General features: G+C 42.9%; 2 protein-coding genes across 4 annotated transcripts in view; one reads left to right on the forward strand and one right to left on the reverse strand.

Annotated features, from left to right (window-relative positions):
- Positions 1 to 818: 818 nt before the first annotated feature.
- grin3bb (glutamate receptor, ionotropic, N-methyl-D-aspartate 3Bb) lies at positions 819 to 73367 on the forward strand. Of its 2 annotated transcripts, none has more exons than XM_068015844.1 (9): positions 819 to 1250; positions 28090 to 28688; positions 44415 to 45462; positions 62941 to 63086; positions 65848 to 65963; positions 67464 to 67615; positions 68277 to 68441; positions 69658 to 69725; positions 72470 to 73367. In XM_068015844.1, exons 1-9 carry the CDS (start codon positions 822 to 824, stop codon positions 72864 to 72866), a joined length of 3120 nt encoding a protein of 1039 aa, XP_067871945.1. In that variant the 5' UTR covers positions 819 to 821; the 3' UTR covers positions 72867 to 73367. The 2 variants fall into 2 exon arrangements, with proteins under 2 accessions (XP_067871945.1, XP_067871946.1); XM_068015845.1 differs by lacking the exon at positions 819 to 1250 and adding an exon at positions 13946 to 14034.
- A 16248-nt stretch (positions 73368 to 89615) lies between these two features.
- The window catches only part of tmem259 (transmembrane protein 259), a 78591-nt gene continuing 24027 nt past the window's right edge, over positions 89616 to 144179 (reverse strand). Inside the window, exons 2-11 of one of the 2 annotated variants that reach the window (XM_068016470.1) lie at positions 140423 to 140671; positions 137665 to 137788; positions 131323 to 131433; positions 126410 to 126532; positions 119084 to 119184; positions 113467 to 113524; positions 107690 to 107773; positions 102740 to 102872; positions 101335 to 101434; positions 89616 to 91130 (exon numbers count right to left, since the gene is read on the reverse strand). In XM_068016470.1, the coding sequence (XP_067872571.1) occupies positions 90354 to 91130; positions 101335 to 101434; positions 102740 to 102872; positions 107690 to 107773; positions 113467 to 113524; positions 119084 to 119184; positions 126410 to 126532; positions 131323 to 131433; positions 137665 to 137788; positions 140423 to 140671 (1860 nt within the window). In that variant the 3' untranslated portion in view covers positions 89616 to 90353. Of the gene's footprint in view, positions 91131 to 101334; positions 101435 to 102739; positions 102873 to 107689; positions 107774 to 113466; positions 113525 to 119083; positions 119185 to 126409; positions 126533 to 131322; positions 131434 to 137610; positions 137789 to 140422; positions 140672 to 144179 lie in introns of both variants that reach the window. The other variant, XM_068016469.1, reaches the window with a different exon arrangement.

Genomic DNA, 144179 nt, shown 5'->3' on the forward strand with positions numbered 1-144179 from the left:
CAAGCTCAGGATTTGAAAACTTGGACAATGAAAGGCCAGAAATTGGAAGCCAAAGTGAAGCCTGGAGACAGGGAACTTTCAGCTTTTCAATCCCTAACATATTCCTCAGCAGTGAGGAAGAGGAGCTGGAGCCCAAATTTCCCTGAACAATGTTTCACTCTCAGGTATAAGGATACTGAACAGGTGAGAAGCCAGTGACTCACAGTTAAAATAGTAGAAAACCCCCTCCTGATGAATAACATCAATCACCCAGAACAGCAGAGTCTAACTGCAATCATTAACTCCTCATCCTGCTATCCTCTTCCACAGGCACCCTCAGTGCAGGACAATATTAAATATTCCTTCATCCAAATTTAATACCGCAAAACTGCTCCCTCCTCATGGATATCTCTCTCTTTCTCACATTCCCTTTCTGCGTTTTAACCTTCCTTTCTCGGCTCCTCCTCCGTTCTATTTGATCGAATTATTTCCACGGTTCGATTTTTTATCTTAGTTGATTTTTCCTGATTTCCAATTATTTTTCCTCTATCTGCTTCCCCTTTATTTTCCCTCTCTCACTTTCCCTTGTTCTTCCATACCCCCTCTATCTCTGTCTATCTACTTTCTCTCTCTTTAATCCCTGTCCTTCCGAACTGGAAAGCTGCTGAACACCAAGGTTGCAGCTTTTGAGCTCAGTGTTCTTCAGCCCATTGATCAGTCTCCCCTCCACAACCAATGACAGCCTCAAGCTGCAGCAATGAGCTGGCTCTGAGCCGGAGCTTCCCCTCTCCGTCCGCCTCCTGCTCTCGGATCCTCTCCACCGCCTCGCCCGGAGACTGGCTATGGAGATCAGGGACAGAGTGTGGGCTCTCCTCGGGCTCCTGCACGCCTTCCTCAGCCTCTGCCATCCTCACCCTCAGCCCTGCCACATCCTCAACAGGATCGGACACACCGTGAGCCTGGGGACCGTCCTACCCAGCCCACAGAAAGCTCTCCTCCAACAGGCGTTGGTGGAAGCTGTGGATTCGGCCCTCAGAGGGAACCTGTTACCCTACAACCTGAGCCTGGAGATGGTCAGCAGCCAGGGCTGGCAGCCTGACCCCCATTCACTTTTACAAACCATCTGCCAGTCTATCGTGGTCCGGGGAGTGGCGGCTATCCTCGCGTTCCCACAAACTGCAGATCAACTTGTCCAGATGGATTTTTTATCATCATTCCTCGAAATCCCTTTCATTAGTATCATGGAGAAAGGAGAGGGACTGAGGACCCAGGTAGGTGCTGAAAAGTTACCCAACTTCAGACTGCGCTCACTCTAATTCTAAATTCAAGATTTTCATCTTTCCCTTTCAATTTGGTTTGAAATTGTCAATCTCACAATGAATTAGTTTTTTAAAAAGGTGCAAGTGTGAATGTCCATGGGTTGAAAGTCTCTTCCAGGAGAATGAGAGCCCACTCCGGGAATGAACAGGCTTCACCCGGGTTACTCTCTGCCTTGGAATTCTGTGTTTTCCCCTGAACTCGGGAGAATTTCAATTGACAAACTGAGTGATTCTCACCTGCAAATATTCAATTCCGGACAACTTCTCTCTTTGAAAGCGAGTAACTTAAAACAAAAGGAACGAACTCTGGTGGCTCGTTTACTGTGAATCAGTTTGAGCTCTGATTAAAGTTGGTCAATTCTGAAATTAACTTCGAATCGACAACATTTGGGGGGAAAGCGAGAAATCAGCGTTAACTTTAACATAAATAAAACACTGACAATTTTCTATTGGACAACATCAGTATATATTGTACCTGCCGCCACAGTATAGCGTCATGGAAACATTTAATAAACTGTTCCTGTGTGGTGCGATTCGGGAGCATTGTAGTTATGATTTCAAAATATTCTTATTATGGCATAAAATGACCATCACTTAATTGGGTTACCTGGTGTTAACTATTATTAACCAGAGTAATCCGGCGAGACTGTTCAGACAACAGCTGGCTGGGAGGTGTTTATTTCTGGGGTGATTTTTTACAATTTTGGTCCAGGATCTTTAATGTTCCCCAATCCACAAATTGAAACTCAGATTAATGTCTAACAGTGGGAGAGGAATGCAGTATATTCCCTAAACTCCTACCCCACAAGAGAGAGACAGTAATTTGGAGTCCCGAACCGAAGGCGAATATTTTCTATTTTAAAACGGATGTTCTGTTGTGATTAACCGAAACCCCAGATGTAAAATGGGATTTATCTTAACACCGCAGCTGTAATTGTTACAGTATAAACCCCTGGCAATTTTAAAATGAGGTTTCAGCTCGCTCCTACTGGCTCAATGGGTAAATGCACTGCCTGGCGGGGTATTGAGTCAAGAAGCTGCTCAATTTAATCCAGAGCCCGTGCTGTCGCTTTGATCTCAGACAGGATGATTATATATTTGGTGTAACTATTCCTTCCTGAGCCCATGGCAATCTGACAGGGTTACTGCTCCTGATCACTATGCTACTGAAAGATGCATATATATAGGTTGGCTTTTGAGTGAGGACAGTATTGGGCTTGGCTGTGATGCTCTCTTAGTCGAATAGCTTCCTCGCAATCCTGGACTCATAACTGAAGAATAGCCATGGGAGCAAGTACTGGATGACAGCCAGGTCTGCTCTCCAAGAGAGAATCTCACCACTTTCCCTTGACATTCAAATGCGTTACCATCACTGAGTCCAATGCCCCTCTCACTTCTTTTTGTCCATGCCCTGTGTATTTGTGCAGCAACTTTAATGTTTATGTTCTTAAAGGGCACTATTTGTGAGCAACGTGCTCAGTACCTTCTGGGTTGCTGTACAGCTGCGTCCACGTGGCTGACAGGGAATATTGGCCAAGTCCCCACCTTCAACATCCTCGGGCACACCATTGACCAGAAACTCAACTGGACCATCCATATAAATGCTGTGGCTACAAGAGCGGGTCAGAGACTGGGTATTCTGTGGAAAATGACTCCCCAAAGCCTTTGCACCAAATACGAAGCACAAGTTAGGAGTGTGATAGAATAGTCTCCAATTGCCTGGATGGGTGAAGCTCCAACAACACTCAAGAAGCTCGACACCATCCAGGACAAAGCAATCCATTGCATTGCTACCCCATCCACTGGCTTAAGCATCCATTTCCTCTGCCATCGGCATGCTGCGGCTACATTGTGTACCATCTGCAGGAGATATTGCAGCAACTCACCAAGGCTTCTTTGGCAGAACCTCCCAAACCCGCAAAATCCACTCTCTAGGACAAGGGCAACAGATGCATGGGAACGCCAGCACCTCCAGGTTCCCCTCCAAGTCTCACGTCATCCTGACTTGCACATATGTGACAGATCCTTCATGTCGCTGGGTAAAAATCCTGGAGCTCCCTATATAACAGTACTGTGGGAGCACTTTCACTGTGCAAACAGCAGCAGTTGAAGAAGGCAGCTCACTACCACCTCGGGGTAACTAGGATTGGAGAATAAATGCAGGGCTTGCCAATGACGTCTCATTCTGAGAATGGAAAAAAAAGGTGGCCATACCTGAGTGAGAGTCAGCACTTTCAGGAAAGAAATATAGAAAATACTTGGTTTGGAGAGGCAATGTTTGTCCCCAATTGCCTCTGTTCCTTTTCTGGAATGATTGTCAGCAGCCTACTTGACTGCTGGGGGATTACTGCTGAAACTGATCCTCTCCTCAGCTGAAATGCCTATTTTCCAGCAGGGGCCATTGTGAGTAGGAATCCCAAATGATTTCACCTCCCAGCCCAGTGAGATTAGCTAACAGCATTGAGCAAATAGTCATTTTCATTATGCTGCTGTTTATCAATAGGTGTCACTAGTGTGCTATAACTAGGTAGCAATTTGTACAAAGTGGAACTAACTGAATTATTTTTGGTGATAAAATATTGCAGCAATAATATGGCTTTAGGTGAATGATAAATGACTGGTGTGTTTAGTTTAAATGCCGTATGCTTCAGCATTTCACTTGCTAATTAGTAAGATGCCCTTTGGCATGGTTCCTGGTGCAGTCCTGGGGCAATGCCAAATGGTGTCATCATTGCAGTTGTACAGAATGGAGCAGGACTATATCAGTTAGTACTGTAATCACTCTGTGCAGTGGTCATATTTTATTTTTGACCAACTGCAGTCCAGTGAGATATAATGTGGCTTTTCCATCCTCTGCTCATGAACAATGAACACACTAACCTGCGCTCTAACACTTTAGAGTCCTGTACACTGGGCTCTCACAGAATGTGCCTTAAATAAATACAATAGCTTTTTTTTCTTTTCTCTTCAATGTTTTATCCTGTACTCACTCTCTCAGGGGTACAGCCACCAACAGCTTCAATATGTCACCCGAATAACCATTATTCTTGTGTGAACCTGGGTATTCCATCTGTGCAGGACACCACAATTGAGCTTGATCCTGCTCTCACCCTATACACCTTCCAGCAGGAGTTACTGAATAACAATTAGACACAGGAATCTAGAGTATTGAGGCTAACTGTAGTGTCCATGCTGCTACCCTTACTGGGGTCAGCACGGACCATGAACAAACCTGTTTGACATGATTCTGATCAACACTCTGTAACTCCAGATCTGAATGACTCTGTATGACTGTGTGGCAAAGATTAAAATCACTATCAAAGAATGTCCATAGCTGATCAAAATCATTATTAATTTTTCTGGTTTCAGTTCTGCTCAGTTTAATTTAAGCACACTCTTGTCAGGTTTTCAGTTATTATGCTATCTCTTACGAAGCTTCATGACTGAGGCTAATAACAGCTGGCTGTCCTTTGTTGTACTGTGTAAAGATTCACTGTGGCACACACTTTACCGCCTCGAAGCAGCTGGTAAATGAACCATGCAAGTTGGTCCCAGGTTCCACCCTCGGTCTTTGTTGAGTGTAGCTTATCTGAGCTGAGCTGGTGCTAATGCAATAAAATTGGCCTCACCATTGCTAAACTATGGAGAGAAAATCAGCCAAGGTTCCCACTCTTAATCATAATTTAATGATTCCTGCTGAATGTGTGTGTGTGTGTCTCATTGGATGAGAGCAAGATTAAACTGCTGTGATTCCACCACACTGTCTGAACTCGAACCTGAAGAATGGGCAAATCATATTCAGGTGTCTGTTGGTGTTACCCTCACAGAGTCAGAGGCTCCGATATTTACAGGAAGTGGCGAGTTCAGGATGGGGAAACCCTGAAGTAAGGGTTTCATGGACATCCTGTTGAAATGAACGGCAAAATGCCTTTTTAGTTTTTATGGCTAGGTTTCCCTCCCAGTAGCCAGCCTTACTGACAAGCTAACGGCCTGTTGGGTGAGAAAATCCATGGCACAACGTCGCAGCCAAGAAGCAAAGAGGAGGGAGAGATCGCGGCCAGGGGTGGGGTGGGGTGGGGTGGGGTGGAGGAAGGACAGATCACAGCCGGGGAGGTGAAAAGGAGAGATCAGTCAGGTGATCACAGGAAAAGAGATCAGGGTTGACACCCCCTGGTCCACAGGCAGTGTTGTAAATGCATTTAGCTGATGGATCTGGCATTTCTCACATACATCTGAACATCCGAATTAGGAGCAGGAGTAGGCCACTCGGCCCCTTGACTCTGCTCCGCCATTCAACAAGATCATGGCTGATGTGATTGAAACCTCAACTCCACATTCCCACCTACTCCCAATAACCTTTCACCTCTTTGCTGATCAAGAATCCAGCTACCTCTGCCTTAAAAATATTCAAAGACTCTGCTTCCACCGCCTTTTGAAGAAGAGAATTCCAAAGACTCACCATCCTCTAAAAGAAAAAAAATACTCCTTATCTCTGTCTTAAATGACCAACCCCTTACTTTTAAACAGTGACCCCTAGTTCTAGATTCTCCCACAAGAGGAAACATCCCTTCAGCTGCTGGGTTTCGCCGAGGCCCAGGAAACCTGGCCAAAACACCTCAAACATCTACACATCTAATACCCTACAAGTCAGTTCAGAAATTAAATCCCCAAATTATTTTAGTTTTAATCTTTAGATTGTGGGCAGCTCTCCAGGACTAACAAGATTTTAAGTTTGCACTGCAATCACTAATATTACAGTCGTAAAAATCTAGTCAAACATGAGGATTAAATTTGTTTTATAATATTAATCCTACAAAAGACTTTAAAAATCAAATTTAACCAAATATTTTTTTAAAAATCAAAATATCTGCTCACTTAATCTTCCTGATTTTCTTTCTGCTTCTCTTTACTATGATTTTTTTCTCTTTTATAGAAGCTAATGTATCTTTTTAAAATATTTTTAAACTTACCACTTTCCTACTTGCTGCTGATCAGCATGTCTTAACAAAATACCGTTGTTTAGAAAAACACAACTCCTGGTTACTGTCCTGCTAGAAAGTGTGCCTGCATATCAAGTGAGACCAGGATGGGGTCTATTGTGATGCTCTTTGTGGTTGAATAGCCCACTGATACATGAATAATAGCTATTTGGGTGGGGTACTAGAGGGTGCCTAGTGCCCTTGAAAACTGTACCTGAGCAACGATCAGTGTCTTTAGGAGAGGAAGGGAAAATAAGCTTTGCCACTTCTCTTAATTCATCAAAAGAACAATTGAGTTCCAACTGTGGAATATTTATCTGTGAAGATAGGTCTGTGGGAATTACTGTCCTTGTCACCTACCTCTAACTCTGAGAACAGATGTTGTGTTCCATAATGTAAGTGCACACTTGCAGTAAAGATTTGACCGTAATGACAGAACATCTCAGGGTTTTCAAACAATGTGTAAGACTACACATTTCTCTCTTTCACTCAGCCCCCCACCCCCACCCCCACATCTGTTTTGAATGCACTAATGTTGCTGGGCCATGAGGGCCTGAGACACCAAAAGCTCTCTGCTACCTCATCCAGGTGGACCTACACAGTGTACGCAGGCCGGCCAGTTAATTATGAGGGCATAACAGCTGATATCCACCAAGGCCTCACCCAGTGGGAGTTACTGCATGGTGATAGGGAGTGGGATCTGTGGCTGACTTTTCCCCTCCTTAGTCCATGCAGGCTGAGGCCCATTGTAAAAAGCTTTCAGCTAAGATCAGTGATATCAACACTGATAAGACATCACAAATGTGTGGGACAGGCTGAATGGTCCAGTAGGTCTTTTCCTGTCCAACATTTTTGGATATATTACAAAAGTTGAGTTTCCTGGATTTTTTGTATTCATTCATGGGATGTGGGCATCGCTGGCTAGGCCAGCATTTATTGCCCATCCCTAATTGCCCTTGAGAAAGTGGTGTTGAGCTGCCTTCTTTAACCACTGCAGTCCATGAGCAGTAGGTACACCCACAGTGCTGTTAGGAAGGGAGTTTCAGGATTTTGACCCAGCGACAGTGAAGGAACGGCGATATAGTTCCAAGTCAGGATGGTCTGTGACTTGGACGGGAACTTGCAGGTGGTGGTGTTCCCATGCATTTGCTGCCCTTGTCCTTCGAGGTGGTAGAGGTTGCAGGTTTGGAAGGTGCTGTTTAAGGAGCCTTGGTGCATTGCTGCAGTGCATCTTGTAGATGGTACACACTGCTGCCACTGTGTGTCGGTGGTGGAGGGAGTGAATGTTTGTAGATGAGGTGCCAATCAAGCGGGCTGCTTTGTCCTGGATGGTGTTGAGCTTCTTGAGTGTTGTTGGAGCTGCACCCATCCAGGCAAGTGGAGAGTATTCCATCACACTCCTGACTTGTGCCTTGTAGATGGTAGACAAGCTTTGGGAAGTCAGGAGTTGAGTTACTCGCCACAGGATTCCTAGCCTCTGACCTGCTCTTGTAGCCACGGTATTTATATGGCTACTCCATTTCAGTTTCTGGTCGATGGTAACCCCTAGGATGTTGATAGTGTGGGATTCAGTGATTGTAATGCCGTTGAATGTCAAGGGGAGATGGTTAGATTCTCACGTTGAAGATGGTGATTGCCGGACACTTGTGTGGCGCGAATCTTACTTGCCACTTATCAGCCCAAGCCTGGATATGATCCAGGTCTTGCTGCATTTCTACATGGACCGCTTCAGTATCTGAGGAGTCGCGAATGGTGCCGAACATTATGCGAACATCCCCACTTCTGACCTTATGATTGAAGGAAGGTCATTGATGAAGCAGCTGAAGATGGTTGGGCCTAGGCCACTACCCTGAGGAACTCCTGCAGTGACGTCCTGGAGCTCAGATAATTGACCTCCAACAACCACAATCATCTTCCTTTGTGCTAGGTATGACTCCAACCAGCAGAGAGTTTTCCCCCTGATTCCTATTGACTTCAGTTTTGCCAGGGCTCCTTGATGCCATACTCCGTCAAATGCTGCCTTGATGTCAAGGGCAGTCACTCTCACCACACCTCTTGAGCTCAGCTCTTTTGTCCATGTTTGAACCAAGGCTGTAATGAGATCAGAAGTTGAGTGGCACTGGCAGGACCCAAACTGAGCGTCACTGAACAGGTTATTGCTAAGCAAGTGCCGCTTGATAGCACTGTCGATGACACCTTCCATCAATTTACTGATGAATGAGAGTAGGCTGATGGGGTGGCAATTGGCCAGGTTGGACTTGTCCTACTTTTTGTGTACAGGACATACCTGAGCAATTTTCCACATTGCCGGGTAGATGCCAGTGTTGTGGCTGTACTGGAACAGCTTGGCTAGGAGCACGGCAAGTTCTGGAGCACAGATGATCAGTACTATTGCCGGAATATTGTCAGGGCCCATAGCCTTTGCAGTATCCAGTGCCTTCAGTCATTTCTTGATATCACACGGAGTGAATCGAATTGGCTGAAGTCTGGCATCTGTGATGCTGTTGACTTCAGGAGGAGGCCGAGATGGATCATCAACTTGGCACTTCTGGCTGAAGATTGTTGCAAATTCTTCAGCCTTATCTTTCGCACTGATGTGCTGGGCTCCCCTATCATTGAGGATGGGGATATTTGTGGAGCCACCTCCTCCAGTTAGTTGTTTAATTGTCCACCACCATTCACGGCTGGATGTGGCAAGACTGCAGAGCTTAGATCTGGTCCATTAGTTATGGGATCGCTTAGCTCTGTCTATCGCAGCTGCTTATGCAGTTTGGCACACAAGTAGTCCTGTGTTGTAGCTTCATCAGGTTACACCTCATTTTGAGGTATGCCTGGTGCTGCTCCTGGCAGTTGCTTTTGAGTAAACTGACTGGTCTGTATGATATAACGGGTGAGAAAGTTTAAGCTATGAGTCAAGATTAGTTTCACTCACTTTTCTGAAGGAGGTTTTCAGTAAGTCAGTTTCTTAAGGTATGTTTAGCTCAAATTAAGCCACCCATATATCTTTTCATTTATCAAATTCTGACTGTCTATAAAGGTTCCAGTTTCCAATTAGTTGTTAGATCTCCAAAAGTGACACTATTAGAAATCATTTTCTATGAGTTTCCCATTTCATTGACCAATGTTCCTTTTCAATTATAATATCAAAGCAGCATATTGCACCAGACGTGTAGTACTTCAGCTACAGGAACAAACTGAGGGGGCTTGATGGGTAGGGGGAGGAATGGGAGAAATGGTGATTTGATCTTTCTTGTCAGCTGGATGTTTGCCTTGTGAGTATCCATTGTCAGGCTTAAGAATTTCCAAACCAAGACACTGAGAAATGCCCACAGGTACTGTTTCTATTTGTGTAATGGAGTATACATTCTCTCCCACAGGGATACACTCACTAAGCCAATTCACGAGTTCTCAGACCTCGGAACCCCTCAATGTGCACATTGGTATGCTTGGAGCTAAAACCAACTAACGCCATCTACCCTACCGGTAGTTGAGTAGCCAGGGCCATATGCCACCACCCACCCCCCACCCCCCATATCAATTAATACATTGGCTGGTAGGGTTATCCAGAGTTATTTAAAGAATCCTTGCCCCCAGCAACAGGTCAACTACTCATGGTTCCTTTAATGGGCCAGGCTGGCTGGTCAGTCACCAACAATACTCTGGTTACTGTTTCATCTGCCTGGCTCAGATGTTGGATAACTGAGCTGGTCATGGAGAGAAACTTCGTTCTGATTTCCATCTCAATCCCAGAGAGCTTCGAGGATAATCACGGACAACAGGCAAGTGTGGGTTTGAGCCCATTTTACAGGGACAGCAGGCACCAGGAGCTCCTCACATAGATTGTGAGATTAAATTGTTTAGTGGTTATAGCTCTTCTAAGTATTACAAATGGTAAATAGCAAGGCCAATTTTAAAAAGTTAACTTCTGGAGAACAGACAGGCCACCTGACAGGGTGGATTGACGAAGGATTGGGGAGATGGTCATATCTGTCCTATAATTGAGCCATCATAGGACTATATCATTGAACTTGAGAGGGTACAGAGACAGCAAAGAAAATGGTTCTGGGTATTCAGACTTTAAGCTATGAAACAAGTGTAAGGAAGGCAGACTGGAGGCATGGGTGGAGCAGACGACAGGCAGTTTAAAGATCACAACTTTGGATTTGAGATCACATTCAATGAAAAAGTAATTAATTTTGTTAATTCCAAATTGCTTAATCTTTTAAAAAGCAATCAATTAGGGGAACAATATTTGCCCGGATTGTTCTGAGATTGTTTTGCACATCGGAGAATGGAGCAGTGAGATATTACCAGTGTAAAAGCAAAATGCAGAATAGATTGCTAAAACAATTATTGAAAAGTATAGTATAAATGGGTGCAAGAGACAATTAAATGTGTGTGTGAGAGAGAGAGGGGGAGAGAGGGTGGTTGATGGATATGATGGGTGGCTGGGTTGGAAAGATGGATTAGCGGGAAGGTAGGTGCCCTGGTGATTGGTGGTTTCATGGGTGGGTGATAGTTAAGTGTGTAGGACATTGGGTAAGTAATGTTAGTGTCCTCATTACATATATAGAATGTACAGCACAGAAACAGGCCATTCGGCCCAACTGGTCTATGTTGGTATTTATGCTCCAACAAGTCTCCTCCCACCCCTCTCCATCTAACCCTATCAGTATATCCTATTCCTTTCTCCTTCATGTGATTATCTAGTTACCCCTTAAATGCATCTATGCTATTCTCAACTACTATACAAAATACAAAGTATACAAAATTATGAGGGGCATTGATAGGTTAGATAGGAAGAAACTTTTTCCCTTAGCGGAGGGGTCAATAACCAGGGGGCATAGATTTAAGGTAAGGGGCAGGAGCTTTAGAGGGGATTTGAGGAAAACATTTTTCACCCAAAGGGTGGTTGGAATCTGGAACGCACTGCCTGAAGAGGTGGTAGAGGCAGGAACCCTCACGACATTTAAGAAGTATTTAGATGAGCACTTGAAACGCCATAGCATACAAGGCTACGGGCCAAGTGCTGGAAAATGGGAGTAGAATATATAGGTGCTTGATGGCCGGCACAGACACAATGGGCCGAAGGGCCTGTTTCTGTGCTGAATAACTCTATGACTCTACTCCATGTGGTAGCAAGTTCCACATTCTAACCACTGTCTGGGTAAAGAAATTTCTTCAGAATTACTTATTACATTTATTGGTGACTAGTTTATATTTATAACCCCTAGTTTTGGATTACCCCACAAGCTGAAACATTTTGACTACTCTATCAAACCCCTTCATAATTTTAAAGACCTCTATTCGGTCACCCTTCAGCTTCTCTTTTCTAGGGAAAACAGCGCCAACCAGTTGAGTCTTTCCTGATACAATCTCTCAGCTCTGGTAACACCCTTGTAAATCTGTTTTTGCATCTTCTCCAGTGCCTATAATGGTAGGTGGAATTGGTACTTGGATTTATAGGTTGCTGGGTAGGGGGTGGATTGGGTGGTAATTTGGGGATAGGTAGGTAGACTAGTTTGCAGGTAATCCCTGGGCTGTTTTGAAGTGGCTGATCAGTGTAATATTATTTGTTCCTTTGATATGTGAACTATTGTAAGATTCACAGGACCCCAAGCAATATCCAAAGAAAATGTGGGTTTTTATTATAGCAACGAGAACATATATATACATACAGCTACTGCAGGAGCCACACCAACACACACAACTCCCTGGTCATGTATGATTTAACATCACTTCTTCTGGTGATCTTCACTCACAGCTTCTTAAGGTGGTGCTCTTAAGGTCATCCCACAACAATCAGAACTGGAGGAAACTCTACTAGGGCTCCCACCGCTGATCATTAGCAATGCTTCCTGCTGCTAATGAGTGTGTGGATGTCAACTGAAGATGAGATTGAGCTTGAGTGTGATGCCCTCCATGGTAAAATATCTAACCAACAGGCAAAGATTCAGATGAGATTAAATATAGCTGCTTTGGAACCTGTAGCCCAACACATATCAGCACCTTATGATAGGCCGGGGAGAAAACTGAAGTTAAAAATTAGTTTGAGAATTGATGGTGTTAATCAAGTAATGATTCATTTTACACTGTGTTACAGACAGGTGGTAAGGGGTGTGGGTGGTTCCCACTGTTCACCTCCTGATTGACCACAATTGTGTTTAGTTTAAAATGATGAATTAGTCCCTGAGTGTGTTTTTAGGGTCAAATAAATGGACAAATGACAGGTTTTCTTGTAGGTTTAAAACAGATTAACTATTTATTGAACAATATTCATTCCCTGAAATGTTCACTACACTGCTCAAGCACACATTCACTTTCACATACACTCTCAACAGAAGATCAATAAGAGTTCAAGGTGTGGTAGGTGTTCGTGGTTTACGGTAAACCTGTAAAATCTTCTGAGGAGGGCAATCTCTTTTAAAGAGGCAGGCTTGGGTGTTTGTAGTCTTAAATTTGTTGAGGTGTTGTAGATTTCTTATGGTTAAGATTTCAGACGGGAGGTGGTGATCATTTTCAGTTCACTGCTGCACCCAGTTGAAGTGTAGAATTAGTAGCAGGGCTTCTTTTTAGTTTAGTTTAGAGATACAGCACAGAAACAGGCCCTTCGGCCCACCGAGTCTGTGCCGACCATCAACCACCCATTTATACTAATCCTACACTAATCCCATATTCCTACCACATCCCCATCTGTCCCTATATTTCCCTACCACGTACCTATACTAGGGGCAATTGCTAATGGCCAATTTACCTATCAACCTGCAAGTCTTTGGCATGTGGGAGGAAACCGGAGCACCCGGAGGAATCCCACGCAAACACAAGGAGAACTTGCAAACTCCACACAGGCAGTACCCAGAATTGAACCGGGGTCGCTGGAGCTGTGAGGCTGCGGTGCTAACCACTGCACCACTGTGCCGCCACAGCCCCTGGCTCGACTGCTCTCTGTGATGCTGTTGTGATCTCTCCCTCTCTCTCCAGAGGGTTACCTTTTAAGGTCAAAAATCCATCAAATTAGAGTCTCTGTTAGTTGACACATTACCTTCTCCCGTGGTGTGATCACACAACGGACCAGGATGTGGAATCTATGGCTATCTATTGATGTTTGGATGAGTATAATTCTTCATGATGTGTCTACTTCACATCTTCTTTGTCTGAGAAGAAATCCATTAAATTCAGGAATGTCTCTTGATGGTTTCAGAATAGGTGTAGTCGACACCTCTTAGTCTGGAATGTATCTTTTTGTCATTTCGAGATGGTGAGGGTAATTTTTGGATATGCAGGCCAGGTCATCCGACCTTCAGCCATTTTGCAGCACATCGTCCACTTTTTTAAAGGAAAAGTCAAAGTCAGAATATGATATGTCTTCACTGGGCATGACAACTCGCACATTGGTTTTGCTTTTCTTGTTTCCTATTTGCTTTCTGATGTCTGTGAGTACACTATGTGCAACACAAGTACATATCTAAATCCTTTTTTTAAAACAGATTTGCCTTAACCAAAGTTGGCTTGTTTTCTTTATTTTCCTTTCATGCCTGTTGACATAGTAAATCATTGTTTAAAAAAAACCAGAGAGAGATCCCCTGGAATAGCAGTGAACATTCCATTACATACCTGCCACTAGCAGACTGCATGTAATGATTTACATCCACTTGGGAACTGGTGCAATGACAGCCCAGTGCTGAGAACGGAATCATACAATCTGTGTAAGACGAGGTGAATGGTGTCTCCTCATCTCATCTCGCTTTGCTTTTGAAGTGAGTTTTCTTTGCTCCAGGTCAACTGTTTACTAATGTGCTCATTGGTCATTTAAAATCCAATCTTTTCTGACATTGGAATCTGACTGCCTTTTACTTTATAATACAGGAGCCAGTGAAATAGATTCAGAGTTTGATCTGATTTTGTAATGATGTTTTCATCATTCTTTGCCTCGGGCTTGTCCATTTTTATTATTTCCATTGTGTCTTTTGTGACCTTGTGTATCATAATTGAGGCTGCTGTTTTCCAATTTTAACTGTAAATACATAGTGTGGGGCAGGGTGAATAAATGACAGCACTGAGCTGGATTTTTAAGACTTCCTATTCTCCTGCCCTGAAGGTGTAGATTCGTCCTGGGTTAGGGAGGGGATACATCAGACAGGACTTCTGATTTACAATTTAGTGACCTTGCTGCAAAGTACAGATGTTGGGTAAGGACAGGCTCAGGCTCAGCTAAGATGCTTTCTACAGTTGCTAGGCTTACTAATGAAGCATGGGCATTTGGAAGAGGTACTGAAGGGCACCTGTGGAAACTATACCACAGCATTTGCCTTCAGGAGTGGAGGGAAAATCAAATGAAGATGATGTAATTCAAGCATTTTTATAAAAGTATCTTTTTAAAAAATCTGAGGCATTTTCAATTCAGTTAAAAATTTGTTGTGTTTAAATGGATATTATTAATTGTATTAATTTTACATGTGTTGATGCAGCGGTTATTTTAGAAGTGGGGTGTCAGCTAGAATATTTTGTTGGCCATAATGATGGAAGTAACTGTGGCCGGCTATAGGCTTATCATATAACTAGGCCAAAGCTTTGCTTGGTTTTATAATGAGTTTACTTATTAGAAAAACTTTACTTCTGTAACACAGTCCAGAATTGCCTAACAACTACTAAGCAACCAATAAATGTTTCAATCTTAGTCACCTCTTTAATTTTCCTCATTTTTCTTTTCATCACATCTCCCTTCCTTTCAGTCAGTCTGCTGGAACATACTCTCCTCCCTTCTACATTGTGTGGATCACAAATTGCCCCTTGCTCCTGGACTGTGTAAGATAACCTTCCACAACTCCAACTGGGGGTATGTGCTGCATGTGCTGTGGTATAACAGCAGTATCCACACTGTGATAAACCTTAGAATTTCTGCCACAATATGCCAGGTTACATGTAGAATGTACAGCACAGAAACAGGAAACTCGGCCCAACCAATGCATGATGATGTTTATGCTCCACTCGAGCCTCCTCACTCCTCCCATCTTACTCTATCAGCAAAATCCTCTATTCCCTTCTCACTCATATGCTTATCCAGCTTCCCCTGAAATGGATCGTTACCACTTGCCTCAGCCTCTCCCTGGGGTAGAAAGTTCCACTTTTTCACCACTCTCCAGGTAAAGAAGTTTCTTCCAAATTCCCTACTTGATTTCTTGGTGCCTATCTTCTATTAACGGCCTCCAGTTTTGCTCTTCCCCACAATTGGAAACACTCTCTTGGTGTCTACTCTACCAAAACCTTTCATAATTTTTAAAACGAACCCAAGGAAATTTGATCCAATCACATGATTTATTGCCAATGGTCACAGTGCTACAAATTATTTCAAAATAGGTCATCAGAATATATTTTTTGCAAATCTAATTAGGCAATGGATGGTTATCTTTCTCACTGTAGCTGTGATTAGACCATGTACCAAAGCACAAGTGACCTGAAAGGAGTGTTTGGGACCCTGGACAGTGAGAAGGGAGGAGGTGTAAGGGCAAGTGTTGCATCTCCTGTACTTGCATGGGAAGGTGCCATTGGAAGGGGAGCGGGAGTTAGGGGTGATGGAATAGTGTGTGAGGGTGTTGCAAAGGGAATGGTTGGTGGTGCCATCACGCTGGAGGTGGTAGAAATGGCACGGATGATTTGTGGCAGGTGGAGGCTGGTGGGTGGGAAGCAAGGACCAAGGGAAACATATCATGATTGTGGCGGGAGAGGACAGGACCAGGGCAGAATTGTGCATTATTGGATGAACACTATCGAGTGGCCCTGCCAATCACAGCGGAGGTGTTAAAAACACACAATAAGTTATGGCAATTAGTATATACCAATGCAGTGATCTATGAAACATATGTTAATGCAGGTCCTGTATAGAAATGTTTAGTTTCAGTTATCACAGGTAGATTAAGCAAGGAAAAACTGGCTTGCAATTGTTAATGATTATTTATCCACTTACCATTGATAAGGGATTTGCAGCTTCTTATTTCAGTATAATTTCTGAGGGGTTTGGATCATATTCCTATTTGTAAGCATGTCTGCAGAGCTGGTCCCAAGTCAGTCAGGTGCAGATCTAAAATCTGGCACAGCCTGGGTAGTGGGTTTGATTGACAGCTATGCCTGAGATCGTTGAGAAGGGAACAGGGTTATTGATTGCCTGTACTATATTTTGACATACGGTAGTGACCAGGAATCTCCAATTACAGGATGAAATTGAACTTTGTAGGTTTGTCAAGAATTAGTTACAGTTCTGCAGCCTCCAAGTGAGAACTTTGCATTTACGTGATGTGTCAGCCAGCCAAACAGCTGAGCAAGATTTCAAATAGAGCCTGTTCCACAGGGTAGGAAGTGATTTTATGTCTTAGAGTGCATATTTAATGTTGTGTTTTCATTCATTTATGTATAGAGAGTAGAGAAATTCAGTGTGTTATAATGGCCCAGAACTTGTGTTTTTAAAAAAAAGTGTCAGGTGAATGAATACACACAGCTATTAATGTGAAAATCGGTCAGCAAGATACTCTGTGAATTGCAAATTACCACATGTTGCTGGTCGATTTGCCTCACTTCACTGTTAGCTTCACAAAAACATCTCTTCCTTAAACTCCCCTTGCTTTTCGTGTACTGAATTTGCACATTAATTGCCCATTAAATTCATTTCAGAAAATTAAGTCTGGTAATTAACAGCATAAGTATCCTTTAACAACATGATAATTGATAATGATTGCCAATCAACCTCTCTGGCCCAGAAAGTGAACAATTAAGTGCTGATCTCATTTCTTCAGGTTGTGAATTATTGTTGGGAGATTTTCAAAATAGCATTTTACATTTCTTCCTTACTTTTCTTTTCTGTCTCTCTCTCGCTCTTAATCCAATCTTTCTTTCCCTGTATTTATCTTTCTACAACTGATTTGGGATTGAATTCACCCTCCTTATCAGTCTTTCCTCTGTTTTTCTTTCAATCCTTTAATCCCATTGTTCAACAAGGTCCCAGACACCCTGTTTCCTTTGCTGCACCATTATCAGTGCACACTTCCAGAAACTTTGTGAGCAAAAATTTTTAAAACCTAAACATGGAGGATATTGACAGGGGTAGAAGAAGTGAGACCTTAGAATGCATGTGCACAGGTCCGTGAAGGCGGCAGGACAGGTCGATAAAGTGGTGAAGAAGGCATATAGAATGCTTTCCTTTATTGGCTGAGGTATAGCATACCAAAGAAGGGATGTAATGCTGGAACTGTATAAAATGCTGGTTAGGCCACAGCTGGAGTATTGCTTACAGTTCTGGTCACCACATTACAGGAAGGACATAATTGATCTGGAGAGAGTACAAAGGAGATTTACAAGAATGTTGCCAGGACTTGAAAGTTGCAGCAATGAGGAAAGATTGGATCGGCTAGGGTTGTTTTCCATATAACAGAGGAGGCTGAGGGGTGACTTAATTGAGGGGCCTAGAAAGAGTAGACAGGAAGGACCTGTTTCCCCTAGCAGAGAGGTCAATTACCAGGGGGCACAGATTTAAGGTGATTGTTAGAAGGATTAGAGGGGACATAAGGAAAAGCATTTTTACCCAGAGGGTGGTGGGTGTCTGGAATTCACTGCCCGGAATGGTGGTGGAGGCAGAAACCCTCAACTCTTTTAAAAGGTATCTGGACATGCACCTGAAGTGCTGTAATCTGCAAGGCTACGGACCAGGTGCTGGAAGGTGGGATTAGATTGGGCAGCTAGTTTTTCAGCTGGTGCAGACATGATGGGCTGAATGGCCTCCTTCTGTGCTGTAACTTTTCTATGGTTCAATGCACAATCAAGTTTAACAAGGCATGCCTTGAGATTCCCCACTCCAGCAAAATCTGGGCCAATGTTTCCTATTAGGAATGTAGGAACAGGAGTAGGCCATTCAGCCATTCAAGCCTGCTCTGTCATTCAGTTAGGTCATGGCTGATCTATATTTCAACTCCATTTACCTGTCTTTGCTCAATATCCCTTGATACCCTTACCTATTAAAAATTTATTGATCTCAGTCTTAAAAGCTTAACTTGATCCAGCACCCACTATCGTTTTGGGGGAGAGTGTTCCAGATTTCCAATACCCTTTGTAGGGAGATGTCCTTCCTGATTTAATTCCTAAATGGTCTGGTTCCAATTTTAAGAATATAGCCCCTTCTTCTGAATTCCTCCACCAGAAGAAATAGTTTTCCTTTATCTACCCTATCACTTCCTTTATCATTTTAAACACCTTGATTAGATTGCCCCTCAATACTTAAAGGTGTACAAACCAAGCTTGTGCAACGTGTCCTCATAATTTAATCTCTAGTATAATTCTGGTGAATCTGCTGTGCACTACATCCAGACCAATATATCCTCCTGAGGCGAGATGTCCAGACTGAATTCAGTATTCCAATTGGGGATAATATTTGATTCAGAGCCTGGATTTTGATCTTGTAAGGGTTTATATTAAGTTTCTTGTCAAGGAGAGGAGAATCACATGATAGTAACTGGAGTAAGAGGTTTCTGTTACAATCCTTGAGTCTCATTACTGTTTACCTGGATGTGGGACAGAAACAGGTGCACTTCAGATCACTGGGGATGTTAAATCCACTTACGAAAGTGGCTGACCTCTGAAAATATCTAGCATATAATTCCAAAAGACATAGCAACCATGTACAGGGAACAGATATTTTGGGACTTTCTCCTTAGGAATATTATTCCATTTCCCTCCTGCCCCACACCTAAATTGTGATTTTTGTGCAGCTATGACAGACTCCTCAGTCTGCCTCTAACTAGTTACCAGGCATTTAATCAGCTCTGAGTGATGTCCCATGATGGTGTCTATGGCAAGTGTCAGCCCTGAGATTGTTTATAGCCTTTGCCACAGATTTTTGACAGAAATACCAAACCCAGTTCTGTCCTGAAAGTGCTCATTTTTTTGCTTCAGCCAAATTCAAGTTTTCAGCCAAGATCATGGAGATTTTGGATTCACTCACCTTCCCTGCACTCTGAATGTGTTGGTAGAAGAGATACCCTTTCAGAAGTTAATAGATGGTTTCCTCTCTGCTATTGCATCTTTAATGGGGTGGGGAAGCCCTGTTAGCACTGCCAAGAAAATTTCTCCCACCACCCTGGCAGGGTGCTCGGCCCAACTATCTTCATCTGCTTCATCAATGGCCATCATAAGGTCAGACGTGGGGATGCTCGCTGATGATTGCAAAGTGTTCTATTCTATTTGCAATTCCTCAGTTTGTGCCTGTGTGCAGCAACAGCTGGCAATCATTCAGGCTTGGGCTGATAAGTGGCAAGTAATATTTGCCCCACACAAGTGCCAGATAATGACTATCTCCAACAAGAGAGAACCTAACCCACTCTTGATATTCACAGCACAAGAACACAAGAATTAGGAGCAGGAGTAGGCCATTCAGCCCCTTCAGCCTGCTCCGCCATTCGATAAGACCATGGCTGATCTGACTGTGGCCTTAACTTCACTTTCTTGTCTGCCCTCCATAACCCTTCATTCCCTTGTTGTTCAAAAATCTATCAAATTCAGCCTTGAATATATTCAATGACCGAGCTGCCACTGCTCTCTGGGGAAGAGATGCCACAGACTAATGAACATCTGAGAGAAAGAAAATTCTCCTCATCTCAGTCTTAAATGGGAGACTCTTATTTTTTAAACTGTGTCCCCTAGTTTTAGTCTCCCCCACAAGAGGAAACATCCTCTTCAAGTCCACTCAGGATCTTCTATGTTTCAATAGGAACACCTCTCATTCTTCCAAACTCCAATGGGTATAGTTTATTGGTTTTTATTCAATGGCATTGCCATCTCTGAATACTCCATTATCAATATCCTGGGGGTTACCATTGGTCCAATTAAGTTTCTGGTCAGCCACATAAATATTGTGGTTACAAGAGTAGGTCAGAGGTTGGGCAGTCTGTGGGAAGTGACTCACCCCCTTACTTCCCAAAGCTTGTCCACCATCTACAAGTCACAAGTCAGGAGCGTGATGGAATACTCTCCACTTGCCTGGATGGGTGCAGCTCCAACAACACACAAGAAGCTCGACAGCATCCAGGACAAAGCAGCCCATTTAATTGGCACCCCTTTCATCACCTTTAAACATTCACTCCCTTCACCACTGGTACACAGTAGGAGCAGTGTGTACCATCTACTAGATGCACTGCAGCAACTTGCCATGCCTCTTTCAACAGCACCTTCCAAACTGTGACTTCTTCCACTTAGAAGGATAAGGGCAGAAGATGCATGGGAACATCACCACCTGCAAGTTCTTCTCCAGGTCACATACCATTCTGACTTGGAAATGTATTGCTGTTCCTTCTCTGTCACTGGGTCAAAATCCTGGAACGCCCTCCCTAACAGCACTGTTGGATGTACCTATACCATAGGATTGCAGTTGTTCAAGAACATGGGAACATAGGAAATATGGCAAGTTTATCCTTCCTTAGGTAAGGAGATCAAAATTGTACACAATACTCCAGGTGCAGTCTCACCAAGGCTCTATACAATTGCAGCAAGACTTCTTTACTCTTGTACTCACATTCCCACCTAGTTTTGTCTCAGCAGCAAACTTGGAAATATTACATTTGGTCCCCACATCCAAATCATTGATATAGATTGTGACTAGCTGGGACCCAAGCACTGATCCTTGCGATACCCCACTAGTCACAGCCTGCCAACCTGAAAATGACCCGTTTATTCCTATTCTCTGTTTTCTGTCCATTAACCAATTCTCAATCCATGCCAGTATATTACCCCCAATTCCATGTGTTCTAATTTTGCTTACGAACTTCCTGTGGGGACCTTATCAAAAACCTTCTGAAAATCCAAATACACCACATCCACTGGTTCCCTCTTATCTGCCAGTTACATCCACAAAAAACTCCAACAGGTTTGTCAAACATGATTTCCTTTTCATAAATTCACGTTGATTCTGCCCAATCCTACCATTATTTTCTAAGTGTCCACTTATCATATCCTTTATAATAGATTCGAGCATTTTCCCTGCTACTGATGTCATGCCTAACAGGTCTATTGTTCCCCGTTTTCTCTCTCCCTCCTTTCTTAAATAGTGGGGTGACAATTGCTACCTTCCAATCTGCAGGAACCATTCCAGAATCGATAGAATTTTGGAAGATGATCACCAACACATCCACTATCACTACAGTCACCTCTTTCAACACTCTGGGATGTAGGTCATCAGGTCCAGGGGATTTATCAACTTTCAGTCCCATTAATTTCTCCAGTACTATTTTTTTACTAACACTAATTTCTTTCAGTTCCTCATTCTTGCTAGTTCTTTGGTTCTTTTCTATTTCTGAGAGGTTTTTTGTATCTTTCTCTGTGATGACAGACACAAAATATTTGTTTAGTTTTTCTGCCATTTCCTTATTTCCCCATTATAATTTCTCCTGTCTCTGCCTGTACTGAGTCCACATTTGTCTTTGCTAATCATTTCCTTTTTAGATTTAGATTTAGATATACAGCACTGAAACAGGCCCTTCGGCCCACCAAGTCTGTGCCGACCATTAACCACCCATTTATACTAATCCTACACTAATCCCATATTCCTACCACCTCCTCACCTGTCCCTATATTCCCCTACCACCTACCTATACTAGGGGCAATTTATAATGGCCAATTTACCTATCAACCTGCAAGTCATTTGGCTGTGGGAGGAAACCGGAGCACCCGGAGGAAACCCACGCATACACAGGGAGAACTTGCAAACTCCACACAGGCAGTACCCAGAATTGAACCCGGGTCGCTGGAGCTGTGAGGCTGCGGTGCTAACCACTGCGCCACTGTGCCGCCCATACCTGAAGAAGGCAGCTCACCACCAGCTTCTCAAGGGCAATTGGGGATGGTCAATAAATGCTGGCCTTGCCAGTGAAAACTGTGCTCCAGGAACAAATTTAAAAAATGTCAGTCAAACAGGTTGGCCACCTACCCAATGCATAAATAAGATCAGAAATGGGGCCCATGAACTTGCTCAATTTCCCCACCTTTAATACCACCAACCCCAGGGACTGCCCACCCACCGAGAAGGCGGCTATAAATCCGAGTGTTCTGGGAGGGGGGGGGGGTGAAACCGATTCATGCAACTGTTGGAGGGAGAGGCCTGAGTGGGAGTGGGGTCCTCTGTTCAGGTCCTTACAGGTTCCCTCAGGACCTGCCATCACTCAAGGTATCTCCAGAAAGACTGCCGCCCCTCTTCTCACCACCCTCCACTCCCCACCCCCGCTTAACTAATGAGCACAGCTCCAGGAAAAAGGTTAGGGCTGAGGTCAGGTTCCGTCCTGACCTGACCACACCCCTCACCACCTCCAATGGCAAATCTGCCCCAAGATTAAAATTCAGCTCTGAATTACATTTTGGAAATAAAGTTAATTCATCAAACCTTTGCAGTGTTGTTTCCTGATCTTCCGTTTCAAAATGTGCTCCACTTCCTGCCTCATAGTATAAATGAGAGCATTACTCTGTACCTCCCCATCCTCTCTGTGGAGCTTTGTCACAGGGCAGGATCATCAGAGCCTTTCTTCCCACATTGAACATAATGCTGACTGGCTGGAGTTAAAACCCGAGACATGCTGAGCAAGTAAGGTGGGAGGAGGCTCATGTGGAGTATAGAGACCAGCATAGACCTGTTGGGCTGAATGGCCTGTGCTCTGCCCATCGCCTTCCCTGCCCCCGCTGTTTTTACCAGCGGCAGGGGAGGTGGCAGATGTCCCGCCCTGCCTTAGGCTACTTGAGGTCCTTAAGTGGCCAATTAGTTGTCACTTAAGGGCTTCTTTCCACCGCTGCTGGTATTTTAGTAGCAATGGACAGGCACTTCAGCACCTGAGGAGGCCTCCTAGTAATACCTGGTGGTCTGGAGGGGTGCCCTCCTGATCGGGCACACTGCGCGCCATGGAGGGCACCCCCAGCAGCATGGGCCGCCCTTGCTAAAACAGTCTCCCCTGCCCTACACTACAAATCCCCCCTCCCCTCGCCGGGGCCTAGCTGATTGTCCCTGGTGAGGTCCAACTCCTATTTACCTTTTTGGAGGCCCACATCCATGGTTCTCCTCTTCCTAGCTGCAGTCCCAGCAGTGACCACCACTCCCAGTGGCACTGCTGGGTCTGAAGGGCTGAAGGCCATCTGATTGGTTCAGAGGGGTAGAAGCCCCGACTGCCGCCAATTAAGTGCCTGAGTCATGCAAAATAGCAGCGTGGCTTGCAGGCCCGATGAAGGCGGGCTCACCACTGGCTTTTCAGGCCTGGCCAACGCCTCATCATTAAATTCCGGCCAGAGTATTTGCTGCATCTCCTGGAACTTTAGAAGGAACAATTTGGGGAACAACTGGCAGTTGTATGCCATTTTGTCTGCCTTCTACTCCTTGTTTCTTCTTCTTTGTCTTCTTTGGCCTCCTTGTCTTGGGAGACAATGGGTAAGTGCGTGGAGGTGGTCAGTGGTTTGTGGAGCAGCGCCTGGAGTGGCTATAAAGGCCAATATTAGAGTGACAGACTCTTCCACAGGTGCTGCAGATAAAATTGGTTGTCGGGGTTGTTACACAGTTGGCTCTCTCCTTGCACTTCTGTCTTTTTTCCTGTCAACTGCTAAATCTCTTCGACTCGCCACACTTTAGCCCCGCCTTTATGGCTGCCCGCCAGCTCTGGCGATCGCTGGCAACTGACTCCCATGACTTATGATCAATGTCACAGGACTTCATGTCGCGTTTGCAGACATCTTTAAAGCGGAGACATGGACGGCCGGTGAGTCTGATACCAGTGGCGAGCTCGCTGTACAATGTGTCCTTGGGGATCCTGCCATCTTCCATGCGGCTCACATGGCCAAGCCATCTCAAGAGCTGCTGACTCAGTAGGATGAATAAGCTGGGGATGTTGGCCGCCTCGAGGACTTCTGTGTTGGAGATACGGTCCTGCCACCTGATGCCAAGGATTCTCCGGAGGCAGCGAAGGTGGAATGAATTGAGACGTCGCTCTTGGCTGACATACGTTGTCCAGGCCTCGCTGCCGTAGAGCAAGGTACTGAGGACACAGGCTTGTTACACGCGGACATTTGTGTTCCGTGTCAGTGCGCCATTTTCCCACACTCTCTTGGCCAGTCTGGACATAGCAGTGGAAGCCTTTCCCATGCGCTTGTTGATTTCTGCATCGAGAGACAGGTTACTGGTGATAGTTGAGCCTTGGTAGGTGAACTCTTGAACCACTTCCAGAGCGTGGTCGCCAATATTGATGGATGGAGCATTACTGACGTCCTGTCCCATGATGTTCATTTTCTTGAGGCTGATGCTTAGGCCAAATTTGTTGCAGGCAGCCGCAAACCTGTTGATGAGTCTCTGCAGACACTCTTCAGTGTGAGATGTTAATGCAGCATCGTCAGCAAAGAGAAGTTCTCTGATGAGGACTTTCTGTACTTTGGTCTTCGCTCTTAGACGGGCAAGGTTGAACAACCTGCCACCTGATCTTGCGTGGAAGAAAATTCCTTCTTCTGAAGACTTGAACGCATGTGAGAGCAGCAGGGAGAAGAAAATCCCAAACAGTGTAGGTGCGAGAACACAGCCCTGTTTCACGCCACTCAGGATAGGAAAGGGGTCTGATGAGGCGCCGCTATGCTGAATTGTGCCTTTCAAATTGTCATGGAATGAGGTGATGATACTTAGTAGCTTTGGTGGACATCCAATCTTTTCTAGTAGTCTGAAGAGACCACGTCTGCTGACGAGGTCAAAGGCTTTGGTGAGATCAATGAAAGCAACGTAGAGGGGCATCTATTGTTCGCGGCATTTCTCCTGTAGCTGACGAAGGGAGAACAGCATGTCAATGGTGGATCTCTCTGCTTGAAAGCACACTCCTTGTGCAACACCATCTTAAACCAAGAACCCTTGTTCCATGCTTTAGGTGGGTCCTAAAGATCCCATGGCACTATTTGAAGAAGAGCAGGTGGCCTAGACAACAATCCTCCCTCAACCAACATCACCAAAAACTCATTCATTGTCCATTTATCTTATTTGCTGGTTTTCCTGATTTGTACATTACTGTGTTCAGCAGCTGCCCCCTGCTGGTGATCTAGTGGTTAAACAACATCTCTGTGTGTTTAAACCCTTCCAGGTTTTCTCAGTTCACCCGGGAACTTTGTCTTTCTCCTTCCTCTCTCCCCCATGGATTCAGCATCTTCAGGAGAGGAAGGGAGAAAATTGGTCATCAGTCCATTGTCTCTAGGGTGCTATACCATGACCCCCTTTAATTCCAATGCAAAATGACAAGGTAGCAAAGACTTCTATCAGTCAGATTTACTACTCTGCTCTGTCTGCAATGTTTCATGTGCTGACATGAAGCTTCAAAACAATCCATAAACCATGTCCCTTAGCATCGACCAGAATTAATGCTTCAATAAGATTCTTGTTCAAGCTCCTTCAAAGCAGGCACTATTTCTTATTGTAAAAGACTGTACAACAGGCAAGGAATAAATCTGTGTGGAGTACAGTGAGTCTGGATCAATAGTTGTCTCATAATCAAACCCCAGTTTCTACAAACATAGTTAATTAGGCTGTAAGCATTGGGAGGAGGGGAAAATGGAATCAGAAATCATTAATTACTCGCCTGAAGAATTTTAAATGCATTGATACAGAGGCAAAACCAAGATTTCACTTCTCTGAATGCTGGTGAAGATATTTTCATTCCTCCCCAACTTCTCCCCTCCTCCCAAAGGCACAGATTCTTGTTGGTCACAGTTGCAAGGAAGCCACCGTTGGGACCTCAAATGGCTCTTAAGTTAGTCATCCATGGAGGGAGTTAATGTGGAGTTGCTACCAGCCTTGTCAGCAGCCTGTGGGATTGGTGCCATTTGTTTCTTGATTTAGGCAACTTGCAGTCGAACCTCCAGCACTAAATCTGATGTCCAGAGTGTTGAGATGTGACTAAATTACTTCAAAATCAGTCAGAGCAGAAGAACCAGAAATGAGTGAAAAGTAAATTTAAAATATTGCTTAGAAAAAAAAATGTTACTCAAAGTGTAGTGAACATTTGGAATGTTTTTTTGTGTGCCTAACACATGGAGCTCCTAACCAAACTACCGATAACCTCCATTTTTGGAATTGATAGAGCGCACTCACTCCTCACAGGAACACACCCCAGTTACCTCGGTGTGTCGATCTCAGATGCAGGTTATCAAAAGCCGAGGTTTAGAAAAATGTAGGTATGGAATTGCGTAACTTAGTGGAACCAGAGGGTGAGAAGAATTCAATTCGGGCACTGGGTAAGTTGGACAGTAGTCCCAGTGAGTTGCTGGGTGAGTTGGACAGTGTTCCCAGTGAGTTGCTGGGTGAGTTGGACAGGGGTTTGGGTGAATTGGACAGTGTTCCCAGGGAGTTGCTGGGTGAGTTGGACAGTGTTCCCAGTGAGTTGCTGGGTGAGTTGGACAGGGGTTTGGGTAAGTTGGACAGTGGTCCCAGTGAGTTGCTGGTTGAGTTGGACAGGGGTTTGGCTGAATTGGACAGTGTTCCCAGTGAGTTGCTGGGTGAGTTGGACAGGGGTTTGGGTAAGTTGGACAGTGGTCCCAGTGAGTTGCTGGGTGAGTTGGACAGGGGTTTGGGTGAATTGGACAGTGTTCCCAGGGAGTTGCTGGGTGAGTTGGACAGTGTTCCCAGTGAGTTGCTGGGTGAGTTGGACAGGGGTTTGGGTAAGTTGGACAGTGGTCCCAGTGAGTTGCTGGTTGAGTTGGACAGGGGTTTGGGTAAGTTGGACAGTGGTCCCAGTGAGTTGCTGGGTGAGTTGGACAGGGGTTTGGCTGAATTGGACAGTGTTCCCAGGGAGTTGCTGGGTGAGTTGGACAGTGTTCCCAGTGAGTTGCTGGGTGAGTTGGACAGGGGTTTGGGTGAGTTGGACAGTGGTCCCAGTGAGTTGCTGGTTGAGTTTCACAGGGGTTTGGGTGAATTGGACAGTGTTCCCAGGGAGTTGCTGGGTGAGTTGGACAGGGGTTTGGGTGAGTTGGACAGTGGTCCCAGTGAGTTGCTGGTTGAGTTTCACAGGGGTTTGGGTGAGTTGGACAGTGGTCCCAGTGAGTTGCTGGGTGAGTTGGACAGGGGTTTGGGTGAGTTGGACAGTGGTCCCAGGGAGTTGCTGGTTGAGTTGGACATGGGTTTGGCTGAATTGGACAGTGGTCCCAGTGAGTTGCTGGGTGAGTTGGACAGGGGTTTGGGTGAGTTGGACAGTGGTCCCAGTGAGTTGCTGGGTGAGTTGGACAGGGGTTTGGCTGAATTGGACAGTGGTCCCAGTGAGTTGCTGGGTGAGTTGGACAGGGGTTTGGGTGAGTTGGACAGTGGTCCCAGTGAGTTGCTGGTTGAGTTGGACAGGGGTTTGGGTGAGTTGGACAGTGGTCCCAGTGAGTTGCTGGGTGAGTTGGACAGGGGTTTGGGTGAATTGGACAGTGGTCCCAGTGAGTTGCTGGTTGAGTTGGACAGGGGTTTGGGTGAGTTGGACAGTGGTCCCAGTGAGTTGCTGGGTGAGTTGGACAGGGGTTTGGGTGAGTTGGACAGTGGTCCCAGTGAGTTGCTGGTTGAGTTGGACATGGGTTTGGGTGAGTTGGACAGTGGTCCCAGGGAGTTGCTGGGTGAGTTGGACAATGGTCCCAGGGAGTTGCTGGGTGAGTTGGACAGGGGTTTGGGTGAGTTGACCTTGTTGGGCGCCATGCTGGTTTTAGTCCAAGAGAGATAAGCTCAAATGCCTTTTTTATCCTTGATGTTTTAAATAATCGTGTTTTCAAACTCAAGCTCCTAATTCTGAAACTAATTTACTTTTCAGAATCCATTGCATCTCCAGATGAGCATGGAAAGCTCGGTGACCTCCATGATGGACTTACTCATCAGTGTCCTTAAAACAAACTCCTGGTATGATGTCAGTGTGATTGTGTGCCACAGCTGGGATATCTCCAAGTTCCTCAGCTACCTCAGCAACAACTCTGACTTTGAACTACGAGCTTTACTCAACTTAACAGACATGGATGATGCAGGCATCATTCGTTTTTTACATGAGAAATTGAATGATTTAAAGGAGTCATCCACTTCTGTTTTGATGTTTAGCAGTAATGCCAAATGCTCTGGCTTCGTCTTTGAAACGGCAGCTGGGTTGGGGTTGACTTCCCCTGAATTTCACTGGGTTATTGGTCATCCGCTCAACGTCGAGGAGCTACAAACCACAGGCCTACCTCTAGGTCTACTTGCCTATGGCGAAGTGAACAAACCAGTTCTGGGAAATTACGTGAGGGATGCGGTGGAGCTGATAGCTAGAGCCATATCAACAGCAGTGTTTATTCGGCCAGATACAACGCTTATCCAAAGCATGGTGAACTGTAATGACAAACAGAAAGAAGGGGCGTTATCTTCAGGTCAATATCTTTCGAGGTAAAACTCTTTTAATGAAAAGATTTCAATGAATTCACTTTTCTCTTTCCCCTGTTTTCTCCAACCCTCTCCTGTGGATGGAGTTTTGTGTTCCACAGCAACTGACCACCTTCCAGTAACACACGCAAGTGGCCATTGATATGTTAGCTTAAGCAGTGTCAGCAGGTTGTCAGAGCACGGTGGGGTGTGGGGAGGAGGGGCCAAGAGATTAACAGCCCATAGGTTGAACCCAGGATCTCTGGTCAATTAGTTTTATAATTATCAAATGGTTATGCCCCAAACTCTCATTATATTTAAGTGTCTTTGGTATATGCAGCCTTCTGTTGGTCTAAGAGATTTGTTTTTCTTTAAGCCGTCAATGCTAATTGTGAGAAGCTACTTGGCTGTGATGCAGAAACTGACATTTACTATAATAAATTAAAGGTCAGTCAAGTTGCACCTACTTCGGCTGTCTCTGTTAGTTGAGTGTCCACAGACTGTTCATCTCAGTACCACCTAACAGCCAGCTTTACTCAATCTTCCTTTGAACTGGGTTATTTAAACGGGGGAAGGGAGTGAGCCAGAAGTTGTGGTACACGTCGGTACCAACGATGTAGAGAGAGCAGGTATTGAAGTCCTACAGCCAGACTTTCAGGAGCTAGGGAGAAAGTTAAAAAAGTAGACCTCAAAAGTAGTAATCTCTGGATTACTCCCAAGTGCCACGAGCTCGCAAAAGTAGAAATAAGAAGATAGGAAGGATCAGTGCGTGGCTTGAGGCATGGTGCACAAGGGAGGGTTTCAGACTCCTGGAACATTGGGACCAGTTCTGGGGCAGGAGGCATCTACTCAAAAAGGATGGGTTGCACCTCAACAGGACTGGGACCAATATCCTCGCAGGGAGGTTCAGTAGTGTGGTTGGAGAGGGTTTAAACTAAATTGGCAGGGGGATCGGCACCAGTATATGGAAGTAGAAAAGAGGAATAAAGTACATAAAGGAGAGAGAGTGTTGAATAGTAATGGAGAAGGGAGTAGTACCATATTAGATAGGAACAGACTAAGAAGGACCACAAGGAAACAAAGACAGTTTTGCAATGCATATATGTAAACGCACAAAGTGTGGTTGGTGAGCTACAAGCATAAATAGTCATGTGGGAATATTATGCCGTGGCTTAAAAATAGTGAGGACTGGATGCTTAATATTCTAGGATACAAAGTGTTCAGGAAAGCTAGGGAAGGAAAAAAGGGAGATGGGATGGCAGTACTGATTAGGGAAGGCATTGTAGTGTTGGAAAGGAAGAAGGTCCTTGAGGCGGCAAAGACAGAATCCATTTGATTATATTTGAGAAGCAGAAAGGGGATGATCACACTACTGGGGGTATTCTATAGGCTTCCAAGTAGTGAGAGAGATAGAGGAGCAAATCTGCAGGGAAATCACAGAGATGTACAAGAGTAGTGATATTGGGGGACTTTAATTACCCAAGTATCTATTGGGATAATGTCAGAGTGAATGGTAAAGAAGGGGAGGAATTTCTGAAATGTATTCAGGAGAACTTCCTTGACCAATATGTTCTCGGTCCAACTAGGAAGGAGGCATTGCTGGATCTGGTGCTGGGGAATGTGGTGGGCCAAGTGGACCAAATGTCTCTGGGGAGAACACTTGGGTAAGAATGATCAATGTATCATAAGGTTTAGATTAGTAATGGAGAAGAGCAAGGAACAATCCAAAGTAGAACTTCTAAATTGGAAGAGGGCTAACTTCAATGGGATGAGAGGGGATCTAGCCAGGGTAAAATGGAACCAAAGAATTTGGTAAGTGTAGGAATTCAGTGCGGTGAGGGAGGGGATGCTGTTCTGGTCTTTTACAGAACAAGCAGTGATCTAAGAGAGGGAGCGGGAGACAGGAGAGCTGAAGTGCAGAGGCATTAATTAGGTGAGCAGGTAGGTGATTGGTTGGTGAGTTTCAAGTTTTTTTTTCTTTCTAAACTGGGGCAGTAGTTTAAACTGGTACTGGGGTGATATAAGTATTGTATTAAATTTGTAGGTTAGCTAGTTAAATTACTTAATATAACTGCAAATTGTCAGTGATATTTCGAAACTTGAAACCTAATTAGTTAAATAAAACACAATAGAGATGGCAGGACAAGTGATGTGTTGCAGCTGTAGCACATGGGAGCAGGTGGACACCAGTGTGAATCTATTATTAAGAAAGTCTTAATAATGCACTTAGAAAAGCACAGTATGATTAGAACAAGTCAACATGGTTTTACGAAAGGGAAATCCTGTTTGACAAATTTATTGGAGTTTTTTGAGGATACAACTATTAGGGTAGATAAAGGGGAACCAGTAGATGTAGTATACTTGGATTTCCAAAAAGCATTCGATAAGGTGCCACACAAAAGGTTAATAGACAAGATAAAGGCTCATGGAGTTGGGGGTAATATATTAGATTGGGTAGAGGATTGGTTAATGGACAGGAAGCAGAGTGGGAAAAAATGGGCATTTTCAAGTTGGTAGGCTGTGACTAGTGGAGTGCCACAAGGATCAGTGCTGTGGCCTCAGCTATTTAAAATCTACATCAATGATGTAGATGAAGAGACAGAGATTAATGTATGAAAGCTTGCTGATGATACAAAGCTAGGTGGAAAGCAAAGCTGTGGAGAGGACACGGAGAGGCTGCAAAGAGATACAACAGGTTAAGTAAATGGGCAACAAGATGGCAGAGTATATGTGGGGAAGTGTGAAATTATTCACTTTGACTGCAAGAATAGAAAAGTAGAATATTTTTGAAGGTGTGAAACTGGTAAATGTTGATGTTCAGAGAGACTTAGGTGTGCTCGTACAAGGAATGCAGAAAGTTAGCATGCAGGTACAACAAGCAATTAGGAAGGCAAATGGCATGTTGGCCTTTATTGCAAGGGGGTTGGAGTACAGGAATAAAGAAGTCTTGCTACAATTGTACAGGGCTTTGGTGAGACCACATCTGGAGTACTATGTACACTTTAGGTCTCCATATTTAAGGAAGGATATACTTGCATTGGAGGCGGTACAGTGAAGGTTCACTAGATTAGTCCCTGGGATGAGAAGGTTGTCCTATGATGAGAGGCTGAGTAAATTGAGCCTATATTCTCTGGAGTTTAGAAGGATGCGAGGCGATCTCATTGAAACATACAAGATTCTGAAGGGGTTTGATAAGGTAGAGACAGAGACAGTTTCTGCTGGTCGGGGAATCTAAAACATTGGGACACAGTCTCAGGATAAGGGGTTGATCATTTAGGACTGAGATGAGGAGAAATTACATCACTTAAAGGAATGGGAATCTTTGGCATTCTCTACCCCAGAGTGTTGTGGATGCTCCATTGTTGAATACGTTTAAGGCTGGGATAGATAGATTTTTTGTCTCTCAGGGAATCAAGAGGTATGGGGATCAGGTGGGAAAGTGGAGTTGAAGTCCAGCCATAACTATATTGAACGGCAGAGCAGTCTTGATGGGCCATATGGTCTACTCCCACTCCTATTTCTTGTGTTCCTGTGCAGCCATGGCCAGAATTTTATGTTGCAGCAATGTCCCTGCCCACTGGCTAAAAGGTTGGGGGAGAGCCCGCCTCTACCAGGCCTGGATCCACACTGAAATTCTCTGTGGCTCAGGCCCTTAAATGGCCTCAGTTGGAACTTCTGGCCTTCTGAGACAGGAGGGCCAACCTCCAAGAGCTGCCAGCGAATCAGATGACTGGAAACTCTTCAGTCCCAGCAGTGCCACTGGACTGCACCCAGCTACGACCAGCAACAACGGAGGAGGCCCCGGAAAAGGTAAGTGGGGATTGGGCCTCGCCAGGGATAATTGGCTGGGCCCTAGCAAGGGGAGGGGGTTCAATCAAGAGGGCAGAGGGAGATGTTCCAGTGAGGGTGACCTGTGCTGCTTGGGGGGCCCTCTGTGGGTCACAGGAGGGCCCCCCCCCCCACCCCAGCCTGCAAGGAGGCCGCCAGGTATTACTGGGCAGCCTTCTCAGGTGCTGAAGACCAGCAGTGGTGAGAGGAGGCCCTTAAGTGGCAATTAATTGGCCATTTAAGGGCCTCAATTGGTTTGGGGCGGGCAGGCCGTTTGCCACCTTTCCCCAAGCTGGTAAAATAGCAGTGGGGTTGGGTAGGCAACAGGAACAGCAACCCCCGCCTCCCACTCGATTTTACACCCATCCCCTTGCCTCCCAGCCCACTCTGAGAGGGGTGGGGGTAGGGTGAAAAACGCCAGCCCACATCTGCAGTAAATGTCTGCAGCTTGGGCAATATTGGCTCTGAGATGATGAGATGGAGCCAGAGATTCAGAAACTGTGACGCATCAGGGAGGGGGAAAGTTACCTGAACACTGTTCCAGGAGGCAGTCACACTCTTAGGCTAGGTACTACAGATTTGGTCTGTAGCCAGGGGCAGGAGGGAGTGACTATGAGTAAGGCAGATATCGGATTCAGAAGGTAGCACTGGAGAAGCCTCAGCCCTTGCACTTGTCCAGCAGATGCGAGGATCTTGCAGCCTGTGTGGATGACAGCAGGGACTGCAGGGATGATGAGCAAACTGACCACAGCACTGTGGTGCAGGGGGCCATTTAAGTAAAAAGAAATGTAGTAGTAGTAGGGGGCAGTATAATTAGGGGGATAGACACTGTTCTCTGCAGCCGAGACCGTAAGTCCTGAAGGCTGCGTGGCCTGCCCAGTATCAGGCTTAAGGACATCTGGAGAGAAACTTGGAGTGGGAGTGTAAGACTCTTAAATGGGGTGTGGGGCGGTTCTCACTTCCCTCTAAGGTCCTAACCCTGTACTGAGTATCAATCAGAGAAAACAAACTTTGGATACAATTTCCATTTTACGTGGAAAACCTTTACTAATTCATTAAGCAATAGTATATAGTTACAACTCCAGTTGCTTAGTTAGACCTGTGTTTAGAAGCTCGTTCCTGGATGGTCAGATCTGCTGAACGAATTCTTCTGCATGACTTCCTGTGACTGACCAAGTCACACTTCCTAGTTGCAGCAACAATATCCTTGTGAGCTGTGGCTTTATACCCCTTTCTGACCCTAGTTCCTCAACATATAAGGTAATGTCTTGAATTGGGTCATCCGATTGGGTCTCATGCCTTATCAATCCCACCATGGCTATGCAGGACCACCTGAATACGGTGATATCCTGCTCTCAGCGGGGGTGGGGGGAGGGGGTCTTAGTTGCATAGCCCCCATGGATGCGATATCTGCATCTTGATAAGGCAAGAAGGAAACCATTCACACGTAGTTCAAGAGGTCATTGTCCATGAGAGTGGTTGTAGACAGAAAGTCTGATGTCTGAGGCTACCACATTAGAGGCATGTCCTGACATGTGTGTGTGTGTGTGTGTGTGTGTGTGTGCGTGTGTGTGTGTGTGTGCGTGTGTGTGTGTCTGTCTGTGTATGTGAGGGTCCTTGTTCAGTTTAGTTTAGTTTAGAGATACAGCACTGAAACAGGCCCTTCGGCCCACCAAGTCTGTGCCGACCATCAACCACCCATTTATACTAATCCTACACTAATCCCATATTCCTACCACATCCCCACCTGTCCCTATATATTTCCCTACCACCTACCTATACTAGGGGCAATTTATAATGGCCAATTTACCTATCAACCTGCAAGTCTTTGGCATCTGGGACAAAACCGGAGCACCCGGAGGAAACCCACGCTGACACAGGGAGAACTTGCAAACGCCGCACAGGCAGTACCCAGAATCGAACCCAGGTCCCTGGAGCTGTGAGGCTGCGGTGCTAACCACTGCGCCACTGTATTTAATTATAAAAAGTCCAATATGAACCCCAGTGATGATGTCTTCAGTCAGAATTCTTCTCCCTTTGTCCCGATGTCCTCCGCTTCCATGTTCTTACCACCCAGTGAGCTCCACACGCTGGTCCACACCACAACTGGTTACATTTTACTTATGAACAGAAATGCAAGAGATATTAAAAATGCCTTACAGGAGGGGCAGGATCCAATTATTGTGGTTTATGTGGGTACCAATGATATAGATAGGACTAAGAAAGAGGTTCTGATGAGGGAGTATGAGCAGCTAAGGGCTAAATTAAAAAGCATAACTGCAAAGGTAATAATCTCTGGATTGCTACCTGAGCCACAAACAAATTGGCATCGGGTAAATAAGATCAGAGAGTTAAATGCATGGTTAAAGATTGGTATGGGTGAAATGGGTTTCGATTCATGGGGCACTGGCACCAGTACTGGAGAAAGAGGCAGCTGTACTGTTGGGATAGACTTCACTTGAACCGCGCTGCGACCAGTGTCCTGGCGAGTCATATAACCAGGACTTTAAACTAAATAGTGGGGGGTGTGGGGAGAGGGTTCAAGTGAGGGGAAATTTAGAAGATTAATGAAAACGGTCAAGGAAATAGTGCAGGATAGCAGTACGAGTAATGATAACCAGAGTGTGACAGGAAGTGACAGAGCATGCAAACATAAGAGTGCACCAGAAAATAAGGTCAGATTAGGGAAAAATGGTAAAAAGATAGAATTAAAGGCTCTTTATCTGAATGCAAGCAGCATTCATAACAAGATGGATGAATTGATAGTACAAATAGAAATAAATGGGTACGATATGATGGCCATTAGGGAGACCAAGGCTGGGAACTAAATATTCAAGTGTATTTCACATTTCAGAAGGATAGGAAGAAAGGAAATGAAGGTGGGGTAGCTCAACTAATAAAGGATGAGATCAGTACAATAGTGAGAAATGAACTTGACTGAGAAGATCAAGATGTAGAATGAGTTTGGGTGGAGAAAAGAAATAGCAAAAGAAAGAAGTCACTGGTGGGAGAATTTGATAGGCCCCCAGACAGTAGCTACACTGTAGGACAGGATATAAATCAAGAAATAATGGGGGCTTGTAGGAAAAGTACTGCAATAATCGTGGGCAATTTTAATCTTCATATAGATTGGATGAATCAAATTGGCAAAGGTAGCCTGGAGGATGAGTTCATAGAGTGTCTTTGGGGCAGTTACTTAAAACAATATGTTCTGGAACCAACCCGGGAGCAGGCTATTCTAGACCTAGTAAGTTCAATGAGACGTGATAAATGACCTCATAGTAAAGGATCCTCTAGGCTAGCATGATCATAACATGATAGAATCTCACATTCAGTTTGAGGGTGAGAAGCTTGGGTCTGAAACTAATGCCTTAAACTTAAATAAAGACAATTACAAGGGCATGAAATCAGAGTTGGCTAAAGTGGACTTGGAAAATAAGTTAAATGTAGAGAAGCAGTGGAAGACATTTAAGGAGATATTTCATAACTCTCAACATCGATATATTCCATTGAGAAAGAAAGTCTCTCGGAGAAGGATGCACCATCCACGGCTAACTAAGGAAGTTAAGGATTGTATCAAATTGAAAGAAAAGGTGTACCATGCTGTGAAGTTAAGTGGAAGGACAGAAGATTGGGAAAATTTTAGAAACCAGCAGAGGATGACTTAAAAAAAGAGGAAGAAATTTGAGTATGAGAGAAACTAGCAAGAAATATAAGAACAGACAGTAAAAGCTTCTACAAATATATAAAAAGGAAGAGAGTAGCTAAAGTAAGTGTTGGACCCCTTAGAGGATGAGACTGGGGAATTAATAATGGGAAACAAGGAAATGGCAGAGACTTTGAACAAGTATTTTGTATCTGTCTTCACGGTACAAGACACAAAAAGCATCCCAAGAATAACAGAAAATCAAGAGGGAAAAGGGAGGGAGGAACTTGAAACAATCACTGTCACTAGAGAAAAAGTACTAGGAAAACTAATGGGACTAAAGGTTGACAAGTCTGGACCTGATGACCTACATCCTAGAGTCTTAAAAGAAGCAGCTGCAGAGATAATGGATGCATTGGTTGTAATCTTCCAAAATTCCCTAGATTCTGGAAAGGTCCCAGTGGATGGGCAAATGTAACACCTCTATTCAAGAAAGGAGGGAGACAGAAAGCAGGCAACTATAGGCCAGTTACCCTAACATCTGTCATTGGGGAAATGCTAGAATCCATTATTAAGGAAGTAGTAGCAGGACATTTAGAAAATCATAATACAATCAAGCAGAGACAACGTAATTTTATGAAGGGGCAATTGTGTTTGACAAATTTATTAGAGTTCTTTGAGGATGTATCAAGCAGGGTGGATAAAGGGGAACCAGTAGATGTGGTGTATTCGGATTTCCAAAAGCTATTCGATAAGGTGCCACATAAAAGGTTACTACACAAGATAAGAGCTCATGCCTTTGGGGGTAATATATTAACATAGATAGAGGATTGGCTAACTAACAGGAAACAGAGTCGGGATAAATGGGGCATTTTCAGGTTGGCAAACTGTAACTAGTGGAGTGCCACAGGGATCAGTGCTGGCCCTCAACTATTTACATTCTATATTAATGATTTGAATGAAGGCACTGAGTGTATTGTCGCCAAATTTGTGAACAATACAAAGATAGGTGCGAAAGCAAGTTTTCAGGAGGACATAAAAGAGTCTGCAAAGAGATATAGAAAAGTTAAGTGAGTGATCAAAAGTTTGGCAGATCGAGAATAATGTGGGAAATGTGAGGTTGTCCACTTTGGCAGGAAGAATGGAAAAGCAGAATATTATTTACATGAAGAGAGACTGCAGAATACTGCAGTACAGAGAGATCTGGGTGTCCTTGTACATGAATTATGTCACGCTCTTGAGAAGTGCAGCAATGGGAATGCAGAAACAAACTGAAGAGTTATAAAAAATTGGAACAATTTTAAAGAGACTGGTACATGTGCTGTTAACGAAATGGAAGACAAGACACATGACCCTCAGCATCTCTTGCCCTCAAATCCACATCTGTGTCTGCTGGGACTGAAGACCAATTAAGCCACGTCTGCATGGAAATGTGACAGATAATCACACCTGGATGTAAGATATATGCAAACACAATGAGACAAGACCTTTCGACGACTTCTCGTCTCCAAATAACCTTCATTACAATGAAGTGTGAACCATCCTCATCTCCTCAGAATGGGGACATCATCAAGGCTGTTATACAGCCCAACTAGGAGTGAAACCTGAAGTCACATGGGCGAAGCCAACCCTTGTAAAAATTTACCTTAAAAGGTAATTGTTTTGAGAAAGCAAGGGGGAGTATTTTCAGGACAGGACTAGAGACAACATCATCAGTCTGGTCTGTCCTCTGCTCTCACAGTACAAAAACAAAAAAAACATTTTGAATTCCAGCAAGGCTAAGAGAGAGAGATCGATTCCAGCCAATACAGTTGAACCCTGCTGAGACAAGTTGAAAACTAGCAACAGCAGAAAGAAAACAGTGCCTATGCAAAAATGAATTTTCTACCCGTGAGAACTGACCGAAGACATCAGCGCCGTCTTCAACCCAAAGTGGACCGCCAGGGGACTGCAAAGCCCAATGATTACCAGACAACCAGCAAACAGGCCTGCAACTTTAAAATTCACCTTCTGAGGAGGATCCCACAGGTTATCCCTGAAACAACAGACTTTTGCAACCTGAACTCTGAACACCTCTTACCCTGTACTTTTCTATCCAACTTCACTTCAGAGTGTGTGTGAGAATGAATGCGTGCGTGAGTGGTGTTGCGATCATTTCGGGATTTGTTTAAAATAAATAGTTTTTTTTACCTACAAGAAAGCCTGTCACTGTCTGTTTATTTGGCAAATAAAACACAAGAGGTTAGTACACTAGTGGCAAAAACCTTTGCTGTGATCAGTTGGAGGGTGAACAGTGGGAACAAGTCACGCCATCACCCACCTGGCCGTAACAATTACAAAATGTTAGCATGCAGGTATAGCAAGTAATTAGGAAGGCAAATGGAATGTTAACCTTCATTGCAAGGGTGATGGAGTATAAAAGTAGGGAAGTCTTGCTACAGCTGTACAGGGCATTGGTAAGACAGCACCTGGAGTACTTACTTAAGGAGGGATATACTTGCATTTGAAGCAGTGTAGAGAAGGTTCATGAAGTTGATTCCAAGGATGAAGGGGTTGTCTTATGAGGAGGTCGTTGAGCAGATTGGGCCTATACTCATTGGAGTTTGGAAGAATGAGTGGTGATCTTATTGAAACATATAAGATTCTGAGGTGGTTTGACAGGGTAGCTGCTGAGAAGATGTGAGGGAATGTATAATTAGGGGGTCCACTTTCAAAATAAGGAGTCTCCCTTTTAAGATGAGGAGGGATTTCTTCTCTCAGAGGCTCGTTAATCTTTGGAATTCTCTTCCCCAAAGAGCAGTAGAGGCTGGGTCATTGAATATATTCAAGGCTGAGTTAGACAGATTTTACAAGAGAGTCAAAGGTACTGGGGAACAGGCAGGAAAATGGAGTTTAGGCCACAATTAGATCAGCCATGATTTTATTAAATGGTGAAGCAGGCTGGAGGGGCCAAATGGCCTATTCCTGCTGCTGTTTCTTGTGTTCTAATGGCAGAAAAACTGTAATGGAACAAAGGATGATCTTTAAGGAGGAGATATTTCAGGCTAGGCACATTCCAACAAGGGCAAAAGGTAAGGGAACCTTACCTCATCATCCTTGGATGATGAGGGAGATGGAGAATATGACGAAACAAAAAAGAGGGTGTATGATCCATGTCAGGTGAATTTTTCAAATGAGAACCAGGCCAAATGCAATAAAGTTGAGAGGGGAAGTGAAGAGGAAAATAAGACTGGCAAAGAGAAAATATGAGAATAGAATGGCAGTTAACATAAAAGGGAACCCAAAAATCTTCTACCCGCATGTAAATAGTAAGCAGGTAATAAGAGGCAGGGGTGGGGCCTTTTAGGGACAAAGGATGAGATTTGCTTATAGGCATGGGGCAAGGGTAGAATACTCAATGAGTACTTTGTATCAGTGTTTACTAAGGAAGAGGATGCTGACAAAATATTGGTAGAAACGGAGGTGATAGAGGTAATGGATGGGGTGAACATTGATAGGACAGATGTACTGGAAAGGCTGGTTGTGCTTAGAGTGGATAAATTGTCTGTTCGGGATGACTTGCATCCCAGGTTGCTAAGTGAAATGGGGTGGAGATAGCAGAAGGGCTTGCCATAACCTCCCAATCATCCCTAGACAAGGGAGAGGTGCCATAGGAGTGGAGAGTGGCAAATGTGACACTGCTATTCAGGAAAGGGTGTAAAGACATTCTGAGTAACTATAGGCCAGTCAGTTTAACATCAGTGGTGGGTAAGGTTTTAGAAACAATAATTGGAGAAAAAAGTCAACAGGCACTTGAAAAGGTTTGAGTTAATTAAGGAGAGCCAGCATGGATTTGTAAAAGGCAGATCATGCTTGATTAATCTAATTGAATTTTTTGATGAAGTAACAAAGAAGGTTGTTGAGGGAATGCAATGGATGCTGTCTATATGGACTTTAAAAAATTGTTTGATAAAGTGTCACATAAAAGGCTGGTTAGCAAAATTGAGGGTCCTGGAATAGGAGGGTCAGTGTCAGCTTGGATAAAAGATTGGCCTAAGGACAGAAAACAGCAAATCGTGGTAAATGGCTGTTTTTCAGACTGGAAGATTTCCCCAAAGTTCAGTGCTAATACCACTGCAATTTTTGATTTATATAAATGGCTTGGATTTTGGAATATAGAGTAAAATTTCAAAATTAGCCGATGATACCAAACTTGAAGTTGTGGCAGACAGTGAGGATGATACAAGTTGACTGCAATAGGACATAGATAGGCTAGCAGACAAGTAGCAGATGGAATTTAATACAGAAAAATATGAGATGATGCATTTTGGCAGAAGGGATAGGGAGGGGCAATATAGACTAAATGGCACAGTTCTAAGGAGTGGGCATGGACAGAGGGACCTGGGGTTCATATGGATAGATCTTTGAAGGTGGCAGGACATATTGAAAGTAGTTAGCAAAGCGTATGGGATCTTAGGCTTCATAAATACAGGTATTGAGTACAAAAACAGGGAAGCTATGCTGAACCTTTATAAAGCTCTGGTTAGGCCACAATTAGAGTATTGCGTGCAGATCTGGTCACCACACTTTAGGAAGGATGTGAGGGTCCATGAGAGGGTGCAAAGGGGATTTACCAGAATGGTTCCAGGGATGAGGGATTCGAGCTACAAGGTTAGGTTACGGAAGCTGGGGGTGTTCTCCCTGGAGCAAAGGAGTTTAGAGGAGATTTGATAGAGGTGTACAAGATTATGATAAGTTTTGATAAAGTAGAAAAAGAAAAGCTATTATCATTAGTTGATAGTACAAGAACTAGGGGAAACAGATTAAAGGTTTTGGATGAGAGGTGCAGGGGGGATATGAGGAAGAACATTTTTACGCGGTGAGTAGTAATGACTTGGAACTCATTGTCCCCAAGGATGTTGGAAGCAGGGATGATGAATGATTTCAAAAGGAAATTTGGATGGGCACTTGAGAGAAATAAATTTGCAGGGGTGCAGGGATGAAGAGGGGGAATGGGACTGATTGGATTACTCTACAGAGAGCTGGCATTAACTCGATGAGCCAAAATGACTCTATGACTAGGGATAGTGTTACGAAATTGCTTCCATTTTAAAAAATATTTTATTTTTTGAGGACTTGTGTTAAAACTGAAAAGATTCCATGGATGCGTTTTTTTTTTACCAAGTTCACTGAAAGGACACGTGAGATGTTGTTTTGAAAACAACCTGTGCTGGAAATCATGTGCTTTAAGCTCAATAAACAACAGAAACCTTGGTAACCTGAGGAAGATGTTTACAGAGAAGCCACATGTCAAGGTTTATGGAGGTCAGGAGGTTGACTTTCTGTTTGGGGGTTTGAATCTTGTTTTCAAGTCAGCTGGGATGTGAACTGTTTTGAAGACAGTTAGTGTTTTGCCTGCCAAGACAAAGGAAACCACCCAGCTCACCTCTTTCTCTGCCTCTTTGAAGAAACCCTACAAAGATCCAGTGTGGGAGAGCTAAAATCCCTGGTGCTGCATCTCTTCTGAGAAGCTGGCAAAACCTGACAGATTAATTCTCAATTCTGCCTGAAAAGAACTGTTTTATAAAAGATCCCAGTGACCCGTCTCCGTATACCCAGATGCCAGACCAAAAGGGACAACTGACTTCCTTCCATATCTTCTCTTTTTTCTTTAAGAATTAGCAAGTATTTGGCCAAAGTATTCTTTTTTTTTAACTTTTTTTTTTGTAACAGACCTCTGCAGAGAGAGTTTCTGTATTTTTTCCAGTGTGTGCGTTAGTGAGATGTGGGGAATTTAAAAAGAGAAATTTCATATTTCAATCTGTGTGTTAATGCTTTGTTTCATTACTAGATAAGTCTTGTTAATAAACTGATAATTTTGTTGGTTATTAAAGAAACTTGGTTGGTGTATTTTATTCTGGAATAAAAAGTAGAGTCTATGATTGAAGAATCGGTAACTAGGTAAATTATTTAAAAATATATATGTTATGACGTGCGGAGAAGTGGGACAAGAAAAGACAGTGCACTCTTCCCACCTCGGACGTAACAATGGTGAAAAGCAAAGAAACTCAAGTTGCCTGAAGGCAGTCCATTCTCCCCCCCCTCTCGCCAAGCAAAGCAAGGCATGGAACAGCACGATCTAGTACATCCTTCTTCCCAATTGATAGTGGTCGTCAAGGTCCCACACACAAATTTTCTCACCCTGTGACTGACAGCAGCTGTGGAGACTTCAGCAGTTGGGGCACATGATGGAGTAGCACCTCCCAAACCCATGAGTTGTACCACCTAGAAGGACAAGGGCAGTATATGGATTGGAACAGCATCACCTACAATTCCCATCGGTCATCCCAATTTGGACATGTATCACTGCTTGTTCATTGTCGCTGGATCACAATCCTGGAACTCCCCACCTAACAGCAATGTGGGAGCATCTTCAGCAAACAGACTGCAGCAGTTCAAGAAGAAGGCTCACCACCACCTTCTGTAGCAACTAGAGATGGGGAATTAATGCCGATCTTCCCAGCAATGCCCACGTCCCGAGAATGAATTTTAAAAATGACACCAATCCAAACTGCTCCAAATTGGTTGGTTGTGGGAGATCCAGCTACTAGCAGTGAAGAACTGTCAATTACACAGTGAGAAGAGGAAGATTTTAACCTTTTGTTGTTCATAGCAAGATTGCTCTTTATACGATCATTTACAATTCACCATTTCACTGCAAATAAACAGAGGACGTTGTCCCTATTGTGAAGGTTACACAATAAAATCATAAGAAATAGGCGCAGGAGATGGCCTTACATCTCTTCAAGCCTGCTCCGCCATTTAAGAAGATTTTGGCTGAACTTCTACACCATTCCAGTTCTCTTTTCTATCCTGAAGGCACTAATTCTTAGAGGGGTTTGGGATCCACAGGCATGGCCTAGCCTCCAGTAGCTCACCCAAGTGACCATTCTTTCTATGTGTATCTTAGACGGCAAGTGCCAGTGTGATAATTCTACCACATGAGGCATCAAAGCTGAGAATTTTGCATTTGTAAAGTTATAAGTGATCTTCCATACTCAGAGTACTGAATTTATTGTGAGATGTGATCGTGTTGATTAGGCAGCCCAGGGAGACAGTGGAAGTGGAGGTATTGGAAATTTTAAGAGGGTGAGGGATAGATTTTTGACTGATAGTTGCTAATGAAAGTTATCAGAGGTAAATTAAGATCAGAAATTTGTGTCTTTTGGGGCTGGTCAAGTCGATGGAAAGGCTAGTTACCTGGTTCTGTATTGTCCTGTGTTCCTAAGATTGAGACAAGTTTCTGGATGGGGAAAGATAAATTAGTTTAAGGATGTCTAGTAATGTGGCATGAGCTTGATTGACTTAGGGAGTCTGGGTGAAATTTTCCAGAATTTTCCCTAAAATTGACCACAGTTTCTTTTTCCACCACTCTTCACCCTCGGCATCTTCACCACCCTCCTTCCCCTGCCTCCCAGGAATTAGCTTCCACCTGTTATTGGGGAGGGCAGTATATAAAGTTATTTGTCTAAACGATAGAATCTGATGGTCTTTTCTCACCCTTCATTTTGTGTGTTCACATGTGTTATGTTTAGATTACTTAAAATTTGTAACAATTACAATGTAAAGTGTTGTCCATCTCCACTCCTACCTTCGCCCATCTACTGCTAAAATTCCCATCCATGCTTTTGTTACCTCCAGTCTCAAATATTCCAATGATCTCCTGGTGTGACTTCCATCTGCCGCCCTCCATAAACTTTAGCTCATCCAAAAAATCTGTTGCCTGTATCCTATCTCTCAGTAAGTCCCATTCATTCATCACGCCTGTGCTCGCAGATCTAGATTGACTCCCAGTCCAGAAATGTCACAAATTTAAAATTCTTACCCTTGTGTTCAAATCCATCATGGCCTCATCCCTCCTTAGCTCTGTAACCTCCTCCAGCTCTACAACCCTCCAAAAACTCTGTATTCCTTCAATTCTCGCCTTTTGTGCATCCATAATTTCCTTTGCCCCACCAATGGCAGCCATTTCTTCAGCTGTCTAGACCCTAAGCTCTGGAATTCCCTCCCTAAACCTCTCCGCCTCTCGATCTCTCTCTCCTCCTTTTAAGATGCTCTTTAAAGCCTATTTCTTTGACCAAACGTTTGTTCACCTGTCCTTTTATCTCCTTATGTGGTTTGGTATTTTGTATGATGACGCAGCCTTGGGATGTTTTAATATTTTAGAGGTGCTATATAAATGCAAGTTGTTGTTGTTGCCATTGAGCAAGATTTTTGTCCACTTTTTTTCTCTCCAGGTTTTTGGCAAACACATCATTTGATGGCGTGACAGGATACATCCATGTACAGGAGACATCACACATTCGCAGTGATCACCATTACCATATCTGGAACCTGCGTCAGGACCCATTGGGAAAACCCACCTGGGTGAGAGTCGGCAAATGGAACCGACAGAAAATTGAGATTGAACAAGGCATATGGCCCAACAGAATTCAAAATGAAATAAATGAGGAGATCAACTCAGCTCACCCCAAGCTTCGGGTCGTCACATTGGTAGAACTGCCCTTTGTTTTCACTCGGGAGGTTGACCATGACGGCAGTTGTCCGGCAGGCCGCCTGTGCTTGGACCCTCATACCAAAGATCCCGCTGTGTTGGCACGGCTGTTTGAGGAGCTGAGTGATGAAAATGGATCAGTGCCAACCGAATACAAGAAATGTTGCTACGGTTACTGCATGGACCTCCTGGAGCAGCTGTCAGATGACCTCGGTTTTGACTTTGACCTGTACATTGTTGGAGATGGGAAGTACGGTGCCAGGAAAAATGGTGAATGGACAGGATTGGTGGGTGATCTCCTCAGTGGGGCTGCCCACATGGCCGTCACGTCCTTTAGCATCAATTCAGCACGCAGCAAGGTGATAGATTTCACCAGCCCATTCTACTCCACCAGTTTAGCAATTCTTGTGAGTTCAAAGGACACAGCAGCACCCATTGGTGCTTTTATGTGGCCATTACATTGGTCAATGTGGGTTGGGATTTTCGTAGCTCTCCATATCACAGCCTTGTTTCTCACACTGTACGAGTGGAAAAGTCCTTTTGGAATGACCCCCAATGGAAGAAACAGAATAAAAGTGTTCTCGTATTCCTCAGCTCTTAACTTGTGTTACGCAATCCTCTTTGGTCGGACTGTTTCTAGTAAGACACCTAAATGTTGGACTGGGCGTTTCTTAATGAACCTCTGGGCAATCTTTTGCCTCCTTGTCCTATCCAGTTATACAGCTAACCTGGCGGCTGTTATGGTCGGAGAGAAAACCTTTGAGGAACTTTCTGGGATTCACGATGGGAAGGTAAAAAGGTTACGAACATTTTGTTTGAGAGGAAAATGGAAACACATTTAACAATGAAACTCCAAAGACTTTTAAAGGGGATATCAAATATAATTTCATAAAATTAAAATGATCATGTAAGTAGTCCAAGTTCCTGTTTCCCACATCCCAGGCCAGACATCAGGGGGGAGATATAATTGTTTAAATTTTTATTTGAAGTCAACTTTGGAAGCTTTGAAAAACATTTCTTGCTCAATGCTGAGTTAGTTAGCTGAAATTGGTCTATGTGGAATTGGGAACAGTGCCTCAGTGCTTGGGACTAAGGAGGAGAAAAATAGATATATTTGTGCTCCTACTCCAGATCACTATCCAGTGACCTCTGATGGAAAATGTACACAGAACCATTGGGTGAAATAGGATCTAGGTCGGCTGTACCGACACCTTTGGTTAAACAACCAGGTTGAGTTACTGGATAGCCGACAGAAGCTGAAACCCTGGATGGTTTCCCTTCCTTACCCAGGGGCACTGAAGCCACTTGTGGAACTCTCCACTCCACTAGCTCAGCTCAGTACAGACCAGGGACCATCCTGCTCAGTACAACACCCATCTGGTCATTTATCAACTGAGCTGTCATGGGAACTCACTATTTGCAATTTCCCTGGACTCATAAGTCACTTCTCACTAATTTTAGAAAGTTGTTCACTGAAATATCTGATTCTAAGCCTGTCAGAAGTAACACAATCTTTTAGTGGTTACAAATAGTTCTTGGAGTCTGAGTTGAGCCTTGATTTGCATCATGAATATGAATTTTAGAGCAAATCTATTTATCATCCCAGAGAGAGCACTGAGACAGTTACTTCAAATTGCAGATGTACCACAACTGCTTTTTCTTTCAATTTTTGACAAAAGCACTGACTCATATTGCTGGCGGCAACGGAAGCCAAATTTAAATATGTAAAATAATTTAAATTAATGAATTAATTACCATCACACTCCCACCGTCTGTCCCGGAGCGATATTGGTGCTGGTGGCTGGCACCCCTGCGCCTTCAGATCCCCATCCAGGGATCCGAGGCAGAACACTGGTGGGGAGGGAAGAGCAGGTAAGTTTTTGAGTGCAGTGGCGGGGGAGCAGGGGCAAACTCATCTCATTGGTGTACAGGGTGGTGGGAAGGGTTACAATGCACAGTTTATGAACTTAATTTGAGGGGGGAAGGTCAGGTGCACAAGGTAAGTATTTTGTGGGAGGAGAGGGCAAGGAATTAATTCGATGGTTATTGGGGGGGGGGGGTGGTGGGAGAGGGGCAAGATCAATTTGTTGAATTTTTAAAAATCAATCCAGCTTTAAATATTTAAATTGAAAGTTAGGGACAATTTATTAGCTTGCATAGAGGATTGGCTAACCAATAGAAAACAGAGAGTCTGGATAAATGGGTCCTTTTCTGGTTGGCAAGATGTAACTAGTGGGGTGCCACAGGGTTCGGTCCTTGGGCCCCAGCTATTTACAATCTATATAAATGACTTGGATGCAGGGATAGAAGGTACTATAGCCAAATTTTCAAATGACACTAAAATAGGTGGGATAGTAAGTTGCAATAAAGAAATATGAAATTTACAAATGGATATGGATAGGTTAGGTGAATGGGCCAAAATTTGGCAGATGGAGTTTAACGTGGATAAGTGTGAGGTTATCCATTTTGGTCAGAAGAATAGAAAGGCAAATTATTATCTAAATGGAGAGAAACTTCAGAGTGCTTCGGTACAGAGGGATCTGGGTATCCTCGTGCATGAATCGCAGAAAACTAGTATGCAGGTGCAGCAGGTAATAAGGAAGGCAAATGGAATTTTGGCATTTATTGCTAAAGGAATAGAGTATAAAAGTAGGGAAGTGTTGCTGCAACTGTACAAGGCATTAGTGAGACCACACCTGGAGTATTGCATACAGTTTTGGTCCACTTACTTGAGGAGGGATGTAGTTACATTGGAGGCAGTTCAGAGGAGGTTCACTAGATTGATTCCAGAGATGAGGGGTTTGTCTTATGAAGAGAGATTGAGCAGTTTAGGGCTTTACTCTCTAGAGTTTAGAAGAATGAGAGGAGATCTAATTGAGGTATATAAGATGATTAAGGGGTTTGACAAAGTAGACGTAGAGAAGATGTTTCCTCTTGTGGGGAAATCTAGAACGAGAGGTCATAGTTTTAGGATAAGGGGTAGCAGATTTAAAACAGAGATGAGGAGAAATTACTTCTCTCAAACGGTCGTGTGTCTGTGGAATTCATTATCACAGAGTGCGGTGGATGCCGGGACATTGAGTAAATTTTAGGAGGAGATAGACAGATTTTTAATTAGTAAGTGGAGTTCAGGCTGAGGTGAGATCAGCCATGATCATATTGAATGGCGGAGCAGGCTCGAGGGGCTGAATTGCCTACTCCTGCTCCTAATTCTTATATTCTTTCTCTCACTACAACTGAATCTTTTTTTATTATCCACTCTCCTTTCTTTCCAATTCCTCCTGAAAGTTTCTAAATTGGGACCTATATCTACTGATTTTGTGGATCAGTTTGTAACCATCCACCATTTCTGCAGCATTTCTTATTTTACCAATTTTATGTTCTTCTGGGTGGGACCTTATTCCTGAAGGGATACTATTTTTAAATTTCTCCATTAGGATTATTTTCCTAAGGCTTTCAAGGTCTTGTATGATTTTCATGGACGGATACCCAACGATCAAATATCATTTCCTTCTCTCTAACAAATTTCATAAATATCTAGCCCTGTTTCGTTCTTAAATTCCTGAATTTTTGCCTGTAAGCCTCTGGTACCAACTCATAAGCATTGAAAACTGCAGTTCCTCTGAAAATATTGAATACACCTCTATTGCTTTTTCCCCAACACACTGCACAATAAAATTGTCCAACTTTCTCCCTGCCATTGCAAGTTCATAGCAATTTATTCAAAGGACACAAAGTACATTTCAACTCCATCCTCACTGAATTTAGGTACTAAGTGAATAATCCTTGCCAAATCAAATCCAGGAGCTAAATCTGATTCATCCTCAAACCTTCCTGTCACTCCCTGTTCACAAAGGAGGACACAAATTACCACCCAGAAAAGTTGGAGAATATAGCGTCTAGTGAGAAGGAGGAACTGTATGAAATCAGTATTAGTAGGGAAATGGTGTTAGGGAAATTGATGGGATTGAAGGCTGATAAATCCCTGGGCCTGATAATCTACATCCCAGAGTACTTAAGGAAGTGGCCCTTGAAATAGTAGATGCATTGCTGGTCATTTTTCAAAATTCTATAAATTCTGGAACAGTTCCAACGGATTAGAGGGTAGCTAATGTATCCCCACTATTTAAAAAAGGAGGCAGAGTGAAAACAGGGAATTATAGACCGGTTAGCGTGACTCAGTAGTGGGGAAAATGCTAGAGTCCATTATAAAAGATGTAATAGCAGAGCACTTAGAAAACAATGACAGGATCGGACAAAGTCAATATGGATTTACGAAAGGGAAATCATGCTTGAAAAATCTACTGGAATTTTTTGAGGATGTAACTAGTATAATAGATAAGGGAGAACCAGTGTATTTGGTGTATTTGGACTTTCAGAAGGCTTTCGATAAGGTCCCATATAAGAGATTAGCATGCAAAATTAAAGCACATGGGATTGGGGGTAAGGTACTGACATGGTTAGACAACTGGTTGGCAGACAGGAAACAAAGAGTAGGAATAAACGGGTCTTTTTCCGCAGCGACTAGTGGGGTACTGCAGGGACCCCAGCTATTCACAATATATATTAATGATATAGATAAGGGAATTAAATGTAATATATCCACGTTTGCAGATGACACAAAGCTGGGTGGGAGTGTGAGCTGTGAGGAGGATGCAGAGAAGCTCCAGTGTGATTTGGACAGGTTGAGTGAGTGGCAGATGCAGTATAATGTGGATAAATCTGAGGTTATCCACTTTGGTGGCAAAAACAGAAAGGCAGATTATTATCTGAATGGCGATAGGTTGGGAAAGGGGGAGGTGCAGCGAGACCTGGGTGTCCTTGTGTACCAGTCGCTGAAAGTAAGCATGCAGGTGCAGCAGGCAGTTAAGAAGGCAAATGATATGTTGGCCTTCATAACGAGAAGATTCAAGTACAGGAACAAGGATGTCTTGCTGCAATTATGCAAGGCCTTGGTGAGACCACATCTGGAATATTGTGTGCAGTTTTGGTCTCCTTATCTGAGGAAGGATGTTCATACAATGGAGGAAGTGCTGCAAAGGTTCACCAGACTGATTCCTGGGATGGCAGGACTGACGTATGAAGAGAGATTGGGTCGATTAGGCTTGTATTTGCTGGAGTTTAGAAGAAGAGAGGAGATCTCATAGAAACCTACAAAATTCTAACAGGACTGGACAGACTAGATGCAGGAAGGATGTTCCTGATGGTGGGGGAGTCCAGAACCAGGGGTCACAATCTAAGGATAAGGGGTAACCATTTAGGACTCAGATGAGGAGGGATTTCTTCACCCAGAGAGTGGTGAAACTGTGGAATTCTCTACCACAGAAAGCAGTTGAGGCCAAATCATTAAATATATTCAAGAAAAAGTTAGATATAATTCTTAGGGCTAAAGGAATTAAGGGATACAGGGAGAAAGCGGGAACAAGGTTCTGAGTTTGGACGATCAGCCATGATCTCATTGAATGGCGGTGCAGGCTCGAAGGGCCGAATGGCCTGCTCCTGCTCCTATTTTCTATGTTTCTATAATCTAAGCTTTTCATTGTCCTTTCAAATTTCTTGACTTCTCTTTATTTTTGGAACTTTCTCCTCGAATTCAAACTTTCTCAATGCAAGTTGAAATTGTCTTTTTCCCTTTCTTCTTTTTCCAGTTGCCTCACTTGTAACTGAATTCTAACTAACTCAATCTAAGAGTTACCAGGAACACCCTTTTCTTCCTCAAGATTAAAATGCCGAGCCAACACTTCAACAATTTCTGCCTTTTTAGCTTTTGATTTTAAACGAATTCTCACTTGCTCTGCTACAGCCATTAATGCATCTATTGTTAACTGTGTTAAATCATTGAGAGTCAAAGCTACTCTCTCCACAATAGCTTGAACATTAAAAGTAGACATGCTGACTTTTCCTTATGAGTATAGCAAATGGAAGTGTGAAATTTGTTCATTTAAGTTCTAGCAAATTCCAATGTACCTGTTTTACAGTCTCTAAATTTGTGTCCTGGACCCAATCTCTGTGAAATCATTAACGTGAAAAATACAAGATATGAACCCCCAGGCCAATTTAAAGAATTACACAAGATTTTGCATTTTAGGACTGTTATTACAACAACTAAACTAAAAGAAATCCCTATTAACTAAATAGTACTTTGTTGATACCTCAAATTACAAAGAAAGGTGGTTTCTTTACTTATTAAAATACTTGAAAACCTCATACCTTACTTATACTTTTTGATTGTGAATTATTTGCAGTTGAAAATCCCAAACTCCTCCCTGTAGCAATGGGTTGCATCTCCCAAACCTTTTCAAAAGTCAATGTCCTCTTCGCTCATTTTCCCGAGCACTTCTGACCTGGACATCCATGAATAAGGTGATTCCTGGAGAACCTGCTGGTTTTCTACTTCTCCACAAACTTCAACTTTCAAAACAGGTTCAAGTCTTCACAGTCTTTCGCAGTCACAGGCATCCGAGAGCAGGAGTCCCCTATCTCTCTCTCTCGAGGCTGCAACCGCTAAGTTCCCTTCTTACCGCCTGCCTTGAGGCTGCAACTGCTGGTTTCTTCTCTTACAGCCTGGCTGCCCTCAGAAAATCTTTTAAATTTATCTGGACTCAGAAGTCAATACTTTATTGTCCTGTTCCAATATGCAAAGTCAAGAAGTCTGGTTTCACAGAGCCACCTGGGCCTTCCATCATTCTCAAATGTTAACAGCTGCTCGGTACATTTGCATCTTTAGAATCACTGACTCCCTTGTTTACAACCCAGATGTCAGGGAGGGCGAACCCACTGTTCTTCAGGTGTTACCCCTGCAGTCTCCTTTTTTCAAAAAAGTCTTTGATCTGTCTTGTCCTTTAGCAGAGTGGATGTGAGGTCACCTGATCTTCTGGACTCCATCTTAAACTTTTAAAAATCACAATTTATAAAACATAATCTTGTTACAAAGTCCAGCATTCATAACAATTAGATGCAGAAGAGATTGAGAGATATTATGGAGAAGGGGGATAGGTGGGGTTGAGATCAAGCAAAAAAGGTTGGGTTTGTTGTGTTGAACAAGCTTCTTGTATTCTAGGTTTCCCTCACCTTCTCTGCTTTTTTCTACCTTTTCCCTATACTACAGCCATTGGCCTTGCACTCTTATTCCTGCATCTACCCTGTCAAGCCCTGTATGAATTTTGTATGTTTGAATGAGATCACCTCGCATTCTTCTAAACTCCAGAGAATAAAGGCCCTGTCTATTTAATCTTTCCTCATAGGACAATTCTTCCATCCCAGGAATTAGTTTGGTGAACCTTCGTTGCACTCCCTCTATGGCAAGTCTATCTTTCCCTAGGTAAAGAGACCAAAACTGTACACAATAGTCCAGGTGTGGTCTCAACAAGGCTCTATATAATTGCAGTAAGACATCTTTACTCCTATACTGAAATCCTCTTGTAATGAAGGCCAACATACCGTTTGCCTTCTTAATTGCTTGCTGTACCTGCATGTAGAAGGATGTTTCCCCTGGCTGGGGAGTCTAGATCCAGGGGACACAGTTTCAGAATAAGGGACAGGGCATTTAAGACTGAGATGAGGAGGAATTTCTTAACTCAGAGAATGGTGAATCTCTGGAATTCTCTGCCCCAGAGCTCTGTAGAGGCTCAGTCATTGAGTATGTTCAAGACTGAGATTGATAGATTTCTACATATTAAAAACATCAAGGGATTCAGGAATAGTGCAGGAAAATGGTGTTGAAGTAGAAGATCAGCCATGATCTCATTGAATGGCAGAGTGAGCTCAAAAGGCTGAATGGCCTACTCCTGCTCCTATTTCTTATGTTCTTATGTTATATTCTTTTACTGAGAATCCCAGCTGAGGGGCCAAGGTTCAAAGTGCAGGACACCATGGTTAAAGTGAGTAGGCGAGAGGACAAGCTACACAGAGAGTAGTGTTTAAGTAACATTAAACTTGGGTTTTAAAAACCTGTAGATGGTAGGAAAAAGGGAAGACGGAGGATTCCAGACTATTGAGCTCATGGGAAAGAATGAGTTAGAGCAGGAAATGATGTTATTTCCTTGATTTCAACACAGTGAGAATATAAGGAGGAGAAAGTGTGTGTAGGATGGGCTTTTTGGCACTTAGCATGAACAAGAGAGAAAGAAAGAAAAGAAAGACAGACTTGCATTTATATAGTGCCTTTCACAACCACTGGATGTCTCAAAGCACTTTACAGCCAATAAAATAGTTTTTGAAGTGTAGTCACTGTTGTAATGCAGGAAATGTGGCAGCCAGTATGCGCACAGCAAGCTCCCACAAACAGCAATGTGATAATGACCAGATAATCTGTTTCTTGTGATGTTGATTGAGGAATAAATTTTGGCCAGGACACAACTCCCCTGCTGTTCTTTGAAATAGTACCATCGGATGTTTTACATACACCCAAGCAAGCAGATCGGGCCTCAGTTTAACATCTCATCCGACAGTGCAGCACTCTCTCAGTACTACACTGGAGTGTCAGCCTTGATTTTTGTGCACAAGCCCTGGAGTGGGACTTGAACCCAGAACCTTGTAACTCAGAGGTGAGAGAGCCACCAACTGAGCCACAGCTGACAGGCTGGAGAAAGTTCAGAGTAATATCAATATAATAGGCAGGGTAAGAAGAGGTAAAAATTGGCCTTGTAGTTGATAGTGAAGAGGATAGACTTAGACTCCAGAATTGATATCAATGGTTTGGTTGAATGGGCAGAAAAGTGGCAAATGGAATTCAATCTAGAGAAATGTGAGGTAATGCATTTGGGGAGGGCAAACAAAGCAAGGGAATACACAATTAACAGGAGGATATTGAGAGGAGTAGAAGAAGTGAGAGACCTTGGTGTGCATGTCCACAGGTCCCTGAAGGTGGCAGGACAGGTAGATAGACTGGTGGAGAAGGTATATGGAATGCTTTCCTTTATTGGCCAAGGTATAGAATACAAAAGCAAGGATGTAATGCTGGAACTGTATAAAATGCTGGTTAGGCCACAGTTGGAGTATTGCGTAAAGTTCTGGTCACTACATTACAGAAAGGACACAATTGCTCCGGAGAGAGTACAGAGGAGACTTACAAGAATGTTGCCAGGGCTTGAAAGTTGCAGCTCTGAGGAAAGATTGGATAGGCTAGGGTTGTTTTCTTTCTAACAGGAGGTTGAGGGGTGACTTAATTGATGTGTACAATATTATGAAAGGCCTAGATAGAGCAGACAGGAAGGACCTATTTCCCCCTGCGGATAGGTCAATTACAAGGGGGCACAGATTTAAGGTGATTGGTAGAAGGATTAGAGGGGGCATGAGGAAAAACTCTTTCACCCAGAGGGTGGTGAGTGTCTGGAATTCACTGCCAGGAAGGGTGGTGTAGGCAGAAACCCTCAATTCTTTTAAAAGGTACCTGGACATGCACCTGAAGTGCTGTAGCCTGCAAGGCTATGGACCAGATGCTGGAAGGTGGGATTAGATTGGGCGGCTAGTTTTTTCGGCCGGCACTGACGTGACAGGCTGAATGGCCTCCTTCTGTGCTGTAATTTTTCCATGGTTCTAATTGGAGTTGGAGGAGTGTATACATTGGCATAGACTAGTTGAGCTGAATGGTCTGTGTCTGTGCTGTGGATTCTATGTATGTAAAGGTGATTGTGGCAGGGGGAATTGTAGATGAGAGAATAATCACTTATCAAATGACTAGCTTTTTCTTATATCCTTTCCAGGAGTGTGAGAGATGGGTTAGAAGAGTCTTCCCAGATGCAGGTATCGTAAGTAGATTTAAGCATTATGGAGAGTTGAGTTATTGGTGGGGGGGTGGGGGGGGGGGTGAAAGTTTGGCATAACAGAGGAAACTAAACTGCTTGAAGGCTGCTCCTCAATACAAAATATATCTAAAACCCTTAACTAGAAATAGTCTGTGCTGTGCTTCTGAGCTATCCCAACCAATCTATAGTCAAGAAAGATAATGGACAATCACTGAGAGTAGAATTGCTCAACTGTAATTGGAGAATGTCTCACTGTGTTGAGCAGGCTGTTAGCTTCTAGGTCCTGCAATGATGATCAATGCTAGTTAAAGTTATCTCCATGTATCTATCTGTCTTTAGTCTGTGGATGAATGTGAACACCTGGAGCTGAAGGTTTCACTGCACCAGTACTCGATAAGATTAATGATATCTGTGCAGAGTGCCAACATCCAGTCGCGCGGTCCTGGTAGAATTATTTGCTGAGTGTCTGCTCCTATTTCTAGAGTGCCTCCCTTCCTCGACATGAATACATTTATCTATGCCAAAAAGATTTTACCTCCATTTTATAAGGCAGCCAATTTCCACGGTAAGGCATCCCTATGTGCTTATCAATCCTTTCCCATTCCGTTGAAACTCAAAATTCAGACACAATTATAGATTTAGATGTTTATTAATTGCAACCTATAAAGTTTTTTTTAGTGTTTAATTTTTTCAAAAAATAAATTGATTTCCAGTGAAGTTGCTGATGGATTGTACCCAGATAACAATGTGATCAATATGTGGTATGGATTTCCATGTAGAATAGCAGGGATGAGAATCTTGGAATCATTTAAGAAACAATTGGATTCCATAATGGAGAAACTTTAGGGACTTTCTCGATCAATGAACTCAACTAGGCCAAATGGCCCTAGTAAATCCCTTGCAAATACTACAGCATGTAACTTATAATGTATTATTCTGCTGGCAGGGTTGAGTTCTGTGCAAGCTGACCTGTCTTTTTAACACCACAAGAATAAATTACTCTTGTCACATCCTGAGATTCATTAGACACCGATGGTATTCATTTCTGTGTGAGTTCTTCCCGATTTTCCGCTGTAACTTTGGAGAAGATCTGTGGAAAGGATCAGGAGAAGCTTGCGGAAGTTCTACCCCAGTTGTTCATCAGCTGATTCCTCATAAATTCCCATCTGCTCAAGATCAGAAAAATATTACCATCTATTCCTCTTTCATACACATTTGAGTCTTTAAAGTATGACTAATGCCTTCTAACTAAATGCAAAAGTTATATAACGTGATAAAAACAGAATATTGGGCACATAGTTCCTGTGTCCTACTTTATGATCATGCGTAATTATAAATTTGTTCTACCCAAATGTCTTGCAGTTGATTGGCTCATATGAAAATTGATTCCAGAATCCTTTTATTTAAAAGAAAGACAAAAAGAAAGCCAGCCATTTTAAAGATACCGAGAAACACTCCCCATAACAGAAAATACCTAATTAACAAAGGAGCCAGGATACTTGCAGCCTCCAACTTTAAACAAACTTGAAAATAATTGAGGAAGAAAGCCAGTCATTTCATCCTGGGTCCTGACTTGACTCTGATTGACCTCACCAAAGAATTTAATTCTTATCAACCTGAGCCTATTGTTTACTTAAATAAGTGATCTCAAAAGTGACACACCTTAGCACCAGAAGAATATATTTTGCAGTACACATTATAATATTTTTGTCCTTAGGGGACAGATCATCATCCAAATAACCTTCAGCAATGCTATCTGCTATAAATGGTCATAGAGTCATAGAGTTATACAGCACAGAAACAGGCCCTTCAGCCCACCGTGTCCCCGTCAGCCATCAAGCCTATCTATTCTAATCCCATTTTCCAGCACTTGGCCCGTAGCCTTGTATGCTATGGCGTTTCAAGTGCTCATCTAAATATTTCTTAAATGTTGTGAGGGTTCCTGCCTCTACCATCCCTTCAGGCAGTGTGTTCCTCAAATCCCCTCTAAACCTCCTGCCCCTTACCTTAAATTTATGCCCCCTGGTCATTGACACCTCCGCTAAGGGAAAAAGTTTCTTCCTATCTACCCTATCTATGCCCCTCATAATTTTGTATACCTCAATCAGGTCCCCACTCAGCCTTCTCTTCTCTAAGGAAAACAACCCTAGCTATCCAGTATCTCTTCATAGCTGAAATGCTCCAGCCCAGGCAACATCCTGGTGAATCTCCTCTGTACCCTCTCCGATACAATCACATCCTTCCAATAGTGTGGTGACCAGAACTGTGCACAGTACTTCAGCTGTGGCCTAACTAGCATTTTATACAGCTCCATCATAACCTCCCTGCTCTTATATTCTATGGTTCGGTTAATAAAGGCAAGTAGCCCGTATGCCTTCCTAACCAACTGTGCTGCTGCCTTCACTGATCTATGGACAAGTACACCAAGGTCCCTCTGACCTTCTGTACTTCCTAGGGTCCTACCATCCATTGTATATTCCCTTGCCTTGTTAGTCCTCCCAAAATGCAAAATGTACATCTAATGTGTGGTTTGTGTACCTCTCATATCCTGCATCACACTTTGGGCATCACACCTACTATATTGCTGATTCTCTGACCTGCACATTCTTTGTCCGTGGCCTACTGGGAGAGTGGAATTGATCAATTTTCCTACTATCCACTCATTTTCCGGGAATCAATTAAAAACATCTGTTTCACTGTCTTTGGACAAATATTTCTTCCAAGTGTCTTTCCAAATTCTTTTACTGCTCAGGCACTTCTTGTCCCCACTTCTACACCACAGCATTCCCACCTCACAGGAACAGCATAACCTCTGACTACTGTGAGAAGTATCACAGAACAATAATTTCAACAATGTAAACTCCCTCCACCTTTCCAGTTATTGAAATCCTCAACCGTTTCGGAGGTTTTGAACATTGATAAGGCTATCTCGAGCACTACCTCAACTCCTCCAACATTCACATCTTTCTGCTCACCTACCCCCATTGCAACACCCCTGGAAAAAAATGTAATCTCCACCCTGTCAAGTCCAAAGGTCGTAGACTGCCGTGCACCTGGTGCATGACTGGTCAGATCTGACTTGACCATCTCAAGGAGTCTCAATCTTCCCCTCCAACTATTCCAGGTTATGGACAATTTGAGAATGGTCTGTGTCCCGCTGACTCTTTGATGTCTATACCTGCCGCATTCTCACCTACAATGCAAAACGTGAGAGACTTATCGACTTTTTCCAACTCAAAGAGTGAGACTATCTGCACAACCACCTCAATGGCCATCTCCTCTTTGTCCTCCTCATTTTCCTCATTCCTCCAGGTGCTTGAAAAGAGTAACATAAAACTTGTAGGGAGTGAGCAAAAGAGTGGCATTCGACCAGGTGGGTCATGAGGAGAAAAACTCCACTGTAGCCTTAATAAGCCAAAAGATCTATTTCTGGGCTGTAACACTCTGCAATTCTATGATACAAACAACATTCCTAGTATTGGCTAGGTTTGAATCCTGGTCCCAGAGGTGACTGCATGAAATAACACTGCAGGATTAATGAAAAATGACAGGAATACCAGTATAATAGATATAGGATGATAAACACCTCAGTTGTGATGCATGCTAGCAGCAGATTACATAAAGCATGACAAAGGTTGACTGCTGCCTCGACACGCAACTCGATTCTTAAATTGATTTGCAAATATTTGACAGAAGAGATTGGTAATATGAGAGGTAATAAGACTGAATAGAACTGCACAGAATGTTACCGTGATGGCTCAGTGATCAAATGCACTTTCTGGTGTGGAACTGACCCTTGCAGACCAGGAAGGTCCCAGGTTTGATCCCTGGGTCATGCTGAATTAGTTGATTGGAGTTGGAGAGCAGTTATGGTGCTTACATTGGCCTCAGTGCCTTGGGCTGGGGAAGGACGCGAGGAAAAGCAGCCAATGTTCCTCCTTGTCTGGTGGCCTCCGCTAGAAAGTGTATGTGTGGAGCTTGGGTGAGGTCACGATCGGGACAGCTGTGATGCCCACCAGAGTCAAATGACCGTTTGGCCTTGGTGGAGTGACACAGTACCCAGCATGCACCTCTGTGAACCTGCAAACATAAAAATCAGAGACAAATAGCCTCATCCAGAATACTGTTTTATTCTGCATGGTATCCTGAACATTACAAAAAAATTAATATTCTGATTAATTTTGTTCCATCTTTTCAGTTTGGTTAAAAAGAATTAAAGACTGTCCAGCTGCATCTATTGGGAATCAGTTTTGTTTCCCTAAATTTTAGTTTGTTTCTTATTTATAAAACATAATTTACCAATGGTACTGCAATGCTCAACACTATTATTAAAATTCACAGGTATTTCCCAGGTCAGAGAGACATTCCAGTTATGATTAATGCTCCCTCACTATCTGAGAGGTGCTACTGACTGTCAATAAGAGGCCAACTTCTGCTATGTTTAGAATAACTTATGTCATGGACTGCTTCAAAGCATTTCCCCTCTGCAATTCTTAACTGCATGACTGAACTCACAGTTCTTACACGATCATAAGCCATTCAGCCCCTCAAGCCTCCTCCATCATTCGATAAGAGCCTGGCTGATCTGATTGTGGCCTCAACTCCCCTTTCCTGCTTGCCCCGCCCTCATAACGCTTGACTCCCATGTAAATCAAAAATTTGTCGAATTCAGCCTTTATATTCAATGACCAAGCCTCCACTGCACTCTGGGGAAGAGAATTCCAAAGATTAATAATCTTCTCTCAGAGAAGAATTTCCTCCTCATCACTGTTTTAAATGGGAGACCCCTTCGTTTTAAACTGTGCCCCCTAGTTCTAGATTCATCCACGAGGGGAAACATATCTCCGCTCATATAATAATGTGCAACTTGAATACCAGTTATCCAGCAACAACTTGCCTTTATATAGCACCTTTAACAAAATAAAATATCCTAAAGTGCTTCACAGGAGCATTATCAAACAAGATTTGACACTGAGCCACATTTTTTTTAAAATTTGTTCATGCAATGTGGATATCACTGGCTAGGTCAGCATTTATTGCCCATCCCAATCGCCCTTGAGAAGGTGGTGGTGAGCTGCCTTCTTGAACTGCTGCAGTCCTTGGGGTGTAGGTACACCAACAGCACTGTTAGGAAGGGAGTTCCAGGATTTTGATCCAGCGACAGTAAAGGAATGGCGATATAGTTCCAAGTCAGGATGGTGTGTGGCTTGGAGGGGAACTTGCAGGTGGTGGTGTTCCCATGCATCTGCTGCCCCTGTCCTTGCAGGTGGTAGAGCTTGTGGGTTTGGAAGGTGCTGTCAAAGGAGCCTTGGTGAGTTGCTGTAGTGCATGATAAAGATGGTACACAGTGCTGCCACTGTATGTCAGTGGTGGAGGGAGTAAATGCTGGAGATGGTGGATGGGATGCCAATCAAGCGGGCTGCTTTGTCCTGGATGATGTCGAGCTTGGGTGTTGTTGGAGCTGCACCCATCTAGGCAAGTGGAGAGTAATCCAGCACACTCCTGACTTGTGCCTTGTAGATGGTGATAAGGAGATAAGGTGACTAAAAGCTCAGTCAAAGAGGTAGTTTTAAGGAGTCTCTTGAGGGTGGAGTGAGAGATAGAGAGGCGGAGAGGTTTGGGGGGGAATTCTAGAGCTTAGGGCCTAGGTAACTGAAGAAATGTTTGCTGATAGTGGAGCAATGAAAATCGGGTTGCACAGGAGGCCAGAATTGGAGGCGTGCAGAGATCACAGGGTTGTCAGGCTGGAGGAGAAACAGACACTGAACAGTAGTGGGAGAAATGACTAAAGGCAAAAGTATGTGAATTTGGCAACAGTGCCACAACCTCCAAGCACGTCCATTAGTGGTATTGCAATAAGTCTCCACAGCATGAGACTGTGCCACAAACTCCAAGCCAGTTCACCAGTGGAATTGCAACTACTTTTTTATTGCAGAAGACAGCACCACACCATCCAAGTCTGTTCAGAAGTGGTACTGCAAGTCTTTTTATTATTTGCCTGCATAGCTTACCTTTTCTTCTGTCGGTGCAAAAACATAGATTTATTCCAATTATGGCAACACCTTTTCCTACTATTAATTGGAAAGCATCTGACCTGCTTTCAGAATTTCTTCTTTTCAGGGAGTTGAGCTTTGTTTCAATGACCTAGCCATTGATGATCCACAGAAGAAAACAATAAAGATACGCATAGCCATGGCAATGAAGGACTACATTGTCTTAACAGATCTGGTCACAATGACGTAAAACAAAAGGACCCTGCAAAGATTTGGTCCACTCTAGAAGACCAATTACATCTCAAGCTCAATTTTAAAGTATACCAACTCAAATTCACGTCTTTCGGACAACAGCCTAGCAAATCCATAAACCAGTTTGTAAGTCATTGTCATGCCAAAGATTGAGAATCTGATTTTACTGACTCTAAACTGGCAGATTGCATCATTGAACTTGTGATTGTATTCACACCGATGGAACTCTACCAAAAGGATCTTTTGGACAAACCCAAAGTAATATCACTGGACTAGTAATTCAGAACCCATGCTACTGCTCTGGGGACATGGGTTTGAATCTCACCATGGCAGATGGTGAAATTTGAATTCAATGAATTAATTTGGAATTAAAAGCTAGCTAGGTGACCCTGAAACCATTGTCGATTGTTGTAAAAACCCATCTGGTTCACTAATGTCCTTTAGGGAAGGAAATCTGCCATCCTTACCTGGTCTGTGACTCCAGATTACATGTGACTCCAGACCCACAGCAATGTGGTTGACTCTTAAATTCACCTTGAAATGGCTTAGCAAGCCACTCAATTCAAGGACAATTAGAGGTAGGCAATAAATGCTGGCCTAGCCAGCAACACCCACATCCCACAAACAAATTTTAAAAAATGTACTTATAAAATAACTGCACCTACTGGTGCTACATTGCATCATAATAGAGGTCAAATCAGAGCTGTTCATAATCCAAAATTCATGGAAGACTCCACTGCAACTCATACAAGATTGAAGACTACATCTCAGACAGAGACTACACAATCTTCTTCCATGACATCCAAGTCACAAACATCTATTCCAGTATCCAAGAACTGCTACCCTGTTTCAAAATCTGGCAAAGTTACCAAATGACTTTTATCCTTTTGCAATTGATGTTCTTGCATATTCTTATTGTTTCTTTTGTATTATCTTATTTTCTGTACATGCATTAGTTAATTTCTACTTACCTAAAAGAGGTGTTCAAATTGGTAAACATGTTTCTCTTTTCCTTTTGGGAAAAGGGGGTTGTTTGTGTGTGTGTGTGTACGTACACCTTTAAGAGGTGATTCTGAATGTTTTGCAGTCTTGAAGATACACCTTTACAGTTAACATCTCAATGTTCTAGCTGCTCTCTCAGTATTCAACAAAGAACCCACAATATTGTGTTACTGATCCCATCTGGAGTGATCAGTTTTAGTGTACAGCACATAGTAGCACAGAGGTCCAAGGAACACGCAACACCACTCTGATGCTGTAAACAGGGAATTCAGCTGCAGTACGGCGGAGAAGTGGGAGAGGAGATTCCAACCCCATCCCAGTTACATTACCGTCTCTCACAAACACAAACGTGATTGTATAACCTGCCTTGATGCATTGCAATAGCTGCTTTGTTAGAAGAACCTGAAATTTAATGAACAAAATGAGAAAATAAAAACAACGGGGTAATTTTACAAATTCGCAATCTGTGTCAGCGGGACAAATTTATAAATTTAACTTTCCGATTTCTGTCCCCTTGTGCTGGACTTTTCCAGCTGTGAACAATATCGGTATGCGGTGCGGGACATTACTACTTTAAATGCCAATACATTCCATCAGTGTCTGTTCACTGGATGACAAGTCACTCATACAGTTTGACTAATTAACCTCCTAATTCTCCTTTTCTTGACTCAGTATCCGCTTTCCTTACTCCTATCTACGAAGGTGCTACATAAATCCAAGTTGTTGCTGAACAGCAGGGGAGTTCTCACTGGTGTCTTGCCCAATGTTTATGCCTCAACCAACACCTCTACATCAGATGATCTGGTCATTATCGTATTACTTTTTTATGGGAGCTTGCTGTGCACAAATTGGTTGCTGTTTTTCCCTACATTGCTAAGGTGACAACATTTCAAAATTAAAGCAGTTTGGGATGTCCGGAGGTTGTGAAAAGCCCTGCTTAAGTTCTTTGTTTCATAAACCCATGGAAACCCCACGGCTTTATAGCCTGAAATGTGAGTTAGAATACACAACCTGGAAGGGACAGAGATACAGCCACCTAGAAGTTAGGAATTCTGAGAGATTTCTTCCCCAGAAACATGTATAAATAAAATCAGGAATTCCACCATCAGGACTCCACCCTCCCCCTCCCAACCAAGTCAAGCAACAGAATGCCCTCCAAACAAAGCTAATAAAATCTGATAAGTCAGCAGGGATCAGTAGTTTCAGGAGAAATGAGGAGAAAATAGGTAAAGTACATTTCAAAGTTTAAGTCAGTTTTGTTATATTTGTTGTTCAGCTTCACCATCCATCTCAGGGTTTCCACTTTGGAACAGTGCGAGAGAGCAGTGCTGAGGACTACATGAAGAAGAGTTTTCCTGAGATGCATGAATACACAAGAAGGTTCAATGTTCCAACCACTCTGGATGGGGTGGCACATCTGAAGTAAGCAGCATGACAATACAATTATGACATAATATTGTATCAATATCGGTATAGCATTTGGATCCATAGGCAAGTACAGGTAGTTCCCTGACTGTTCTAGTTAGTGACTGAACTCAATAACAAATGTGACAAATTGTGGATTTACAATACTTTGATAGGAGATAATCCCCGGAGAGGTGGTTTGGCTGAGCAAATACACTGTTTTCACACAGCTACGGTTAGAGACATTGCATGACAGGTGTTAACAGAATGGAATAACTTCTATAATATATTAAAATTTCTAACGTAGGTTAAGGTTTGCATTCCATTGAAAATTGCTATGTAAACATTCCCTAAGGGAATTCCAATATAAAGTGCCCATATTTACATGTTACATTTACTTATTACATTTCCCTATAACAGGGCTCGCTTATAGGATTGCCAATGTTGCACCATCATTTGGTGCTTCATTGGTCCAGATTTTGCATTGAGAATAACTTAACAGGGCTCACCATTATTATGGAGTAAATCATATAGCAACTTCTGGAGTATGCACATGTGCAGTTAAACATGGAAATCTGGTAGTTGCGGTATGAGTTACCCTACTCCTCCACAGTGTAAGACTCTGAAAAAGGGGGTCCCACTTCTCTGCAAGGTACAGACCCTGTACTGAGTATTAATCAGATGAAACAAACTTTGGATACAATTTCCACTTTATGTGGAAACACCTTTATTAACTCACCAAGCAATAGTACAACACCAGTTGCTTAGTTGACCTGTGCAGAGAAGCTCGTTCCTGGGTGGTCAGATCCGCTGAACAAATTCTTTTGCATGACTTCCTGTGACTGACCAAATCACACTTCCCGGCTGCAGCAACAATGTCCTTTGTGAGCTGTGGCTTTATACCCCTTTCTGACCCTAGTTCCTCAACATATAAGGTAATGTCTCAAATTAGATCAACTGATTGGGTTTCAGTGCCTTATCAATCCCACCCTGGCTATGCAAGACCGCCTGCATGTGGTCATATCCAGCTCTCAGCAGGGGGAGGGGGGGGGGGCAGTGGAAGGGGGTCTGAGGTGTATACCAGCAAGGGATGTGATATCTGCATCTTGATAAGGCAAGAAGGAAACCATTCACACATATTTTAAGAGGCCATTGTTCATGAGAGTGGTTGCTAGACAGACTGTCTGATGTTATAACAGCCCGGGCTGCCACAACAGTGGCATGTCCTGACTTGTCTGACTGCGTGTGTGTATGTGGGGGTCCTTGTTCAGTTACACTGTCTTTTATTTTTAAAAAAGTCCAAAATGAACCCAACAATGATGTCTGCGGTCAGAATTCTTCTCCCTTCATCCCGATGTCCTTTGCCTCCACATCCTTATCACCTGGTGAGCCCCACACACTGATCCACACTACAATTGGTCACATTTTACCTCTGAACAAAAATACAAGAGCTATCCAAATGCGCTATAATAGTACCTTGCCAATAAACCCAGCACAAAATCAACATGAGGGTGTGAAGTTGCTGTACTTACCCACTAGTTAACCATGAAACACAGCAGAAAAAGTTAGGGCTCGTGCATTCTGGTGCCAGTGAATTTTTAATGGTGTGATATGTCATAATTATTGCAAGCAACCTCTCTGGACCTGAAATTTTAATTTTACTAGTGTGGTGTTTTACTCCTTCAGATTTTTAATTAGTGTTTAGAGATTTAAAAGATTTAAAAAAAAATTCTGTCTGTTTTATTGTTCTCTCTTAATCCCGTCTTTCTTTCCCAATCTTTATTTAGCTTCCTGTGCATTATTTAATTCTAATTTATACTTCTGGTTTAGCCTCAGTGTGTCTCAGTGAGGATTCTTCAATTTGATTGGTTGAAGAGCCACGCTATTGTTTGCCTGCTTACAGACGCTGCAGATCCCCTGTACAGGGTGTTGCACTGGATCAAGTGCCCAATGATAGAAACTCTCAAAGCTGTGGGAAGCTGTCAGTGAAATGAACAGCGAATGCTGTTCCTTTGCTGCTCACTGCAAAATCAGAGCCACCATCTTTTCCCTAAAAATCAGTCAGAAAATTGTCTGCCATTATTTTCACCATGGTAAATGAAATTTCGATTATCCAAAGTTTTAAACAAAATGTTAAAATCCCAAAAAAGTACGCATTTCACAACATAATTACATTTATTCATTGAAATAAAGTCTTTATTTGAAGGCCACAGACCTGAGGTTTCCACAAATGCCAGCCTTGGACCTCTTACTTTGGTCCAGAGCTGTGATTCTGTTCACTGAATCCTGATTGTGGACTCTGAGCATGTGCAGTTTCCTGGGATGCTTCAGTACAATTAAGTCTACTGAATGGTTAAAGATTTCTCTGTCACTTCTAGTCCGTATTGCTGCATCGTTTTTCAAAATTATTCAAAGAAAAACTAGAAAACTAATTTATTTACAGTTTACATTGTGTTTTTTTTCTAAATATATCTAAGAGAGGACCTTGGTTTAATGATTTATCTAAAGGATGGCTTCTATAACAATGCAGCACTCCCTCAGTACTACACTGAAATCCTACTCTAGATTATGTGTTCAAATCTATATTGAGTTTAACCCAGAGATGAAAGGGCTACCAACTGAGTCAAGCTGATAATTGTAGAGACTTAACTGCGACATCAGCTAAGGTTAGATAACTCGGTGGACATCAGGAATAGAACCTGGGATCCTCCTGTTCTCTAAAGCTCTATTGAAACAAGACAGAGATCTCACTTTTAATAACAATTGTTTTGAATTGCAGGAGTGATCCCTCAAAACTGGATGCATTTATCATGGACAAGGCTCTGCTGGACTACGAAGTGTCCATTGATGCTGAGTGCAAGCTGATAACAGTGGGGAAGCCATTTGCAATTGAAGGTAAGACGCCACTGCACTGGGATGTTCAGGGCAGCCAATATCTCAATAACTCAGAGAAATTGAGTGGTGCACTTTGTCACATTCTGCATTTTTATGGAATTAGAGTCAAATGCAGGAGTCTTTCTAACAGGTTTTATTTACTTTCTTTCTATGAGTCTGCATAGCTTTCAGCTAGGCTCTAAAGTGTACAAATCACTCCAAATCGGATTAGACGTTCTCCCTCTGTCTTTACAGAGACTCAGTATTCCCTCTGCTTTATTTATAATATCAAGGGTAGGAGCAAGAGTAGGCCACTCGGCCCCTCGAGCCTGCTCCGCCATTCAACAAAATTATGGCTGATCTGATTGTAACCTTAACTCCACATTCCTGCCCTGATAACCTTTCACCCTCTTGCTTATCAAGAATCTATCTACCACTGCCTTCAAATATTCAAAGACTCTACTTCCATTGCCTTTTGAGGAAGAGAGTTCCAAAGACTCACGACCCTCTTGAGAGAAAAAAATTCTCCTCATCTGTGTCTTAAATGGGCAATCCCATATTTTTAAACAGTAACGGCTAGTTCTAGATTCTCCCACAAGAGGAAACATCCTTTCCACATCCACCCTGTCAAGACCCCTCAGGATCTTATATATTGCAATCAAGTCGCCTCTTACTCTTCTAAACTCCAGCGGATACAAGCCTAGCCTGTCCAACCTTTCCTCATAAGACAGCCTGCCCATTCCAGGTATTGGTCTAGTCAACCTTCTCTGATCTGCTTCCAATGCATTTACATCCTTCCTTAAATAAGGAGACCAATACTGTACACAGTACTCGAGATGTGGTCTCACCAATGCCCTGTATAACTGTAGTATAACCTCCCTACTTTTGTATTCAATTCCCCTCACAATAAAGATCACCTAATCTTAAATATTAAACAACTATAGAGTCAATCACATAAGCAGTAAATCTCTTTCACCTAGCCATTGCCAGCTTCACTCCATTGGTAGCATTCGCTCTTCTGAGTCAGAAGTTTGTGCGTTCAAGCCCCTTTCCAGAATTTCAGCACATAATCTGTACTAACACTTCAAATTAGTATTGAAGAAATGCAGCATTGTCAGAGATCAATCCTTTGGATGAGACTTATTCTAAGGTTGTGTCTGCCTGCTCAGAAGAGAGCTAGGGAGGGGTCTGGTTAAGAACCCCATGACATTATTTGAAGAACAGCAGTGAATTCTCCAGGTGTCCTGGCCAATATTCTTCCTTCAACCATCAGTGTTGTTGGCTAATTAAACAGTTAAAACAGATTTACTGATTCTTTATTACACTGTTGTCTAAAATGCCTGACAACCTGACTTGTGAGTGCCCTCCATCATTGTGCCAGTTACTGAATTCATAAATTGGTATATTTTGAAATCTGGACTAGGGATTCCGGTTCCTGAGAAGCCTCTGTTTGTTCTAATAGCTTCTTCAAGACTCACTGCTGTTAGTGGAGATTTAGACTAAATGTTTTTGTCTCTGCAGGGTATGGAATCGGTTTGCCCCAGAACTTGGGGCTAAATTCTAACATTTCCGAATTGATCAGTCGCTATAGATCTGATGGATTCATGGACATGCTGCATGACAAGTGGTACAAGGTAGTCCCATGTGGAAAACGGACCTTTGAAGTGACAGAGGTGAGAAATCCAAGGCCAATTTGTTTCCAGTCTTCTCCCATATCATTTGCCTCAAAATTATTCACAAGATTGGATCCTTTTGTCAATGTATTTAGAGAAAACTGTGCATCAATAAATCCCATCAGAGTCAAAATTTGCCTGATTGCAGCATCCAATTTGTTTCCTAAACGATTCCACCTTCACGACCCTATCCGAAGGCTATTCCATGTGTTGTTTACTCTGGTGGGAAAGAACTTCCTGACATCAGTCCTACATTTCACTGTGACTAATTTGAATTTATGGTCTCTTGTCCGACTGTCATTTTTCAGTTTGAAGTAATTTTCGGTATCTACCTTTCTCATTACTTTTTGTGTCTCGTATGTCTCAGTAAGATCACCTCTCAGTCACCTCTGGGATGAACATTTAGATGAAATGTGTCAGCTGCTAGTTTGCAGTTAAATCAGTGGATTCATGTTCCCTGTGTGCTGGGGGCTGGTCCCATCAGCTCCTGAGCCTCCCAGAGTACAGGATTTGTGAATCTGCCGATAAATGTCCTCTTGCTGCACTTGTATAATGCACCTCAGACCAGAGCACATTGGTGTCTGCTCCAGTGTTCAACTCACAGCCTCACCCAGACCCTAGTTCTCTTCTGAGACCAAAATTTAAAATATGTTTTTTGCAGACGTTACAAATGGGCATCAAACATTTCTCGGGGCTGTTTGTTTTACTGTGCCTGGGCTTTGCTGGATCTTTACTGACGACTGTTGGGGAGCAGATCGTCTACAGGCTGGTCCTGCCAAGGATTAGGAAACGGAAAAGATTTAAGTACTGGCTCCACACAAGCCAGGTAAGACTTTCAGACAAGCACCTCCAACCTGTTACAACTTGGATAGCCAGATGGTGAATGATGAAACACTGAAGCCTAGTCTTTATTCACTTACAAGCTTTTATTTACTGAGACACACATCGCATATCATGTACCTCCCAAACTAAACCCCTCTTTCAGCCTTCTCCTATATATATATGTGAGAACAAATTAGTTCCCAATTAATACCCGATTACAATTCAACACCCAATTGATATACAATTTACACAGCTCAATGTGAAGCAAGTAATGAACAAATAAGAAGAGTAAATGCAGTAAGGAAAATGTTGAAGCACTAGCTGATGTTGTGCTGATCCTCATGTCATTGAATTGTGATTATAACCAGAAGTTTAGTTTAGAGATACAGCACTGAAACAGGCCCTTCGGCCCACCGAGTCTGTGCCGACCATCAACCACCCATTTATACTAATCCTACACTAATTCCATATTCCTACCACATCCCCACCTGTCCCTATATTTCCCTACCACCTACCTATACTAGGGGCAATTTATAATGGCCAATTAACCTATCAACCTGCAAGTCTTTGGCATGTGGGAGGAAACCGGAGCACCTGGAGGAAACCCACACAGACACAGGGAGAACTTACAAACTCCACACAAGCAGTACCCAGAATTGAACCCGGGTCGCTGGAGCTGTGAGGCTGCGGTGCTAACCACTGCGCCACTGTGCCGCCCTATCAAAGGTCATCCTAGGTTGTTCCTTGCAAGCTGGAATGAGGCAGAATAAGTGGAAGCTTGGGAGCAGTTTGCTCACCTACCCATGTCTCATTATATGACTGAGACTTATAGACCATGAATGGCCCAGGCCCTTGAGGATCTATAGCCTATGCTGAGCTAACCGATCCCAGCTAGGGTAGCAGTATCCATGGGTTGAGGGAGGAGAAGAGAAGGCCAGCCAGAGGTCCTCCTCCCAATTACTGTCTTCCAAAAAGTGCATATGTGTGGTCATTGAGTGGAGCCTGGATCAGCTCCCCACCGCCCGCTCCCCCCTTCCGACCCCCTCTCAGACAGGGGCACCTTGACCAGAGGAGGGAACAAAATTTGAAAAGACAGTAAAGGATTTTTCAGGTTGCTGCTAACTTTTCTTACCTAGTTTGTGATCTGTTTGTTGATCTCTGTGAGGGAAAATAACTCTACAGTAAATGCTTATGTGATAGGAGATCATTTCTTTTTGTAGAAAATCCATCGTGTTTTAAATATGAACTTTGAAGAGCAGAAACTTCAAAAAGTGAAGACCGATAACAGGTAGGGTTCCGTATTGGTATATAAATGATTAGATACAGTTCTGTCCTAAAGCCAGAATTGTAGCTGCTCAGTGGTGACTTAGTGGTAATGTCACTAGAAATCCAGAGACCCAGGCTAATGCCTTGGGGACCTGGGTTCAAATCCCACCATGGCAGCTGGTGGAATTTAAATTTGATTAATTCATAAAAATCTGGGATTGAAAGCTAGTTTCAGTAATGTTGCCATGAAACTATCATCAATTATTGTAAAAACCCATCTAGTTCATGAACGTCCTTTAGGGATGTAAGATTTGATAAGATAGGGGTATTTTATACCACCTTCTAAAGTGGGAACAGACTTGGCAGCACAAAGCTTGTTATGAATCGACTTTATTGAGATAAAGGTAAGGACAAGTTTGTTAAGTTTTCAGATAAACCATAGTCACACACTCAGACAGTAATTAACAGTTTAACACAGATACTGCCTGTATTAGAGACTGGACAGCAGAGCGCACGACTCTTTCTTTTGCAACTTTTGGTCTTCAAGTTTCCCTTGTTGGTCTCTCTCTTGTCTCTTGTTGTTGTTCTCTACTGCACAGTGCCAAAGACAAGACTTCTTTTATCCTGACAGTTTTCCAGTAAACCCTCCCCTCTCCCAATCAGTGATTAGTCTTGTATTAAAGGATGCCTTTCTTAACCAACCAAGGATCATTTTGTGATGATTGCTAATCTTTCAGATTTACTCAAGTAGCACCCCTTTATGTTGACTACTTTATCTCAATGCTTTTACATTTCGAGGTTCCTTATCTCAATACGAAGCAAATTCATGCAGAAGCTGTTTTCACTGTCTGCTCTCAAGGTCTCACATTTTTGCTGCAAGTAAGCATTTTAAAACTTGACATAATCTCCCAGAATCCCTCTGCCTTGACATCTTGTCTATATTGTGTCCTATTTCCTAAGTTTTTCCACTTTACCATACTACAAAGGAGGGTTCTAATAAAGCTAAATATTAGTTTATGATAAAATAGTTGTTAGTTTATAATAGCTGGATTTCAACAATTAGTACTCTGGTTAGTAACTTTTAGTAATCTAATAATCTTACAGGAACCTTACCTGGTCTGGCCTACATATGACTCCAGACCCACAGCAATGTGGTTGACCCTTAACTACCCTCTGAAATGGCCTAGCAAGCCACTCAGTTCAGGGGAAAATTAGGGCTGGGCAACAAATGCTGGCCTTGCCAGAAAAGCCCACATCCCATGAAAGAATAAAAACAAGAAAAACAAAGCTAATATAGATAATAAATTGAAATCAAATGTCCTCATCACCTGGGCAACCCATTTGACATTTTTTACAGACTGGGTTTAAACATGAAAGCTCCCAGATTCACAACTATCAGTTATGCGGAGATAGTCAGAGAACTGGAATTTATTTTTTATTGGCGAAAAGACTAAAGAGGAACATAATCCCAGTTTTGGAGAGTTAGAGGTGATGTCAATGTCAGCAGCTGTTTGATTTGCACAGTGAACACAGAACTAGGATCATAGGAACAGGCATAGGCCATTTAGCCCTTTGAGCCTCTGTGCCAGTCTGTGAGATCTTGGTTGATTTGTATCTTAACTCCAACCACCTGCTTCAACTCAATATCTCTTAATACTCTTGGCAAACAAAAATCTACTGGTCTCTGGTTTAAATTATTAATTGAGATAGCAGCTGCTGTTTTTGTGTGATAAAACATTTCCTAACTTCTCTCCCGAATGGTCTGGCTCTGATTTTAAGGACCTCCTTGTCCTTGATTTCTCCACCAGTGGAAAAAGTTTCTATCTATTCTATGAATTCCTTTCAAAATCCTAAAACTTCAATCAAATCACCCCTTAACCTTCTATATTCCAGGGAATGCAAGGCTAATTTATGTAATCTCTCCACATAACTTCACAGAGTCCTGTTGACATTCTGGTGAATCGGTGCATCCAAGGCTAATGTATCCTTTCTAAGGTGTGGTGCCCAGTATTTTACACAGTACTCCAGATGTGGCTCAACCGGGGCTTTGTACTAGAGAGGGGTTAAAATTAACAAGGACCAAACGACTTCAGGAGTTAGAAGAAACTTTATTTCCAGAGTAATAAAAGCAAAATACTGCGGATGCTGGAAATCTGAAACAAAAACAAGAAATGCTGGAATCACTCAGCAGGTCTGGCAGCATCTGTGGAAAGAGGAGCAGAGTTAACGTTTCGGGTCAGTGACCCTTCTTCGGAACTGACAAATATTAGAAAAGTCACAGATTATAAGCAAGTGAGGTGGGGGTGGGTCTGATTCACACACATTTCCAGAGTAATGTGTGTGAATCAGACTGCAACCATATGCAACAGAAACGATGGCAGTTCACACCTCCAAAAAGGAATTTGCGTTAACATCTGATGAGCAATAAGAGACTGGGAATATAGGGATAGGTCAAATACTCCATGGGATATCATTGGTGATGGGGTAGAATGCAGTGCTGTCTCTGGAGGGCAGATTCCAGGGTTGAATGTGATAATACGATGATGGAATTTTGCTTGACAGCCTTTGGATATCAGGAAGTATTTCTGTTAACTTTTTTTTCTCAAGAGATTAAATGAGTGGGAGAGAGACCAGAATACCTGAAAGAGAAAATCTATAGTGATCTCTGGTGTTCTGTATAATTTAAGTAAACCACAGCAATGAGTTCTCCTTGCATAAAGGATGAGATATATGGAAGAGGTATATTAATAGCTTTGCATTTCACAGATGCAACCTGCAAAAGATTCAGAAGGTGCCGCGCAGCACAGTTCGAGAGACTTCCCAAACCAGGTGGAATAATGCGAGACGGACACTGGTCAAAGGCAACAAAAAAACCCAGGCTGAGCTACAAAGCGGTGCACAGAATCGTTACGTGGTCAAATCGGAAAGGGAATCGCCCGGTCTGATCTGTGAGAACGGAGGGATCGGGCACCTTCAGCAGGGTGAGAGGAATGTACACAAGAACGAAATAAAAGAACTGGAACAAAGGATACAGACAATCAAAGAGCAGCTGCGAGTTGCCATGAACAAAAGGGATGAATTGGCTGCTTGCATCGAGCTGTCGAAAGATAGTCACCAAACTCCTACAAACACTGGAGATAAAGAAAATCATGACAAGAGGTGATGGTGGCCATGAGTTTAACACAAAGTGGACCTTTTGACTGGGGGAAAAAAAGGACAAACTGGCTGCAACGTTTAAGAGATCTTCACCTGACCATTTGAAATCCCATAAAAGCACATTTCAAAGCACTTCTGCCGCATGAGCATCACTTGCAAGCCGATTTAAATAGACGTCAACGCTAACAGATGCAGATTGTTTTCTACTATTACAGGAAATTCAGGTGCTTTCACTAAACCTGAGAAAGACAGTTCCAGGAAAATTTAATAATAATAAAAAAAAACTTTAAGTCTGTGTATTTAAAATCTGCTTAATATTGTAGCTGAATCGGAGGAAATCTACTTCACCAGCATCAGAATAGAAGTGAGGGGGGTAGGGGGCACGGATAGAAAGATTATTTTGGAACTGCGATGTATAAAAAGTATTGATTTGCTGCTAGTCTCAGACAATCGCCATTGCTAATTATAACGTTTCAGGTAATCAATACATTTTTCTTTGCTGTCAAAAAATTGATGTGTTTGGTTGCGATGAACATTAAAAGGCATCACCTTGGTCATGAAGTGCTGCAATATTAGCAGGACTATTGTGTGGAAATCAATCCACAGCGTACTGTTAGTGCTCTAACTGATTCTTCCACAGGCTGTTGAAACTGGAATTCTTCCTTTCTTTTGGCATTGCCTTCCTTACATGATTACAGCATTTGCAAACTTGGTATCATCAATCATTAATTGCTGATATCCCTCGTCATCTTTCCTTAAAACAAAAAAAAAACGAGTCACGTGTGTAATGCTATCCCCACTTGGATATCTGCTGGCAATGTCCTTCAGCATTCAGCAGCTACTCCATAGATCCAAGAGAAACACTTGTATTTATCCAGTGTCATTCAAACCCTCAGGGCATTCCCAAACTGCTACATAACGAATTACTTTTTGCAGTGTAGTCACAGTTGTTTTGTAAGGCAAATGAGACAGACACTTTCTGCACTAACAGCCATGCAAATGAGTGATTGGTTAATTTGAAATAAAAACAAGAAGTGCTGGAATTACTCAGCAGGTCTGGCAGCATCTGTGGAGAGAGAAGCAAAGTTAACGTTTCAGGTCTGTGACCTTTCATCAGAACTGGCAAAGGTAAGAAAAGAATTCGGTTTTAAGCAGGTGAAGGGGAAGGGGGTGGGGAGAGAACAGAGGGGAGAAAGCAATGAAGGTGAACAAAGTAAAAGAGACAAACGGAAATCCTGTCAGAGAGAAGAGCAGAACTTCTACAAGGTAGGCATTCCTGGAAGAGAAGTGGCAGTGAATTGGTTAATCTTTTTTGTTTGTTTTTTATTCGTTCATGGGATGCAGGCTAGGCCAGCATTTGTTGCCCATCCCTAATTACCCTTGAGAAGATGGTGGTGAGCTGCCTCTTGAACCACTGCAGTCCATGTGAGGTAGGTATACCCCCAGTGCTGTTAGGTAGGGAGTTCCAGGTTTTTGACCCAGCGATAGTGAAGGAACGGCGATATAGTTCTATGTCAGGATGGTGTGTGGCTTGGAGGGGAACTTGCAGGTGGTGGTGTTCCCATGCATGTGCTGCCCTTGTCCTTCTAGGTGGTAGAGGTCACAGGTTTGGTAGGTGTGTCGAAGGAGCCTTGGTGCATTGCTGCAGTGCATCTTGTATATAGTACACACTGCTGCCATGTTGCGGCAGCAATGGAGGGAGTGAATGTTTAAGGTGGTGGAAAGGTGCCGATTAAATGAGCTGCTTTGTGCTGGATGGTGTCGACCTTCTTGAGTGTTGCAGTTTCATTCATCCAGGTAAGTTGCTGGTGTTGATTGAAGGATGAATGTTGGCCAAGACACTGGGAGAAATCGTTGCTCCTTGTAAAGGAAAAGTGCCTGGGGATCCTTCATGTCCTTTGAAGGACAGCACCTCTAACAATGCAGCATGTTAGTATCAGCCCAGATTAGGTGCTCCAGTCCTGTTGTGAAACTTGAACCCTTGACCTTCTGATTCAGAGGTAAGAGTGCTACCAACTGAGCCAAGCTGACCTTGATGGATAAATTTAATGTCCTATTCTCCCAGCAGATGAGCTGTGCTCAAAGTTGGCACTAGTCAGAGAATTAGCTGCTGCCTTGTCCCCGACCCATTGTGGGAGCATCCCTACATGTGCGGATTGGTGACTTGTCACCAAAGGCCAGTTCTAGTTAGTCTGTGCCTGTACAGCATGTACTCACTTTGCTGCACAAGTCATATTCTGAATAGATTTTGCTCAGGTTTCACTGTTAAAACTGATATCACTTTACTTTGTATGTAGCAATTCCTGTGCATTGTCCACCTTGAAAACATCTAAGTATTTTACTCCTATTTGTGACTTCTCTTCACCAGAAGCAATCGCCCATTACTGATAAATTGCAATTACACAAGGAGCACCATTATATCATACAAATCATTGTTTAATTATAGTCAGAAACCAACAACAATTCAGAGGAATCTGTAATTTGCTCAACAATAGGATCAATATAAAGTAGCACTATAATTTATGTCCTTTAGCACCTTTATTAATGTTGCATGTAAATTTAATCTTTGAAGTGCAATGTTTTGCATTACATGTCAAACTTTAAAGCTGACATTATGGACCCAGCGTGCACTGAATTACTTTTGAATAATGTCTTACTGAGCGAGACATGCCCATATGTGAAGAATATAAACTGTGCCATTTTAGCAGTTATTCTTGATTAACCAGCACTGTATGAAAGCATATTCATACTATAAGAGCTACTGAAATGCAGGCTTATCACACTGACTTCTAATATGCAATGGTAGCACACTCACTGACACATTTCCCTCTCTTTTTTGCAAGACAGGTGGCCCATAATATACAGCAACAGCCACAAACTGGCAGGGGATTGACAGGGCTGCATATGCCGACTCCCATGGAGGAGACAGTGCTGGGACTAATTGGAGCAGCCATCACTGTGGACATGGCCAGTGACATCGCTGAAGCCATCGAGGATGACTGTATGTTCCTACCTAATGGACCTTCTCAAATCCCAGTTAGCTCTCATCCTGAAATCTGTTATGATGCACAAGCTGCAGATTGTGTTGTTGTTGTTCCAAAATCCCAAAGGCATCTCTCCCTGTTAGAAAGAGAGAGTTGGTAATATATAGCTTGAGAATCACCACTCCAGAAGCAAGGGGCAAGCTGAGGAAGCATGCCTCCATGAACTACCACAGTCAGTATGGGGATTGAACTCATGCTGTTGGCTTCTTTCTGTATCACATTCTAGCCATCTACAGATGGTGTAACCTCAGGCTTTCTCCCCCTACTTCCCTCACCTCCAACCCTGCTCTTGTGCATTTATGCATTCAGATACCTAAGAACTGCGACCTGGAGTGGAGACTGAGGCTGAAGGTTTAGAGGGAGAACTGAGGAGGAAGAAACACTGTCACTCAACCTGACACTCGCAGCCACCAACTCAGATACTGGCACTGCGTGAACCTTAGAGGGTAGCATAGAGGTGGGATCTGCATACGAGTGGGCTAAAACCAGGGTGGGGAAAGGATCGCATGAGTGCCAGCTCCCTGGAAGGTGAGGTCACACATGAGCTCTGCTGCACAGAACTCAGATCAGCACTACAGTGGGACGATGTATGGAAAAAGGCTGATGGGGCATGCACACGGAAATGCTTGGGGCATTGGCAAGCCTGCCAGAAAGTCTGCTTTGCTGTTAAGGATCATGGAGGAGTCCAACTCCAACTTTACGCTGGACTTTGCACAGAGCTTGGAGCCCATCCTTTCCAGCATGGAATTGGTGGCAAACTCCATGAGAACACTTGCATACCCAAACGCCTGATGGCTGATGTCTCAGTTTCCTTTGCAGCACAAGCCGAAGCCACCCAACATCACAGTGGAAGGTCAGACTGAGGTCATGAAATCTCAGCTTGTCGCCATGTGAGCCCAGCTTGGAGCCGCGCAGGCTCAGATCTGTATTCAAAGGGACCTTCAGGGTCTCGCTGTAGTCTATCAATCTGTGCTGAAGCAAATTCCTAGAATTGTTGTGGCGCCTCCCCGGGGGCATGGCAGTGGTTCTGTAGAGCTGGAACCTGATGTGCTGTCTCAGGATGATGGCATTTGTGCTCCCACCGCTGCCACCTTGTCAGTCCCCTTGCTGTTACCTGACAGCTAGCCAGCCCAGACTGCTGCCACCCAAGCCAAGGTGATGCAGTCCAGCACCAAGTCTTCAAGGCCCAGTGCTACCCCAGGGCATTCTGCAAGGTTATCTGCAGTCTCCCCCACTGAAATTAAATTCAGCAGAATTCCACCAGCCATGCTTCAGCCACTGCATGGGAGCACGAGGCCAGGCAAAGGCACCTGCAGGACAGGCACGAAGGGAACGCATAAGAGTGATTAGTTGAGTATTGTATGAAGTAGTGGATGTGTTGTTGGATACAATTGGTATGGAAGGATTGCATTATGGTGGCTTTATTTAAGGATTGTGGCCAAGAGGATGCTGTTACGGTAAGGTAGGGAAGTGTTGAACAATGGAGATCTGGGTTTTCGTTCAGGGGAACCAGAGTATGATGTGCTCACAAACAGTCCATCTGGGTTGTGGATGTGCCAGCTGTCTCCTCATCTTCCTGCTGAGGTGGTCACTGAACCCATGGTGGCAAGTGCTGTTCCCTCATGATGGCCAGCTTGTGGAGGATACAACAGACAAGCATGAATTGGGACATTCGTTCTGGCGAATACTGGAGAGTTTCTCCCAAATGGTTGTGAATGCCAAATCATTCCTTCAGCACCTTAATTGTCTGATCAGTGATGTTCCTTGTGGCAGAATGACTCCCATCATGTGAGTGCTGGCCACATGTGGTGGGTTTACGGAAGGGAGTCATCAGCAGGTGTAGAGAGGATAGCCCTTGTTTTCAATCAGCTGCTGGAACAGTGAACTGGTGCAGGATGAGCGAATCATGACTGCTGCCAGGATAGTAGGCATTCACCAGTATGATGTGCAAGGTATGGTCACACACAACTCCACATTGAGTGAGTGGTATCCTTTACGGTTATGGTAGATCTCACCATTGAGATGCGGTGCCCGAAAAGCCACTTATGTACAGTCGAGAGCACCCTGCACCATGGGGGTAACCTGCTGTCCTGGCAAAGCCACGTGTGCACACTTTTTTTTTAGATTAGAGATACAGCACTGAAACAGGCCCTTCGGCCCACCGAGTCTGTGCCGAACATCAACCACCCATTTATACTAATCCTACACTAATCCCATATTTCTACCAAACATCCCCACCTGTCCCTATATTTCCCTACCACCTACCTATACTAGTGACAATTTATAATGGCCAATTTACCTATCAACCTGCAAGTCTTTTGGCTTGTGGGAGGAAACCGGAGCACCCGGAGAAAACCCACGCAGACACAGGGAGAACTTGCAAACTCCACACAGGCAGTACCCGGAATCGAACCCGGGTCCCTGGAGCTGTGAGGCTGCGGTGCTAACCACTGCGCCACTGTGCCTCCATTTAGAGAGAAGAGAATGAAGTCCCCTCTCCTGATATACAGAGCCTATTTGACTTCCTAGATGCAGTGACGGACAGCGAACTGCAAGATGTTTGCTATGTTGCCATGTTCTAGCCTGGAGGCATCTGCTAGTTTAAATAAAGGATTCAGGGCCACGATCACCTTGATGGCCACCGGCAGCAGTGCTCTGAGGCTGCAGGCCTGGTTCCAAGAAGTGGTAAGTTCTGTGACCACCTCCTTGATGAAACGCAGCGAGCAAATATGCTGTTCCTGGCTTAGGTGCAGATGGGAGAAATACTCCCTGAAAACTGTAGGTGGGTAAGGCCTTCTGCTGCGAGCTCTCTTCCTCCTCCCTCAGCACTTGTCTTCTTTTCTGCCTCTGCTTCGTCTCCCTCTGATTCTGTAGCCAAAGGGTTACTGTAACTCTAGACCCCATGACTGGAAGTAACTGGTGTACTCAGCCGCTTTGCAGTAGCAACTAAAGCCTTCCCAATGTCCAGCACCACCCCTTGCAGACTTCATCAACTTTTCTGAACTCCTCCAAATACCCAGAACTTCCACAGATTCAGCAAGAGCCAGTAGAAAGTACAAAGCAACTAATCTGCAAGATGCCTTTAAATAGCACTGGTTTGTGGGGGGAGCGGTCCCTCATGCTGCTGAATGCATGCTCAGCTGTGCATGTTTGAGAGGGCATTATAACTAGAGTGGTAAGGTCGAAAATCAGGTCAGGCATCAAATCAGTGTTAGATGCTAACTGACACGTAACCTGCCAACTCTGCATGCTCTCGGCACATGCATGTAATGCCCTCACTAATGCTCTCACCAACATGGCATTTGGCATGTTTAAATTTTAAATTTGCTGATGACACAAAGATAGGTAGGAGAGTAAGTTGTGAGGAGGATATAAGGAGTCTGCAAAGGGATTTAAATAGGTTAAGTGAGTGGGCAAAAATTTGGTAGATGGAGTATAATGTGAGAAAATGTGAGCTAGTCCACTTTGGGAGGAAGAGTAGAAAAGCTGTATATTGTTTAAATGGAGAGAGATTGCAGAACTCGGCAGTACCAAGGGATCTGGGGTCCTAGTACATGATTCACAAAAAGTTAATATGCAGGTACAGCAAGTGGCAAATGGAATGTTGTTGCTTATTGCAAGGAGAATGGAATATAAAAGTAAGGAAGTTTTGCTACAGTTGTACAGGGCATTGGTGAGGCCACATCTGGAGTACTGGGTACAATTTTGATCTCCTTACTTAAAGGATATAATTGCATTAGAAGCAGTTCAGAGGAGGTTCTCTTGACTGATTCCAGGGATGAAGGGGTTATCTTATGAGGAAAGGTTGGATAGGTTGGGCTTGTGTCCATTGGAGTTTAGAAGAATGGGAAGTGATCTTATTGAAACATATAAGATCTTAAGAGGAACTTGACAGGGTGGATGCTGAGAGCATGTTCCCTTATGAGAGAGACTAGAACCAGGGGACACAGTTTAAAAATAAGGGGGGGGGGGGTCTCCTATTTAAGATGGAGATGAGGAAATGTTTTCTCTCAGAAGGTTGTTAGTCTGTGGAATTCTTTTCTCCAGAAAGCAGTGAGGCAGGGTCATTGAATATTTTTAAGGCTGAATTAGATATATTCTTGATTGACAAGGGAGTCAAAGGGTATATGGTTAGACAGGAAAGTAGAGTTGAGGCCGCAATCAGATCAGCCATGATCATATCAAATGGCGGAGCAGATTCAAGGGGCTGAATAGCCTACTCCTGCTCCTAATTCGTATGCTCATATGTATGTATGACAGAAGTGGGTGCAAGCAACACAGACATCATTTTCCCCCTAACCTGGTGCCCCTGGCACCAAAAGTACCAACACTATGGAGCTGAATTTTGTGGCCCTATTGTATCAAAATCCCAGTGTTCATTTGGCTGTCACTGCAGCATCGCATTCTACAAGAGAGCGCCCTCTGGTGCTACTTTGTAAAAGGACCTGGGACATCAAGGCTTCGTGTCCAAAGCTTCAAACTATTGTGGATATGTATAATATGCTCCTTTTTGAGCATTTCATCCTTCTCGTTCTGAAAACAGTCACAGCCTTTAATTTAGTAAGCATGTCAAGGGAGCTTAGTTCAAAACCTTATCAAAGATTCATCTTAATTTATCTGGCATTGAGTATCTCTTCGCTATTCTAAAATGTTTTGGGTAATGATGTCTTAAGTGTATTTTTTCTCTTTGATACAACTACCATGGTTTGGGCATTCTCAACCTAGACCTACAGCACACAACTGTCCTTACCTTGGCACTAAATTACCATGTTTATTCAAAGGCCATAGATTGGCTGCTCTGGGAAATGGAAAAATGCAGTAGGGTGCACTATCTGAGATTTGGACTGAAGTTAATTGTTGGGGTGACGTAGTAGAAGCTTTGCCCTGTAGTATACCTGTGCTGTATCTGACCTAGGAACTTTGCTTTGCACCTATACATGAACTTGCAGTTCTCAATGCTGACAATGGTGCCAGAAATAGCAGTGTTCCATTCCTCAATGCTAACATCTTTCTAATAGATGAGCACAGAACTCATTTCTGAGGGAAGGAAGAAAGAATAATCAGCCTTCAGCATAGAAAACTGTGCAAAAGCTATTTCTCACTGCTCTCATTATTGTCAGCTTGGTTTGGTCGATAACAATTCTGCCTCCAGGAAGTCAGACGGTTTTGTTGAACTCTATTTCCAAGGTTTGACCTCACAGTCTAGGCTGACAGTCCAGTGCAGTTCTGAGGTCAGAGTAAGAGGAAATGTAATAAGGTCTAAATTAGGTTTACTGTGCAAATATATGAACACACGGAGTGTGGTAAATAAGGTGGTGAGCTGCAGGATCCAGATAGCCAGGTGGAAATATGATGTGGCAATAATGGAGACTTAGCTCAAATAAGGGCAGGACTGGGCACGAAATATTCCTCGATATAATGTGTTCAGGAAAGATAGGGATAGGGAAGAATGCAAGGAGGTATCAGTGTTAAAGAGAACATTACAGTGGTGGAGAAAGAGGATGTCTTCGATGGGAAAGGACAGAATCTACTTGGTTAGAACTAAGAAACAATATCAGCAGCATCATCCTACAGATGAGATGTTAAATCAAGGGCCCACTTGTCTGCTCTAGGGTTTCAGGTGGCTATTAAAAATTGCTGGCATTATTGGAAAACTAGAAGTTCTCCTGCTAATCCCGCAATGCCTCTCTTAAGAAGCATCACCAAAAACAGATTAACTTGTCATTTATTTCAATGCTATTTGTGTGATCTTGCTGTGTCCAAAATGGCTGCTACATTTACCCACAGCAGTCACTTATTTATTACATGTAAAGCAGTTTGAGTCATCTCTGGGAGACGCAATGTCAGACTATGAGGACTGAATTAATTGTCAACTGCTTAGGTGCAGGCAGTGCCTGATAAAACTTTTTTTTTGCAAGAGGGAAAACCATTGTTCTCCACAGTCATAGTTGACCATTTTTAGAAAAGACTGCAATTTGGTTGAAGCATTCAAAAATAAAATGGCTATTCTACACATGGTTTAGCCTAGAGAGGGAGAATGTTGGTAACCTAGAAGCACCACTGTCAAATCTGATCCTGTCCTTACACACTGTCCACTCAGATACATGCAAGCAGGGGTCACTGGCTAGCAATCAGGAGTGGGAGCCATGGATTTTTCTCCTCCTTACTTAGAGGTGCTGAGGTTAATTGTAACCCTCTATTGCTGAGCTGGTCTATACACAAGTGCCAAGGTCAAGGATGTCGCTGAGTGTCTGCAGAGCACTCTGAGTGGGGAGGTCATAGTGCACATTGGTACCAACGATATAGAGGGATGAGTCCTGCAGTCAGAGTTTAAGGAGCTAGGAAAGAAATTAGCAAGCAAGACCTCAAAGGTAGCAATCTCTGGATTACTCCCAGTAAAATGTGCAAGTGAGTATAGAAATAGAAAGATAGATGAATGCGTGGCTGGAGAGATAGTGCAGGAGGGAGGGCTTTAAATTCCTGGGACATTGGGATTGGTTCTGAGGGAGATGGAATCCATACAGGCTGGACAGGTTGCACCTGAACAGAGCCAGGACCAATATCCTTGCAAAGTAATTTGCTGGTGCTACTGGGGAGAATTTAAACTAACTTGGCAGGGGTGTGGGAACCAGGAGGAAACATTAGACAGGAAAATCAAGGAGCAGAGAATTGGGAGAGACAGAGAACACTCAAGTAGGAAATAGTAGACGAGGTCAGAGTAAGAGGGAATGCATTAAGTCTGAATTAGTTTTGCTGTGGATGTATGTGAATGCATGGAGTATGGTAAATAAGGTTGGTGAGCTGCAGATGCAGATAGCCACATGGAAATATGATGTTGTGGCCATAATGGAGACCTGGTTCAAAAAAAGGTAGGATTGGGTACTAAATATTCCTGGATACAAGGTGTTTAGGGAAGGAAAAAAGGGGAAGCAGTATTGATTACGGAGAATGTTACAGTGCTGAAGAGAGATGATGGCCTGGAGGAGGTCAAGGACAGAATCTATTTGATTAGAGCTAAGAAACAATAGAGGTACCATTACATTGCTGGGTGTATTTTATAGGTCACCAACTAGTGGGAAAGATATAGGGGACAAATTTGCAAGGGACCTGCAGAAAGGTGCCAGAATTCTAGAGTAGTTACAATGGGGGACTTTTACTATCCAGTCTATATTAGGATGATTATAGTGTAAAGGGCAGAGGGGGCAAAAGTTTGTAAAATGTGTTCAGGAGAATTTTCTACATCAGTATGTTTCCAGCCTGATGAAGAAGGAAGCATGCTGGATTTGGGGAATGAGCTGGGTCCAGTGAATCAAGTGCCGGTAGGGGAATATATAGGGGACAGTGATCATAGCATCTTAAGGTTTAGGTTAGCTATGGAAAAGGACAAGGAGCAATCCAAAGTAAAAATAATTAATTGGGGAGGGCTAACTTCAATGGAGTGAGAATGGATCTGGCCTAGGTAAATTGGAATCGAACATTGGCAGGCACAACTGTAAAGGAAAAAATGGGCTGCTTTAAAAAGGAGATAGTTCAAGTACAGTCAAGGTATATTCCCTCAAGGGGGAAAGGGAGGGCAAACAAATCCAGAACTTGCTGGATGATGAAAGAGATAAAGCTGAAGCAGAAAAAGGGTGCATATGGCAAATGTCAGGTGGATAATGCAATTGAAAACCAGACTCAATATAGAAGTTTCAGAGGGGAAATTAAAAAACAAGTAAGAGAAGCAAAGAGAGAGTATGAGAAGAGACTGGCAGTTAACATAAAAGGGAATCCAAATACCTTCTATTGGAATATAAATAGTAAAAGGATGTAAGAGGCGTGGGGTCGATTAGGGACTAAAAGGGGATTTATGCATGATTCATTTTGATAGGAAGAACAAGGAGAGGCAATAAAAAAATAGAGGGTACAATTTTAAAGGGGATGCAGCAGCAGAGAGACCTGGGGTATGTTTGCACAAATCATTGAAGATGGCAAGGCAGGTTGAGAAAACACTTAATAAAGCATATGGGATCATGGGCTTTATAAATAGGGGCATAGAGTGCTAAAACAAGGAAGTTATGATAAACCTGTTGTTCCGACCAGGCGAAAGATGTCTAGGGGTCTGTTACTATCTTCACCTGGTCTTATTGTAACAGGGTTTAATTTTAAACACTCTGTGTTTTGAACTCCCCCTTTGTGAATCCTTGTTCACACCTTTCCAATTATAAGACAAAGAAATGAGCATAAACAGGCTTGCTTTGGTTTAAAGAAAAAGTGAAATTTATTAAACCTTAAACTTAAACTCTATTACGGTTCATGCCTAAGGATATACGCACACCCACACTAGCATGCACATGCGATACATACATGCAAATAGGGACAGAAAAGAGAAGAAAAATAAAATGGAGAGGTTTGAGGCAGTCTCTAAAGGGGCATTTCTTGTTTCTGTGGTTCCAGCTCGCCACATTGCCCTTGATTGTAGACAGCTCTTACTTTTCATTGGGGCCCAGTATTCTTAAAACTTGTTCACTGTAGGAGACTTTTCTCTCTTGGTGTTCATGTCTTCTATGGTTTCCAGAGCTGGTGAGAGCTAGATGAGAGCAGACAGGAGAGAAGTCTTATCAGTCTGGGAGAAAAGTGCTTTCTCAGTTTCAAACACTCTGTGGCAAGTTCCAAAATTCAAACAACTCCAACAGTCAGCCAGCCATGTGACCAAACTGATCCGGCATGTCCGTTGGTGTATTCGGCCATTTTAGCAGTTAACCTGGAATGCTAGCCTTTCCGCCTTCAACGTCTGGTAATCAAAAGTTGATTGTGGGTTAAATTGGAGCAGGGAATAGCTCCTTGTTCTTTGAAGTACTGTCTGTGGATATGCTAATGTCTCTCTCCAGCCAAAGTTTCCAATTGCTTTTTGAAGCAATTCTTTCTTCAATGTTCGTGTGGCAAAATTAATTTACCTCATTCTTGGCAGGTGGGGATTTGCCTGACACTGTATAAAACACTGGTTTGGCCTCAACTGGAATACTGTCCAGTTCTGGACAGCACATTTTAAGAAGAATGTGAAGGCATTAGAGAGGGTGCAGAAAAGATTCACGAGAATGGTTCCAGGAATGAGGAACTTGAATTACATGGATAGGTTGGAGAAGCTGTGTTCTTCTCTTGGAGAAGATATTTACAGGAGATTTAATAAAGGTGTTCAAAATCATGAGGGATCTAGACAGAGTAGATAGGGAGAAACTGTTCCTACTAGTGGAAGGATCCAGAACCAGAGGACACCAATTTATGATTGGCAAAAGAAGGAATGGCGCCATGAGGAAAAACTTTTTTATGCAGTAAATGGTTAGCAGCTGGAGTGCATTGCTTGAGAGTATGGTGGAGGCAGATTCAATCGAGGCCTTCAAAAGAGAATTGGATAATTATCTGAAGAGAAAAAAATTGCAGGGCTACAGGAAAAAGGCAGGGGAGCTGGATTAGTTGAATTGCTCTTGAAGAGAACCAGCACTGACACGATGAGCTCACTGGCCTCCTTCTGTGCTGTAACCATTCTATGATTCTAAATGCAGTAACTCATTCTCTATGGAGATTGCAACTGATTTCAGTGACAAGCAACAACTGTGTTCTGCTCCCTCCTTTCACAGCTAAAAAGAACATAGTAAACATGAACAGTAGGCCAGTCAATTGAGCTTGCCATGTCATTTAATAAGATTATGGCTGATTTTCAATCACAACTCCTGCTTTCCTGCCTGATCCCCATATCACTTGACTCCGAGTCCAACATTTTTTGAAACTGAGCCTCGATTGAATCTGCCATACTCTCAGGCAGTGCATTCCAGCTGCTAACCACTTACTGCGTAAAAAGGTTTTTCCTCATGGTGCCATTCCTTCTTTTGCCAATCACCTTAAATACAACCCTCTGGGGTAGAGAATTCTTAAGATTCACAAGCCTCAGTGATGAAATTTCTCATCTCATCATTCCCTGCCAAGCACCCAGGACCATAGAGCTCCCAGCACACTGCTTATGAGGTATTTATTGATTACCGAGACGAGCTAATGAATTACTTGTTTACATTCTTTTTTTTTGGGGGGGGGGGGGGGAAACAACTTTCATTCGTATGTTAACTATCGTTCTTTCTAAATTGAAATGAATACATCGCGTTATAAAACTCAAATTTAAAAAAATCATATCCATCGCGAGACATTAACAATATTTCTCTCTCCACAGATGCTGCCAGACCTGCTGAGTATTTCCAGCACTTTGAAAAAAGTTTCTTTTAAATGTGGAATTAAAACAAAGTCCATTTTGTGGAAATTAGTCATCAAAGTCACAAGACATGGCAATTCTTGCAAATGAAAATTATGACGGGACGACAGAGTTGTTAATATAGAAATCTTTCTTCATGAAGGGAGAGGATAAATTGAACAAATAAGTTTGAATGCATAATTCCCTGAAAATGTGAATGCAGGTAGAAAAAAAAGGGAAAAACAGCAGTATTTTGGTTCTCATAAGTAGGAGTATAGCATACAAGAACCAAGTAATGATACAGTTCTACAAATAACTTCTCTTTCCTCCCTCCTCACAAATAGACACTTTTATGGTGACACCTAGGAATGGCAGTTTCCAGTATTGGTGTAGAGGTTTGTGCAACTTTCCTGTATGTACTATTTAACAGAGGCATTAAACCATCCAAAGAAGACAGGTAACTACTACTTTAAACAGCAGGCAGAAAACTGTCACATGAACCCGTTAAGCCTGCAGAAGTTAATGTTGCAAACCTAATTTCGGAGCTTAATTGTATGGTAAATAAACTGTTCCTTGCCTGCAGCAGTGTTCAAGGATTGCTATGTTGCTCTTGGGAATGCAGCCTGTTCCAATTAACTAGAAAGCAGATTGCTGATTCAGTTTTTATAGCAATTTGGTGAAGCCAGCCAACTATGCAAGAGGTGTTTTTTTTTAACCATTTTTATTGTAACCTTGTACATAACATTTAATTTAATAGCAAATGACTGAACAGCAATCTAACCAAAAGTGCATTTAATAAAGTAACCAGGGAAATGTAAAGCAGCAATCAGGGCAAAGAATAGAAAAATTCTCCTCTCAGTTGGAACAGACAGTATATTATTCTTGGCTGAGATCATGTAAGCTGGAGGCCTGGAGGATTTTATTAACCAAGATAATCAACTGGCATAATTCTTTAATATTGAAATCAAATATGTATTTGAAAGGGAATATGAAAGAATATGGGGAAAGAACAAAGAAACAGGAACTGAAAATAATTAGTATCAATGAAGAGGTAGTACTCGAAAAATTAATTGGATTATAGTTGATAAATGAGCTACATCCCAGAGTATTGCAGGAGGTGGCTATAGAGATAGTGGATGCATTGGTAGTTATTTTTCAAGATTCTGGAAGGATTCCTGCAGTCTGGATAACTCTACTATTTAAGAAGAGTGAGAGAAAAAACAGAGAATGACAGACCTGTTAGTTTGACATCAGTAGTAGGGAAAATGTTAACATCTATTATAAAGGATGAGTTAACTGGACACTTGTAAAATAATATGATTGGGCAGTCAACATGGATTTGTGAAAGGGAAATCATGTTTGACAGACCTGTTCGGAGTTTTTTGACAATGTTACTTGTAGCATAAAGGAGAACCAGTAGATGTGATGTATTTGGATTTTCGGAAGGCTTTTGCTAAGGTCCCACACAGGTCAGTAAACAAAATTAGAACACATGGGATTGGGGGCAATATATTGCAATGGAATGAAAAATGATTAACAGAGTAGGAATAAATGGGTCATTCTCAGGATGGCAGGCTGTTACTAGTGGGGTACTTCAAAGATCAGTGCTTGGGCTACAGCTGTTCACAATCTATATAAATGATATGGATCTGGGGGCCAAATTGTAATATTTCCAAATTTGCTGATGACACAAAACTAGGAGGGAATGTAAGTTAGGCTTCAAGGGGATTTGGACAGGCTAAGTGAATGGGCAAGAACGTGACAGATGGAATATAATGTGAATAAGCGTGAAGTGACCAACTTTGGTAGAAAAAACAGAAAGGCAGAGTATTTCTTAAATGGTGAGAGGTTGAAAAGTGCTGATGCCCAGAGAGACCTCGGTGTCTTCATTCATGAGCCACTAAAAGCTAGTATGCAGGTGCAGCAAACAATTAAGGCGGCAAACGGTATGTTAGCCTTCATTGCAAGGGGATTTGAGTACAGGAATAATGATGTTTTGCTTCAACTGTATAAAGCCTTGGTGAGACCGCATCTGGCGTATTGTGTACAGTTTTGGTCTCCTTATCTACGGAAGGATATACTTGCTATAAAGGAACTGCAACGGAGGTTCACCAGACTAATCCCTTGGAAGGCAGGATTGTCTTATGAGGAGAGATTGCAGAAACTGGGCCTGTATTCTCTAGTTTTGAAGAATGAGAGATGATCTCATTGAAACTTACAAAATTCTTACAGGGCGTGACAGATGAGATGTGATAGGATGTTTCCTCTGGCTAGTGAGTCTAGAACAAGGGGACACAGTCTCAGAATAAGAGACAGGCCACTGAAGACTGAGATTAGGAGTTATTTCTTTACTCAGAGGGTGGTGAATCTGTGGAGTTCTCTACCCCAGAGGGATGTGGAAGCTCAATCATTGAGCATGCTCAAGACAGAAATCAACAGGTTTCTGGATACTAATGACATCAAGGGTTATGGGGACAGTGGGGAAAAATGGCGTAGAGGTAGATGATCAGCCATGATCTGTTTGAATGGCGGAGCAGGCTCAACAGGTCGAATGGCCTACTCCTGCTCCTTTTTCCTATGATCCTGGGATTAGAGTACATTGCACCCTTGAAGGAGCTAGCACAAGTACAAGTTACCATGGGCTGAATGGCTTCCTTTGGTGCTGTAATTTGTTTGACTATATGATATAATTTCAGAAACTGGGATCTGAATGCACTCCTGTCAATGAATTGGAACTGAGTTCCAATCCATACCCATACTCAATAAAAGGTATCTATCACTTGGCTTTAAGAGATACATGAGAAATAAATTACAGGAGCATCAACAGAAATCCTAGCAAACTGACAGTACTGGCAGTCCCAGAGAAGGGCACAAGGTTAGCATGGAAAATTGAACTTTTTCCCCCACCACTGTCTCCTGTTCTTTAAGATAGATTTGTTACAGCTCCACTGGCATTGACCTCCAGTTCATTACTCGAGTGTGATTTAGAGAGTTATTACTATTGGGCTCTCCAAGCCCTTGGGATGAATCACAGCTGAGCCAATCCTGTTCCCACCTGATGCCCACACGCATTCACTAAGATCACTTGGTAACCCTCGGAGACTTTGCCCTCCTATTGATATAGAGGCCAAATGCAGCGCTACTATCTCTTCCCCAGCTCAGATCAGCTAACTTTGTGCAGACCTTTTCTGATCTGCGCAGCTCAGCTACTCGGTGACTCAACGTGCTTAGTTAACAGGGGAGCTGTAGAATGGAATTTCATACTAACGCAGTTGGACTACTCTTGAGCTTAGTACATTAGTAATACATTACTGATCCCATGCAGTGCCTGATCCAAGGATGCTTGGTGCAGACACTGAGTGCCCCTTACCTCGTTGGCTCCAAAAATCCACCTACAAAACAAAAAACATTTATAGTGCTTTGCTAAAGCCGCAGAACATTTTCATTGAGTAATATTATTCACTACAGGTGGCTCAAACACTTTAAAGTAATTCACAAGCACTTTCAGATCTCATTTATTTTAATATATACAAAGACAGAAACTCTTACATTACATTTAAATACAATATTGTCAACAGAAAAATCAATCGGAATCAGATCCAAATTAGTTAGGTTCAAAGTTTATTAGAAGTTATAGGGAATTTCTGACACTACCGTCTTTCAAATCTCTTCTGTATTTAGGCACCAGTTCAAGAAACAAGACTTAAAAGGGTCTTTCAGGTAACGAGACCTTGCAGAATAGAATCAATACACATCAACTTATTGCACTGTGGAATCAACTTACATGTATACTGCGAGTTCAAAGGAACAAGCCATCTTCTACTGCCATTCAGACACTTGCCCTTTTTTTGCACCAAGCTGTGGGTTCAGTTGCTCTCTTCTATTTTTTGGGAGGTCTTCCTCTCACTTTACAGACCAATAGTGTTTCTTTGTAGCTCAAATGTCACAATAACATACAGCTGTGCTGAAGATTATGGATACGGTGACTGAATGGAGGAGTTATTGTTCCAATCGATCTCCTACCAATAATGCTCACTGAACAGCATGCTGCTTCTACCCTCCACACTCCGTTTTCTGGAGCCAACTGAAAGCACTGGGATATTTTGGTTTTACAAATGAAAACGCTTGATGTTATAGCAATTCCCCACACATACTCTACCGTACATTTTCTGTGAACTTTGCAAAAGGGTCTTCCAATAACAAATTGCCAGATTGAACAGAAATGAGAGAGTCATGAGGTTCTTGAAACGCTGTGACCACTTGTCTCTGTTACTGAACTGTTTAAAACACTAGATTGACTTCCATGGTCCATTTCTGATTGGTCAAAGCTAGTGTCACTACCATCACTACCACGCAGAGAAGGAAGTACGTAGGTCTCATTATCTTGTGTAGGACACATGTCCTGGTGGTCAGTTTTAGTGAGAACCCCCTCTTTGTTCTCAACTGTATGATAATTTAATGTGTTAAGGTCTGCTTCTGTTTTAAGACCACCACTGTGTGAAGACGACACTGCTTTTTTGTTTTCTTCAGAACTTGCACCTGGTTGGATATGGTCAATGGCACCAGAATCATTTAAAAGATCCTGGGTATTTGAGCTGCCATTGCTTAATGCCTCCATCATGTTGCTGGAGCCCTCTGTAGACGCATTCCGTTCTGGAGCTGCAATGCCTTCGGATATGATAGCTGCAGTCTCTGCCACCCAGTTCAGATCACCACTTAATGGGGTCACCTCAGAGTTTGCATTCTGCATGCGAACAGGCTGAATGCTATCTGCTAGGCTGGGAGCACCACTCAGCTGGGCTGCACCGGAAGCAGCTGTAAGAGGGTTGCCTGGGTCTGTGGGGCTCGGCTGCACACTATCTGTTGCAGTGTTGTTGTTGAGATTATCCTGGAGTGTTGTCTGGTTGGCCTGCCCAGCCTGTTGGTTCTGCAGCAACATTTCCTGAATCCGAATTTGCTGAAGGATGGCAGGGAGCTCGTAGTGATGGAAAAAGTATATCATTGAATGCTGGGGAAATAAAACACCCAATTAATGAGCAGGGTCAATGTTGAAAACAACTCACAGTTTACACAAGGCATCTCTTCATATAATATACACACAACGGGCGGCACAGTGGCGCAGTGGTTAGCACCGCAGCCTCACAGCTCCAGCGACCTGGGTTCAATTCTGGGTACTGCCTGTGTGGAGTTTGTAAGTTCTCCCTGTGTCTGCGTGGGTTTCCTCCGGGTGCTCCGGTTTCCTCCCACATGCCAAAGACTTGCAGGTTGATAGGTTAATTGGCCATTATAAATTGCCCCTAGTATAGGTAGGTGGTAGGGAAATATAGGGACAGGTGGGGATGTGGTAGGAATATGGAATTAGTGTAGGATTAGTATAAATGGGTGGTTGATGGTCGGCACAGACTCGGTGGGCCGAAGGGCCTGTTTCAGTGCTGTATCTCTAAACTAAACTAAACTTGGAAACAAATACAACACAATGCGAAAGCTGGGAGAGTGAACACTTGGGGTCTGAGACTGAAACCCTTGACTGACAGCTAGCCTTGCTTAGCTGTAAAGGCTGATATTTAGCAGCTGTTTAGGCTCCTGCATGGAGCTCTGTGCCTGACATTTGCGTTTTTGTTTTTACAAAGGCCATAACTGCCTATTTGTGACAGGACTCAGTATAGCTGACTCTCGACTTCTGCCTGTTCATTTCCTATTTCCTTTGACCTGTAATTGGGCTCACTTTTCCAATTGTGATGAACAGTTCATATCTAAAAGGTCAAGTTGTCTTTCCTCTTTTCAGATATTGCCTGTGTATTTCCATCATTATTTGTTTTAATTTCTTTTAAATTTAAATTTCTTCAATTGTCGGTTTTAAAAACTGAGGATGGGGACATAAAGCAGAAGTTTCACACAAACCGCTACTGTCTGAGAGGAGGTGGACCAAATCTCAAGTGAGCGAAGGAAGTTAACAGCCACCCAATCTTCAATCCACTGGCCCAAGGTCCTGCAACAAAAGAATCTCAACAACTCGCTGCATGACTAAGGTGCTTCACCAAGTGTGAAAGTACAATCGGGTCCTGCTCTTGTCTACTAAAACTGCTCACTATTCCAGGATCAGCTTGGAATGCAAAGATAACCTCTGGCTTCTTTTCTACACTGCAGACTGTCTTCTTAAACTCCTCTCCCCTCACCTCCAACAGTAAGTGCTAGGAGCTCATGGACAACTTTGTCTCTGAGACAGAGACCATCCGATCAACCGCCTCTGCTGTGTCCCTCCCTTCCACAAGCCCACTTCCTCTGAATTCCACCCAGCCCTAGCTCTGAACTTGCATTTTACTCTAGTTCCAATTCTATCTCCCCTCTTATCCTCTATGAGCATATCTTGCCCTTGAGACCCACCTCTTGCTCCCTCGACCCTATTCTCACTAAAGTGCTGACCACCTAACTTCTCCTCCTGGTCCACGTTATCCGATATTGTTAAGGTTCTCTCTCTTCAGATGTTGCCCCTCTCCCCTTTAAGTCTGTGTCAACACCCCTCTCAAAAGACCAACTCTTGACCCCCACCATCCTTGCAAACTACCGTCCCATCTCCAACCTCCCTTTCTTGTCCAAAGTCTTTGAACATGTTGTTGCCTCCCAAATCTGCACCTGTCCTTCCCGAAACTCCACGTTTGAATCCCTCCAATGAGGTTTCTGCCCCTTCCACGTACTGAAACTGTTCTTATCAAAGTCACAAATTACATCCTATGTGACTATGACGAAGGTAAACTATCCCTTCCTCCTCATCCTCCACCAGCCTTTGACACAGTTGACCACAACATCCTCCTCCAACGCCTCTCCACTGGTGTCCAGCTGGATGCGACTGCTCACATCTGGTTCTAATTGTAGTGAGAGTCATCACATGCAATAGCTTCTCTTCCCAATCCCTCGCTGTTACCTTTGATGCCCCTACGGATTTATCCTTGGCCCTCTATTTGTCATCTACGTGCTGCTCCTCATGACATCATACCAAAGAACAGTGTTAGTTTTCACATGTATGCTGATGACACCCAGCTCCAAGTCACCACCACTTCTCTCAACTCCTCCAACATTGCTAAATTATCAAGAGTGCTTAACCAACATTTAGTAGTGGATGCACAGAAATTTCATCCAATTAAATATTGGGAAGACTGAAATCAATGTTTTCAGTTCCCACTCCAAATGCCATACCCTAGCTACCAAATCTCTCCTCCTCCCTGGTAACTATCCAGGACTAAACCAGGCTGTTCGCAATCTTGGTGTCATATTACACCCCGAGATGAGCTTCCAACCACATATTCACGCCCTCATTAAGACCATCTATTTCCACCTCCGCAGCATTGCCTGACTTCATCCCTGTCTGAGCTCACCTGTTGCTGAATCCCTCATTCATGCTTTTGTTACCTCTAGACTTGACTATGCCAATCCACTCTTAGCTGGTCTCTCACATTTTACCTTCTGTAAATTTGAGGTCAGCCAAAACTCTACTGCCTGCATCTTAACTCGCACCAAGTCCCATTAACCTATTACCCCTGTGCTCGCTGACTTACATTGGCTACACTCAAGCTACGTCTTGATTTTAAACTTCTCATTTTTGTTTTCAAATCCCTCCAAGGTTTTGCCCCTCCCAACCTCAGCCATCTCCTCTAGCCACACATCCCTCCGGGACATCTGCGCCCATCAGTATCCCCTATTTGAAATCATTCCACCACTGGTGGCCGTGCCTTCCGGATCCAAGCTCTGGAATTCCCTCTCTACCTTGCTTTCTTCCTTTAAGAAACTCCTTAAAACCTACCTTTTTGACCAAGCTTTTGGTCATCTGACCTAATATCTCCATATGTGGCTCAATGTCATATTTTGTTTTACAATGCTCCTGTGAAGCACCTTGGTACATTTTATTAGGTAAAAGGCACGGTACAAATACAAGTTGTTGTCGTGAAATAGACACACAATAATGGACCTCAATATATAAAGTTGTATATACAAACAACATGAACAGTGTTGTACTATGACTAAATCAATGAGATACCGAAAAAAACTCCAGTAAAAAAAGTCTAGTACATAGGGCACCATCGAGTATAAAGGAGGCTGTACAGAGCTGAAGCAGACTGTGCTGAGTTAGTCAATCTTAAATGGAGCAACAGTAGGTATGCTAGAGTTGGTCTCAGGGATCTGGGGTGGGCTTCAGCCACTTCTGATCGCTAACCAATGACTCCTGCTGGGGTCAGTGTGATTTCTTTATTAGTTGTTTGTGGGATGTGGCGTCACTGGCTAGGCCAACATTTATTGCCCATCCCTAACTGCCCTGAGAAGATGTTAGTGAGCTGCCTTCTTGAAACGATGCAGTCCTTGGGGTGCAGGTACACCAACAGTACTGTTAGGGAAGGGAGTTCCAGGATTTTGACCCAGCGACAGTGAAGGAACGGAGATATAGTTTCAAGTCAGGATGGTGTGGGACTTGGATGGGGAACGTGCAGGTGGTGTTCCCATGCATCTGCTGCCCTTGTCTTTCTAGGTGGTAGAGGTCGCGGGTTTGGAAGGTGCTGTCAAAGGAATCATGGTGAGTTGTTGCAGTGCATCTTGTACATAGTACACACTGCTGCCACTGTGCGTCAGTGGTGGAGGGAGTGAATGTTGAAGGTTGTGGATAGAGTGCCAATCAAGTGGGTTGCTTTGTCCTGGATGGTGTCGAGCTTCTCGACTGTTGTTGGAGCTGCACCCGTCCAGGCAAGTGGAGAGTATTCCATCACACTCCTGACTTGTGCCTTATAGGGACAGTGGAGAGATAGGAGGCGAGTTACTCGCCACAAAATTCCCAGCCACCTGCTCTTGTAGCCACAGCTTTTATGTGGCTGGACCAGTTCAGTTTCTGGTCAATGGTGACCTTCAGGATGTTGATAATGAGGGATTCAGCAAAGGAAATGCCACTGAACGTCAAGGAGAGATGGTTAGATTCTCTCTCGAGATGGTCATTGCCTGGCACAAATGTTACTTGCCACTTATCAGCCCAAGCCTGGATGTGTAGCTCTTGCTACATATGGACATGGGCTGCTTCAGTATGAGTCGTCGCGAACGGTGCTGAACATTGTGCAGTCATCAGCAAACATTCCCACTTCTGACCTTAAGATGGAGAGAAGGTCACTGATGAAGCAGCTGAAGATGGTTGGGCCGAGAACTCTACTCTGAGGAACTGCTGCAGTGATGTCCTGGGACTGAGATGATTGACCTCCACCAACCACAACCATCTGCTAGGTATGACTCCAACATAACTTCAACCAGCAGAGAGATCCCCCCCGATGCCCACTGACTCCACTTTGCTGGGGCTCCTTGATGCCATACTCGGTCAAATGCTGCCTTGATGTCAAGGGAAGTCACATTCACCTCAACTCTGGAGTTCAGTTCCTTTGTCCATGTTTGGACCAAGGCTGTAATGAGCTCAGGAGCTGAGTGGCCCTGGCAGAACCCAAACTGAGCAGATCATATTGCTGAGCAATTGCCACTTGACAGCACTGTCGATGACCCCTTCCATCACTTTGCGGATGATCGGGAGTAGACTGATAGGACGGTAATTGGCCAGGTTGGATTTGTTCTGCTTTTTGTGCATAGGACATACCTGGGCAATTTTCCACATTGCCAGGTAGTTGCCAGTGTTGTAGCTGTACTGTAACAGCTTGGCTAGGGGCACAACTAGTTCTGAAGCCCAAGTCTTCAGTACTACTGCCAGAATGTTGTCAGGGCCCATAGCCTTTGCAGTATCCAGTGCCTTCAGACGTTTCTTGAGATCACGTGGAGTGAATCGGATTGGCTGTGATGCTGGGGACCACAGGAAGAGGCCTAGATGGATCATCCACTCGGCACTCATGGCTGAAGATGGATGCAAATGCTTCAGCCTTGTCTTTTGCACCAATGTGCTGGGTTCCCCCTTTGTTGAGGAGGGGGATATTTGTAGAGTCTCCTCCTCTTGTCAATTGTTTAATTGTCCACCATCATTCACGACAGGATGTGGCAGGACTGCAAAGCTGAGATCTGATCTGTTGGTTGTGGGATCGCTTGGTCCCGTCTATTGCATGCTGTTTCCGCTGTCTGGCATGCAAGTAGTCCTATGTTGTAGTTTCACCATGCTGACACCTCATTTTGAGGTATGCCCGGTGCTGCTCCTGGTATGCCCTCCTGCACTCTTCATTGAAGCAAGGTTGGTCCCCCCGGCTTGATGGTAATGATAGAGTGGGGGATATGCTGGGCCATGAGGTTACAGATTGTGGTCGAGTAATATTAACTGGGACAGTTTTAGTGTGAAAAGAATTGAGGGAACAGAATTCTTGAGGTGCATTCAGGAGAACATTTTTGGCCAGCATGTAGCAAATCCAACAACAGAGGGTGCAGCTTAAGACTTACTTTTAGGAAGTGAGGACAGGCAGGTGGAAGGAGTGGCAGTGGGAGAGCATTTTGTGGTAGTGATCATAATTCAGTCAGTGTTAACATAATTATGGAAAAGGACAAGGATAGAACAGAAGTTTGAGTTCTCAAATGGGGCAAGGCCAATTTTACTAAGCTTAGGAGTGATTTAGCAAAAGTGGACTGGAAACAGCTTCTTGAAGGTAAATCTGTGTCAGAACAGTGGAAGGCATTCAAAGGGGAGATTCAAGGGGTTCAGAGTAAACATGTTCCAATAAAGAAAAAGGTGGGACAGCCAAATCTAGAGCCCATGGTTGTCAAGAAGCTTACAGGGTAAGATAAGGCAGAAAAGAAAAGCTTATGTCCGACACAGAGAATTCAATACTACAGAAAGCCGAGAGGAGTACAGGAAATGGAGGGTGAAATCAAAAAGGAAATTAGGAAAGCTAAGAGAGGGCATGAAAGAGTATTGGCAAGCAAAATCAAGGTGAAACCGAAGATATTTTATCAATACATTAAGAGTAAGAGGATAACTAAGGAAAGAATAGGGCCCATTAAAAACCAAAAAGGCAACCTATATGTAGGGGTGGAAGATGTTGGTATTGTTCTTAATGAATACTTTGCATCTGTCTTCACAAAAGGCGGCAACAATGCAGATATTATAGTTAAGGAAGAGGGGTTGGATGAAGCATTGAATGTGATAAACATCGGGAGAGAGGAAGCAGATTAATGGGATTAGCATCCTTGAAAGCTGATAAGTCACCAGGGCCAGATGAAATGCACCCCAGGCTGTTTAAAAAAAGCGAGAGAGGAAAAAACGGAAGTCTGACGTTCATTTTCCAGTCCTCACTGGATACAGGTGTGGTGCCGGAGGATTGGAGAACTGCTAACGTCGTACCTCTGTTTAAAAAGGGAGCGAGGAACTGAGTGAATAATTACAGGCCAGTCTGTCTAACCTCAGTCGTGGGCAAATTATTGGAATCAGTTCTGAGATACAGGATAAACTGTCACTTAGAAAGGCACAGCTTAATCAAGGATAACCAGCATGGATTTGTTAAGGGAAGATCTTGTTTGACTAACGTGAACAAATATTTTGAGCAAGTAAAAGATAGATTGATGAGGGTAGTGCAGTTGATGTGGTCTACATAGATTTTAGCAAGGCTTTTGACAAGATCACACATGGCAGACTTGTTATAAAAATAAAAGCCCATGGAATCCAGGAAAATGTAGCAAGGTGGATACAAAATTGGCTCAGTGGCAGGAAACAAAGGGTAATTGTTGACGGATGTTTTTGCGACTGGAGGGTTGTTTCCTGTGGCGTTCCGCAGGGTTCAGTAGTGGGTCCCCTGCTTTTTGTGGTATATATTAACAATTTGGACGTCAATGTAGGGGGCATGATCAAGAAGTTTGCGGACAACACAAAGATTGGCCATGTGGTAGATAGTGAGGAGGGTAGCTGTAGGCTGCAGGAAGATAGCGATGGACTGGTCAGGTGGACAGAAAAGTAGCAAATGAAATTCAACCCAGAGAAGTGTGAGGTGATGCATTTGGGGAGGTCAAACAAGGTAAAGGAATACACAATTAATGGGAGAATAGTAAGAGGTGTCAAGGAAGTGAGGGACCTTGGAGTGAATGTCCACAGATCCTTGAAGGTCGCAAGACAGGTCGATAAGGTGGTTAAGACAGCATATGGAATCCTTTTCTTTATTAGCTGTGGTATAGAATATAAGAGCAGGGAGGTTATGCTGGAACTGTACTACTCATTGGTTAGGCCACTTGAGTACTGTGTGCAGTTCTGGTCACTTCATTACAGAAAGGATGTAATTGCACTAGAGAGGGTACAGGGAGATTTACGAGGATGTTGCTGGGCCTGGAAAAATGCAGCTAGGAAAAGATTGGATAGTCTGGAGTTGTTCTCCTTGGAACAGAGAAGGCCGAGGGGAGATCTGATTGAAATATACAAAATTGTGAGCGGCCTGAACACAGTGGATGTAAGGAGCCTATTTTACATGAGCAGTGAGGTCAGTGACTAGGGGGCATAGATTTAAAGTGATTGGTAGAAAGATTAGAGGGGAGATGAGGAAATATTTTTTCACCCAGAGGGTGGTGAGGGTCTGGAACTCTCTGCCTCAAAGGATAGTAGAGGCAGAAATCCTCAACTCGTTTAAAAGGTGTCTGGATATGCACCTCAAGTGCCGTAACCTGCAGGGCTATGGACCAAATGCTGGAAGGTGGGATTAGACTGGGTGGCTCGGTTTTTGGCCGGCGCAAACACGATGGGTCAAGTGGCGTCTTTCTGTGCAGTAAACTTTCTATGATTCTATGCTGCTGCTGATAGCCCACAGCACCTCATGGATGCCCAATTTTGAGTTGCTAGATCTGTTTGAAATCTATCCCATTTAGCACAGTGGTAGTACCACACAACACGATGGTGGGTAGTCTCAAAGTGAAGACAGGACTTTGTCTCCACAAGGACTATGCGGTAGTCACTCCTACCAACACTGTCATGGGCAGATGCATCTGCAACAGGTAGATTGGGGAGGACGAGGTGAAGTAGGTTTTCCCTCACTACCTGCTGCAGACCTAGGCTAACAGCTATGTCCTTTAGGACTTGGCCAGCACGGTCAGTAGTGTGCGCCCGAGCAACTTTTGGTGACGGACATTCAAGTCCCCTACCCAGAGTACATGTTGGGCCCTTGCTTCCCTCAGTGCTTCTTCCAATTGGTGTTCAACATGGAGAAGCACTGATTCAACAGCCGAGGGAGGGGGGGGGGGGGAGGGGGGGTAGATGGTAAGGAGGTTTCCTTGCCCATGTTTGACCCAATGCCATGAGACTTCATGGGGTCTGGAGTCAATGTTGAGGACTCCCACGGCAACTCCCTCACTTTCTATCCTATCAAATTTAGCAGTGATGCTTTGCAAATTTACAAGATCCAATATCCCTCACCAGACTCACAAGTGAAGAATGGCTATCTGGCACCTAGAGCCATACACTAGCAAGAACATAAGAAATAGGAGCAGGAGGCCATTCAGCCCTTCCAGCCTGTTCCACTGAATGGGTGATCATCTACCTCAACTCCACTTACGCACCCTATCTCCACAATCATGATTCCCTTAGTAACCAAAAATCTATCAATCTCTCTCTTGAATATACCCAGTAACTTGAATATACCCAGTGACTTGAGTATTCAGAGCCCTCTGGGATACAAAAAGGGTTTTGGAATCTTTAGAATTGAGTGGAGAAATTTTTCAATTGTTTTCTTTCCTTTAACCATTCCTGTATCCATGGTAATATATTACCCCAACCCCATGAGCTCTTATCTTGTGCATCAACCTTTCTTGTAGCACCTGAACAAATGCTTTTTGAAAGTCCAAATATCCTACTGGTCCTCTATCTACCCTGCTCGTTGCATGCTCCAAAAACTAATAGATTCGTCAAACACGATTTCCCTTTCATAAAACCATGTTAGGCTCACCGCATCTGGAATACTGTGTGCAGTTTTGTCTCCACATTTAAGAAAGGATATACCTGCATTGGTGCAGCAAAAATTTACTGAATTGGTCTCTGGGATGAGGGGGTTGTCCTATGATGAGGTTGAGGAAACTGGACCGATATTCTCTGGAGTTTAGAAGAATGTCTCAATCTAATTGAGACATAAACGATTCTGAAAGGGCTTGATAGGGTAGAAACTGAGAGATTGTTCCCACTGATCAAGGAATCTAGAACACAGGGACACAGTCTCAGGATAAGGGGCCAATCACTCAGTACTGAGAGGAGGAGATATTACTACACTCAAAGGGTTGTGAATCTTTGGAATTCTTTACCCCAGAAGGTTGTGGATGCTCCATCATTGAATACATTTCAGGCTGGGATAGATAGATTTTTGGTCTCGCAGGGAATCAAGGTATTTGGGGAGCGGGCAGGAAAGTGGAATTGAAGCCCAAGATCAGTCATGATCGTATCGAATGGCAAAGTAGGCTCGAAGGGCCATTTGGTCTACTTCTGCTCCTATTTCTTGTGTTAATCATATGATTTTCTAAGTGCCCAGTCACTACTGCTTTTCTTGATATCTGATGTCAGGATAACTGGTCGGTAGTTTCCTATTTTCTCTTTCTCTCCTTTCTTGAATAGCAGTGCTACATTTGCTACCTTCCAATCCACTGAGACCGTTTCAGAATCTCAGGAATTTTGGAAGATCAAAAACAATGTATCCAGTGTCCAACAGCCATCTCTTTTGGAACCCTAAGAAGCAGACCACCAAGTCCAGGGGATTTGTTGGCTTTTAGTCTCAGTAATTTCTCCAGTACTTTTCCTTTAGAAATATTAATTATTTTAAGTTTCTCACTCACATTAGGCCCTTGGTTCCCTACTTTTTCTGGTATGGTTTTCTATTGTGAAGACAGACACAAAATATTTGTTTTATGGTTCTGCCATTACCATACGCCCCATTATAATTCCTCCTGTCCCAGCCTCTAAGGGACCTATATTTACTTTTGCTACTATCTTCCTTTTTACATGCTTGTAGAAGATCTTACAATCGTTTTTTATGCTTCTTGCTAGTTTAGTCTCATTCAATTTTCTCCTTCTATCAATTTTTTGGTTATCCTTTGCTGGTTTCATCAGGCTTATTACCTTTATTGGCAACATTATAAACCTCTTCCTTTAATCTAATACTATCCTTAATCTCTTTAGTTGACCACAGATAGATTACTTTTCCTGTGTAGTTTTTTCTTCTCAATGGAATGAGAGTGTCAAATACTTCAGAAGTGATGGGGAGGAATTTGAAGAAAAATAAAGAACTCCAAGTATATACCTGTATAAAGAGCCACGATGTTACCAAAGCCAAACTGCTGTACTGCCCATTGAAGCGGTAATGATAGGCATAAAAGGCAAAGTGATACAGGTAAAAGAATCTGCAAAAGAAACCCCACAGATGTTCATTCTTAAAAGTTTGCTAGAAGGACACACATTAGCCATTCAGAACAAGCAAGTTGAGACACAACTAACTTCAACATGACGTACGAAACCAGCGATTTTAGATAAAACAAGTTAAGTATCTCAAAACAGTTTCTACAGCTCTGAAATACTGCTTTATATAATGGGCCATCTTATAATCACTTAAACAACAGATTTAATATCCAGGACCCTAGAAGAGATATATCACTTCTCACGAGTTAAAAATGGTTGGTGACATAGTCTGGAAATGAGTTAGCTACGGTGGGGTTTTTTCTTGGGGTGGGGGTGGAGGTGTTACAATTGTCTCACTGTCCTTTGGCTAGGGAGCCGAAATCAGCCATAGTTCCATTCCTATCCAGAGATCTCGTGTTTGTGCGTGTGTGTGCATACATGAGTGAATTAATGCGCATGTACGGATGTTGGGTGAGGAAAGGATGGGGGTACATTATAATGTCCACCACAGTTAAGCAGCCTGGCTGACACTCACTGTCACACCCACACATGAACAATGTGCATTTGGGTAGGATATGGAGGACAGCAAGGCTGCTGGAAACCATACTCCAGTAAGGTCAGTGCTTTCAGGAGAATAGGTGAAATAAAACTGTTGGAGGAATTTAAAAGGTTCCTTATTTAGGTCAGGATGGCATAAACAGCATTAAAGATTGTACTTAACTTCCTGTAAAGACACAGAAGTGTACAGCACAGAGGTCATTTGGCTTGTGCTGGTTCTTTGCTAAAACAATCCAAAATGAATCCCACTACCTGTTTCTCTTCCCATAGCCTGTGTATTCCTCTGCTTCGATGCAGTTCATTAAAAAATGCTGAAACTCATGGCATTCCAGTGCTTTGATACACAGATTTTCTTACTAGGGTTTCTGGACTCCAAGGACCTGCCTGGCCATCAGTTTTATTTTTATTTTCCTTTGAGTAGCTAACAGAGTTTATGTGAAAATTATAATAGGGATTAATGAAAGGTTCACAACACAAGTTCAAAAATTACCCTGTTGACGTGCTGAACTCATGCCCTGTCTCTCTGTTGTAAAAGCTCTCGATCTTCAAACAGGGAGCTCATGACCTCAACTCTGCTATTGGGGATACGAAGCTTTGCACCAAGTTGCCATGAAATTTTCTCCATCTTTCTCGCTCCTCCCCTCCAATAAGGAGGGGCAAAGCAAGCAAAATAAAAACAAATGCAACAAAAACAAAAAGGAAAGAAAAAATTTTTGAAATCACAAGAAGTTCAGACCTCGATTAAAACCCACCTGAGCCAGTGCCGTTTGCTGGTGTTAGTGTGACAGCAAATTGCATCGTACTGGTCTGCAAGCCAAACGATTAGAATAATGTAAAACGCTGTAGTTGTGTCGTTGAAGAATTCGGACATTATGGCTTCCATCCCTGGAGAAAGAAAATACAAAACAAATGAGGGGAATGGTAAATCAGCCAAACCTGCCCACTTAAAATAGTTGACATTAATATTAACAAATTAAACAAAGACAATGTTACGACCAAGGCTAGAGGAGTGCATTGTCTTTCTCTAGTTCCACTTCTCCATAGGTCACAACATATATTTAAATGTTTTATCCAGTTTCTGATACGGCCAATTATACTCTTTTTATTTTAGAATAAAATCCACCAACCTGGTTTCTTGATTAAACAAAATTATTCATTTATTATAAAACAAGACTTCTTCAGTAATGATGCAAAGCACTAACACATGGATTGAAATATGAAAGTTCCCTTTTAGATTACCCCAACACACAGGCACATGCACCCCGATTAAAGAAAAAAAAGAAAGTCATCTCTGCAGGGATCTTTTTCGAAAAAAAAAGACAAACAATACTTTGGCCAAATACTTGTTAATTCTTGAAGGAAAAGAAGATATGGAATGATATCAATCGTCCCTTTTCTGGCGTCCCAATTTTGTGCAGAAGGCTGTCACTGGTATCTTTTTGGAGCAGTTCTCTTCAGGTGACGTTGAGGATTAGTCTGGCAGCTTTCCAGAAAAAATGCGGCATCAAGGGTTTCAGCTACCACACACTCGACTCTCAGGGCTTCTCAAAGAGGTGGAGAAAAGTATGAGCTGGGTGCTTCTCTCAGCAGACTGCAATCGTAAATGACTCAAAACAATCCAAAACGAAACCTACTCTTCACCACCATAAATCTTGACATGTCACTTCTCTGTAAACAAGTCCCCCTAGTCACCAGGGCTCCTGTTGTTTATTTAGCTTAAGACATGTGACATCCAGTAAGGGTTGTTTTTAAACAGAAAACAGAAATCCTGCATCTATGGAATCACTTCAGTCATCCAAATGAATCAATTTTCACAATTCCTCAAAAATATTAAAAAATGGAAGCACTTTCTTAACAAGAACAAAACTTCTGCAAAATTCCACAATGTTTCTTGCAAAAATTGTAATTGAAGATTTAAAGTAAACAGAAAGTAAATCGGCAAGATCATGGCCATGAATGCATGTTCTGAAATAGAAATACCTCACATAACATTCATCCCAACTCAAAAGGAATCTGGAACTCAGGGCTCACAGTTTTTAAAATGGATGATTTCTTTCCCTTTGGCTTATTGAACAGTTGCCTGGTTGCAGTGACCAGCACAGAAAATTCACTTCTAATAAACTGTGTGCTCATTTACCAAATACAACACGTTTCCACAAAACCTCTCCCACTTTAAAGCATTTCAAAGTAACACAAAATTTGTACGTGGCAATAGAACAGATTTCCATTTAGTATAATTATTAAGTATCTGACCAGTAACTAAGTATCACTGGGGTGTGGTATTAGACATTAACCAGCAGCTGTGAAAGGTTATCACAGCATAAATCAATGCCTTCAGTAGGAGAAAGGAAAACACTGCCCAAAGAAATACTAGTGACACGAGACTAAGATACTGGATGGGATAGCAAACATAATGAGGAAGAAACACAGCTGTACTTGGAAACCATGGGAGAGGTGTAATGATTAACCAAAATAAATAAAAAAATCAAACTGAGCAAGAATGGAAAATAAAAGGTAATCTTAAATGAGGAGAACTCCTTCCCCTTGTTGATGATGAATGGTAGAAGTTATTTAAAAAGCAGATCTGGTTCTTTTGAATGCAAAACAGGAGCATATTCTTAAGTAGCTGGGTTTTCCTCAAATATCTGGGCATATTTTGCACTGGGGCTCTGGGGGTTTGGTAAGGATTAAACTGATAAATCTTAAAAGAATAATTCAGGATACGGCTACACAATGGCCTTGAGCTCAAACACATCTTTTAAATATATGCTGTATGGGATGAAAACACACAAGCTTATACAGTGACTGCATTTCAAAAATGAAATACTATTTAGAAGCTTTTTCTAAAATTTACAAACTCTGCAAGAGGCTTCCTTGCTCTTGCCAAAGGCCATGCGATAAAAAATTGCATTGGAACGTTTTGCAGATGCCAACAGTTTGTACTGCTGACAGGGAAGAAACTTGCTGACTTAAATTATAACTGCCAATTGCCCCCAAAAATCCATCTCAAGGGCCCCAAAACCTTGAAGGTGTGCCACCTGAAGCTGATGAGTGGTAATACTGCATTGTAGTCAGTGATGAAATGATCACAATCAGATTCCATGAAGACTTCAAATCACTGAAGTCCAAATTTCCCATCTGTATCAAGCTGGTCAACTGAAACTTAAAAGCACATGTGGCTGCTGTTTTGAAGTAATCCTGTTTTTCTTCATTAAAATGTTTTCTGAGGAATTCATAGTCAAACTGAATAAATATTGGACCAGTTTTTTTTTCAAGAGGGTAATCAAGGAGGCACTGAAAGAACCAGTTGGGCAACAATGTATACTGGTTGTCACATGACTCAAGGTAAAAACAGAACAGAAACCTTGGTAACAGGGGGATATGTGGACAAAGAAGTCAGTAACTCCCCTTGATTGGACAAGCCCGGCAGCAGCAGCACACACCTGAGAGGGCAGAAAACTCACAAGCTTTTGGTCGTAGTCAGAGTGGGTTTTACCTTCTGGAGTGAGTGGCAGCTAAAGTTAGCCTGATGCTGAAGAAGTGAATGAAGGAGAGAACCCAGCTTGCTTTCCAACATCTCTAAAAGACCCTGAGAAGTCCACTGTGTCAATTCATCTTGTCTCCTGTCTTTGAAGAATGATTGCTAAATTAGTTTGCAACGCTGCCTGAAAAAAACTGTTCTAAAAGATCCCAGTGACCTGTCTACATGTACTCGGAGGCTAGACTGTATGCCAGTTTCACAACATATCTCACCTGCTGTTTTCTTCAAAAATGAGCAAGTGATCAGCCTGTCCGTAACAGAGCTCTGAATTTAAAAAATCCCCTTTATTTTTCCTGTTTGCCAGTGTATGTATGAGTGACTGAGTGTGCGTGAGGGGCTAAGGTAAAAAGGGCACTTTATACTTTTAAATCTGTGTGTTTATGCTTTACTTCATTACTAGTTAAGACGTGTTCTATAATAAACTGATAATTTTGTTGTTCATTAAAGAAACCTGGTTAGTGTGTTCTATTCTAGGAAAAACAGAATATATGATTGACTATCAGTAAGTGGTAAAATTTAAAAAATATATGTTGCGACCTGTGGAGAAGTGGGACTAGATTAAACAGTGCACTCCTCCCGCCTCGGTTGTAACTCTGCAGAAAAAGATGCAACCTTCTATCTGCAACAGAGCTGAAGTTTCAGTTGTTTCCTTGTGGCCAGCTGAGACAGACTGAATCAGCCAACATCTCTACAGTTAAAGTGCTCCTTTTCTGGAGGATTGACCAGGTCAGAGATGCCCAGACCCACATATGGGGGTCTTTGCTCCAATTCCAATGTCTACTTTGATACAAGGTCTACATACAATAGCTATTAACCAAATAGAAAAAAATGACAGGGAGAATGCATATTCACAATAATTTCACTAGTTCTGTGACAGCTCCTGAACTTGTGCTTTGTCGGGCTGGACTGAATGCAGACAATTATTGGCAGAATTGCCTCTTCTTGATTTATTACTTGCACGCACGCTTACTTGTCCCTTAAAGGTAGGCTCTCCATCCAATGAGCTCTGATGTTTTTTTTGAAAATTAGATCGGAGCCAATTTGAATGTGTTGCATAACTGACAGGGTATGTAGTTTTCGATGCTTATCAATTTGCAGTAGGATTCTTTATTTCCAATGCAATAATTAATTATATTTTCAGCACCATTGATACCACAATCTGTTATTAGGATGAGGGATAGGCTGGTGTCCAAATCCCAGCTCTGCTATCCAGTAAACTGGAGACACAAGAGCAGCTGGGGGTTTCAACCTCCAACTATTATTCTGTGTGGCTCCTATCGTGACTTGGGTCCCAAACAAAACGTTAACCTGTCTTTCTCTTTCAGACACCAGCAGTCTCTGTTTTTATTCCAGATTTCAAGCATTTCCAATTTTTCTTTTCAGCTCTGTGAGATACCAATTACTTATTTGATTATATTGATGGCAGGTTCAGGGGAATAATTGGCTTGTACCAGCCACAAACTACATTGTGGTACTGCACCAGTCAAACTCCTTTTGAAGACATCACAATGTATCATTTCACCCTCGTATGCTGGTAATTTTGAATAAAAACAGGGAATGCTTGAAATGCACAAGAGGGAGGCACAGTGGCGTAGTTGTTAGCACCGCAGCCTCACAGCTCCAGCGACCTGGGTTCAGTTCTGGGTACTGCCTGTGCGGAGTTTGCAAGTTCTCCCTGTGTCTGCTTGGGTTTCCGCCGGGTGCTCCGGTTTCCTCCCACCTCCAAAGACTTGCAGGTTGATAGGTAAATTGGCCAGTGTAAATTGCCCCTAGTGTAGGTAGGTGGTAGGAGAATGGTGGGGATGTGGTAGAGAATATGGGGTTAATGTAGGGTTAGTATAAATGGGTGGTTGTTGGTCGGCAAAGACTCGGTGGGCCGAAGGGCCTGTTTCAGTGCTGTATCTCTAAATAAAATAAAATAAATAAACCTCTGAAAGAGAGACAGTTAATTTTTTGTAGGACCTTTCATCAGAACAGCTCACATCCAAAATATTAACCAGTCTTTCTTTCAGGTGAGGATGAATCAAATGTCACCAATGGAAACCTGTACTGATACCTCAAGTAAGTCTTTCTATTAAACATGCAGTTTTCCATACTCATTTCAGATTCATAAAAAAGACAGGAACAGCAACAAAAATGCTACTGAACAAAACATTCTTACCCACGAGCGCTAGTATCACAGTAAGTAAAGGAGCAGCAGGAAATGCAATTGTCATGTTCATCTCCAGCATCTGCAATAAATCAACTGAAAGAAAAAAAGTCAGTTAATGGAAAATATTCCGTGGTCATGTTTCAGATCTTATATTAGACTTTACAGCTTCTTTTCAAATGCACAAGCCACTTGGTTTCCAATTCGGTTGGGCACAACATCACACTAATATTCTGTGATAAAAATGTAACAAGATGAGCAAGAACTTTACATTATTATTTTACCTATCCCTACTTTATTATAACCATTATGCCCTATAGGTAAATGAAGATGTAGCATGTAAACATGTGGGCAAGCTACAATAACCTCTATAAATAATATGGGTTATCAGCTATTACATAGAACATACAGCATAGAAACAGGCCATTTGGTCCAACGGGTCCATGCTGTATGTGCTCCACCTGAGCTGCCTCCTGTCTTTTCTCAGAGAACTATAGAAAGGTTACTGTACAGAAGGAGGCCATTCAGCTCGTCGTGTCCGCGCCAGCACAGAAGAAAAAAAAATAGAATCTAGCCGCCCAATCTAATCCCACCTTCTGGCACCTGGTCCATAGTCTTGCAGCACTTCAGGTGCATATCCAGGTACCTTTTAAAAGAATTGAGGGTTTCTGCCTCCACCACAGTTCCTGACAGTGAATTCCAGACACCCACCACCCTCTGGGTGAAAAAGATTTTCCTCATGTCCCCTCTAACCCTTCTACCAATCACCTTAACTCTGTGCCCCCTGGTAATTGACCTCTCCGCTAAGGGTAACAGGTCCTTCCTGTCTACTCTATCTAGGCCCCTCATAATTTTGTACACCTCAATGAAGTCACCCCTCAGCCTCCTCTGTTCTAAGGAAAACAACCCTAGCCTATGCAATCTTTCTTCGTTGTTGCAATCCTGGCAACATTCTTGTAAATCTCCTTTGTAATCTCTCCAGAGCAATTATGTCCTTTCTGTAATGTGGTGACCAGAACTGTACGCAATACTCCAACTGTGGCCTAACCAGCATTTTATACAGTTCCAGCATTACATCCTTTTGAATTCTATACCTCGGCCAATAAAGGAAAGTATTCCATATGCCTTCTTCACCACTCTACCTACCTGTCCTGCCACCTTCAGAGGACCTGTGGACATACACCCCAAGGTCTCCCACTTCTTCTACCCCTCTCAATATCCTCCTCATCTAACTCCATCAGCATAAACCTCTATTCCGTTCCTCCTCATGTGCTTATTTAGCCTCTCCTTAAATGCATCTATACTAATCACCACTCTCTTCCATGCCTACTCTATCAAAACCTTTCATAATTTTGAAGGCCTCTATTAGGTAACCCTTCTTTTCAAGAGAAAAGAGACCCAGCCTATCCATTCTTTCCCGATACGTATAATCTTGCATTTCTGGTATCATCCTTGTAAATCCTTTCTGCACTGTCACCAGTCCTTCTATATCCTTTTTATAATATGGAGACCAAGTATTCCAAGTTTGCAAGTTCTCCCTGTGTCTGCGTGGGATTTCGCCGGGTACTCCGGTTTCCTCCCACCACCAAAGACTTGCAGGTTGGTAGGTAAATTGGCCATTATAAATTGCCCCTAGTGTAGGTAGGTGGTAGGGGAATACAGGGACAGGTGGGGATGTGGTAGGAATATGGGATTAGTATAAATGGGTGGTTGATGGTCGGCACAAAGTGCCGAAGGGCCTGTTTCAGTGCTGTATCTCTAAATAAATAAAATAAAGTGTGGTCTAACCAAGGTTCAGTACAAGTTGAATATAACTTATTTACTTATCAATTCTATTTCTCTAGAAATAAACCTCAGTGTTTAGTTTGCTCTATTTTAAAAAAAGTCTGGTTGATCTGCATCACTACTTTTAGCGATTTGTGTATTTGCACTTTGCAATCCCTTTGCTCCTCTACCCCATTTAGACTACTTTCCAAATAAAATGTGACCTCCTTATTTTTCTTACCAAAATATAACTCACACTTATCGGCGGTATTGAAATGTATTTGTCAATTATATACCTATTCTGCAAGTTTATCATCTTGTAATTTGGTGCAGTCTTCCTCAGTATTGACTACCTACTTGCATCGCCCCAGCCCCAACAATTTGGTATCATCCGCAAATTCAGAGATCACGCTTTTGATTTCAACGTCTAAGTAGTTCATTGTGAACAATGATCCCAGCACTGATCCTTTCCATCTTCTGCCACTCTGACAGCTACCTTTAACTCTTGCTCTCTGCTTACTGCCTTGAAGCCAGCTAGCTATCAATTCTGCTACTTGGCGCTCGACTTCATATGCTATGAGCTTAATCATTAGTCTTATAGAACGGTTACAGCACAGATGATTGCCATTTGGTCCGTTGAGCCTCTGCCAGCTCTGCAAAGGTAATTTAAGTTAGTCCCACTTTCCCACCCTTTCCCCATAGCCCTGAAAATCTTTTCTCTTCAGGTGCTTATCCATTTCTCTTTTGAAAGCCTCAGGCAGTGCATTCCAGATTGTAACCACTTGCTGTGTAAAAAAGTTGATGTCAGCTTTAGTTATTTTGCAAATCACTTTAAATCTGTGTCCTTGATCCTTCCGCCAATGGGAACAGTTTCTCTCTTATCTACTCTGTCTAGATCCCTCATGACCTTGAACACTTCTATCAAATCTCCTCTCAACCTTCTCTTCTATAAGAACAACCACCTAAGCTTCTCCAATCTTTTTTGCACCCTCTCTAAAGTCTTCACATCCATCTTAAAGTATGATGCCCAGAATTGGACACAATATTCCATTTGAGGCTGAACCAGTGCTTTATAAACATTTATCATAACTTCCTTGCTTTTGTATTCTATGTCTCTATGTAGAATACCTTTTTAATCGCTTTCTCAACCTGCTTTGCCATCTTTAACATTCTGTGCACATATACCCCCAGGTGTGTCTGTTCCTGCACCCCTTTAGAATTGTATCCTTTATATTGTTCTCCTCGTTCTTCCGACCTTTCTGCATTAAATTTCAACTGCCAAGTATCTGCCCATTCCACCAGACTGCCTATGTCCTCTTGAAATCTATAGCTATCCTCATCACAGTTCACTATACTTCCAAGCTTTGTCTCATCTTCAAATTTTGAAATTGTGCTCTGTACACCCAAGTCCAAGTCATTAATGTATATCAGAAAACAGTGGTCCTAGTACTAATCCCTGGGGGAACACCACTGTACATCTTCCTCCAGCCTAAAAAACAACTGTTCACCACTACTCTGTTTCCTGTCACTTAGTCAGCTTCCATACTGCCACTGTCTCTTTTATCACATGGGCTTTTGTGGCACTTCATCAAAGGCCTTTTGTTGCGTCGGCTATGTCTCTGTTGGTAGCACTCTCACCTCTGAGTCAGAAGGTTCTGGGTCCAGCTTGAGCACAAAAATCAAGGCTGACACTCCAGTGCAGTATCGAGGGAATGCTAAACTGTTGGAGGTGCTATCTTTTGGATGAGATGTTAAACCAAGGCCCCATCTTCCCTCTCAAGTGGGTGTAAAAGATCCCATGGCACTATTTTGAAGAGGAGCAGGGGAGTTATCTCCAGTGTGCTGACCAATATTTATCCTCAATTGATATCACATGAACAGATTATCTGATCATTATCACATTGTTGTTTGTGGGAGCTTTCTGCGCGCAGATTAGCTGCCGGGTTTCCTACATTACAACAGTGACTACACTTCAAAAGTACTTCATCAGCTGTAAAACGTTTTGAGACATCCGGCGGTCGTGAAAGGTGCTATATAAATGCAAGTTTTGTTTGGGGGGGGGGGGGGGGGGGGAATCCGACATATTACATCTGCTGCATTACCCTTGTCAACACGCTGTGTTGCGTCTTCAAAGAATTAAATGAGGTTGGTCAAGCAACTTTCCCATTTGAAATCCAAACTGTTATATTTTTGTTTTTAGATATTTTCCATTTTCTGCTTTAGTAGGAATTCCATTATTTTTCTCACAACTGATGTTAAGCTGACTGGTCTATAGTTCCCTAGACATGTCCCATCTCCTTTCTTAAATATAGGTAGTATATTAGCTTTACACCAGTCCTCCAGCACTACACCTTTTTATAGCAAATTATTAAATATGTGTTATAGTGCCTCTGCTATATCTTCCCTGGATTCCTGGATGCAATCTGTCCAGACCGGGAGTTTTATCTTCGAGTTTGATTAGTTTATATTTCTTTTTATTTTAAATGCTATTATATAATTTCTAATCTTATCTTCTGAAGTCATATCCACATGACCCTAGTAAATATTGAAGCAAAGTAATTATTTAATATTTCTCCTATTTCACTGTTTGTGATTTTATCCTATCCCATTGTAACTTTCCTTTTTCCTAATGTGCCTGTACAATATTTGATTATTTTGTCTCATGGTCCTTAGTAATGTAATGTCATAGTTCCTTTTTGCCCTCCTAAGTTTTCAATTTTTTTTGTATTCTCCCTCGTCATGATCTCCCTTGCTATTCAAGTACCTAGTGTATGCCTCTTTCCTTACCCTCAATTTTTCTCATGTCTTTATTCATCCATGGCGTGTCAACAGTATTTAATTCGTTTTTTTAAAAGTAGAATATAGTTTTCCTGGACTCTGTTGAACAGCTTATTTATTGTGCATGTAGCTCATCATATTAGCACTCTGGCTGATAAATTCTGATGCGTAAAACTGGTTTTAATATGTTTAGCAATGTTTTGTACATATTATAGTATTAAACAAAGAACCACCAATGTGGGTCAACCCTTGAATACAAGACCCTGCCTTGGGTATTATACTATTTCTAGGAACTGCTCTGGGTTCATTGCATTAAAGAATAATGGCAGCCATTCAAATAGACTTCTGATATGACCATTGGTCCCAGAGTTGCCAGTCAATGTTAGAAGAAAGCATCTGACTGGGCGCAACCCATACAATGCCACAGTATAATGATCTACTAGATTGCAGAGGATGAAGACAAGACTAAAGAGTTTTCTACACTAAAAGTCTTCCTCCCAATCTATTGGGGGGACACATTGGACATGAAGTGTATGTGCAGTTGAGAACAGATCAACAGACTTTCAACAGCAGGTAAAACAAATGTGTGTCGTATTAAAGATTTGTGTATGTATTGTTTTTTTTCCCTTTTTCCCTCCATGCGCTCAAAAAGATTTTGAAGAGAAGAACAAAAACAGAAATGGCATGAAAATAAACTGAGGGAGCATACTTTGAGTCAAGACGTGATAAATATTATAGGCATAAGGGAACCGTATATTCAACCATTTCCCAGAGGGCAACTAGCTCATACTTCCCAATGACTACATGTAATGGAGATAGAAATGAGGCCTTCTGAATCAAGAATATGAAGGGTAACACATGAATGTACAAGAACACAGAGAGCTTGAAGTTACACTTAGATGGAAGCATATGAAATATTTAACAGTATTCATGTAACATTTCTTTCTCTGTTATTTTAATGGAGATATTTCTTATTTTATCATAAATTGGTCAACCCCTGTTTGAATTGAGTGCAAAATTTCACCAGGCAATAAATATTCATGCATTAGTACTCCACAGCTTAACTTGAAGCCAATGCAAATAAAGGGAAAGAGGAAATGATGGTTTGTTGCGTTAATTTATGTTTATACGGTGTAAGTACCTGGGCAAGAACTGAGCAAAATAAATTTTAAATAAAGTGCTGCCACTTCCTGTTCACTTTATGCAAAACTCACTATAATTAAAAAAACTTTAAGACACAGACTTACCAATAAAGACAAAGATCTGATGATGAGAGTAACGTAACAGCATAGAAACCGACAATGTCTGGGGAAAAGGGAAGAAAAACACAGTCAAAGCTTCTCCTAAAAATGGGGATTAATTGAAACTTTGACTTGTGAATTGCTTCTAAGCTTCAATCGGAGATGAAAATTCCAGGCAATTAACAAGTGTATGGCTGCATAGTCAATGTCAAAAGAATCAGATATTTTCAGTCATTTATACAGAATAGATGCCAAAGTTGCAATCTACACCACTGAACAGGCATTAATTCAGATCACCCCCAATTCAAGAGTGAACACATACCATGAAAAGAAATCACAAAACACATTCAATACCAGTGCATATCAGCAATCAATACCTTACATTGTAGTTTATCAGGCTGCTTTTACCAACCAATCAACTGCTAGGTGGCGCAGTACTGACACATGCGCAAATGCAGTCTCATCGACAGAAACATCAGTCTGCAACATCTCAGGTAGCTGCCAGTAATAAAGATGGTGCTGCTCAATCTAACACAAAAAAATTGAACCCAAACCCCCTCACCCCTCAATGGCTTTAATCACTGCCTCCACCCACAATGGTACCCTCTCGCGATCGTTGCTTCTGTTTCCCGCTCCATCCTGCAATTGCTGCCTCTTTCAGTTTCCCCCTCCTTCCCGTGCCCACCTTCTCGCTGCTCCCACCCGCCATTTCACACTGCTTGCTGCTCCATTCGGCCGTTCTCTCCCGCGCCCTACTGGTTGCCGTTCCTTCCCGCCGCGCCACCCAGAGAAGCAGTGGGTTGGAGGAGGGAGGGGTAGTGAGTGGGGTGCTAGTGGCGAGGCTGGAGCAAGAGGCAGGATGGAGCGGTGACCAGTCGGGAACGGCAAAATGGAGCAGTGAGCAGGCAGGCAAGGGAGAGAATGGCGGGAGGGAACGGGGAAGAGAAGCGGTGATTGAGGCTGCTTTCCAAAACTCGTGCTGGAGGCTGACGTCCTTTTGCACGATTACGTATTCGTATGCATTAGTACTGGCAAGCTGGCAAAGATCGGGTGCATTTTGTGCATGTGCAAGGATGAATGCGTTCTGCGCACATGTGGAGTACGGACTGCAGTGATGACATTGGCGCTCGGCTGCATTGTCGGAAGACACTTTGAATTTATAAACTTCTCGCTGAAACCCCCGCAGCTGGAAAGACATTCTGCTATGCTATGAATATTCTCACACAGCGACTGGATTGAATGAGCTTCAGTGAGGTTTCAGTGGGGACAACTAACTTAGATAATTGAACAAGAAAATGGCCATTTGGCCCATAAGTCTGCTCTTGCCACAGCCCATCTACACTCTGTTGTGGACTCTCCCCACAAATTCAACCTCCTTTAAGGCCCCAGTACAATATACCTGGTCATGGCTCACCATAATCATCTAATTTCCTCAGAAAATGTTCTGCATAAATACCCCCCAATCACCAATGGCCATCATGCAAAATCCAAAATATTCATCCATCCTCAAATCTCCACAATTCAATCTTGGATTGCTATCTTCTGTAGAAAAAAACTCCAGAAGCATATAAAGTATTTCATCAGCTCTGTTTATATCTATTCCTACAACCATCATTCAATTTCTAACCACAAAACCAAGACCTTTAGAAGCAAGGCGACAAGTCACTTCGTCATGTAGTTTGATGCCATAACCTGAAATTCTTTCCCTCTTTCAGAAATGTATCTAATTGTCTCATACTTAAGACAGTTTGCTTCAATGGCTCTCCCTGGTATTTTAGATCACCAGTACATTACTGTTTGGGTGGAAAAAGTACTCTCTGGTTTCTCTTTTTATTTCTAACTTGTTAATTTTGAACTTCTGCCCCTGGTATTTGAATCCTGCACTAAATGAACAATTTGCCTGGATTAAATCTAGCCAATTCCCTTGAAAACTGCAGTCCAGGCAACATCCTTGTAAATCTTCTCTATACTCTCTCTAATATAATCACATCTTTCTGATAGTGTGGTGACCAGAACTGCACGCAGTACTCCAGCTGTGGGCTAACGAGTGTTTTATACAGCTCCAGCATAACCTCCCAGCTCTTATATTCAATGCCTCGGCTAATAAAGACAAGTATCCCTTATGCCTTGTTGATCACCTTAACTACTGGTTCAGCCACCTTCAGGGATCTAACGACATGTACGCCAAGGTCCCTCTGTTCCTCTATGCTTCTCAGTATCCTACCATTTATTGTGTATTCCCTCACCGTGTTAGCCTTCCCCAAATGCATTATCACATGCTTATCTGGATTGAACTCTGCCACTGTTCCGCCTACCTGACTAGTCCATTGATATCTCCCTGCAGTCTTCTTCATTATCAGTTTTTGTATCATCTGCAAGATTCTTAATCACACCTCCATACATTCAGGTATCAATTATTGACATAACAAAAATCAGAGGACCTAGTACTGAGCCCAGTAGAATCCCATTGGAAACAGTCTTCCAGTCACAAAAGCACCCATCGACCATTACCCTTTGCTTCCTGCCTCTGAGCCAGTTTTGGATCCAACTTGCCATTTTGCCGTGGGCTTTTACTTTCATCAGCAGTTTGCCATGTGGGACCTCATCAAAAGCCTTGCTAAAATCCACACAGATAATATCAAATGTCGTGCCCAGTAAGGACATATCATATTCCTACTTTTAAGATATGAACTTTATTCAATGTAGACTCTTTGAAATTGACTTCTCCTTTAAAAAAGTGGACAATATGCTGCAAGATGGCCACTGAAGGTCAGATGACCTTGCCTGTGTATTCAAACTGTCTGGAAAGGACTAAAGGATACATTCCAGACTAAGAGGTATCGACTACACCCATTCTGGAACCATCAACAGACATTCCTGAATTGAATGGTTTTCTTCTGAGACAAAGGTGCGAAGTAGACACATAACAGAATAGTACCTATTAAAGCATTGATAGCCATGGATTCTTTTGACCTTAAAGGATAACCCTCTGGAGAGAGAGGGAGAGATCACAGCAACATCACAGAAAAGTAGTCCAGCAAGAGGCTGTGAAAAGATCCAGCCTAACCAGGAAGCAGCCCTGCTGTTAATTCTACACTTCAAATTGGTGCAGAGAACTGAAAGTGACTGTCACCTCCAGTCTGAAATCTTAACCACTAGAAATCTACAACACCTCAACAAGTTCAAGTCTACAAACACCCAGGCCTGCATCTTTAAAAAGAGTCTGTCCTACTTAGAAGATTCAACAGGGTTGCCATAAACCAAGAACACCTACCACACCTTGAACTCTTACCCTTTACCTTCTATTCATCTTCGAGTGTGCATGAGAGTGAATGTATGCGTGAGTGGTATTGTGAACATTTCGGGGAATGAATATTGTTTAGTAGTTAATCTTCTGTTTTAAACCTACAAGAAAACCTGTCACTGTCTCTTTATTTGGCAAGTAAAACACTTGGGCTAAGTCGTCATTTTAAACAAAACACAACTACAGTCAGCTGGGAGGTGGACAGTGGGAACCACCCACATCCCTTAGCACCTGTACATAACAAACTCCTTACATCAAATCTACTACCCTCATCGACCCTCGTTACCTCCTCAAAACATTCAGCTTTAGTCAGATACGACCTTCCCATAACAGATCAGTGCTGACTCTTTGATTAATCCATATCTTTCTAAATGACGATTTATCCTGTCCCTCAGACTTTTTTTCCAATTTTTCCACCATCAAGGTTAGGCTGACTGACCTGTAATTTCTTGATCTATCCCAGGGTTGTTCAACCTTTTTAGGCGGAGGGCCGCATTACGATTTTTGAGGGGGGGGTGGTGAGCAAATTTTGAAAGATAAAAGCATTAAAAACTTATCTTACTAATAAAAACAACAACAAATGTACATCTTTGAAGAAGCTTTAAATGAGAGGACTAATTTATTGACTTGCTTTCTCGTCACTGTATTGAAAACTGATTTAGTGACATACCTGGCATTGTTTTTGCTTCCATAAGGAGTCAATCTCTGCCCACGCACTTGATGTAGCGATGCAGTGTGTTCTGGATAGATTTACATCTGTTAGGAGAGACCTTAATCTCTCTCCAGCCCCCCCTCTCTCTGTGTCACTGTCCCCCTTGCCCAACTCCATCTCTAGGACTAGGGGGGGCACAGATTGAAAGTTTTGGGCAAAAGATGCTGGGGGGATATGAGAAAGCAATATTTTACACAGCAGGTGGCAACAACCTGGAACTCGCTGCCCACAAGGGTGGTGAAAGCATAGATGATCAATGACTTCAAGTAGCTGCTGGATGGCCACCTGCTGTGTAAAGAGACTTGCAGGGCTATGGGGATCGAGGTAGGGAGTGGGACTGACTGCATAGCTCTGTTGAGGGTCGACATGGACTTGATGGGCCGACTGGCCTCCTTCTGTGCCCTAAGTAAATGACTGACTCTTTCTCCCCCCTCTCTCTCTGTTCCTCTCTCTCCACCCCTCGTATCTCCCCTGGTCCCTGCTCAGTGTTCCCCGCTCCCTGCAGCAGCCATTCCCACAACCAGATACTTACCATGCCTGTATTATTTAAGTTGGGGAGAGTGGAGACAAGAACCTGCCCAGTGTGCAAGATACAGGACATTTACTGAATCACGCAAAAGCAGCAGGGGGGCTGATCCGAGGGCACCTGCGCCGCATTCCACCAATCAGCGTTAACACTGCCTGGTCAGCCCGTCAGTCGCAGGTCCCACCTACATAGTCTGCCTGACGTATATGGGAGTCATCAGAGCTGAGCCACAGGCAGATTGGCTGGCCAGATTCTGGCCCGTGGGCCGTATGGTGGTGATGGGGATGTGCCCTCAGCACAGCAGTGTCATTTTGGATTACTGAGCATATTATTTTTCATTCTAACTGCATCTAAGTTTATGTCACAGCAATTAAGGTGTGAATTGGAAACTGTACTGATACACTGGAATGAATCCTGAATCAATTGGAAGCCAGCGCTCTCCTGAATGTCATTACAAAAATGAAGAGTGTTCATCCATCAGCCAATTTACATTATGTAACAGATTTTGAGAAAACCAGCTCTATATTTAATATGGCTCCCCTGCTACTGAATCCATCTGGTTTATACTGCACTCACAACTTTGACATTTGACTAGAACCTTCCTGCTATCAGAGGAAGCTACACAACAGGCCAGCAACATTAAAGTGGTTTACTTTTGCCTCATGTCATTCTTGCTGTTGGACACAGCCCTATAAGGGTAAATGGGCTAATAAAATTGATGAGAAAGTCTCTTCTAATTTTTCACTGTCATATTGAGAGCAGCAGAAGAAATTGAACTTTCATACTGCTTCATATGCAAGCACAAAGCCATTCCCCATTTTTCCCTGTGGGAGCGGCAAGAACAGGCAATAACTATTACATACTGGGAAGAAATCTCCGATGATAGTCAGAAAGTCTTTTGAGGAATATAAATAGATGCCATTCACTACCCTTTGCAGCTTTTTACATAAAGTGCGAATTAGGCTGCTTAGGATATGCGATACACCTAGGAGTTAGCAAAGAAGTTTTCAAGATTTTTCTGGCTATGTCATCTGGAAGCCAGCTGCAGAAATGTTATGGTATGGTTCACTAACATACTTACAAATATAACCATGATCACGAAGGCTGCCAGGTAGGAGGTTCTAGCCATCCACATGCTCACAAAACGGTAATGTTCTCCCGACACTACATTGCGCAAAAATCCTAGTTTAAAAAATAAAAACATTGTCGACATTTGAGATGAAACTGCAAGAAGCAATATGGCAGGGTTTTAATTCAAATAACTTATAAAACCTGCAATGAATTGACCATTTCCCATCACCAATGTCAGGTTACCTATTTGGAATGGAGTCCACATAAGGAGCCTGAGCTGGATAGCTGCACTTAGTGATGCCCAAGTGGCCCCGGCAACACATCAAGCTAAATTTGTTTCTTGATAAATTGCTGTTAACACAAACCTAAAAGCCCATGAGTTATGGATTCTAAAAATTGTACCAATGGTTAGTGGAGTCATACAGAATATATCAAGAGCAAAGAATATGAACTGTCTAGCTTCTGGTATATTTTGAATTTAATCTCCTGTTTGGGACAAAAAGGGTTAAATTATGAGGACAAATTGTATCGACATTGTATTCCCTTGCGTATAGAAAATTAAGGAGTGATCTAATTGAGGTGCTTAAGATCAGCTATTAAATCAGCTAAAAGGCTAATGGAAAACAGGACAGTTGGCAAATGTGGAAGTAATGGGAAAGGCTTTTTCAGTTATGTGAAGAGTTAAAACGACATAGGTAGGAAGAGAGATGGGGATTTAAGGCAGAAATTCAGGGAGCTAGGGTGGAAGCTTAGAGCGAGAACAAACAGAGTTGTTATCTCTGGGTTGTTGCCCGTGCCACGTGCTAGCGAAGCGAGGAATAGGGAGAGAGAGGAGTTGAACACATGGCTGCAGGGATGGTGTAGGAGGGAGGGTTTTGGTTTCCTGGATAATTGGGGCTCTTTCTGGGGTAGGTAGGACCTCTACAAACAGGATGGTCTTCACCTGGACCAGAGGGGTACCAATAGCCTGGGGGGGAGATTTGCTAGTGCTCTTCGGGAGGGTTTAAACTAATTCAGCAGGGGGATGGGAACCTAAATTGTAGTTCGTGTACAGGATGTTGAGAGTAGTGAGGTCAGGGATAAGGTTACAAGGACGCAAGAGGGCACTGGCAAGCAAGAACTTGGTTTAAAGTGTGTCTACTTCAACGCCAGGAGCATCCGGAATAAGGTGAGTGAGCTTGCAGCATGGGTTGGTTCCTGGGATCTCGATGTTGTGGCCATTTCGGAGACATGGGTAGAGCAGGGACAGGAATGGATGTTGCAGGTTCCGGGATTTAGATGTTTCAGTAAGAACAGAGAAGATGGTAAAAGAGTGGGGGGGTGTGGCATTGTTAATCAAGGAGACTATTACGGCGGCAGAAAGGACGTTTGAGGACTCGTCTACTGAGGTAGTATGGGCCGAGGTTAGAAACAGGAGAGGAGAGGTCACCCTGTTGGGAGTTTTCTATGGACCTCCGAATAGTTCCAGAGATGTAGAGGAAAGGATAGCGAAGATAATTCTCGACAGGAGCGAGAGTAACAGGGTAGTTGTTATGGGGGACTTTAACTTTCCAAATATTGACTGGAAATACTATAGTTCGAGTACTTTAGATGGGTCAGTTTTTGTCCAGTGTGTGCAGGAGGGTTTTCTGACACAGTATGTAGACAGGCCAACCAGGGGCGATGCCACATTGGATTTGGTACTGGGTAATGAACCCGGCCAGGTGTTAGATTTAGATGGAGGTGAGCACTTTGGTGACAGTGATCACAATTCGGTTAGGTTTACCTTAGCGATGGGCAGGGAGAGGTATATACCACAGGGCAAGAATTATAGCTGGGGGAAAAGGAAATTATGATGCGATTAGGCAAGAATTAGGATGCGTAGGATGGGGAAGGAAACTGCAGGGGATGGGCACAATCGAAATGTGGAGCTTATTCAAGGAGCAGCTACTGCGTGTCCTTGATAAGTATGTACCTGTCAGGCAGGGAGGAAGTTGTCGAGCGAGGGAGGTTTACTAAAGAAGTTGAAGCGCTTGTCAAGAGGAAGAAGGCGGCTTACGTTAGGATGAGACGTGAAGGCTCAGTTAGGGCGCTTGAGAGTTACAAGCTAGCCAGGAAGGATCTAAAGGGAGAGCTTAGAAGAGCGAGGAGAGGACACGAAAAGTCATTGGCGGATAGGATCAAGGAAAACCCTAAGGCTTTCTATAGGTATATCAGGAATAAAAGAATGACTAGAGTTAGATTAGGGCCAATCAAGGATAGTAGTGGGAAGTTGTGTGTGGAATCGGAGGAGATAGGGGAAGCATTAAATGAATATTTTTCGTCAGTATTTACAGTAGAGAAAGAAAAAGTTGTTGAGGAGAATACTGAGATACAGACTACTAGGCTAGATGGGATTGAGGTTCACAAGGAGGAGGTGTTAGCAATTTTGGAAAGTGTGAAAATAGATAAGTCCCCTGGGCCAGATGGGATTTATCCTAGGATTCTCTGGGAAGCCAGGGAGGAGATTGCAGAGCCTTTGACCTTGATCTTTAGGTCGTCATTGTCGACAGGATTAGTGCCGGAAGACTGGAGGATAGCAAATGTTGTCCCCTTGTTCAAGAAGGGGAGTAGAGACAGCCCTGGTAATTAAAGACCTGTGAGCCTTACTTCGGTTCTTGGTAAAATGTTGGAAAAGGATATAAGAGATAGGATTTATAATCATCTTGAAAAGAATAAGTTCATTAGAGATAGTCAGCACGGTTTTGTGAAGGGTAGGTCGTGCCTCACAAACCTTATTGAGTTTTTTGAGAAGGTGACCAAACAGGTGGATGAGGGTAAAGCCGTGGATGTGGTGTATATGGATTTCAGTAAGGCGTTTGATAAGGTTCCCCACGGTAGGCTATTGCAGAAAATACGGAGGTATGGGATTGAAGGTGATTTAGTGCTTTGGATCAGAAATTGGCTAGCTGAAAGAAGACAGAGGGTGGTGGTTGATGGCAAATGTTCATCCTGGAGTTTAGTTACTAGTGGTGTACCGCAAGGATCTGTTTTGGGGCCACTGCTGTTTGTCACTTTTATAAATGACCTGGATGAGGGTGTAGAAGGGTGGGTTAGTAAATTTGCGGATGACACGAAGGTCGGTGGAGTTGTGGATAGTGCCGAAGGATGTTGTAGGGTACAGAGGGACATAGATAGGCTGCAGAGCTGGGCTGAGAGATGGCAAATGGAGTTTAATGCGGAAAAGTGTGAGGTGATTCACTTTGGAAGGAGTAACAGGAATGCAGAGTACTGGGCTAATGGGAAGATTCTTGGTAGTGTAGATGAGCAGAGAGATCTTGGTGTCCAGGTACATAAATCCCTGAAAGTTGCCACCCAGGTTAATAGGGCTGTTAAGAAGGCATATGGTGTGTTAGCTTTTATTAGTAGGGGGATCGAGTTTCGGAGCCACGAGGTCATGCTGCAGCTGTACAAAACTCTGGTGCGGCCGCACCTGGAGTATTGCGTGCAGTTCTGGTCACCGCATTATAGGAAGGATGTGGAAGCTTTGGAAAGGGTGCAGAGGAGATTTACTAGGATGTTGCCTGGTATGGAGGGAAGGTCTTATGAGGAAAGGCTGAGGGACTTGAGGTTGTTTTCGTTAGAGAGGAGGAGGAGGAGAGGTGACTTAATAGAGACATAAGATAATCAGAGGGTTAGATAGGGTGGATAGTGAGAGTCTTTTTCCTCGGATGGTGATGGCAAACACGAGGTGACATAGCTTTAAGTTGAGGGGTGATAGATATAGGACAGATGTCAGAGGTAGTTTCTTTACTCAGAGAGTAGTAGGGGCGTGGAACGCCCTGCCTGCAACAGTAGTAGACTCGCCAACTTTAAAGGGCATTTAAGTGGTCATTGGATAGACATATGGATGAAAATGGAATAGTATAGGTCAGATAGTTTCACAGGTCGGCGCAACATCGAGGGCCGAAGGGCCTGTACTGCGCTGTAATGTTCTATGTTCTAAAACTGTCAAAGACCATGTTGAACTATTGAAGGAGGTTCAAAGACAGGTTACAAAGGAGTCATTGTGTATTGCATAAACATTAAATCAGAACTCTGCATCAGTCTTCACTCTTGAAGATGATGCTCGACTTGTAGAATTTATTGATTTTAATAATAAAACCAGTATTATTAAATTAGATAAACATAATGTTTTAGAAAGAATTAAGAACTTGAAAATGGAGCAGTCGGGCTGGATGATATTCGCCCAAGGGTCCTCAGGGAGATCGAACATGTGCTGTGTGAGCCCTAGCCTGTATTGTAATAGCTCACTGCACTCCGGGATGGCTCCCATAGGCTGGAAGGAGGCCAATGTAGTCCCCATCTTTAAAAAAAAGTGACAAGACAGACCCGGGTAATGATCGGCCCATTAGTTTGACATCAGTAATAGGAAAGATGCTTGAAGGAATCATTAGGGATGCATTACATATTTGCTTGGACAGAGGGGGACATATTAGGGACACCCAACATGGCTTCATAAAAAGGTCACGTCTTAAACATCTAACTGTATTTTTTGAAGAAGTTAAGATAATGGATGAGGGAAATTCAGTAGACATTGTCTACTTAGACTTCCAGAAAACTTTTGATAAGGTACTTACTGATAAGATAATCTACAACATTAAAGCCTCAGGCACTGGCAGCAATTTCCTACATTCCAACAGTGGCTACATTTCAAAAGTACTTCATTGGCTGTAAAGCACCTTGAGACGTCTGGTGGTCTTGAAAAGCGCTACACAAATACAAGTCTTTTTTATACATTGAGCTGGATTGGGAACTGGCTGGCAGGATGTAGGCAAAAGGCAGTTATAGATGGATTTGAATGTGTTTGGAGACCAGCCACCCTTGGCGTCCCAAAGGGATTGGCGTTGGAATTGCTGCTCTTCATTTTTATTAATGATCTGGATGTAGATGTTGCGCGCTATTAGAATACTGTTACCCTATAACCCCAAGAATATTTATATACCTATGTTTCGGTTTACCTTTGTATTAACCTAAGAAACCTTTATGCTTTGTGGAGGAAAATAACATTAGGGAAGGGGTAGTAGGAGAAGCGGGACAATTAAAAGAGAAATAATGGGTAATATGGCTAATCAAATTAAAAGAACAGCAGAAATAAGAACTGAACAGCAAGCAAAGGCAGTTATGTTCCCATGAGCAGTAAAGGGAGGGAACCTCTCACAGGAATCATCAGGCCATCAAGGACAATACCCCTCCATTGTGTAAAAAGGTCCTTTTGTATTGCTGCAGCTGCATTGATAACAGTCCAGGAGTGTAAAATAACAAGGGTTCATGAGAGACTGACTTGGCCTGGGTGGGCAATGATGAGTATGTGGCATCTTTGTAATTGGATGGGTTAAGTCAGGTGTTAAGTCCACGACTGGGTTAAACCAGTCTCCAAAGTCTTTGCTGTGTAATGTATCTGAAGGGACTTCCTGAGATTGTAGAAAAATTCAGCCAGGAATCTGGGACCATCAAGCAGAAGAGGCAAAGGAAGGGACAGGTTGTCTGAGGCATCCCACACATTTCACACCGAATGGACGAAGGCACCTGGGGCATGGGCCAGTGGGGGTAGACTCATGGTGATTGCAACTTCCTACCCAGGGCATAACGGGTAATTTTACTCATGACTGTGCTTTGTAAACTACTGCTCAAACGCCGTAAAGTATCAAGTCTTGCTTATACTGAATAAAATATTTAATCACTGTCACCAATAATGTTTAAGTCAAATCGTTTGGAACTTAGTGAAAGGGTTAATTGGCCAGAACCCCAAAACGCCAATAATATGAAGATCTGTGCAAGTGTTTGGACTGTAGAGGATGCCTGACTGCTTCAAGTGGATCTTAATGCGTTGGGAGATTGCGCTCATGATTGGCAATGATGTTTAATTTGAAAGTGCAGTGTTGTGCATGTGGGCAGGGCGAATGCTCAACATTAATACTTTTCCCTGAAGGGTGTATGAAAGAAGATAGAGAAATAAAGGGATCTGGGTGTTCTAGTGCATCGATCTCCAAGTACATGAGCAATGCCGTGAAGCAAAAGCTAGAGAAAACAGTGTTGGGGTGCATTAACAGGACAATTGATTATTAGATGAGGCATACTATTTTGACCTTGTACAAGACCTTGGTCAGGCCTCTCATTGAATACTGCAGCCAGTTTAGTTTTCTCACATGGTGGGTGATATCGAGGCTTTTGAAAGGGTGCAGAGGAGGGCCATTAGACTAACTCCCAGTGTAAAGCATTATAGTTATCAGGATAGGCTAAGAGAGTTGTGACTCTACACTTTACAGAAGCACAGACTTAGGCGCAATCTGGTTGCGTGTTTTAAGATGATGAAGGGAATAATAGGTTATGTTCCAGTTGACAATTAAACAGATTAGGGAGGACCCGGGGTCAGAATTTTATGTTGTGTAACACCAGATCAAGGTTAGATGTCAGGTGGTGGTTCTTGCCCAGAGAATAGTGGACCTCTGGAACAGGCTGTCGTCTCATACGGTGGACGCTGATTTGCTGAATTCCTTCAAGTGTAAGCTGGACCTGATTCTGGTTGAGTCGGACATTACCTCAAACAAAAACTAAGTACTTCAGGATCAGGCTTTTCTCCTGGACTAGTTTTTTTATCACCTTGATGGGCTAAAGAAGAATTTTTCCCAGATTGCTCACCCCTCCCCTATTTGACCTGGGCTTTTACACCTGGTTTTGGGTGGGGTGGAAAGTGTATATAATGTGATACACAAGATATCACAATTGTGTGGAACAGGTCGAATGGACCAAAACTTCATAAAGAATTTGATCAGGTAGCTAGAGTGAAATGATTTCCTCTGGTGGGAGTGTCCAGAATAAGGGAGCATAACCTTAAAATTACAGCTCGGCCATTCAGGGGTGATGTCAGACAGCACATCTTGACACAAAGGCTAGTGGAAATCTGAAACTCACTCCCCAAAAGACTTTTGAGGCCAGGTCAATTGAAAATTTAAAAACTGAGGTTAATAGATTTTTTTTAGGCAAGAGTTAGAGTTTACAGCAAGGTGGGTAGATGGAGTTAAGGTACAGATCAGCCATGATGTAATTGAACTGCGGAGTAGGCTTAAGGGGCTGAATGGCCTACTCTGGTTCTTATGTTCCTATAAATTGCTACTTTCCGTCTGTCATTAAACCTACCAAAGCAAAGTGTATTAGTAAAACATCTGTATTTACATATTACTGCGGGCAATGTCTTTTAAAAATTGATAGTTTTCTATCCTTTTGGATAATAAATGCGAATAAATGTCTGTTTTGCAGAATAGAAGACTAAATTCAAAACTAGGTCAGCCAGTTCTGTGGCGTTAATTGCACTCACCTTTGTTTTCTTCATTTTCAGCCAACGCTTTCACACTGGACATCAGTATATCATCATAGCCCAAGAATTCATCCAAAAGAAACCGGCTAAACCCATCCCCAAAGCAAAGATCTTTTGTTGGATCTGTGAACAAAATTGTATAATGTAACTAGCCAGTTGTAATTTCTGATAGTATTTAAAGTCCTGTGTCAACAGGAAGACAGAACTCAAGTCCTACTCTTCACTACCTATCAAGATATATTCTTTTTGGTGGTGTGCAAAAGAGCTTTCCACCTTACGTGCAAATTCTGGATCAACCAAGGAATGACATGGAACAGTGGCCTGCACAATACAAGTGAAGCAAGAAGTGAATGCACTTTTAAAATTCAGTAATGCTCAAATCCTATAATATATTTATAGTAAATTCAAAAAGTATTCTTGTAATCAGTGGAGAACCATTTAACAATGAAATGCTAATCACTGTTCCCTACAAGTTTATAGTTTACAGGAACACTATGCCACTAAATGTTTCCACTGTAAATAGCTGCACTATAAATGGATTTTAACTTCACTTGTAACAGGCTGGCATAACTCTTATACAATAGTGAACAAACCTAAGCATTGCGTAGCGCTCCCTCTAGCAACCAGAACAAGTATTAACTAAAAATGATCATTTTTCTATCAAAGTTGTTAATTCCACAAACTACCAACACATCATGAGATGATGGACACCAAATGAATATAGATTAATAAAATTACCATGTTTTAGATATATTTTAGCTATAACTGAGAGGTCATAACCAACATGCTGGGGCAATTTTATCTAGAGGCTGAGGGGGTGACTAATAGAGGTCTTTAAAATTATGGAGAAGTTTGATGGGGCAGACACAGAATCATAGGTTTTGTTTCCACTTGTAGGGATAATAGGGGTCATAAACATGATAGTCAATAATAAATCCTCTAAGGAATTCAAGATAACCTTCCTTACCCAGAGAATGGTTAGAATGTGGAACTTGCTACCATATGCAATAGTTAGAGTCATTGAGTTATACAGCACAGAAACAGGCCCTTCGGCCCACCATGTCCGTGCCGGCCATCAAGCCTATCTATTCTAATCCCATTTTCCAGCACTTGGCCCACAGCCTTGTATGCTATGGCATTTCAAGTGCACATGTAAATACTTCTTAAATGTTGAGGGTTCCTGCCTCTACCACCCCTTCAGGCAGTGTGTTCCAGATTCCAACCACCCACTGGGTGAAATTTTTTTTCCTCAAATCCTCTCTAAACCTCCTGCCCCTTAGCTTAAATCTATGCCCCTTGGTTACTGACCCCTCCGCTCAGGGAAAAAGTTTCTTCCCATCTATGCCACTCATAATTTTGTCTACCTCAATCAGGCCTCCCCTCAGCCTTCTCTGCTCTAAGAGAAACAACCCTAGCTTATCCAGTCTCTCTTCATAGCTGAAATGCTCCAGCCCAGGCAACAGCCTGGTGAATCTCCACTGCACTCTCTCCAGTGCAATCACATCCTTCCTATACTGTGGCGACCAGAACTGTCCACAGTACTCCAGCTGTGGCCTAACTAACTTGTTGAGGCGAATAGTACTAATGCATTTGAGGCGAAGCCAGCTAAGTACATGAGGTAAAAAGGAATGGAAAGACATGCTTATACGGTTAGATGAATTAGGGCAAGAGGAGGCTCACGTGGAGCATAAACACAGACACAGACCAGCTGAGCAAAATGGCCTGTTTTTGTGCTGTAGATTCTATGTAATATTTGTAACACCGTACAAATATGGTCAAAGTTTCAAATAATCCATATTCTTTGTAATATTAAAATGCCAACATCCTAATAAAAGCAAGTTTAATTAATCCAAACAGAACCAATATATAAAGAATTCCCAATTCCAGAAATCCAACAAATCTTTCCGAAGTTTTACCAAGATCATGTGAGATTTCCTAAAATGGAATCCAGTTATTGGAGCTGGAGGATAGATCTGCACACTAGGTTCCCTCAGACCTGTCTCTACTTGCCAGACTTTGATCCCATACCTGCCCTTAAAGCAGTATGATGGTCTGGCTTTAGAAACCCATAGTCACTTATTCTTCAACCCAGGTCATGCCCCTTTAAATATTATGACAGGTCCAGGTATAAATGTGGACTACTTCAAAGTCACAGCTCCGGAATTTAAAAAAAAACTTACCCTGGCCTTTAGGTCTGCTGCAAATGCCATAATAGTGTTCCGTTATTTTCCCATCTTTCACTGCACATTCCAGTGTCAAAAATCAAATTTTCCTCTAAACCTCCACAGAAAGGACACTGACCGGTGCCAAGGTCAAAGAATCAGAAGGTAATTCAAAGCACAAGCAACACTGGGAAGAATTCAAACTTTTATACCTCTAGCCGGACTTTGAGCAGTAAGTTCTTTTGGGCCCAAGTTTCAAACGCAAAACATGCTCATTTATTTTAAAGCAGATATGGAGAGACTGCGCTAGGGCAATAATGAAAATATTAAGCAAATTACCTGATAACCAACGAAAAAATCTTGGCTTAATTTCAGTTGGTTAGGGCTTAAAGTGGAACCTTGGAGGGCAGGAGGCTAAGGAATAGCGACTGCATGACAGGCAAGACTGAATCAAGTTGAAGACAGAGGCAGATCTCAGACAGTGGAGCAGAGATAATGTCCAGGAGGGCATGGAGACTTAGAGAGTCTGGGAGAGCAGTGAACAGGCCAGAAAACAACAAGGAATCCTATTGCACGCATTAGCGAACAGCAAGAGATTAAAGATCACAAGATCAGTGGCCTAAAGTCCCCCAAGAGAGACACCTGCGGCCTCAGGTCACTATGGTTGAGGTGACAGCAGGACTAACTAGGACACGAAAGCAGCTGCCAATACTGAATGAAACTAAATCTGGTGAGTCACCGATTCTAAATGCCAATCAGATCACTAGCTACATAACAAGTCATGGGTCCTGCAACTCCCAAGGCTAGAAGGCAATACAGGTTGAATATGCCACATATCCAGAAAGGGGTCCAAATACAACATTATTAAATATAGACAGATAGATGCACAGTAGAGAAGCTTTGGTAAGTGGAGAAATCAATGGAACAGCAAACCTAAACTGTAGCCAGTGTAATATGATAGTGGTTAGAGGAAGCAGGGACTTCATTGCAATTTTGAACCTGACGCATCTAAGTTTCAAAAGCTGCAGTAATATTTCAAATTTAAAGTATCTGAAATTTGGAAGCCAGTAGGACCATGCATAGCAAGTTTTTTTTAAAAGCATAAAAGCTAACAGCCTCCCCAACAGCATACCTAGAATCACAGAAACTATGGAAAATATTTAAACATGGGGAATAACTGCAGAAAAGTGTGGGGTACTGGCAGGAAAGAGAAACATGTCGCTTGCTGGTTTCTGTCCAGTTTTCACTGCCACTAATGTTTTGAATTATGCACATTCCCTTTCCTCTAACTTTCCCAGTCAGAACAAGCTATGTGCTATAACATTCTTCTGTGCTGGGTATTTGGATGCAAGCAGACACTTCAATCAATGCATGCTGGAACTTTGGGAGAAGAATTGGTAACATCCAGATAGCCAACATTCATAACCAAGGCAAAAGCTATTCCACAGTTCCAAACACATTTTTTATAGGCTGCGTTTGCTGAGAACGCAACCGCTAGGTGGCTCAATACTAGCACATGCACAAATGCAGCCTCTTCTGCTGAAACGTCACTGTCTGCAACGCCTCAGGCAGCTGCCAGTAATAAAGATGGCGCTGCTCAATTTATCACAAAAAACAAATTCAACCCAAAAATCCCTTCACTGGTTGCCATTGCCGCCTTCATCCCACCCCCAACAGACCCCCGCTCCCTCTTGCCATTGCATTTCTCTTTGCCCTTCCCTCCTGTGCCCGTCTTCTCACTGCTCGCTACCCGCTGCCTTCCCTTAGCCACTCGCTCTGGCCTCAACGCTCACCCCCCCCCCACCCTCCAGCCGCTTGCTCTCCGTTCCTCACGCCCCCCCAACCCCACTCCCCTCTCCGACCGCTCGCTCCCGGCTCCTCGCCTCCCCCCTAACCTGCTCTCCGGCCATTCGTCCCCGCTTCCCCCCGCCCCACCTCTGGCCACTCGCTCCTCGCTTCCCCCCCCCCCCCCCACCTCAGCCATTCGCTCCAGGCTGCGCTGCTTCCCTCCTCTTGGCGACTTGCTCCAACGTTCGATCGTGCCCTGCCGTGCCACCCAAAAAAGCAAGGCGGTCTGCGAGGTGATGTGGGAGAGAGTGGCCGAAAGGATGGAAGCGGCGTGGCCTGCAGCGAGCAGCCAGAGCGGGAAGGAGGGAAGCGTGGAGCAAGTGGCCCGAGGGGGTTGGTGGGAGGTAGGCCAGCAGCTGGAGAGCGGGGTTGGGGGAGGGAAGAGAGGGGCGGGGGGGGAGCATTGACGAGGTCTGGAGCGAGTGACTGGGGGGGGGGGGGGTGCTGGGAAGCAGCAGCCGAAGGAGAAAGCAGCCGGTGGGGTATGGGGAGAAAGCGTTGAGGGCATGAGCGAGTGGCTGATAGGGGGAAGTGGGAGGCCGAGGGGGGAGAGCACCCAGTGGGGTGGGAGCAAGTAGCTTATAGCTGTGGTGGTGGGGGTGGTGGCGGAAGAGGGCAGGCAGTGGGAGCGACTGGCTGAGGGAAGGTGGCGTGTGGCGGGGATCAGGCGGTCAAGTGGGGGGGAAGTGGCGTTTGAAGCAGGGATGGCAGGAGGAGTGGGTATGGGTGAATGGAGACGGCTATTGAGGGGTGAGAACGTCATTGCGTGGTGACGTCATGCGTGCATTCATCCTGGCAAGCTGGCAAATGCTCGCACGCACTGATGACATTGCAATCGCTCTGCGCATGCTTTGCGTTGTCAGGAGTCACATTATTTTTTTTTATACATGTGCTACCTCTTACCTAGCGTAACTACCATGACTGGGATGTTTAGACGTTGCCTGGTGCTCTGAGAGAGACGGAGGAATCCATACTCCAGTGAGTATTCAACTATGTACTCCTCTTGTGGCCAAACTACAATATAGGAAAAAATGAGCATTAGGCAGTTCTGTGAAATGGCAGGTCATATCATTTACAAATGGCTAGTATACAATAGAGAATAATTTAGGTCAACAAGCAAAGCCACAACTGGGAACTTGCATGGTTAGAATTTTAAAATGTAGAAGCACAACCTTAAGTCAATTTTAGAGTAATTGCAGCATCATAAAGATGCATAGCTAATCCGCTGTTGCCATTAGCACAAAACTGGAACTGCTTTTAAAATAAATCTCTGTGCTGAATTATGTCCATTTTCTTTTCCCCCTAATCTCCAACTTTAACTGACATTTTAATTCAAATTCTAGGAGCTAGTTCGCACCGGTTATACTACTAAATCTGGCTCCCTTATTCTGACAGCGGACATGTAGATCACAAAAAAAATTTGATTTTGCGATAAGGGAGCCACATTTAATAGGGTTGAAACTAGGACTGACTGAAGAAAGCTGATTTCGCGGGCCCAAATTAATACTAACTTCATATAAAAGGAGCTTTGTGGTACTAGCGTGAGCACCTCAGGGCTGGTGAAGCACAATTAGGGCATGTGAAATTAACTATCGTGTGTCAGTTCAGTTATGTTAATGATTCCTATGACTGATCCTGAAAACAAATAGGTACTTATATGGTTCCCATTCCAAGCTCTAACAGAGGAAATAAATAGATGTAAAGTAAATTTCATCATATCGTATTTACACAGGAGCAGAGTAATTAGAAAAGTGATTCACTCCCATCTGGCACTTTAACAACATTAAGACTGTCAGGTAGGCATCATTTACCTTTAAGTGGGAATTTTGTATGTTTAATATTCTGAAATTGCAAATCGTTGTGCTACAAACTCTGGTGGACGCCATTACCAAGTTACTGTCATCAGTGAACCTAAAAGGGATTTTGCTCCTCCGGCTCTAACAAGGAATGAATAAGTTTTTTTTGTGGATGTGTTGTGCATCTTGGCTCCTTTTTAAGACTCACATGAAAAATGCAGGGCAAATCTTGCACAAACATTCTGCAAGTTGGCCAGGAGGGCATGAAGCATATGGACTTGCAGCAGCCATGCTCTTTTTCCTCTTGGCAGTGAGCAGTTTTACCCAAGGAAGGAAATGCCAGATTTTACAACTGCAGTACAAACAGCTCTGTAGCACAAATATTGCACAAGTACTAGTCAGATCCAACAATATATCCAACAATATGTGTGCTGCATGTTCAACATAGAAATTAGCATGAGAATAAATGGATTAACTTTTAAGAACTCTGAGTAATGAACTGGAAAGGTGAAAATTCATGTATCTTTCCTAGTGAAGGTCCAAAATATCTCCATCTTATTCAGTCTGTTACAATAATCCATGACCTTTACTCAGTCATTTCTCAACCACACATATCTCTGTCCCCACAACTTGAAGCCCTTTGGTCAGTTCAATGACTAGCATATTCACACTATGGTAACATAAAAACATCTGCTATCCTCACCATGAATCGTGCTTGGGCAGTTGCAAATTTATACATCAGAAATTATGAATGACAAAAATTAATAAAGCGAGGCCACTTAAATACATCCTGGTTAAATGCACATATTCACAATCAAATTCTATTGCCACCAACTCAATTCTGATTATTCAGGTTAAATGCAAACTACTTTAAAGCACATCTTCAAGTACACAGACTTTCTGCTTGGCCATTTACTCACCTGAGTGGGCTACTTCTTCTTTGTTAGCTCATTGACTCATACAGACAAAATATTCCAAAGGTTTTTACCACAGAGTTTTTACTTATTCATTCACAGGATATGTCAAGGCCAACATTTATTGCCCTAGAGGAGGTGGCGGTAAGCCGATTCTTGAAACCCCGGCAGTCGTGTACTGAAGGTACTTCCATAATGTTAGGTAGGGAGTTCCAAGATTTTGACCAAGTGACGATATACTTTCAAGTCAGGATGGTGTGTGACTTGGAGGGGAATTTGGAGGTGATGGTGGACCCATGAGCTTGTTTCCCTTGTCCTTCTAGGTGATAAGAGATAGCAGGTTTTGGAGGTGCTGTTGAAGCTGGCGAGTTACTGCAGTGCATCGTGTAAATGGCAGCCAGGCTGCACCAGTGGTGGAGGGAGTGAATGTTTAAGGTGGCGGATGAGGTGCCAAAGAGGCTGTTTTATCCTGGATAGTGTCGAGTTTCTTGGGGTGTTGTTGGAGCTGCACTCATCCAGCCAAGTGGAGAGTATTTCATCACATTCCTCACTTGTGCCTTGTAGGTGGTTGACAGGCTTTGGGACGTCAGGAGGTGAGTCACTCACCACAAATTACCCACTGTCTGGCCTGCTGTTGTAGCCACAGTATTTATGTGGCTGGTCCAGTTAAATTTCTGGTCAATCGTGATCCGCCCCCACCCCAGATATTGATGGTGGGGGATTTGACAATGGAAATGCTGTTGAATGCCAAGGGGCAGTATTTAGACTCACTCTCTTGTTGCAGTTGGTCATTGCCTGGCACTTACGTGGTACAAATGTTACTTGCCCCTGATCAACCCAAGCCTGAATGCTTTCCAGGTCTTGCTGCATGCAGGCACAGACTGCTCCAATATCTGAGGAGTTGTGAATAGAACTGAACACTATGCAATTATCAGCAAACATCTCTATTTCTGACCAGGTGGAGGGAAAGTCATTGGTGAAGCAGCTGAAGATAGTTGTGGCTGGGACATTACTCAGGAACACTGCAGTGATGCCCTGGGGAAAGAGACAATTGACCTCCAACAATCACAACCATCTTCCTTTGTGCTTGGTATGACTACAGCCAGTGTAGTCTTTCCCTCATTCCCAAAGACTTCAATTTTACTAGGGTTCCTTGGTGCCACACTTGGTCAAAGGCTGCCTTGATGTCAATGGCAGTTATTCTCACCTCACCTCTGGAATTCAGCTCTTTTGTCCATGTTTGAACCAAGGCTGTAATGAGGTTTGAAGCCAGCTGGTCCTGGTAGAACCCAAACTGAGCATCAGTGAGCAAGTTATTGGTCAGTAAGTACCACTTGACAGAACTCTCAATGACCACTTCCATCAGTTTGCTGATGATTGAGAGTAGGCTGATGAGGCGGTAACTGGCCAGTTGCATTTGTCCTGCTTTTCGTGGACAGGGCAATTTTCCACTGTCAGGTAGATGCCAGTGCTGTAGCTGGCCTGGAACAGTTTGACGAGAGGCATGGCTAGCTCTGGAGCAGAAGTCTTCAGCACTACAGCCATTTCTGGATATCACGCGGAATGAAGCAAACTGGCTGAAGACTGGCTTCTGTGATGGTTAGGACCTGAGCAGGAGGCTAAGATGAACCATCCACTCAACAATTCTGGCTGAAAGTGGGTGCAAAAGCTTCAGTCTGTCTTTTGCGTTCACATGCTGGGCTCCGCCATCATTCAGATTGAGGATATTCATGGCGTCGTCTTCCATTAGCTGTTTAATTGTCCACCACCATTCATGACTGGATGTGGCAGTACTGCAGAGCTTTAATCTGATCCATTGGGAGTGGGACCATTTAGCTCTGTATATAGCATGTTGCTTCCACTGTTTAGCATGCATACAAGTTCTGTTTTGTAGCTTCACCATCTTGACACCTCATTTTTGGATACAGCTGGTGCTGCTCTTGGCATGCTCTTCTACACCTCTCATTGAATGAGGGTTGGTGTGCCAGCTTGACGTAATGGTAGAGTGAGGGATATGCCAGGCAATGAGGCTACAGATTGTGGTGGAATACAATTCTGCTGCTGCTAATGGCCCACAGCGCAACATTGATTCCCCAATTTTGAGCTGCTAGATTTGTTCTGAGTGTATCCCATTTAGCAGGCCTCTCTTCCCTCCTTCGGTGTCAAATTTTGTTTGATAATGCTCCTTTAAAGCAAGAAAGCAAGCAACTTGAGACATTTTACGACAAAACGCTACATAAATACAAGAGGTTATTATTGTTGGTAGTGCCACTCAGCATGAAGATAGACTTCAGCTCCACAGGAACTGTGAGGCAGTCACTCCTATGAATACAGTCATGGACAGATACATGCATGACATGGAGATTTGTGAGGACGAGGTAAAATAGTTTATGCCTTGTGTTGGTTCTCTCAATAACTGCCACAAGCCCAGTCTGGCAACTACATTCTTCAGTATTTGGCCAGCTTGGTCAGTAGTGATGCTACTGAGCCACTCTTGGTGATGGATATTGAAGTACCCCACCCAGAGTATATTCTGTGCTCTTGCTGCCTTCAGTGCTTCTTCCAAGTGATGTTCAACATGGAGGAGTACTGATTCATCAGCTGAGGGAGACGGTAGGTGGTAATTAGCAGAAGATTTCCTTGCCCATGTTTGACCTGATGCCATGAAACTTCATGGGGTCCAGGAGTCAATGTTAAGGACCATTCCCTCCTGACTATAACACTGTGCCAACTGAAGGCATCAGTCAGGAGGTGACGGACCTTCTCAATAGAGAGGGATTGCCTTGAATAACAAATAACTTGCTTTACTTGAGAAGCTTGCTTAGAAGTCTAGAGCTACAATATCTTGCTTGCAAAATTTATCAATTCTTTTTCATGATCCTGCTTTGCTCCGAACCCTCCACCTCTCAAGCTGACTCCACACTGTTTCAGAGACCCCCCTCTGGCTGACTGTCCTGTTTCCGACAAGCGAGTCTGGCTGACCCCTCACTGTCTCAGAGAAACCCCTCTGGCTGACCCCGCTCTGTCTCAGAGAAACCCCTCTGGCTGACCCCGCTCTGTCTCAGAGAAACCCCGCTGGCTGACCCCGCTCTGTCTCAGAGAAACCCCTCTGGCTGACCCCGCTCTGCCTCAGAGAAACCCCTCTGGCTGAACCCGCTCTGTCTCAGAGAAACCCCTCTGGCTGACCCCGCCCTGTCTCAGAGAAACCCCTCTGGCTGACCCCGCTCTGTGTCAGAGAAACCCCACTGGCTGATTTGATCTGGTTGCCAAAAAGCAGGCTTTAAGAAAAACACAATAAAAAAGTTTGACTTTTCTTTATCGATTCATACCTTATATTAAAAACACAACCATTTTCAGAACACTTCGGCCCGTAAATATGTACTCACCACTTTAGCATCTACTAACTTCAACAATAGACCAGTTAACTAGTTAACCTAGTTTGGAATACATTTTTAACTACCAGGAGATGCGCACTTAAGCAGGCTTCACGGTATTGTAAATTCTATCATCTATACAAAGGTTATCCTGATGTCTATTTAAAACATGAGACAAGTGATACACATGTGGATGGACAGAGAAGGTCAGCAATGAGCTCTTTCAGGCTCAAATAAGTAACTACGGTACTGTCCAGGAATTAGTAACGTATAAAGTTCTACTGCTGCCACTTGAGCCAGAAACAAAGGCAACACTCAAAGCAGCACGATGGTCACATGCCAATCATGGCACTAGAATTTCAGTAAGTCATAAAGGTGGGTGTGGAATTTTCAGACTGTGTCAACTTTACCTGTGAAAAACCCCAGCAGTACAACTACAGATTTTTCCATTACAAATTTGGGTTGTGCCTATCGTGAACATTACAATGGTAGGGTTAATTACTGGAGGTTGCAGTTAGTCACTGGTGGTGACAGAAGCAATCTTGGGTGTTTAAAAACACAACATACTAGAACATGTTAGCTTAACATGTGATGTTTCCAACAGTATATTGATACCAATACATAAAATTAGACTAGTGACAACAAAGTGTAATAAAAGCAACGGCTGCATTTTAACAGACTAATAAACAGTGTTAGTTTCTGAATCTGAAAGGTAAAGAGGATATGTCAGTTTCTGCTTTTTAGCTGCCAGTGTTCAAAAGAAAACAGAATTTGGAACTGGTAGAGCTTGCAAAAAGCACTAAAGCTGTGACAAGCAATTAATGAGTATTGCAGCAGCTATTTTTGAAGCTCAAGAAACTTTCCACAGCACTCTTTTTATAAAAAGAAAAGTTATTTCACACTTCTAAATTGAGGCAATTTTCTTCTCAGTTCAAGTAAGGATGCACTGTCAGGCAGTATTTCACCACAATTTAGGAGTGTGATTAGCAATTATATATCTCTAAGGTTAGCAAATGAGGGTCCTACCCAACTGAAGAGTTTGAGAGATGTTGGAAGCAGGTTGGAAAGAAGGGGGAAAGAACAACTTTTGTATCACTAAAATTTTACCTGCTCTTGTTAGCATCTCAAACTCGGAGACTGTTTCCTGCAGAGGCTGCATACCTTTAGTAGGTGCCTCAGTGAATGAGAGCCCCTGGCTATCATTCTGTACCACCTGCGTTACAACTTCTGCTTTATTTCCAAGTGAGGGCTTTAAGAACACTTTGGGCTCTATGTCGAGTTCAAACTGTGAAAAGGAGCAGAAAGGCAACAGAAGAGTTAGGCATAAATTTGTCACAAAGAAAGAAAAATACAAGTGCTAAAAAACAGGTTGGCCAGCATCTGAAAGAAAAAAGGTTAGCATTTTGGGCGGCATCTTCAATCATTTCTGAACCAAAAATAACCTTACTGGGAACCAGAAAGACTTCAGCATTTACTTATAACATTGTCACAGGTATTCACATGATGCTGATTTGCAAAACTTTGAACACAACTTAACGACTTTTACATTTATTAATCCAGCGTGTTTGTTTTATAGCCCAGGGGTCACTTGCAGCAGCCCAACCCTTTTCATTTGTGCTCCACAGACTTGCTGCATCTGGCCCACCAGTTAGGATTTGCCTGACTATTCAGTTGCTGGAATTCATTTCTGCTCCCTCTGTTTTTGCAGGAAAAACAGGCAAGAAATCTTATGATGTAAGCTTGTCTGAGCTTCTCTCCGCACAAGCGTAAATAGCATTTTCAAAGAGAAATATTGGTTCTACAGTTTTGGATTTTGTCTTTCTGTATGAAAATCTATAATTGAAGATGTTGTGCCATAGGCACAGACTGACATCCCATCACTTGATGGTGCAGCATTCCTGAAAGTAGGCAACAATTTAAATTTTTATAGTGCTCCTCAAATGCTGGGATGATGTTTCAAAGCACAAGAGGACAAAACAGTGAACAAAACCACAGCTAGAAGGGAGTCATTCAGCCCATCACATCTGTGCCCAGCTCTGCCAGAACCAACCAAAACTGATCCCATCACCTTATTCTCTCCCCAAAATTCTGCATCTTCCTGTTTAAAATATTCATCCACTTTTCCCTTAAAAGATGTCTCAACTACTCCCGGCATTAAAGCATTCCACCCTTCAACAGCTCTCCTAGTAAAGAAGTCTTTCCAAACCTTTCCCTCGGTGGCAATTTTGAATTGATGACTCGTCATCACCAACAACATTCCATATATCTACACAGTAATTTCTTCAAAAATATTGTTTGTTAAACATTACATGTTTTCAATCTATGCCCAATACCTATGCACCCCATAGGCCACCTTAGGCTCACTTTCCTTCATCTGTGCATTTCAACAGATTTACTGCTCCTTGTGCTCCAGAACATCCATCAGCACTGGGACATTTGCAATCCTGCACCTTTTTGCTGTTCCCTTGCCTTATCTTGCTGCCCAGTGAAAGGCGGCGCAAGAATGCTATTGTGAACTAGGATATACCACCTTCAGCAATCCAAGTGAAAGAGTTCTATGAAACAAAATGCAATGCCTACCCTTTAATAGAACTCAGCTCTAGATTTATTTTTCTTCCTGTGGGAATTGCTTAGTTTCCACTCAACTTCCATTGCTGACTGAATTCAAGTATGTGGGTCTCAACAAAACACTTGAGAAACACTAACTTCAGAGGTTTTTTGTCTTCATTGGTGCATATTATGGAACCTTGAGGACATCATTTAAATATATACAAATTCATGTCGTTACGTGCATATATCTCTAATTACTGATGCTAACAAATCTAGGTGTTATATACGGACATAGGTATTCGGAGCAGTAGGCCACTCAGTCCCTCGAGCCTGATCAGCCATTCAACAAGATCATGGCTGATCTGATTGTAACCTCAACACCACATTTCCCCCCACCCCTGATAACCTTTCGCCCCCTTGCTTATCAAGAATCTATCTACCTCTGCCTTAAAAACATTCAAAGACTCTGTTTCCATTGCCTTTTAAGTAAGAGTGTTCCAAAGACTCACGCGCTCAGAAAAAATTTCTCCTCGTCTCTGTCTTAAATGGGCAGTCCCTTATTTTTAAACAGTGACCCCCTAGTTCTAGATTCTCCCACAAGAGGAAACATCCTTTCCACATCCACCCTTTCAAAACCCCTCAGGATCTTTAATGTTTCAATCAAGTCACCGCTTACTCTTCTAAACCCCAGTGAATACATGCCTAGCCTGTCCAACCTTTCCTCATAAGACAACACGTCCATTCCAAGTATTAGTCTAGTAAACCTTCTCTGAACTGCTGCCAACGCATTTACATCCTTCCTTAAATAAGGAGACGAATACTGTACACTGTACAGTATCTACCAATGAGGCAACAGTGCTAGAAAAAGGCCTTTCCAAACCTCTAGCTCCACAAAATTCAATGAGCAAATAACTAATTGACATACAAATAGAAGCTTCCTGGGCCAGGCATTGGACTGCCCTACCTTAGGTGGTTTTGTTCAGGGGAGTTGTCCAGGAATAGTGCTCACTGAAATTTATCAGAACTCCAGTCTAGCAGATAAAAAATATATATTTATTTTGCTCTTTTATATACTTTCTTCTTCATCTGGTTAACCTCTTTCAGCTGGAATTCAGAAATAACACAGGCTACATTACACTAATACTATTAAGTGACCAAGGTCAGGGCTATTGTGGAAGAACTTTTTTCTATCAATCCACTTCCCTTTATTAGAATTCAAATGTTCTTTTCACTTGCTCTATTTCATTCCTGACACCTTATAAAGCTGTTGCACGCAAACTTCAAATGACATTTTCACCAAGACTGAATCAAAATGAACAATTCTGCATTTATTATACCTGGCAGGCTACATCCTTAACAGTTACCGCACCTGTATAGAACTGTTGTCGAACATTTCTATGGTCAGCTCTTCTTCTTCTGCTGGCTCCTTTACCATGCCTGCAAAGTTTTCTGATTCATAGAACTGAAGGAAAATGGGGGCACGGCTAGAATTGCGTTGGATTTCTACACGGAGGATCCCATCCCGTGGCCACTTCTCACGGACATGCTCCAAGCAATTGATTGGAGAGCGGGAAAAGGCAATATGAATGTAAGCCAAAATAAAAAGGACAAAAAGAGCCTGAAAAAGAAAGAAAAAGATACAATTAATATTTTCTCAAAAAGCACACAGAGCTTTCTTGGGAATGGGGGGGGGAAAGAGAATATGTACATAACTAACCTATTCACACTAAGATAAAACCACATGACTGAGATTACCAAGCATCTCTGTGGGGATGTAACACTAGCCTATTACTTATTTCCCATTATACTTCAGAACTAGAATTACTGCAGAGTAATATTCCATCACTTTGATCATCTCAAGCAAGCTAAAACCCAGCTTTCATCCCTCAACCTTCAACAGCACCACCACTGCAGAGTAACCCACCATTAACATCTTGGAGGTCACCATTAACCAGAAGCTTAATTGGACCAGTCATATCAATACTGTGGCTACAAAAGTACGGTAGAAGGCTAGGTAATTTGCAATGAATGTCTCACTTCCTGACCACTCAAAGCCTCTCCACCATCTACAAGGTTCAATTCAGGAGTTTGATGGCAATAAATGCTGGCCTAGTCAATGATGCCCACATCCCGCAAACGAATACAAAAAAAACTCACCACTCATCTCTATGGTACAGCTGCAACAAAGATCAACACCATCCAGGACAGATCATACACTTCATCAGTGTCCTTGCCAATGGAATCAACATGCAGCCCCTGCAATACTGGCACACTGCGGCGATATCTATAGGATGCACTGCAGCAACACACCAAGGTTATCGGACAGAGCCTGCCTCCCCTGCAACCTCTTATCAACAAGACGGCCAAAATGTTATAGAAACACTATTACCTGTAAGTCTCTATCCAAGAAACACACTATCTGAACTTGGACACACATGGTCCTTCCTTCATTGTTGCTGGGGCAGAATCCTAGGATTTCCTACCCAACACCCTTGTGGATGCACCGTCACCACAACTGTAGTTGTTCAAGCAAAATGCACACCAGCAGTTTCTTTGGTTAACTAAATATGTGCAGTAAATATGGTCTTGCCAGGTTCCCCCACAGTTCAAAAACAAATTAAAAGAAAATTCCAGTTAGATGACAAACAAAAAAGATTCATCTTTTTCTAAACCTGAATCTCGTGCCAGAACTAGATAACACTAAATTGAACAAGGATGGCAAGCCCCAACTAAGCAGCATCTGTAAACAGTACACAATGATGGGCATGTCACATCGTCAGAGTTATATCTGCAACTTTCCAGTTGAACTAGGTGGAATACGGAATTAGACAACTATTCTTTCATCTCGAGGACACGGATTCAATTCTAGTCCAGGCCAAATAGGATGGAAAATGACTCTCTCTGCCAGGTGGAAAGATCCTATGCAAAATGAGTTTGAGCGGTCTCATTCTTTCAGACTCACTGCAGAATGACTGCTATGGGAAATGGGGAAAAATGTCACACTGGTGCAGTAGGGAGTTCTCTTCAGGTTGGGGTTGAGACATACTGTTGCAGCAGAGTAGACAGACTGTTTACTGATGCTGCTTAATTGAGGTTTGCCACCCCAGTTCATTTAGTATTATCTAGTTCTGGCAAGAGATTCGGTTTGAGAACACCTTTTAGGAAAGGTACCCAGAAAGATGCTTAATGCTGACACTGGTGGACTCATTCCACAGTTTGTAAGGGAAATTGCCGAACCCATTTGATAGTACTCTGTATTGCCCAAGATACATAAACTGCTAGTGCTACTTCTCCTGCGAGTGCCAGATTGTGCAACCACCCCTTTGGTGGCTGAAATGGATCCAACATTAACATCTTTAACTCAATGAGGGACAAAAGTTGCAATCTTCACACCAGCAGATGAACATTGTAAGTCTTCACAGTTGAAACCATACAGGATGTTAGGAAATTTTCCACCACTAATGGAGGTATCCACCTTCTAACTTGGATATCATGACCTGGAATACATAGTTTTAGACACAATGTTGCCATTTTATATAAATCTATAATGTCTGCTGGACATCAAGGTGCTCTTACCAGCCAAAACTGAATTCACAATGGGTATATATTGATAGACAAAATCAATATTCTTCATTGGTCAAACTGTTTTAACTACAGAAGAAAAACCACAAAAGCTAAAAATATTCTAAGAAGCATTATTGAAATGAAGAAATTGTGAACTTACTGCAGAATCTAGACCTAAACCTGAACACTAATCTATACAAATTAACTGAAAATACTGCCATCACTAGCAGGAACATCCCCTGAACAATGAGACCTACAAGGAATCAACACCATAGACCCTCATAAATAAAGTCCACAAATCTCCAGCTAGATATGTTCCAGTAAAGTAAATGAACTGGAGTTGGTCCTCCATTTTCACACCAACAATCATCTGTATCACACATCAGAACCTAGTACTCAATAGAAATTTAAAAACAGCATAAATAGTGACAAAAGCAATCTTTAAGGCAGGAGTTAGTGTCATAAAATGTAACTGTGCATTTCAACAGAAGCCCCTTTGAAATTGTTTATATGTCAAAGCATAGCTTAAGGCAAATCAATAGGCGAAGAGTAGCTTGCCCTCAGGACAATATTTATGTTGCCCACCTTCTATTCCTGCATCATTCTGGACCCCCAAACAGATGAAACCAAATTAGATCACAACAGGAAATCAGTGCCCTAAGCTTTGAACATTGCTCAATTACAACAGGACACTATCCTTAATCTTCAAAATGCACTGATTTTTGGCAAGGCTTCAGAAACAGAGGAAGGAGGTCTGTTCTGGGATCCAAAAATAATATTCAGACAAGTTCATGGACATATTTCCATCAAATGCCCATTTTCCAGGAGGCACAGCAAAACACCAGTGTGTACTTAACCTGAACTGGATGAGTACATTTTACCAGAGCTCCATTCACAAAAAAAAAACTGTACATTAACTATTTCTTCCTTCTGAGCTTTTTAAAAGAGGGAGGAAACTGCAGGAGAAAAGGCATTTTCCTACATAAATGCACACTTGTTCTTCTTGGCACCTTGAAAATAAACATTTAACTTTCCATTTTCAGAAATAAGTCCCTGGAGTTCTTATTTAAATTTTATGATAATTTTTATGACATGAAAGTTGATATAAGGCTTTCCAGTTGTACCTTAAGATTGTGTCGGCAATTGGTGATCTCTGATGCCTTTTCTTTTAGAAGTGCTAACAAATTGGTTCAATTTTAACTCTTTACAAGCTTCCTTCCCCTTGAGACACCTTATGCCACCAAATTAAGTGTTAAAATCCAGACAGTAAGATACATTTTTATACATGGCAAATATTTTCTATTTTATTAAAATCACCTATACACCCAAGGTGGAAGTGTGTTTATTTCCTATACTTCCCCTTTAAGGAAACCATTGATGCTACAGCAGCATTGCTGCAAGGCAAAAGATCATGGATCTCAAAATCTTTTAGGTCAGTCCTATTAAAATGTTACTGTGGGCAGGCGAATTGAACTGTGATTAAAAATCCGAGTCCCATGTGTTACCCTGACTGCTGTTTAACTATCTGGAAAACGTTTGTAATGGTCTTGCTGTTCTCAACC

The sequence above is a fragment of the Heterodontus francisci genome, chromosome 36, assembly GCF_036365525.1.
Source record: "Heterodontus francisci isolate sHetFra1 chromosome 36, sHetFra1.hap1, whole genome shotgun sequence".
Lineage (NCBI taxonomy): Eukaryota > Metazoa > Chordata > Chondrichthyes > Heterodontiformes > Heterodontidae > Heterodontus > Heterodontus francisci.

Bases quoted from the DNA above. Each gene is read 5' to 3' on its own strand.
- grin3bb (XM_068015844.1), top strand. From the start codon at position 822: ATGGAGATCAGGGACAGAGTGTGGGCTCTCCTCGGGCTCCTGCACGCC. The intron at 63,087-65,847 runs GTAAGCAGCATG...TTTGAATTGCAG, and splicing joins GATGGGGTGGCACATCTGAA to GAGTGATCCCTCAAAACTGG. The intron at 65,964-67,463 runs GTAAGACGCCAC...TTGTCTCTGCAG, and splicing joins GAAGCCATTTGCAATTGAAG to GGTATGGAATCGGTTTGCCC.